The sequence below is a fragment of the Acipenser ruthenus genome, chromosome 36 (genome assembly GCF_902713425.1).
Source record: "Acipenser ruthenus chromosome 36, fAciRut3.2 maternal haplotype, whole genome shotgun sequence".
Taxonomy (NCBI): Eukaryota; Metazoa; Chordata; class Actinopteri; order Acipenseriformes; family Acipenseridae; genus Acipenser; species Acipenser ruthenus.
Window position 1 is genome coordinate 6203838 of NC_081224.1, and position 144179 is coordinate 6348016.

Consider the following 144179-nt stretch of genomic DNA (forward strand, 5'->3'; position numbering starts at 1 on the left):
TGCGTTGTATGTGGATGTTTAGACATATGCTCTCACGTTTGTATACTCCAATGATTTAAAAAGTTATAGGGAGTGTTTTTGCTTATTTATTATTATTATTATTATTATTATTATTATTATTATTATTATTATTATTATTATTTATTTCTTAACAGACGCCCTTATCCAGGGCAAATACATTTCAAGTGTTACAGTACAAGTAATACAATAAGAGCAAGATAAATACAATGGCTTTGGTTCAAGCAAGTACAAGTGTGACAGACTACGATTCAATACTACAGCAGATAACAGTGACAGTGATAGTTACATCAAGATATGATTAACTACAAAATACTACAGATTAAACACTTGGCAGATTACAGTACTCTGAAGTACAGGATTAAATGCAGTAAAATAGGGGGCAGATAAGAGCAAATAAAGCGCATTTAAGGAAGAGTGATAGTGTCCCAGGGGAAAAACAGAGGAGTTCTACAGGTGCTGTCTGAAGAGTTGAGTCTTAAGGAGGCGCTGGAATGTGGTCAGGGATTGGGCGGTCCTGACATCTGTAGGTAGGTCATTCCACCACTGTGGAGCGAGGGTGGAGCGGGCTCTGGAGGCAGGAGAGCGTAGAGGAGGTAGAGCCAGTCTTATAGTGCAGGCGGAGCGGAGAGGTCGAGTGGGGGTGTAGGGAGAGATGAGGGTCTGGAGGTAGCTGGGTGCAGTCTGGTCAAGGCATCTGTAGGCTAGTACAAGAGTCTTGAACTGGATGCGAGCGGTGATCGGTAGCCAGTGGAGTGAGCGGAGTAGTGGAGTTGCGTAGGAGAAGTGAGGCAGAGAGAACACCAGGCGGGCAGCGGAGTTCTGGATGAGCTGGAGCGGACGGGTGGCAGACGCAGGGAGGCCAGCCAGGAGGGAGTTGCAGTAGTCTAGGCGGGAGAGTACCAAGGCCTGGACCAGGAGCTGGGTGGCGTAGTTGGTGAGGAAGGGTCGGATTCTTCGGATGTTGCTCAGGAAGAATCGGCAAGTGCGTGCCAGAGTGGAGATGTGCTGACTAGTAGATGGCTGTTGGAGTTATCTGTAGTCATTGGTTAGTTAAAAATTGATATTTTGTGACAAATGTGTTATTAATAGCTATAGTTCAAAACACTCCCATTGCTTGGACCATACACATTTATTAAAGTTGATGTTATGTATTTGTAGTCTACGAATGAATTCCATGTGGTCAACCAAAAAAAGAAAAAAATAATTTATAAAGCACTTTTTCACACAGCCAATTACATGTGCCATGTCATTATGTTTCTAAACTTATGCTCACATTTTAAAGGGGAGGGGAGTGATTTGTAGATTTAAGTTAAACTTTTTTTTCTTTTTTATGTAATCGCTGTAGTTATTAAAAGCTTAAAAAGCTTATGTTGAAACATAATGTGAGTAAAAATAAAGTAGATGGTAAAATAAAGAAACTTGAAGTCCTTTGATATGGTTATCGTTTTTATTACATTATGCAAGAGACACTTCTCACAAGCATGAGTCAGTGTTCCAAGATAAATCTTTAACTGCTGTAATCAGAAAATGCAGTAAATTGGGAAATTACTGCAGCTTACAACTTTTTCTGATAACAAGATGAAACTCAGACCAGCTGATTACTTTCACATTCAAACTTGGTGCCATTTGAGACATATGGGTGGAGCTAACAAAGCACACTCAGGCACACACACAAAAGCAAGGCAGTCCAAACAGCAGCAGTGTGGGAGAAGTGCTTCGTGAAAAAGTGCAGAGCAGTTTACAAGCAGTCTGAAAGCAGGTTGACAGCTGCAGAAACTAAACTTAAACTTACAGAAAAAAAATGAACATGGCCTTCAAACCAATAATCTGTGACACTGGCATGATGTGGGAAATCTGAGAAAACCCAGCAGAGCTAAATCAAGTTTTTGTAAAGTGCTGCACGATCCAGGACTTGCTTCAACGAGCAAGCATGCTAGAAATGGAGCTGCACGAAAAGACAGAGCAACAGCAGTTTGAGGAGCTGGCACAACCTGAAATTCTTGGAAGTTTGCACCCCTAAAAGCCACCAGGGAGATAGAAGAGGGTCAGAACACAACCACCAGAAATCAAAACATCAAACAAATCAGATCCACTTCAAAATTTAGATGATCAAAACCAGCATCAATAGAACGAAAGGAACAACATCCAGGAATGGAGGTCATGATTGTCGGGGACTTCATATTGAGAAAATTCAGTGCACAGTCCGGAAACAATAACAGTGTGCTGCCTTCCAGGAGCCTCTGTCAAGCACATCACTGAGAATGTGTACAGGCTCCTAGAATGAACAGGAGACAACCCAGTAGTAGTCGTCCACATCGGTACAAACAACATTGGAAGAGACAGACCAAGATCCTTGCAAAACAAATTCAGAGAGCTAGGAAGGAAATTAAAAGACAAGATCAAAACTGTGGTATTTTCTGGGATACTGCCGGCAACTTGTAAAGGACCATACGGACAGCTGGAAATAAATAATCTAAATGCATGGCTGAAATCGGAGGGGTAGCGCTATACATAATAAATAGTCTTGAAGCACAGGTGTTAAATATAGACAAAGAAAACAAGGCCGAATCAATATGGGTCCGAATAATGGACAAAAATTCAAAGAGCATAATAATAGGAGCATGCTATAGACCGCCAAATTCAGATACCAAGCAAAAGAATCTGTTATACAATGACATTAGAAATGCATGAAGCAAAGGAGAAGCCATAATAATGGGGAATTTCAACTTCCCCCATATAAAATGGGAAAACCCGATGGGGAGCACGACAGATGAAACTGAAATGGCGGAAATAACAAATGACTGCTTCCAACACAATTTGTCAAGGCAAGGGAAGGCATGCCTTGATTTAGACTTTTCAAATAACAAATACAGCATAACTAGGCCAGAGAACCATTGGCAGACTCAGATCACAACATGGTCTCATTTGAAGTGCTTTTTAAAACCCAAAAAGTAACAACTAAAGCTAAGGTTTACAATTTTAAAAAGGCAAACTATGAAGGAATGAAACGGAGACTAACAGAAGTAGACTGGAGTAAAATAGAGAAAACATCCACAACTCTTAAACAAATCCCCTGGGCCAGATGAGATCTTGAGTACTCAAAGTACTCAAAGAAATGTTATTTACAAACCGTTAACTAAGATCATGCAACAGTCTCTTGAGACAGGGGTTGCAAACGTAATACCAATCCACAAAAAGGGAGACAAAACCGAACCAGGTAACTACAGACCAATAAGCCTGACTTCTATTATATGTAAACTTATGGAAACTATAAGATCCAAAATGGAAAATTACTTATATGGTAACAGTATCCTGGGAGACAGTCAGCATGGCTTTAGGAAAGGGAGATTGTATCTAACTAACCTACTTGATTTTTTTGAGGATGCAACATTGAAAATGGATAACTGCAAAGCATACAACATGGTTTATTTAGATTTCCAGAAAACTTTTGACAAAGTCCTGTATAAAAGATTATTTCTCAAACTGTATGGATTCAAGGAAATGCATGCACATGGATTAGGGAGTGGTTAACATGTAGAAAACAGAAAGTGCTGATTGGAGGAGAAACCTCAAAATGGAGCGAGGTAACCAGTGGTGTACCACAGGGATCAGTATTAGGTCCTCTGCTATTCCTAATCTACATTAGTGACTTAAATTCTGGTATAGTAAGTAAACTTGTTAAATTTGCAGACGACACAAAAATAGGAGGAGTGGCAAACACTGCTGCAGCAGCAATGGTCATTCAAAATGATCTAGACAGCATTCAGAACTGGGCAGACACATGGCAGATTACATTTAATACAGAAAAGTGTAAAATACTGCATGCAGGCAATAAAAATGTCCATTATAACTACCATATGGGAGATACTGAAATTGAAGAAGGAATCTGTGAAAAAGATCTAGGAGTTTATGTTGACTCAGAAATATCTTCAACTAGACAATGTGGGGAAGCTATAAAAAAAAGGCCTGCAAAATGCTTGGATATACTGTATAGTGAAAAGTGATGAACTTAAATCAAGGGAAGTAATGTTAAAACTTTACAATGCATTAGTAAGACCTCATCTAGAATATTGTGTTCAGTTCTGGTCACCTCGCTACAAAAAGGATATTGCTGCACTAGAAAGAGTGCAAAGTAGAGCGATCAGAATTATTCCTGGTATAAAAAGCATGTCGTATGCAGCCTAAAATAATTGAATCTATTCAGTCTTGAACAAAGAAGACTATGCGGCAATCTGATTCAAGCATTCAAAATTCTAAAAGGTATAGACAATGTCGACCCAAAGGGACTCTTTCGACCTGAAAAAAGAAATCACCAGGGTCCAGGACCAGGGTCACAAATTAGATTAAATGAAGGGGCATTCAGAACAGAAAATAGGAGGCACTTTTTTACACAGAGAATTGTGGGAGTCTGGAACCAACTCCCCAGTAATGTTGTTGAAGCTGACACCCTGGGATCCTTCAAGAAGCTGCTTGATGAGATTCTGGGATCAATAAGCTACTAACAACCAAACAAGCAAGATGGGTCAAATGGCCTCCTCTCGATTGTATCCTTTCTTATACATGAATTCTCCAAAGCTTATATAGTTTGCACATAGCAATCACACATCCCCCTTCATCCACTCCTGGAATGTCACGTCACTCTATTTAATTCACTCAACCCAATCTTAACACTAAATACTGGTTCCAACCAGTGTGCCATCCCAGCTCCGAACCACCAAATGGGGGCTGCTGATTGTGGCTAGTCTATCCTCTGAAGATTATATTACTTCCAGAGGCTGTTTATAGTTGTGAGCTAAGGGCTTTTGTCTATTTTCCTTTGAAGTTTTAACTGGGAAAGGAATAGCCAAAGGTGTAATTTCCCTAAAAACACAGAATAGAGTGCAATCGCCTTTCAAGTTGTCATACAATGTATGGTGCACTAAAGCTTTCCTGCCATCTGGTTACTCCACTAATAATGCTTCATACTACCTGTCTATGAAACCTAGCTAATTTTTAAACTATCCCGTTTCTCTAAAGTATCCAACAATCAAACTATATATAACATTTTAATCAACTTTTGCACACTTGAAACACTGGTATTATTTTCAAATGTTTAGATGTGCAGTCATGTCATAAAAAGTAAAACTCCAATGTGATCCCCACCTTGGAGAAATGTTGGGAACCACTGTTTTAATATATTGGAAAAATATATATATGTACATTTATTACACAGTATGATTAGTGTTATTTTGGATATCTCAATAGAGGCACACCCTTTGCCAACCAGGCAAACGTGAGAAAGAATCTGAATGACAACTCCAGCTTCATTTTGCTTACTCATAAGTTCGGACCAGAAGCTGTGGATTTGATGCTCTCCTTTTTCATTGACATACTGTTTTGTTTTTGCCTTTTTAGGCTTCCAGGCCACAGGCTGGGAAGCCAGTTGTTATTGCTGTGTTTATTAGGCTTCCAGGCCCATAGGGCTGGGAAGCCAGTTGTTATTGCTGAGATTTTTTTTTTTTTTTTCTTTCCTCCAAAACTTGCTCGAAAACTCACCAGATTCGGTAGGTTGGTAGATGCTTATGGGAAGATGGAAAATGCTAACGAACATATGTTGTAAGTCACATGGTTTGGCTGCCATATTGGATTGAAAAAAAAAACATTTTGCCTAAATGTAAAATTCATCTTTCGAAAACCACTTATTGCAGAATGCTGAAAGTTGGTATAGTTGTTGAGGGATAGTCCAAGATTAAGAAGCTGATAGGTTGTGTGGGATGGCGGCCATGCTGCACGGTGTCAAAATCACACGGTATAGACATCATAATCACAAACTACAAATACCTTCTCCCAAACCGCTAGTCAGATTGAAACAAAGCCAATGGCACATGGTAGTGTGGTTGTCTTTAAAGGTTTAAAGGGAAGTTGCCACAATAAAAAACATGGCTGCCACATTGGATGACATCATCAACATACAAAACTGGCTAATAGAGTGCAGATAGGGCCATGGTTACTATGGAACATATATAGTAACCCATATATACTCTATGCCTGTGACCTTTGACCTCTCCTAAAGACCAAATGTAAAACTGGCTTATAACTCCTTATAGAGTGCACATAAGGTCATGGTTACTATGTAAAAATGGCATCCTGCACTATTTGCTAAAGTATCTGGTACTGGCATTCTGCATTATTTGCTAAACTGTTTGGTACTGGTACTGGAAGCCGTAAAGTTGATGGCAACTCTAGTTGTATTTATTGTCATGTACACTGGGTGTATGTCTTCCCGCACTAGGGCTACCATAGCTACCCACTACTGCACCTGCCTGTGTGTTAATAGTTTAATATAAACCTGGACGCCTGAGCGGAGTTTCTATGTCAAACGATGTCTCTCTCGTCTCTCAGCGGATACCCACACGAAACAGAACACCCCTGTTACAGATGGTTTATATTTTTTAATGATCATTTTGACATTTACATTGTTAATAAACAAACAAAAAACATACTTTATAAATTTACGGTATATATTTCATGTAAAAAAAACTGAAGTTTTTATTTCATGGAAAATTGACACACACACACACTTTAACATGATAATTAGGACTACAGGGGCAGGGACACACACTGACAAGGACTTAAAGATTTAAAAACTAAACTTGGCTACAGGCTGTACTAGTCCTGCCACTCTCACTATACCTCAGATATGAACTAGAATATTATTAAGTAGTCATTTAGCAGACGCTTTTTTCCTTACAGAGACTATAAATATGTGTAATATAATGGTGTTCAAGATACCTCGGAGGAGATGAACAGCACTTACGAAGTTCTTGAAGAGCAATTTCCAATGTTTTCTGTGTTTCATTGCTAACAGTTGCATAGGCCACAGGTATTCCCCATCCATAGTCATCTCTCACAACAAAGGTAAACAGTGGGAATGAATACTGGTTTAAACAGTGGGTGGTATCAACAAACACAATATGGTTTCCATGTCTCTCCAAGTTGCTTCTCATCAATAGAGTCTGCAAAATTACTATTAAGTCCTGCTCTGGAGCAAATGGCTTATAAAAGACAGCATGTTCCTTGACAGGTCCACTCAATAGAACATGTACATCTTCACTGTCAGTGCTATGAAAGTGCTTCTTACACATCATAGTTCTGATATTTTCAATGTTCCGTGTTGTGACTATGTAGATCACTGTAACCTTGGGCTTTAGACCAGTTATGAGATTCCATAAGTATAATGTCTGGCTTAACACCCAGGGAAATCCACTCCTCAATCTGCATCACTCAATCTGGGTGTATTCTGTGACAATATGCATCTGAGCCTCAGTGGGATCATGTCCCTTATACACGTCATAGACGCGCTGCACAGTGACAGTACACCTGTCTCAGTCATTGATTACCTAAAGGACACAGAGGCATTGCATCCTGCAGCCCTGAAGCTTTTTTGCATTTTAGGTCCTGGTCGTACACACTGAAATTTAAAATAGACATTTATTCTATCTTTGCTTAAGGCAGAATTGCAGGTCTTGAAGTGGCCAACCAAGGATACAAGCATTGTTTTTTGTAAAATAAGATTAGCACAGTCTTCATGTCCTTTAATAGCAAAAACATTACTAATACACTGCTACATTAATAGCATATATGTATGCAGGATATCCAGGACGGTGTTTATAATGTATAGATTCTATATTTTATAGAATTTTCTAGATTCTATAGGCAGCAGTGTGGAGTAGTGGTTAGGGCTCTGGGCTCTTGACCAGAGGGTTGTGGGTTCAATCCCTAGTGGGGGACACTGCTGTTGTACCCTTGAGCAAGAGCAGGCGCGCGTGAGGAGAGCTCTTGCTAAAAATCAAAAAAACAGTGTTTTCAACTTTTTATTTTCCAAATCTTTTTATTTTATATTATTTCTACAGCAGCAGAGCACCTTTTTTGTTAATTAAAACTTTTATTTAGTGTTTTAAAAGCACATTTTATTTCTTTTTTCTTTGGTTCTCCTACACTTGCAAACAAAGCAAGTGTAGGAGAACCAAAGAAAAAAGAAATAAAATGTGCCATTTTGGCTTGTTTTTTCCTTTGTTTGTTTTGTTCTTTTAATTTTTATTTCATTTAAATTATTTTCATTTATTTGCTTTTTAATTTTATATTAAAGAGCACTTTCTTTAGTTTATTTTAAAATCATTTTTTATCACTACACTGTTTTAGTTTTAGTTTTAAAAATACTTTTGTTTTAATCCCCTGCTCCTGTCTTGTGCAGAGTGGGGGAAGAGCAGGCAGGGAGCACAGGCCATGTGCTCCTTTGTTTGCCCTTAGTTTAGTTTTTGATTTACTTTTAAGTTTAAAACTATTTTTTAGTTTTAAACTTTGATTTATTTTTGAATTTTCCTTTTACCCCTGCACCACTGGAGTGCAGGGGTGTGTGATTTTGTATTTGTTTATTTATTTAAACAAATACATTTGTTTGTAAAATTAAACAAAAAAAAAAACCTTTGTGTTTTTTGTTTTATTTTTCTTTTTGTGTGTGTGTGTGTGCCCCAGCACTATTGGAGTGCAGGGGTGGTTGTGTGAATTTTTATTTTTGTTGTTTTAAAAATAAATAAATAATTTTTGTTTGTTAACTTTATTTTTTGTTTATTTAATTATTTAAAAAAAAAACAAAAAAAACTTTGTGTTCTGTGTACCCCTGCACTATTGGAGTGCAGGGGTGTGCAATTGTGTTTGTTTTATTTTGATTTATTGTTTGTTTGTTTTTTTTATATAAACAAATACAAATTTAAATAATGAGTGGGCAAGCTCCACAGGCCCCAAAACAGTGGGTGCAGGTGGCTGCAGGGGAGGCTGCAGCCCCCTTTAAAAATATGACGAGGAGGCACGGGGTCAGGTGCCTCCTCCGAGATACCCTCTCGATAGAGGCCATGGTGAAAGCCATGGCCAAGGTGGTCGGGCTATCGACCATCGTGGCGGCCTCAAAGATGTATGGCAAGGCCGTCTTCTTTTTAAAATCTGAGGCCGCCACGCACACCGCTATCGAGAGGGGTCTCGCGGTCGGGGGGATGTACATCCCCATTGAACCCTTGGAGGGGTTGTGCAGCAGGGTCGTCCTTTCTAACGTCCCACCTTTTTTGAAGGACGACCTCCTGAAGCCCCATCTTCAGGCCCTAGGGGAGCTAAAAACGGGCATCCACCCCATCCCCCTAGGGTGCAAGGACCAACCCCTCCGCCACGTGCTGTCCTTCCGACGCCAGGTAACCATCCACCTGGCGGGGAGGGACGCCGTGGAGGGCAACTTTGTGGTCCCCTTCGAGGGGACCAACTATGTAATCTTTTATTCCTCGGAGGAGGTGCGGTGCTACCACTGCAGGGAGCTGGGGCACCATAAAAAGAGGTGCCTCAAGCTCCAGGAGGGCGCAAAACCACCCGCGCCCGCACCGTGCCCCTCCGAGTCCACCTCGCCCCCGGGGCCCTCAAAAAGGCCCACAGAGGGGGGCAAAAAGGCACCCGCCCCCCTCCCAGGAACATCTGAGGGGGGAAAGGGAGAGAAGGCCCCCGAGGTGGCCGGACCCTCCGCGCCTCTCGAAAGTGCACGGGGGGAGAAGGCCGGCGAGTGGACCGTGGTCGCCCGCCGCAAGAAGAAGGTGGCGGCCAGGTCCACCGGGGAGGCCAAGCGGGGGGAGACGAAGCCCGCCGCCATACCATCTTGCGGTGGGTCTGGGGGAGTCCCAGAGAAAGGGACTCCCTCGACGGCTCCCCCCGCGAGGCAGGGCGGCAAAGCCGCCCGAAAAACCAAGCACCTCAACCAACCAGAGGGTGAGGAGAGAAGTGCTGCCGGAGGTGGGCTCCCCGTTGCCGTGGCAGGGCAGGGGACAGCCTCCGGCAGCCTCACGGTGGGGGTCCCAGGGGGGGCGAAAGAGGGCCCCCAAAAACCAAAGAGACCGCCTCGGCATCCCCCCTCTACCGGCAACGAGGGCCTCGGCCCTCGTAATGCCTCAGAGGGGGAGAAGGAACCACCCCCCGAGGCGGTCCAGGGCTCCGCGGAAGCGGTGGAGCCCATGGAAGAGGCCCCCGCCGAGAGGCCAAAGGGGAGGGAGGAACCCGTGAGGGCAAAAGAAGCCCTTCGGGTAGATCCCCTCCCCGTCACACTAAAGACCTCGGAAGCCGGCCCCGATTCTACCATCGAGGGGCCGGCCGCAGAGGAGGCGCAGGAGGGGCCCCCAAAAGAGCAGCTGCCTCGGGCACCACGGGTCCTGAAACCTGTGTTGCCAAGGATGGGGCGGCGGAACCAGCTCCCGAGGCAGGTGTGGGCTCCGCGGATAACGCGGAGCCCATGCAGGCAACCCCCGCCGAGGGGCCGGAGGGGCGGGATGAACCACCCCTCCCACAAAAAGAATTGCCTCAGGCTCCCGAGGCAGGCGTGGGCTCCGCAGACAACGCGGAGCCCATGCAAGCGACCCCCGCCGAGGGGTCGGAGGGGGGGGAAGAACAGCCCCCCCAAGAACAAGATCTGCCTCAGACTTCCCTCTCTTGCGGCGACGGGGGTTCCGGCCCTCGTGCCGCCACGGAGGGGGAGAAGGACACACGCTTACATTGGTCTCCGGAGCGCGGAAGGGAGGGGAAGAACCAGAGAGGGCAGAAGGTGGTGCCCTCGAGGTAGATCCCCTCCCTGAAGTGCAACGGGGCCAAAAAACCGGTCCCCGACCTAGCATCGAGGGACCGGTTCCAGTCACCGAGGGGGCGCGGGAGGAGCCCCTGAAACAACAACCGCCTCGGGCTTCCCTTTCCGGCGGCGACGAGGGCTCTGGCCCTCGCGCGTCCGTCGGGGGGGAAACATCGCCCGAGGTGGTCCCGGTGGCTGATGCGGGGGAAGGGGAAGGACCCGAAAGGGTGTATCCCCTTTCTCTAGGGGAGGGAGGGGAAGGACTCGAGAGGGTGGATCCCCTTCCTTCGAGGAAAGAGGACGGGCCTGAGACCGTGCCTCGGACCTCAAAGGAGGGACCCAGAGCGGGGACAAGACCATCTGGCTCGGCGGCGTACGCCGAGCGCCCGTCTGCACCCCCGAAATCGAGGGTGCAGACGGTCCCCGCCAGGGTCCCCCCGCCGATCTCTCCCGCCGCGTCCCCTGGGGGGGGGGCGCTGGGGGAGTCGGTTAAGATTAAAATTAGACGCAACGCGCTCACCCACCAACGTGAGTGCGTTGTGCTTCTCCACCGCGAGGGGGGCGGTGGAGAACCGGAGGAGAGGGAGGAGGACTCGGAGTCCGCACGCAACGTGGGCTTGGAGAGTCTGTCCGCCCCTTCTCCGGACATCCCTGCGGCGGATCTCCTGGAGTTCTTGGAGGCCACCGTCCACCGCAGGGACAAGGTACAGCTGGCCCTGGACAAATGGGGGGATTTCCAGAGGATCCTAACCTCTGTGAGGTCCTTCCTCAGGGCCAGCCACGCCAATAAAACTTCGGGCTCGAACGTGCACATTCGGGCCCGCAAGTTACACGACCAGTTGGTGAGCTTCGGGAGAACTCAGGATCTCCCGTGAGCGTCACCGACAACTCCTGACAGAGGATCATGTATCACATCGGTACCGTGAATGTCAACGGGTGTAGGGACCCTTTCCGCAGGGCCCAGGTAATCTCCTACCTGAAAAAAGGGGGTTACTCTGTGTGCTTCCTGCAGGAAACCCACACGACCCCAGAGGCGGAAGCCAACTGGCTTCTGGAGTGGGGGGGGAGAGTGTCGTTCAGCCATCTCACTGGCACCTCCTGTGGGGTGGCGACGCTCTTCTCCGGGTCCTTTCTTCCCACGGTACTCAATGTGGTAGACGTCGAGCCGGGCCGTCTGTTACACCACCGGATCCGGGACGGCGACAGTATCGTTCACCTGGTGAACGTGTACGTGCCGTCCACGGGTCCGGCGAGGGTCCAGTTCTTTTGCCGGATGTCGACCTACATGAACAACATCAGCGCCGACGAGTGCGTGGTCCTCGGGGGTGATTTCAACTGCACCCTCGAGGCCGCGGACAGGGTGGGGGGTCAAGAACACTACCATCTCTTGTCGGCAGCTCTGAGAGAGCTGACCGCTCAGCTCTCTCTGGTCGACATCTGGCGTTGGCATCACCCGGACGTCCCCGCCTTCACCTTCACCAGGGTGAGGGAGGGGCGGGTGTCTCAGTCCCGGATCGACAGGTTCTACGTCACCAGGAACCACGCTCACTGCGTTCGCTCCTCCGACATAAGGTCAGCGCCGTTCACGGACCACAACCTGGTGCCAGTCAGGCACGCCTCCGCCTACTGGCACTTTAACAACGCCTTGTTGGAGGACGAGCGCTTTGAGCGGACTTTCCGGGACTTTTGGACGGTCTGGCATGGCAGACGATCTCGCTTCCCCACTTGGCGTCAGTGGTGGGACGTGGGGAAAGCGCAGATCAAGATCTTCTGTCAGGAGTACACGAGGGGCGCGAGCAGGCGGAGGGACTCACGGATCGAGCGGCTGGAAAGGGAGCTGCTCGATCTGGATAGCCGCCTGGCTCGCGGGGACCCACTCGAGCAGAGCGCGTACGTAGAGAAGAAGAGCACCCTGCGGGACCTGCAGCTCCAGCGGTCCCGGGGGGCGTTTGTGCGCTCGCAGATCCAGTTCCTCCGGGAGATGGACCGCGGCTCACACTTCTTCTACGCGTTGGAGAAAAAGAAGGGAGACCGTAGGAACATCACCTGCCTTCTGGCAGATGACGGCTCCCTTCTGACGGATGCGGAGAGCGTGAACGAGAGGGCCAGAGCCTTTTACTCTGATCTCTTCTCTCCGGATCCCGTCGACTCCGACGCGTGCAGGGTTCTGTGGGACGGGCTTCCCACGGTCAGCGAGGGCGTCAGGGACGAGTTTGAGGGCCAGCTGACCCTGGCCGAGCTCTCCGACGCCCTCAGTCAGATGCCCTATAACAAATCGCCGGGCATCGATGGGCTGACCGTGGAGTTCTTCAAGAAGTTTTGGGACTTGCTGGGGCCCGCCTTTGCGCGGGTCGTGGCGGAAGCCTATGAGACCGGGGAGATGCCCCTTTCGATGAGGCGGGCGGTGATAACGCTCCTGCCCAAGAAGGGGGATCTCCGCTGCCTGAAGAACTGGCGCCCGGTCTCGCTGCTATGCGCGGACTATAAAATCGTGGCCAAGGCCACCTCCTTGAGGCTCAAGTCCGTGCTGGCAGACGTGATCCACCCCGACCAGTCCTACACGGTCCCGAACCAGACGATTTTTGATAACATCTTTCTGGTTCGGGACCTCCTGCACTACTGCAGGACACGAGGGTGGTCCTGTCGGCTTACGCCGACGACGTGCTCCTCGTGGCCTCCGATCCGGTCGATCTGGTGAGGATGCGGAGCTGCCAGAGCGTTTACTCTGCCGCGTCCTCTGCCAAGATCAACTGGACCAAATGCTCCGGGTTGTTGGTAGGCCCCTGAGCCCCGCGGAGACCTCGGTCGCAGCCAACTGGGTGGAGTTGGAGGACAAGGTTGCTGCGTTACTGAGGTCGTGGTCGGGTCTGCTGAAAGTGCTTTCCTTCAGGGGCAGGGCTCTGGTCATCAACCAGCTGGTGGCGTCGATGCTCTGGCATCGACTCATCGTCCTGAGCCCGCCCCCTGAGTTTGTGGCCAGGGTCCAGAGGAAGCTGACGGACTTCTTCTGGGCCGGAAAGCATTGGGTCTCTGCAGGGGTGCTGAGCCTCCCTCTGGCTGAGGGGGGACAAGGGTTGGTGTCGGCCCCCGCAGTGGTGCGCGCTGGCCTCCCTCTTCCTGCGCCAGCTGCACCGCTTGGGCTACGACCGGCAGCTGTTCTGGCTCGACCTCCCGGGGATCCGTCTCCCGGGACCTGCTCAAGACCCGGAGCATGTTCGACATTGGCCGAGACGCGGTTCCGACCGAGGGGGAGGAATTCCTTCTGGAGCCCCTGCTGCACAACCCCCATCTGGGTGCGCAGGCGTTGGAATCCCCCGCGGTGCGGAGCCTGTTGATCTCGGCCAAGGTGACCAGAGTCTGGGATCTCCTGGATCACCAACGCTCGGCGTGGCTGACTCCCGAGTCGCTGGTCGCCAGGGCGACTCGGGGGACCCTCAGAACGGCCCACCGAGCGATCGGGGAGTGCAAGGCAGCTTTGCACCCAGACTCTGTCGGGTATCTCGAGGGGGTCCTCAGGACCGGGGAGCCATCGTCCCTCCCTACCCCCGGCTCTCCGGTCCTGCTGATCAAACCAAAGGATCGGGCTCCCCCTCAGCCTCCCCTCGAGAATCACCTGAGCAGGATCTCGCAGTTCTCCTCGACCCCCCTTCGTTCCGTGTCGAGGAGGACCCTGTACAAGATGGTGCGCCACACCCTCCACTTCCTCGCCCTCGTCTCCCGCCGAGACACCGCTTGGCGGGAGCCCCTCCGACCCCCGGAGGGCGAGAGTCCCCAGTGGGAGGCCTTGTACTCCCCGCTGGTCCCCAGAGGCGCTGGGGACCTGGGATGGAGGGTGCTACACGGAGCGCTCGCGTCAGGAGAGGTCCTGCGTCACTTCACCGACTCGGACCCCGCATGCCCTTTCTGCGGCGAGTCCGAGTCGGTGTTCCACATTTATTTCTTTTGTGCCAGGCTGCAGCCGTTCTTTTTGTTCCTGAAGAACCTCCTGCTGCAGTTCTGGTTGCATTTTTCCCCCACCCTTTTTATTTTCGGGCACCCTGTTCGTGGCTCCACCAGGAAGAGAGACCTCCTGGTGAATCTGCTCCTGGCTCTTGGCAAACTTACCATCTACAAGACCAGGAAGCGTAAGATCACCGGGGAGGGTCTCTTTGACTGTGGGGCCATGTTCAGGGCCCTCCTTCATTCCCGGGTGGCGTTGGAGCACGCCGACCCGGAGTCCACTGGCGACATGACGGCTTTTGTCGACCAGTGGGCTCTGGGTGGCGTGCTCTGCACCACCCCCCCTTTGTTTTGAACATTTAATTTACTGGCTTAGTTAATGGCCGTTTTTTGTTGGCACCCCTTTTGATTTGGGGGTGCCAAACTGAATCTTTTCACCGGCTGCCTTTGGGCAGCTGGTGCGCCGGCTGCCAACAGGCAGCCGACGCAGTTTGTTACCGGCCCTTAAATAGGCTGTTGTACCCTTGAGCAAGGTACTTTACCTAGATTGCTCCAGTAAAAACCCAACTGTATAAATGGGTAATTGTATGTAAAAATAATGTGATATCTGTATAATGTGAAATAATGTATAATGTGATATCTTGTAACAATTGTAAGTCGCCCTGGATAAGGGCGTCTGCTAAGAAATAAATAATAATAATAATAATAATATTTTGCCTGATTTTAACCCTAAAAAAACAGGTTTCAGAACAACCTTTACAAAACAAAAGTGAGTGATTCCCAAAATATGAGTTTAGACACACACAATTTAGCACAGTTTTCAAGGCAACTTTATAAACACATGCTAATCACCACAAAATATACAGTATTGCACAAATATTAATGACAGCATTTTTAATGATTCTCAATTATGTAATTGCAGGGCATGGAGTTAAGGTCATGAAGGGCAAGGCAGTGTTGCCTTTGTTGGTCGTGAAGACTCCGGGGCACCAAGGCAGTTGTAGGGGGCAAAAAGACAAAACATAAACCCAACCCAAGGGCACCAAGGCGATTTCATACTCCTTGATAAAACAACAAAAAAGAAATACAGAAATTTGAATTCAAACAAACACAAATCAATGTTTTCTGAGTGATTCACACACTAATTGTTACAAAAATAAAATATTTTGCAGTTGTCCAATTTAAAAACAAACTTTCATACAAAAAAATACAAAGGGTAATTTGGCAAATATATATATATATATATATATATACACACACACACACATATATATATATATATATATATTATATATATATATATATATATATATACACACACACATATATATATATATATATTTATATTTGCCAAATTACCCAGGGTATTTTTACTAAACTAGGTCAGCCTGTCAACAAGAGCTAAATATAGTGCTTGTCTGTGTCCTGTAATTAAATTATTACATGGCACTGGTTCTAATTCATGGAAATCGTGAAATCCATGCTTACTGTGAAAAAATACAGCCTTAGTGATACAACAGCACAGATAAACAATGTCAGTGAAGGGAAAGGTAAAAAAGATAGATTTTCAGGAAAACTGGCTGAAGATTTACCCATGGCTGGAGTTTAATAATGATATTAACTGTTGGGTCTGCAGTGTTTCTGCGCAACTGTAGTTTGCTACCCGCTGTAACCTGTACAACCTGTACAAACAACGTGGCTTTGAAAAAAATTAACTCGAAATAGAAACTTCGTCAGGCAATAGACAGTGCTCTGCACCACAATGATGAACAGCTGGACGTACATAATGTTAGACGTTTACATTTGAGAGACTATCCTTTCACAGTTCTTGACATTTACAGTTGCAAAGGATTAACAGTTTTGTTATGGTGCACTGCTGGCCACTCGATTCGGAAAGAAAAAGGTATGCTTTTAAGCATACACATTCTAACGCCTTTCGTGAAAGCACGTGTTTTACTAGTTAAAAAGCAGAACTACGTAAGATAGTGAGAATGTATTACACAAAAAATAAATGAAAACAGAAATCAATGTACTTCTCAAGATTGTGTTTCGTTCACTATTATGTTATCTCTCCTACTCGTTTCATAATGCAGGGAGCTGCTACTTGAACCATGTCATAGCTACTTACTTTTTTTTTTTTGGTGTCAGAATTTGAGCAAAACTAAATTATTTACCTATTGTGTGTTCATTTTTAGAGTTGGTGTTTTGGGGGGAATAACACTGAATTACAAAACAGCAATGGTCATTGAAATGTCTATATAAATTAGCAATGTATACACACTGAAGACATGAAAGGAGTTAGAATGTGTATTGCACCGTTTCATTTTGAAGTATTGCAATTTTACGACTGTTCTGTCACAATTCAGTTTCATTCTGTCTAATCTTGTCCTTTCTGCAGTACTTATTATTATTGTTGTCGGGGACGAATTGTTATACACCCATTGCTTACCTGAACATTAGATAAGTCCTAGAACACTCCCACTTTAGACAGCTCTTCTTCCTTATTTCTTTTTAAATGTTTTTGAGTTGGCATGGGGCTCAGACATGGAAAAAAATCACACAGTGAACACGTGTGATTGAAAATTCCTGGAAGTGCGGTCATATTGAGCTCAGACTAACAGCCTCCCTCCCTCTGTTTGCCCGTCATTAACCAATGATACAACACGTCTTTCTCGTGGGAGGTGCACAGTAAAAGGAATGGCAACAATAATACATTATGATAACGAGTCATTTTTTCGCAGGATGCGACAAGACAGAATTACATTGAATTGTGACAGAACGGGCCAGCTGATGCTGAGCAAGTCTGTGAATGGGATGTAGATCAGATGTGCTGGTGCTGATGGACACCGGCGGCAATAACGGACGGGCTTACAGGCAACTTTTGCAGTATGTTTGTTTTTTAATTTAAGAAGCATTGCGGCAAGCAGCTTGGGCACTGCGGCAATTGCTGACGGTGCTGTCGGTTATTTCGCGCACTGTAATTGTATTTATTTATCTTATATTAAAGCTTTTGGAATAAATGTCAGTTGAGTTTGCAAATGAAAAATACTTTATATGTATATTCATCCAACAAGCGAGAATTTGTATTTTTTTCCCCTCTTTTTAAACATTTCACAATTGTTACACGCAAATATGCCAGCTTAGTTTACCTCCGATCTGAAAACTCCAACTTCGTTCTCCATCTCAATCTCAGGCAGTCGTCGTCCTCGGGCACTCTTTTTTCAAACCATAGAGGCGGGAGTATTGCATGACATCACATAACCATGTTCTCAGTAAACTGAACGATGATTGGTTTAGGGGATGTTTATCCAAGACCAACTTTACAATGCTGGACCAGGAACAGCCACACAGCAAAATCAGGTTGTGTGTAACGGATTGGCTGGGGAGGAAACAGGTGAAGAAACGAGAGTAGAGCATAAGAGAGAGGATACAGGTTGTGGATGTGTTGTTTTTTCTTGATTTATAGCTATTGAATGTTTGAAATACAAATGTTAAATCGGGTTAGAAAAAGAAAAACGCCAAAGGAATAAAATGGTTAAATACTATGTTAATGTGTGGTGTTTGCCTACGAGACTAACAACGATTGGTGTGTATAGGGTTTGTTTTTATCATAATATAAAATAAACTTGATTATACTGCGTTTGTATTTTTAGCAGTATTAGCAATAAAAAGTATATCTGTGAATGTATGAGATTTTTTTTTTTATCTCACGATATTGTGATATGGAAATTATCAATCTCAAACGATATCGATATCATATCAAAATATCGATATTGGTGCCCACCCCTAGTAATAAGATTAGACATAAAAAAAATATTGTATGCATATTTAACTGAAGTCGTTATATATTAGTCATTGTTTATTCTTATTTTTTATGAACAAGTAATTCATACTTATTACTTAATTTGTAGATTCAATATACTGTATATAGCGTTGATTATTGTGTGATTGTGTATCCCTAATTATGCTCTACAACATTTAAAGAACTAAACTGTTACGCTACTTTCAGGATTGTGTGGTGCGTTGGGCTGTTGCTCGCTCTGTCTGCTTCTGATACACTGGCTGCGGACGGGCCAGCCAAACTCGAGTGCGCATCACTTCTTCCCACCCCTGTATAACCAAAGCCACTGATGATTAGTAATTCAAAGAGGTATGTCTTCCTGACACACAGCATTAACCAGGCATTGACTTTCTGAGCAATCGATAGGTGGTTATGACTTCGAAATACTGCCTCAAAAAATGTTAATGTTCCGACTGGCAGATTTGCTGTGAATCGTGTCTGTAGAAAGCTTGCAATTATTATTTTACTCACCAAGTTATCATATACCTTTTGTTTTTAATTCTTATAATTTTTTGGGGGTCCCCTGAGCTCGGGCCCCAGTACAGTTGCCCCCCCCCTTTACCCCCTCTAGTCAGCACTGTAAATAACTATTCATTTATTTTTTCTTAAATACCTTAATAGGTTTGCCTTGTGACAGTTTTTATTTAGGCTTGCAAAATAATGTTACAGCAGTCACGTCTACACAGTTGTATCTTAGTTCATATGGATTATAATCAAAGAAAATAAAGTAAACTTTGACAATGTGATACATGGTTCATGTATTTTATGTTAGCTTTTTAAAAATATGCATCACACCAATTGTTATAACTAACACTCACTATGTAGTTTCGAACATTTGCAAACTTTAAAACTGCATCAGGCTTTTTTAAATAAAAATAAATCCAAACACACGCATGTTCAAGCCATGTTGCAACAGTATTTTATTTGTATTGTAATAAAAATGGGAATGCAATTTCCTATCTTTAATGTACTCAGTATTATGGTTTATAGTACAAAAGTTAGTCTAACAACAAAAAAATCTTGGAGATGACTTACGTTCAAGGTCAGCGTTATATCCAGATTTATTTTGGGAGAAAGTCCAAGCAAGTTTACAATTAAACACACCCCAGAAAATACAGAACTACCATTAATCTTCTAGTATCCCACAATCCATGCATAAACAAGAGTTAACTGATCCAAAGAAATGTCTTTGACTGATCACCTAGGAAACAAGATTGTCTGTTTGTAATCATCTGTAGGCTTCAATTCAAAGTTTGTCTGAACAGTTAATTCTAGAAATGGTCAGTATGATTCACTTATAATGTATACTATTTTATACAAGTTTTACATTGTTTTGTTACATTATGCATTTTATTAACAGCTTACCATTATATACAAATTATATGCCGTCAAATATATTTTAGTTGATGTATTTAATTTAGTGTGACTACTGTGATGCACAGGACATCAATTGTAAATAATATGTAATTGATAGCATGAATAAAACATCACACAAGCATACATTTGTTTATTCTATGTAACTGGTTGCAGTTCTTATACGGTCGCATTGACTCAATACTATGTTCCACTACTAGCAGCTCTCGCACGCTTTACAGCAGGGGTGCACAATTCTGGTCCTGGAGGGCCGGATCCCTCCTGGCTTTTGTTCCAACTGTGTTCTAAATTACTTAATTAGACCAATAATTGGTAATAATTGGTCCAATTAAGTAATTTAGGGCAAGGTTGGAACAAAAGCCAGGAGGGACACCGGCCCTCCAGGACCGGAATTGTGCACCCCTGCTTTACAGGAAGCCTGTATATTTCAATATTATTACAGTTTTAGTGGCATCTCCTCCTGCTTTCATCTCAGCTGTGCTCTGCAATACGCAGCATGGAACTGTATGACACGTGCATGCACTCCCGTGTATGTTGCGTGTTCATGGGACGTGCCACATTTGAAAAACAAATCATAGATAACAAGCCTTGATGCATTCCACGCACCCTTCTTCATCACCTTCAATAGTATTTAAATGGGTATGTGTTACACTCTGAAAACTGTGGTATACAAAGTGAATCCAAATAAGAAGAATACAACAGATAGCTATTCTCTTTTTCATACCAGATTGCTCTGTACTGGTTCTGGGAAGGTTACACGCTGGAATTCCAATGGGATCCCAATGAGATTTCTATCAGTGTTAAATTCTGAAAGCAAGTTTGCTGGCTCACTCGGTTGTCAGTCCTGGTCTTTGCAAGGGATGAATGCTCGTTGCTATTCGGTCAGGCATGGCTACTCCACAGAATCCGGTTCTTGGATAAAAATCAGAAAAAAAGTGCTTACTTGGAATAAATATATCTACTGTTTATACAGAAGGCAAAATTGAAATCCTACATTTCATTGATCTCTCATGCTTATATTTGTTTTCGGGATAAGCGTCTTGGTCCCGAGGGTCTGCCAACATTTGCTGCACACACTGCTTTTAAAGGACTTTTATTTGGTTTATAAACATTACTGAGGCCCCTTTTATTTGAAAAAAATACAAAACAGCAGCACATTTAGTTGGGATGAATCCAAGTAAAAATGATTACAAAGAAACTGAACATAACAGATAGAGAAAACTGGGCAGTCTGTAAACAGCTGAAACTTGGTAAGTTTTGCCACAAAAAAAAGTGTGCCACACATTATATACAAATAACAACAAACAAAGTGAAATAATAAATCTATTGTGAACAAATAAACTAAATAGATAAAAAATATATATATATGAAAGTGATTATAAAGTTTAAATAAACCAGTCTGGAATAAAGCATTGTGAAGACATAGTAAAACACAGGTAAGCATTGTAAAGCCCAGAGAGGTATGGTAAAGTATATTGAAAGACATGGCAAACCATGGTAAAGTTAGGTAAATGCATAGTGTGACCGTGGGAAAATGGTAAAACTGCAAACATGAGGGTGTCAATTTAACATGGTAAACTTTAATAAGGGGCACAAAATAAATGAGCCCCTGATGCTTAGGTAAAGAAACCTCAGGAGGTAAGTGGGAAATGGAAACCCCTTACCTTGAGTTTCTTAAAGCCATAGGCTACATTTAGTAACCCTGCTTACACTCTTTACAATATGCAGATATTTCAGACAGAGCATTACAGATTAGCTGCTTGTCATATTGGTCTGATTGCAGCTAGGCTATTGGAACGCGTTTGAACAGCAACACACAAAGTGATTAGGAACCAGGAAACCGCAGCAGTATTCTCTGTCAGTAACGGAAGGTAATCCATAAGAAATATTTTATTGGAAATGTCCTAATAGAAGAACCGATTTGTAAGAGGAAGGTGAACATGTTTGTCTTATAAAGTACTACACCTGCTCTCGATATGTGTTAAGTTGTTTCTGTTCGTACTTTGACAAAGTATTTTGGAATGTTTTCTGTTTTAATGTGTAAAAAACAAAAATTATTAGTTAAGTAATGTCTCTTTTCTCACCAATTTTGAAATTTTAATATTAAACCTGACAACCAGTGCTTGGATTACTGAAATGTTGAGTTTCATGAGACCTAGAGAAAATGCTTTGAACTCTTTTGAAATGCCCAGAACTGTTAACTACTCTTAAAAATCCTCAGTTAGGTTATTAGTGTACCTTTGTTTGATCCCTAAATCAACATGCTTTAAAAAAAAAAAAAAAAAAAATCAATAAAAATCATAAAACATCCACAATTGAAATCCTTTAGATTCAAAATTTTGTATCTGTAATTAATTTAGAACAATTTGTAGATTTTATTTTTCACTTTGACATTATGGACTTTTTTTTGTGTTGATCAGTGGCAAAAACTCCTAATCAAATCCATTTTGATTCCATGTTGTAACACAATAAAATGTGGAAAAGTCCAAGGGGGGTGAATACTTTTGAGAGCCACTGTATATAGCTCAGAAGAACTAAAGGTCTAGGTGCCCTCCTATTGCACAACCAAACTAATCACCTCTTTACACCATGGAGCTCTGCAGTGAATGACAGCCACAAAGGCCAGCCCAGCCCAACCAGCCCTGCAGCACAAAGGCCAGCCCTGCAGCACACTGGCCAGCCCTGCAGCACACTGGCCAGCCCTGCAGCACACTGGCCAGCCCTGCAGCACAAAGGCCAACCCTGCAGCACACTGGCCCTCTTGCCAGTAGGGTCCTCTGTAGCACAGCAAGGTCATTCAGTCCCTACAGATTTTACAGGGAAGAAATGAGCACCAGAACGGTGGAATCCACAATAAAGACTGTCACCTTTGCACAGACAGGACACAAACCTGCGCTTCCCTGACTGTATGACTCACCCTGCACACCACACGGTCATGCCAGGTGAACCACTGGGGACCCTTATTAGTGGCTTACAGCTTTCTTTAAAAAATTAGGATGAATTACCTGCAAAATTGCACAATCCTCTTAACATGCGACAGATAAATTAGAGATGAAGACATTATCCAAAGTTATTGTCTAGGAGTTTCTACAGAGTTTTTGATTGATTGGTGTAGTTAGAATTCCCCACAGCATAGCAAGCCACAATCAACACAAGTAGTAACAGATGCATTATCTCTTGTATATTACACCGATGAAGATATCAGTCCAGTTATTCAGGGACTAAAAATGAATGATTGATGCAATCCAGGAGCTGTAAAATGCTCTAAAAACCCAGCTGATATATATATATATATATATATATATATATATATATATATATAATTAAAAGAGCAGAACATTTTAAACTAATTATTTTAAATTACATATAAGAAATCACGGTTTCAGATGTCTAAATTCCATGACCTGTTAGCCTGTGTACATATATAATTGCAGAATTCTCTTTTTTATTTAACAGTAATTCCCTGAGTACATTTTCAGTGTTTGCAATTTGAAATGAGTTAATAAATTATGTGACATAATTTCACACAGAAGCTCTCACCCAAACTGCATGACATTACATCTGTTATACAACATACACCCTGCACACCACATAGTAATTTATACAACAACAGACACCCTGCACACCACATAGTAATTTATACAACAACAGACACCCTACACACCACATAGTAATTTATACAATACAAGCGAGACCTCTATGGAAGGGCACTACAGGTGAAATAATGGAAATATTTCATTAGTGAGAGAACCCCTTTAAGAGGCTTATCTAATGATACCAGTGTACAGAACTATGTATTAAGCCCTCCTGTACACCATAATCTGAGCCAAAATTAAAATGTATGAATAGTAACCTGGCTGACATGTACAAATTACCTCTAGGACCTCAACCATTTCCAGTGGCTTAGTCTGGGACAGATTCATTGGAGGGGAATGAATATTACTGCCTGGTAATATGAAATGGTGTCCTGTACTTGCACAACATGTCAAGGGCTTATCTCAGAAGGACACAATTTGAACATGGATTTAAAACCTCTACATCAAATTAAAGGGGAATATTTCCTGAGTGTGTATTAGAGTATTTAATAAAAGGGCTTATTGGTAAAAATGTCATACATCTTTTGTGTACTTATTCCGGACTGATGTGTGTTTTGAAAGATGTGCTAAACTGCAAATGTGTATTTTAATTAAAAAAAATATCTTGTTTGCTGGGCTTATTTTCAGGAAGAATATGTTTGTGTCTTCAGTGCATGTCATAGAGGCTGTGTGGTCCAGTGGTTAAAGAAAAGGGCTTGTAACCAGGAGGTCCCCGGTTCAAATCCCACCTCAGCCACTGACTCATTGTGTGACCCTGAGCAAGTCACTTATCCTCCTTGTGCTCCGTCTTTCGGGTGAGACGTTGTTGTAAGTGACTCTGCAGCTGATGCATAGTTCACACACCCTAGTCTCTGTAAGTCGCCTTGGATAAATGTGTCTGTGTGACAGAGATCGAATGAGTCTTAGTGTTAGATCTCCCTCTCGACCTGTGAGAGCACGGTATACGAGGAACAGAGTACCCTTAATGAAATGGCACGACAATTTATTCCGTAGGGTAGATGGAAGTCGGTCAGTTCGGAAGGGGGCGGAGCCATGGCACCCGAGCTCAGTGACCCAGACGGTAAGCGGCGTGGCATCCGAGGACTGGAGGAGCGGATGCGCTCGTTAACCTCGGGGTCATGGGCGAGGGTATAAATAGGGGGCATGGCTGGAGTGATCTGTTCCTTTGCATATGGTTAAATTATATGACCAAGAAGGAGCCCGTTTGTGAAATCGACCGTGAGTGTTTTGTGTCTGTGTCCTAACACTGTGTGTCTTGTGTGTTGTTTCACTAAAGATTACTGAGCACGATCCGGAGCTGCAGCCGCAGGCCAGCGACAAACCCGGACTTCACCACTCACCTTTTCACTACTGGAACTGTCTGTTGTTTGCACCTTTTAGCACTTGAATCACGCACTGTCTTTGTGTTTGTGTTTAGTGTGGGTGTCGGAACGGGACTTTGGGGTTGCGGGTCAAACCCGTAGGATTATAACGAGAAGTGATATACGCCGCTATATCACTTCCAGCACCATTATTATTTACAGGTTTTGCCTTGAGGCTCTGGACATTTATTAATTTAAATAAACACCCTTGCACCTGTATCAACGTTGGTCTGTGTGATTATTCTGCACTGCACTCACCTGCACGTCATTACCACTTTGCCACAGTCTGCTAAATAAATAAATAAATAATAATGTCACTGGTTACAAGGCATGTTAGTCATTAAGGAATCTGCTGGTTGGTAAACAAGGAAGTGTATGTATAACAGACTACATGAAAGTAATGGCTAAAATTCAGAATGTTTTTTTTTTGTTTGTTTGTTTTTTAGAATATTACAACTCTGCATTTCCATTAGCCTCCACTACACTATTCATTATCCTGTGCCAGTCTAGTTCATACAATTGTAAGTCAACCAATTTCACAATGAACATTCCATGGCATGACGTGACATTTAACATCACAGTAACAAAGTAGTCTACGTGTTTTTCACATTCCTATAAAGCATTTATTCTGTACATTTTTTGTAAACAAAAAAAAAAAAAAAATCAATTTGTTCGTGATAACAGTGAATATTTTACTGCTGGAAACACTGTTATCAAGCACAAATGGATATCTGTTTTTATCCCACTCATCAAAAACATTAATATCCTACTTATATTTTCTTTTTTGTAGCTTTGGGTACGCTACTTTGTTGCAACTGATAAAGTTCATTTGCTGTTACAGGGTTACTGAGACTGCCCTGACGCTGCTCTATATTATTTTCCTACTGTTGCCAACAAGTCACATTTGGAATACAAATGTGTGACAAACAAACAATTATTATTATTATTTAGAAGACACTTTTATCCAAAGCGACTTACAGAATTATGCATCAGAACTGTTGCTGCAGTCACTTACAATAGACCTTGGTTTTACTTCTCATTTGAAGGATGGAGCACAAGGAGGCTAAGTGACTTGCTCAGTCACACACAGTGAGTCAGTGGCTGGGATTGAACCAGGAGCCTGGTAACAAGCCCCTTTCCTTAACCACTGGACCACCAAGCCTAGCTCCTTTCTTCAATGACACTGGAATAATGGATGTTGCATTCCTCCCTACTGCTGCTCCAGATGATACAAACCCACACACTTAACATTGCTTGTACCACACATTCAGCCAATCGTTCCATTGCAACACCTGCCTCGCAATGACTTCACAATCAAGAGGGAACCAATTACCCAATCAACAATTAAGAAACGTACTTAAACTAAAAAATACCATTTACTCAGTAAAAATTGAATACCGCAAGAACAAATGAAATGTGACCCCTGTTGCAGATAATTAACTTGCCTTTCGATAACCTTCACCTAACTATTCCCACTGTCAATTATCTAGCAGGTACTGATTAATGTGTCTGACATCAAAGCTTAAAGTGTTCCAGAACCCCCTGCAGTGTTCACAGGAAATACATTATGTTACCTTTGCTGTGTCCCGTGTTGTCCATATTGCAGCATTTCATTTTTATTGTCGACTCTTTCACAATTGTAATCACACATCAGGGTCAAAATTCAACTGTCAAATATACTTCTCAACATTTACACGGGAGCGTTCACTTATAAGGATCGCAGTGTTTCCAGATCTTACTCCCGCCTGCAACAATGCTGGTTTTCTGTTCCCACAATACTCCACTCATTTCAATCAGAGCACCAGCATTGTTTCAGGAGGGAGCATGAACTGGATACACTGCAGTGTTTAGAAGCAGAAATCTCGTCCTCTTGACAAATGTTCCAGAGTAAAAGTAAAAGAAAAAAAAAAACGTAATTCCCTAGTTGATTTACCTATGATGTGTAAATAAAAATTATCAAAACAATCAGGAATACATTGTTCTGTGACATTTTAAACTACTGTAGGTAAGAGTCACTAGAATTATTTTAACCCTGTACTGCCCAAGCATTTTGAAATGAGGAAAGCTACTATATTTATGCAACTAGATTCTGTTTCTTCTACAAAACATTTTTCTCCCCTGTCCAGCACCACATAATATCCTGCATATGAAAAGTTCTGGCTTGTGAGGTTGGAATTAAAACAATTATAATAGAGGGGTGGCTAAGCATTTCATCGTATGTGATACAGAAATTGGCATTAGAGGGTTAAGTCCTTTTCATTAACTGGTCAGAGTTACACCCATCTAACCACAATGTAGTCACATGTTGTAAACAGGCCTGTATTTTGAAGTGTATCCACTACAACACCGGCTCTGGACGAGGCAGGAAGCAGGTGCATGCTAGACTGCAGCCCCCTCCAGCTGTGAGGCCCTGTCGATACCTCGTGATAACAGGACAGCACCATCTGTACTGCCAGCGCTGCAGACAGGCAAGGCTCATCTGTGCAGCAGGCGTGCTGCTCGGACCCTCAGCTGGCTAATTGGGGCTGTCCTGTACGTCGCCCCAATTTAAACAGCATGGGACCTATCTGGGCTCTCCAAGTCTTCTGAGCACATGGTACCCTGCAGTCGAACACATTTAGAGAGTTGAGCCAGTGGTTTCATTCTTGAAGATTATTTTTTTCTTAGCAATTGACAAAGCAGTTTACAGTTGAATCTGATTCACCTCTTTATGGCACAGGGGTGTACCAATACAATCTAAATATGATGATTTTCTGAAAAGAAAAAAAAAAGATCTTGTGTTATATATCATCTACATGTTCCTATTGTTCTCATTTTTTACCTTTTTAGTATCCTATTGTGTGCTTCTGTACAATTCACTATTGGTAGTGTAACAGGCAGTGTTGTGTGATACCTCTATCACCATGAATGCAGATGTGCCTGGTTCTGTTGCTTAGTGGTAGTTGAAGACGCTAGCTTGGTCACCCAGCATTCGCTCTGTACACTTAGCTTCTGAAAAGAACCCTCAAGCGGAAACGTTGTGCACTGAAGCCTGTGTAATGTAATATTATTCCCCTCCTTACTTCCCTGCAATCATCCTTTTTTCAGAAGCAAATTTTTCTTGATAAAAAACATACTATTATAATACTACCAGAAACGTATACATTATTTAACGTATAAGTATTTCTCAATGTCTCTTACTACTATGAACATTTTGTTACATCCATATTTTGATTTAAACTTAAGTATATTCTAGTTTAACCCCTTGTCTGCTGAGGTCCTTTTGATGCTCTGTGCTACAAGAATTTTGTGATTTTGGGAGTTACTGTAGCTGTTTTACACCAACATTACCATGTGTTCCATTTAAGATACGCCAGGCAAACTAGTCACGTGACCACAAAAATACACCTATATTGCATGCAAAATGCAACTTTTTCATAAAATGTACTATATCCTTAGTCTCTAAAATCCTTATGTCTGATGTATGGTTTTAGATACTTAAGCTGCTCTGTTTGCCTATGCCTTTATGTAAATGGTTTTATTCGGTTTGAGGGTATTGCGTGCTCTAGGCTGACACCAGGCCACTTTGACTTTTCCACTTCGTATTATGCAGCACATAGTCTATAGCACCAGCCCCAATTTCATGTGCCCAGTACACCACCAAATAATGAGATATCCAGGCAAAAGTATGTATTTTCTGAATCTGCACAAAATAAGGATTTTAGAAATAGGTATCATAACATCTCCCTTCAATGGTTTATTACGCACAATCCTTCTGGAGCCCAAGGTAATGTTGCTACTTTTATACCTTTGGTTATGTTGGTTTGTTTTGAAGGTGTATTTAGTCCTTCCAGTACACGTGTACTGTGTGGTACTTTTCAACACACTCCTCCAAACAGAGGCCTGGCTGAGAGGGACAGCGTGGACAGTAGTACTGTGTACCCCTCCGTATGCCCTTGCGGGAACATACACGGCACCTATTTTGAGGACAGGCTTTTCTCCCAGACTGTGGCAGCGTTCGAATAAAATGCCTTGCCACAGTTTCTGATCTTTCAGTCTCTGGTACTCCTTGTGTATCGAACAAAAGGCTGGAGATCATAGAGGTCTGAAATTCAAAAAATGCGAGCTGAAGCTCTGGTGCCGTACTCGGGTACACAACGTAGGTGTTGCACAATGAGATCTGGACCATGTACATGCCAAGCTTCTATACCATGCCGTGCTCTTCCTTGCAGCTTTGTTCATGCACAAAAGAAACACAACACTCAGGTCTAATGGATTTAATCAAGTATTTTAAACATGGATATCAAACAAAATCACAGAAAATGTGAACAAAAATACAGATCAAAAACATTACAAAGTTAGTATCGGGTATGACCTCCCTGAGCATTAACACAATCCTGGCAGCGTTGACGCATAGACCTGATCAGCCTCTGGATAGACTGCTGTGGGATGTTCCACCACTTTTCCTGTGCAGCTGCAGCCAGCTGGCGATGGTTGGCTGGTTGCCGTGGTCTCCTGTGGATGGCACTGGCGATTTGGTCCCACAGATGTTCTGTTGGACTCAGGTCAGGAGAAAAAGCTGGCCACGACAAGACCTCGACATTTTTTTCTTGAAGTCATGCAGTTGTAATCCTAGCACTGTGTGGTCTTGCATTGTCCTGCTGGAAAATCGACACTTCCGGATTGGCTTGCAGGAAAAACGGAAATACTGTTGCCTCAAGGACTTCGTCAATGTATCGCTGAGCAGTAAGGTTGCCCTCAAACTGCACCAAAGGCGTTCTTGTGTTAAAGGAGATTCCTCCCCACATCATCACACTTCCACTTCCCTACCGGTTGTCTTGAACAACACCACAGTCAGCATAACGGTCCTGGGCCAGTGTGGTGACCCTCTGCCTTCCAGGGCGTGGCCTGTCCCTCACAGAGCCGGTTTCCTGGTTTATGATAACCTGTTATGTGTGGCCAGAAGCTAGGTTCCCCTCTATCCTATCTTCTCCTTTCATCAATCAAATCTACTCTATTTAAACCATTAGTCACCCCTATGTACAGTAGTTGTCTTGTGTTTTTTTGTTCTGGTGCAAACCTAAGCAGATTGCAAGACTCACATCTGATTACGATCATTCAGCAAATGAGCATTTAATATGGAGTACTCACAGCAACTCTGTTCCTCGGATTCAGAGGAGTTTCAGGATGTCTTGTCTGTAGCAGAGCATTCTCCAGCTTCAAACCAGTGTCCAATCAGCCCACCATTCTTCTCTCTGTCCAGCATCTCTGTAAGATCTGAACAGGTGTATCCCGACCAGGATACTTTATCTCTACCTGCTGGCCAAGGAGCTAATCTCTGCCGTTCCAAGCAACTCCGGACTTAGGATGCACCCCCTGAACAACTGTACTGGAAGGACTGGATGCTCAACAAGCTCGTGAAGACCCTTCTAAAAAATGGCAGTGCGATCCCAGCAGGGAGTAATCGAGAATTGCTTTTTCTTCTTTGCTGTAATTCCATCTCGGCTGAACCAGTTTTTCCACCCAAGAAAGCTACCCCGCCGTGCTCGGCTGTTCAGCGGCCCCAACCAGACACCAGGCAATCAGCGCCAGAGCAAGACATCCCCACAGTCAGCACCTCAAACCAGCAGGCAACCACTCCAGCCAGTGAAGTTCAGCAAGAGCACACCCTGATATTTCACGAAATAAAAGCATTCATGCAGCCATTCGCGAACATATTTAGGGCCCTATGAAATCCACATTGCCGGGGACCACGGACGGAATCATGGAATTCAGAGAAAAAAAACTGAATTAGGCACCCAAGGACATTACCACGAAATCAGTTTAAACAAACAAAATATATATGTATATATTTTAAAAATTACATTGAAATAGCACAGTGTTTGTATGACAAGAGGCTTCAAGAAACACGTGTCATGGGAATGCATGAAAAAACTATTTTTGCACCTCTCAGCCACCATACACGACCGTGATTTTAACTGTAAAAAAGTGCTGCCTCTTGTGCCACTTCACTTGCTAGCTACCGTTATCGCTTGGGTAGTGCTTACTTTGTAAAGGAAGAGGTGCCGAGATGCAAGCAATGACAATAATACCAACCTTAAGAAGTGCATATTCAAAATCGTAACACGTTTATTTGAAAGAGTATTGTACTTACTGGTGTTAGATGTTTACAATCACGTATTCTACATCTATAAAAATCCGAAATCAGGAAAAAATAAATCCGAAAATTCAAAATAATAAAACGGATTTCATAGGGCCCTACATATTATCTTCAGTCAGTACCAAAGTGAGCGATTTGGATAAACGGGTGTCAAATATCGAGCAAGAGAAGCACAGTTCAGCTCTTTCAGTATTCTCCTCCATTCCTGCAGTAAACACACTAGTGGCAGCTACAGTCACAGTTCTGCTCTAACCTTTGGTCCCTACAGTAGAGCCTCCAATCTACAACCTCGCTACTGCAACAGCATATGGTTCCATCTCCTCATCCACAGCCCGCTGTCACTCAATATCCCTGCAAATTCGGTGCAACATAACAGAAGGTAAAGACAACAATCTAGTTTCATTATTGATGGCGACATTTGAGTTCTTGGATCATAGAGTGGTGGATTGTGGAGATCTATCAGTAACACTGAAATCCAGAGACGCCAGATTACTCAAAAATCTAACTTTGGGGGAATTCGTCCTTGCATTTGCCATATTCAGAGATGTGCTATGTTCAGTATACCCAAACTGCAGAGCTGAACTAGACACCTATTGAATTTTGTGGAGCTGTCTGTCAGATATGGAGGGACCATGTTTTTTGACTATCACAAAGCATTCTCAGCAGCTATATTGGCATCAGATAACCACATCATTGACTGGGCACAACCAGATTCAGATCTGTTCAACAGGATTTTCGGTGGTCTTAGAGCTAATGCATGTGGGGTCTGCGGTTCCACTGGTCACTCAACATCTCTCTGCCCGAAAAATCGACGGACTGGAAAACAGTTTTCAACCGGATTCAGTCAAATTCCTTCTTCCTCCTTTCAAAGCAAAAATCTCCATTCTGCTAATCAAGAACTAGAGTCAGTTCAAACTCTCATTGAAAAAGAAATAAAAAAAGGATTTATAGTCGGCCCATTTTCAGCTCCCCTATTTCCAATCTACAGGATTAATCCTATTGGCATTGCCACTCAGAAAATGTGAGGAAAAAAGTGGCTCATCATCGATTTATCAGCACCGGGGGGGTCAAGTACCAGCAGCATCAACTCGCTCATTCCTCATGATCAATTTTTTCAGACGCAATTTATGCAATTAAATTAGCAGGCCACGGTTCATGGTTAGCAAAAGCAGATATATCAGATGCATTTAAAGTAATGCCAATCCATCCTTCTTTTCACCACCTGTTTGGGATATGCTGAGAAGCAAAGTTTTAATTGCTACTCAGATATTCTACTCTCTCTGAAGCGTTATGCTGGATACTAATCAATGCATACTATGTTCTACTTCTGCTCCACCTACTTGGTGATTTTCCTCCTTTAGATCTGCCAGCAGAAGCGATCACTAATCTTAAGAGTTTATTTTCAGATGTTGGCGTCCCCCTTTCAGAAGAAAAAACAATCAGCCCCCTTCATTCTCTGAGATTTCTAGAAATCATATTGGACATAGAAAAGTTCGAAGCCAGCCTCCCTGTGTCTAAACTCAATCATATTTGTGTTCTTATCCAGAACTTTCAGATCAGTAAAACGATCACGAAACGTGCACTGCTCTCTTTGATGGGTCGTTTCAACTTTGCAATTCGTATTATACCCCAGGGGCAGACGTTTATATCTCAATTGCTCTTGCATCAAAAGCAAAAAACTTGGACTCCCACATCAATATTTCATCAGAAGCTAGGAAAAACATTAAAATGTGGTCAGCTCTTATTCAGCTTTGGAACGGCCTGTCTGTGTTCTATGGTGATTTCATTTCAGCACCACATGACCAGGCTTTATTTACAGGCATCTCATTTTTGGGATTCGGCGATCTATTAAACAATCAATGGTTTTCCAGTGTATGGCCTACGGAAATTGAAAACCTGCATCAAAAATCTACAGTTCTTGAAATTTACCCAAATAGTCATGGCAGCTCAGCTATGGGGTCACCTTTGGTCTAAGAAATCAATATTATTGTACTGCGATAACATATCTATTGTGCATATTATCAATAAAGGCTGTTCCAGTTCCCCTCTGATAATTTTCTAATATAAGCTTGCCATCTACCGGGCATCTATAATAATGCAGCAGATGCTCTTTCTCGTTTACAGATTTCCAAATTTCACTGTCTAATTCCTACAGCCCTGCCAACTCCAGCAGCGACCCCCCCCCCCCCCCAGTTCAATTAGCTGATCTTCAACTGAATCCAGCTATCAACAAACTACTTAATTCAGCGCAAGCTTACATGGCTTCAGCAGTCACTCCCTCTACCAGATCCTTGTACTCTACAGGCTGGGTTACTTTTGTAACTTTCTGTCCCCAAAGCAGGTTTAATCCAACTTCATTCAACCAGGACTGGATCATGGCTTTCATAGTGCACGCAAAGGATTCTTTATATCGGGCTCCAGCTACAATCAAATCCTATCTGTCAGGAATACAATATCAATTTTGTTTGCTGTCCATAGTTTCTCCAACTCTACTATCAATTCCAGCTGTCCGTCTCCTCCTGCACGGAATCTCTAAGAGCTGTCCGGCCGCTTCTCCTTCTCATCTGCCTATCTCTATAGACATTCTCTGCAATTTGATTTCAATCCTCCATCAATGCTGCTTCTCTTCATTTGATGACTTAACCCTTTGCGGTCCTATGTTGGACCAGGTCCGACATTACAATTTTCCCTTTCCAGTCCGATCATCAAAAAGACGTAAAGCACAGGTCTCTAGTCGTTTTTTCTCCGGAAGCCAAGAAAACTATTCAGTGGACGAGTAAGACCGAGAGAAGCCGAAAAAAGGGGCGTATCTGAGGAATACACATTGCCCCGGAACCACAGAGATAACACGGACATAAACAAACAAGACAGCTGCTTCTGTATCCAATGCTCAAAGAATATCACAGACATTTACTGAGCTTTTTGAGATGTCACAGTAATAAAATAATGACTTGGATCGCATTATTGAGGTGTTTGGTGATAAAACGAGTGATCAGGAGATGATTTATCAGTATGCATGACTATGAAGAGGTATGTGAAAAATACAGTGAACAGGGGGTGGGGCGGGGCTGGAAATGCAGTACTGAGTGTCCTGTTGATATGCAGTGCCTTTTAAACCTGTTTTACTGTGAAAAAAAGACTTTTAAACAGCACGTCTAAAATAAACTGCGCGTGTGAAAATAAATTGGACCGGACGCACATGAGACGCGCTGAATAAATGGACCGCAAAGGGTTAACAATGGAAATCATAAGTCTATCTGCATTTTTGGGGGGTTTGAGATGCTCAGAATATACAGTTCCTTCTATTGACAACTTTCCTACTCTGGGTATTCGCTGCAGTGATCTCATGCACATTTTAAATTCCCATTTTATTCTCTTCCTATGCATTTCAAAAATGGATCAGCTTCGGCAAGGACAATGTATCCAGCTTTCAAAAAATTGACTCGCCTCTATGCCCATATGCTTTCATGCAGAGATATATTGCAGAACGCCAACCCAGTCCCCGTATGTCTGGAGTGGGGACAACCTTTCTGCCAGGGCCACCAAAGGTTTCCCCCTAAAAAAGAAAGGGGGGTTTTCCTTTCCACTGTGCGGAGGGTCTACACATAGTTAGTAGGGACCAAACTTACTAACCCCTTTGTCATGTTAAATGTTTTCTTTTTTTCTTGTGTTAAATGTTTTCTCTTTTTCTTTGTTTTCTATATGCATTGGCGGTTCTTTGTCTGTCTACACATGTAGGAGTCTTTAACGGGGAGCCAGGGGGATTAGTGATTCCACTTTCTCCAACCCTTTGTTAAGCTGCGCTTAATTTACCTCTAAGAGGAGGGTTCTCCACAAGTCAGAAGGGATCCCCGGCCAAGCCCACTTTTTAGCATCGCATGATCTTTTCTTCCTCTCTTTCAGGTTCTGAAGCTTCTATTTATGTGTAGGCCCCCAAGAGGCAGGACCCCTCATCGTATATCGGGATTCCTCAGAGAAGGTGACCCCTCTCCTGTTTGTCAGGTCTCCTCAGTGACGGAACCCGCCTGCTATATGTTGGGCCTTGGGAGAGGCGGAGCCCCTCTCTTTATATGTTTTAATATGTACTAACTCCATGTTTCTTCCTTTCTGGTTCGTGTTGTTAAACATCACCTTGGGTGGTCTTGCTCCTGCCCCTTGAACTCTGGATTAGTCTGCTGAGGACACAAAAATACAATGAAACCAACAATTACAATCAATGTTATTTTTGAAAGGAGAAAAAAATATCCTGAACGGTTTAGAAGGGTGGGGATGGTTGACAAATAAAATGAGATCAAATATAAAAAATAACATAGTCAAAAAATTATATTTCATATAAGCGGATCAATCGAAAATGAGCTGAACTCGTTTCTCTCTAACACCAACTCAAACAGATTCAACGCAGTTTGAGATACAAGGTTTTGCAAGTACAGGAACTAACAAAAAAAACACATTGTTCTTGAGCCTCTGATCGCTGACCTCAAAAGTCACTGGAGAATAAAAATACTAAAGCTGCATCATAGAGTGTCTTTGGTCACATGTTTCACGTTACTCCCCACACATGTGAGAAGTTTCAATAATGTTGCTATCACAACCTCAGAGGTGGGAGGGTCTTTCGGTATCATCACATCAACAAAAGAGAATGCAGTACAGTGCAGAGAAATGAAGGTGTGTCACATCAAAGCTAATTCCATGAAACACATGCTGGGAACACAGCGCCTAATCAAAGGAGAACTTTTTAATTATCGATCCTTATTGCAGAGAAACAAAATCTACACGCAGATTGTTTTAAATGTGCTCTAGATGCATCATCGTGCTGGCCAGTGCTAGCATTCAAGCAAGCTGTAAATTAGGTCTAATATCACATCGAAGGTATTTTATCACTGCAACATAATGAAATTAGAACCACCAACCACATATTATTATTTGTTTATTTAGCAGACGCCTTTATCCAAGGCGACTTACAGAGACTAGGGTGTGTGAACTATGCATCAGCTGCAGAGTCACTTACAACAATGTCTCACCTGAAAGACGGAGCACAAGGAGGTTAAGTGGCTTGCTCAAGGTCACACAATGAGTTAGTGGCTGAGGTGGGATTTGAACCGGGGACCGTTATCTGTAAAAGCCTCTAGATGATCGATCCTGAGTGAATAAATCCAGTGGTTTTTTTTTTGTTTGTTTGTTTTAAACATGTTTTTAATTAGGACTGGTATGTTTGGCAGCACTGAGTGAGCGTTTTTGAGGTCTTAACAGATGCGTCTGGCAACACAGAAGTGGTTAATTCAACTAAATCCCAATCAAAATCGTAGCAATTCCCATGCTACATAATGTGGGTGTAAGTCTCACCCACCTGTCCCTTAATTAGGGTCAGTAGCCTGGCCAGGTTAAAACTTCATTTCCCACAGTTCCTTGCAACCAGCCTCTGTTCGTCACATCACTGTTCGTCCTCTCTCCCCATTGGCCCATTCAGATATCCACTCCTCCAATCTCAGAGCTGCTTAGAAGCCAGCACTTGTACTAAAACTGGCCGATTAGGCCTGGTGGGCGACTCCCTTGCTCTTGAGGAATCCATGATCACCACAAAATTTTCTTTACTTAAATCTCAGTCAATCCTTTAGCATTTTTAGATAAATACCAGTGCATCCATTAATTTTCTTTTGTTGATGAACTTTGTCTAAACTCTTCTTTTTGTTTTCACTGTTACTTGTTTAAGTTTAGCTGTTTATCAAGGTCTGTTTAGTGTTTGTCGTTTTGTGTGTTCCATCTCCATTTTTCTTGATCCTCCTGATTTTTTTCAAACAGCTGTTCACCATGCAACTCAGCACTACTGGACTGACTCATCATTTTCAATGTTCTCTATTTTTTCATCAACCTTCCACCATCACCATTAGTACTGGACTATTTTCTGGATTTCCTTATCAGTTGGTCCTTTTCTGTTTGTTTGTAGTTTTTCTCCTTTAATTTGATACTTTGTTTCCTGTATTTTTTGGCTTTGTTCTTTTGTTACTTTGTTTGGTTTTCAATTACCCTGCTCTGCTGGACTTGTTTAGGCTTCACTTTCATTCATCATCCATTGCTGTCAAGACTGTGTTTGTAATTGTTTTCCTTCAGTAATTATTTCATTCACCTATATCTTTGTCTGTCTGTCTGTGCATTGTTTTTTGTGTTTGTGTGGGTTTATTTGAGGCCCACCGGGCACTCCATCCATTTCTCCTTTGTGTTATTTTATGGCCCTCTGTTTTGTTCACTTTACTTTCCTACTTACCTGTGCTTCTACGTACTTAACTGTTCCCTGTGATTATTTGTTTTCTTTCTTATGATTATTGTTATTACTGCTTTCAACCTTTCTTCTTTTTCTCCTTTCTTTCTGTTCTATACTCATTTGTATTTTGTTTTTGTTTATATTTCATTTGTTGACATTATTGTTCACAACAATAAACTGGTTGTTTGTGAAATTGACACCTCTGATGTCCCGCCTTTAACTGTCTGTCACTCTTGCTGACTTATTTAGGAATAGGGTCAGTAGTATCTCCTTAGGGAGGACAGTGCAACTGTTTCTCAGTTGTGCAGAGTGATTGTTACAAGATCAATATATCATACCAATTTTCATTTCATTAAAACCATTTTAGTCTCCATCTCTCTGTATATCTTTTTTTTCTGTTTGTCCTGTAATGTCCAATTGAAATGCCACCTCACCACAACAATCAACTTACCCATCAGGGGGACTGAAGATCAATGCTTGACATCAGCTCCCAAACCAAAGCAAGGAATGACTTACCTAATGAAACCTGGGGCATCTCCACCTGGACTCATGGGGTCTGACCAGGAGAGCCAGCCTGGGGCATCTCCACCTGGACTCATGGGGTCTGACCAGGAGAGCCAGCCTGGGGCATCTCCACCTGGACTCATGGGGTCTGACCAGAAGAGCCAGCGTGGGGCATCTCCACCTGGACTCATGGGGTCTGACCAGGAGAGCCAGCCTGGGGCATCTCCACCTGGACTCATGGGGTCTGACCAGGAGAGCCAGCCTGGGGCATCTCCACCTGGACTCATGGGGTCTGACCAGAAGAGCCAGCGTGGGGCATCTCCACCTGGACTCATGGGGTCTGACCAGGAGAGCCAGCCTGGGGCATCTCCACTGGACTCATGGGGTCTGACCAGGAGAGCCAGCCTGGTGCATCTCCATCTGGACTCATGGGGTCTGACCAGAAGAGCCACCATGGGGCATCTCCACCTGGATAGTGAATAGTGTGTGTGTATTGTGGCAAATAATAAGCAGAAAGAACATTATACACACATAATGGATATACACACAAATATTAGGAATAGGATTATGTAAAGTAATATTGTTTATGTAATGCAAAAAACTAGATTTGTTACCAAGCTTTAGAAATTAGAGAGAGAGAGAGAGAGAGAGAGAGAGAGAGAGAGAGAGAGAGAGAGAGAGAGAGAATTAGTCATCTATCTGTGAAGTAATTGTATTTGTTCTTTATAAACTTTTTTTGTTCTGTGCTTGCATGAATTTAATACCGTGTAATGCCCCTGTCGGGCCCACATGCTACCATATTGCTGTCTGTGAGATTTTCAAAGCAGTGGGTGGAGGGCAGTGAGGTTGAAGTTGGGAATATTAAACCATCAATCAAAGCGCAGTTTAGATGTTCCAGATAATATTTTTTAAGGCTGTCAACATGATTTTTATGTATTGTTTGTGACTGCCTTGTAAAAATGTATTTTGCGGCAAGAGGAATATGAGCCTGTGTTATATCTTATTGAACAAGGTGCTTTGTGTCTCTGGGGACAAGTGGGGAATATACTGTTTGGATGAGAACACATTTCAGCTGTGATCTCCCAGGCCTTCAGCTGTAAGGCACTGTACAGCAGCTACAGTTTATGAACAATCTGCTTTATACACCAGTGTGTGTAGGCTACACAAGAAGGTCATTTTCAAAACTTGATGTTTTGAAGTGTACCGTATTCCTTCGAATTTAAGACGCCCTTGAATTTGAGATACAGCCCAAATTTCCTACCCTCAATTTGAGGAAAAAATAAAACATCAAATAAAGATGCTTTTACAAAGATACAACAATTCTGCATATTAAAAACAACATATGGAAGCAGTTTGCAGCAGTCTGTTATGAGAGCATTACAGTTATGAACTGCTTCTCATTTTCAGTTGTGATTACTCGCACCTGTTTTTCTGTGAACTGTGGTATTGTTGGCATGTCGAAAAATACGGGGGTCTGATCATCATTTCCAATCTGTCCAAGCGGATACTGTTTGTTAGAACTGAGCTTAATAATGAAACGTTGAAATTGTAAAAGTTTCTCGTCGAATTCCTCAGGAAGCTAATGACTCTTCTTTGAAAATGGCTGCCTGTATGTCATGGATGATTCAATGCTGGGATCATGACTGCTTGTATGCGTGTGGTGAACGTAATGATTTACTTTTTGTTTTGTTTTGTTTTGTTTTCTGGATGCTTCTCGCGCCCCCCCTGTTGAGAACCACTGGGTAAATGTGATGGATAAGCTACTACCCTGGCTAAGGGCGTCTGCTAAGAAATAAATACATAATACTACAACACTTCATATTAGCTGCTCATGTATAGTTTACTTTGAGTTGTTGTGATCACAAGTTTTTGAAGATTCTGATCAATGTGAATTAAAGATTGCTAAATGACAAGCTTGGTTTCTTCTCACCCAAACTACTCTGTATCAATAACAGTCAAAGTTGTTATAATAGTGGGAAACACTAGTGGAGGCTTTGAGTAAATTGTTGATGCTCATTACTTTGATATATACAGTATATATATATATATATATATATATATATATATACACTGCTGTGCAAAAGTCAATATATATATATTGACTTTTGCACAGCAGTGTATATATATAACGGTTTCGCACTATTTTCAAACAAGGATCATTTTATAGGTGGCATCTGTTCTTTTTTAAAAATAGCATGTCATGTGTTTCTACAATATATTGGTGTTATGGTACTGATGGGTATGACGGGTATATTTATGTTAGTGGACAGGGCTCATTTTTACCAACATCTCTGTTTTGCACATACAATATAATTTGTTAGATGCTTAAACTTTTCTGAACAATAAACTTACAGTAATCCGTCGTGTATCCGCCCGTCACATATCTGCCCTAACCGTTTATCCCACCAGAGTTTTCGTACACTGTGTTGTATGTACTCCATGCGCTACCATTGCTGGTAGTGTCACATGAGCTGTTCAGTGTGTTGATATGTAAATAAATTCTGTTCGCCTGCGGGGCGTATCAACTTCAACCTCTGTCTCGATCTCCTGCCTGTCACTCAACAGCGAATGCACGCACCCACACGGCAGACGGCTACTCTGTTACAAGCATTAATACCCTGTATCTTTCTAAACAAGGGATTGGGACAAGGGAAGCTCCACGGTTCTCCCCAGGAATTCTGTACAGCCGGGTGGAAAAATAAACTTGCCTTACCTTAAATATATAATACGACAAAGAATTTGAATAATGTGTTGTCTTTCATTGACTATATCTGGTTGCTATGTTTTATGTTCTACATTTTTTGTTTTTTTATTATGGTAAATTACCATGCTTAATTAGGCACTCTACGATTTAACTGGGGAAAGATAAAGTAGGTTTATTGGAGTTCACAAAAAAAGGTAACATTTTCACTTCCTTTTTATCTTAATTATTGAGCTTATTGCTTCATTTAAATTGTTTTCTTTATGTTAAGTCTTCAGGGCATTTTGCTAATGCACATCTATTTTTGTTTTTCGCTGTTCTATATTTTTTGAATGCAGCTGTTCATTTTAACCATTTTTTTTTTACACAACAGTACTCGCACACATTTGGTCACCATCATAACTGTTTCATGAAACCGGTGTAATAATCCAGCACCTCTGCACTTAAGCATTTGTATATCAGCTAACATCAGCTGATATCCCATCACGCCTCTATACATGCTATACATGGACCCCCAATATCTCTCACAAGCACCTGGGTACATATTTTTACAATGTCACAACAAAAGGAATACACTTTTTTTTTTGGTGCATATGTATAACTATTATGTACTATATATCACCTTACAGTACAATAATACGACAAAAAAATGGACAATGATAATATCCAAAACTAATCTTAATATTTTTTTAATAAAGTAGTCAGTGCAAATATAGTATTAGGCGGTGGATTGCGCCAATCGCCGGCTTATTTTGAAAACCCTGCATTCATTGTCACTATTTTTGCTTTGAAAATAATCTGCTTTTTTTTTAGCAGTCATTTTAACATTTTAGCCTCTCAAGTGCTTAACACACAAAACCCGCCCCTTTAACTCTCTGATTGGTTAAATGTTGTGTCAAGACATAACACAACATTTTTTTTTTCACCCAGCAACGCGCAAGTGATCTCGTCTGCTAGAAGCGCAACCAATCCTTACTATTAAAGACACAATAGCATCTGCAAGACGGGCGGATTGGGTTTTTTCAGTCGGGCGGCAACAGCCACATCGCCGGCTGAAAAGGCATGGGGTGAACCCTGAGTTCCCTAATAAAACCTGAATCTCAAAACTATAATTTTACAAATAAAGTAATTGTTACAGCTGTGTATAATGGCATTTAAAACAGGATTCATTTATCTGACTTCTTACATATCCGCCCTTACTCTGGTCCCACCGCAGTTGGATATGCAACGGACTACTGTATTTTAACGTTATCTTTTCTTACTGTACCAGAAGAATCCTCCCAAACCCATTGGAGTGGCAGTCAATACAACGCTCCCTGTGGAATCCCCAGGGAATATATGTGCAGCCAGGGTGCCCACAATCAAGCTTTTTTATTCTCTTTTATTATATCAACATGCTTTGTGATAAAGGTGTTAAGTTGCCATTTTTACTGTGGCGCTAAAGTAGATTTAACTTTTAGTTTCAGTCAGCAGCAGGAAGGTTAGAGAATAGTTGTAAAGCACAATACATTATAAAAAAACGACATACCAAACACTAAACAAGTATCAAACCAACATTACATACACATTTACTTATGATGACAGATTTGATTAAAGCTATTTCTTTTTGTTTTACAGATTAAACGTTGCTGTGGACTTCCTGAGACTTGCAATATCATTCTAATTAAGCTCAGGTATGAGTACTTGAAAGCAAAGTTAAAATAATAAAAGAAAGCATTCTTATAAAGATTGAATCCAGCAAGCCTGGGATCCCACTGAACAGAGATGAAGCCCATCTTGAAAGAGTACAATTGTGCAGCAGCTATGTTTAAATGCATTAGCAGGTAATTTTGGTGAGGAATACAATGTAGTGCACAGCAGTGTAAAGTCATGTAGTGCCTTTGTTAAACATGTCAGGCAACTAAAACCAATGAAGCTCCTGAACTCAAGGGAAAGCACCTAAACATAGAGTATAAAAAAATAATAATGATTAGAGTAATTGCTATTAGAACCATTCTAAATGATTACAAACATCATCAAATGTAAAGGAGGCTGTACAATTTGAAGTTACTTGCTATTTCACTGTTTATTTTTAGAAACGTTCAGGCTTTTTGTAGACAGCCAAAATTCAAACTTTTTAGGGCTTTTACTTTTATATATTGCCTGAAAAGTGAGTTGACATGTTCTTTATGGTATTGCCTCAGGTAATGTTCTGTAGTTTAGATCTGTGAAGACTTTCTGTAACCTGTAACAGCACAGATGGGAATCACAGTAAGCACTGTTCCTATGTTTGTAACTGTACACAAGGTTATCCATATTGGACAATATGCCTGGTATTCTGTGGCCTTTACTTGGAGTTCAAATGTTTCTCACAATCCTTGTATATGACCTTGTTTACCTGTGTGGCAATGACCTGCAGGCCAGGTTAGTGAGATACAGACTTTAGTGAGTCATCTTTAAAAGTTCCTGTCTCAAGGGTGCAAATTTGGCGCTATGGTGTTAGAGTACCTCAATAAGAGCCAGCAATGTGAAATTCTGGCACCAGTTCTTTTTTTTCCCAATTCCTTAGCAACTGTAGATGATGATAGTTTATCATTGGGTCTGAAAAACTCACATGACCCACCCACATTCATCCACATACACAGGAGAGGTTTGTGTCGTGTGGGAAGTTGTGAGGGGGGCTTGATTGATCATTTAGCACTAGTAGACTCTCTGGTGCTAAACTTTTAATACAGTTTAGCCAGTGTTTTCACTGGGTTTTATATTTTTGTAGTCACTAGTGACTAATCCTTGATACAAACATTCGTCACTCGAGATATTCAGTAGTCACTACTGGTGCACAGCTCAAGTCCTCAAGGGTGTTATGAATCTTGTTTTTATTCTAGCTATACCTTAAATCCATTTATTGATCAAAACAATTAGTTAATTAAACCATTTTAATATTGCTCTACAGTATGTTTCAATAAATTGGTCATTTACAGCTGTAAACTTTCAGAACTTTAAAACTCAAGAACCAGATTGAATTGCCCTGAAATGCTACATATATACACAGACACAGAAACACTTTATGAATTACTCAGAACAGAATTTATTTTGTATACATTCTTTTTTGCAGCTTTTGCAATTATTTTACAACATATCATATGGCAGTGATACACAAAGAATCCAATATTTCATATCCTACGAATTTCTTTCCATATATATATTCATTTTAGGTTTCCCTTTTCTAAATGAAAAGCACAATATTTTAAAGTTTTGCTACAATGCTTTAACTAAAATCTACCCTGTAACAGGGCGATTAGTCCTGCACATGAAAAGTGGGCAAGGCAAAGCCCAGCTGTTTAAATATTTTGTTTATTTATTTATAGAACGGGGTACCCCTCCGCCCCTGTTCAGTTTATTATTTTGTATTTGTTTTGTTGTATTGGTGTATTATTATTATTATTATTATTATTATTATTATTATTATTATTATTATTATTGTATTTATGTGTGTATATATATTATATATATATATAATGTCAGCGAAGCGCTGTATGTTTTGTTATTGTATTGTTTATTTTAAAACGTGTTCTGGCAGAAGCGAGATTGGTGCTCGTACTCTGCCAGGAATAATTAATAAACTCGTTCAGATTGTGGCCGAGGGGTAATAGAATAATTGCTAGCCAGTTAAACCCCTCTGCCACGATATAAAAGCCTGCAGCTCTCTGCACTCAGGGTGGGTGTTCAGAGGAGGAAGGAGCGAGAGAAATTTAAAACTGAAACTGAAACTGAAACTTAAAGAAACCGTGAAGGCTACTGCTCAGCCGGAGATTTGTTTCGTTCTGTGAGCAAGTTTCTTTTTGTTAAAACCTTTTATTTATTTTTGTTGTTTAAAAATAAATGGCGCATGGCGCGTCCTTTTTGCACTGCAGTACCTGGTGTCAGTTTTTCCTTGTTTTCTGTGTACTTTCATGTATTTACATGTCTTTACAGTAAAAAAACAAACAAAAAAAAAAACATTGTTAGAATGTTAATTAAACTATACATCTTTGTTAACAGTACTGTGGTACTGTTCGTCACAATATACTTGCTTCACTTTTCCAAGTTACACTGAACAACATGATTTACAACACCTCTGCTATAGGTTCAAACTACAATCCTGCGTTTTTTGTCAATATCTGTAATCAATATCTGAAATCATTGTAGCGTATGGATGCCACAGTATCAAATTTTGACGGTATATTAACTGTCAAAAAATATACCACGGTTATCGTCGTACGCGGGAATAATGTCATTTTTTTGTAATCCATTTTTAAATGGCTATTTAAAAATACACTCGTCATTTTTTAACAAGAAAAATAACTTTAAAGTTTTAAAACAAATACAACACATTGGTACTACAGTTCTATCAGGCACTACCTGACTGGAAGTAGTGTTCACTCCAGCTCACACAGGCTCAGCAAAATAATGCTGCTTTTTCAAATTACTGTGGAGAAACACCAAAATATTAACATGTTCTGGACTCAGTCTAGAATGATAGGGGGTAAGGATTTGACCACTGCAACTGAACACCCTCTTCATCTTTATCAGTTTGGACAGCATCCTATTTATTAGTTAAGACAGGGGTTTTCAATCGGGGGTATACATACCTCTGGGGGTACTTCCAAGGGTCATAAGGGGGTACGCAGCACAAATAAAAATGAAAGTAAGAGTTTATAATGATCTTGACATTTTTAACGGTATTATATATTCTCTAAACCACAATGTGTACTTATTTAATCTTTGTTTCGCAGCTCAAAGTGAACGGCTAATGAAAAAAAAAAAACAGAATCTATCACGTCCACATTTCCCACGTCTACGCATGCGTGATTTCGATTGCGTGGATTTCCACTTTGATATACAGATGAAGCAGGCGTCTGGCGACTGTGCCTGGAGAGCGGTCTGTGCTGCTCATGATCTTTGCTGTTTTCAACTTGTCGTATCAGTGAAGCACAGTGTTTCTGCGTTTTTTAGAAGTATAAATGCGCTGGTAAACATACAGAGTCATCATACTTTGAAGTTTTTTGTTTATTACCGCGGCTGCATTTTATTAACAGCAATTGCGGCTGGTTGAATATGTGTTGTTTGATACATTTCTTACTTGCAATAGAAAAAAACGAAGGCAAACACAAAAGTCAGAAAGTGCAAAGCTACATAAAGTTATACGAGTGTCATTGGATCATTTTTAGTTAGTAATGAATTATAGTTTTATCTTGAGGTTAATGTTTTTGATATTGTAAACATTTTAAATGGCACACATAATTATGCTGAGGTGGGAAGTAAATAGTAACGTGATAAACATTTACAGTGCAGACTATTTTATATTATTTCTAATGACTTTTCCCAATAGAAAGCTAAAGATTCCTGAATACTACCTTTTAATTCTTTGCATCCACATTTTAAACGGGAGAAAAAAGAAATGTGTTAACCAGATTATTCTGCCTTTTATTGCAACTGTGAGCGGGAGGAGGAAAAACAGGGAGAAATAAAGAGAAAAGCGTGAATGCTACCTCGACTAAAAAAGTACAAAGGTACTCATTTATGTAAAAAGTATAGTTAGTGTTTGTTTTGTTTGGCCAACGTGCCTTTTTGTTTGAGTGTTTTGTTTAAATCTTTAATTTATTAAATAGCTGTGCAAGCAGTGCTTTTCAAACTCCAGTACTGCCTTGTGTGTCTATATCTTCCGGGTCCATGATGTCATCCACCAGCCAGCTTGTGCCACAAGGCCATACTAATATAGCTAAAGTCTATGTCTTGTTTTTGGAATGTGTGACACACAATTCCAGTCACACCCATAATATTAGCTATGAAATGAAGAACAGCAAGAAATTCTTATGTTCCAACTAACTTCAGAAGCCCACTTGCAAGAGCATTACCAGGTTGCTGCTTATCTTCCGTCATGCTGCCATGAGGGAGTCTAAGTTTTCCAGTACAGACTGCACAGAGCCCTCAAGGCTTTTATTGTATATATGTTCAGCTGTTCCAGCACCTTCAAGATTGCACACACACACAAGAAATTCACAGATGGATTGCCATTGTTCAAGCATTTTGTGTATATCATATAGTGTTTTTTCATTTGAACAGTCAGTTGATTCATGTATCATTATTCCCATGTAATCAGATCCAGTCAAGTCATCAATCAAATCTTTTACTGCAACCCTTGCTAGCGCCCTCTGCATGTCCAGTAAGCTGTTGTCATGGGTGTAAGTTATGTGGTTATCCACAGAAAGAGTCTGCAACATTGATAAACCTTTCAAAATACAAAAAAATAAAACGTTGATCACAACTGTGCATAAAACCAGCCTTTAACAATTGCATACAAGTACTGAAATGTGAAAATATAAAACAATGAAACAACATTATTAAGGCCTGATAAGGGATCAACCAAATGTGGCCTTAACACAGGGAAAATGTAGTTAAATATAATTTATTGACACATTTCTACTTCATGTTACTTTACTCCATTAAAATAATACATTATTAGTTTTTGAATAGGGGTTTTGACAGTTTATTAAAAAATGTTGTAACATTTATTTATAAAACAATTTAGAGGTATTTACCAGTTCATTAACATAATGATATGCCAAATTAGATTTGACAGAAAGACTATGGTATTTATTTGAGCGATTCATGTTTACATTCATAAAGTTGCATATATTTTCTAAATCTGAAGAACACAGTTAAGGTTGAGAAAAAATAACAATACTGTAAAAACCATACATGTATTTATTACTATTCTGTAGTTTAAGAGAGTATGATCTCTCCAGCACAGTAGCATTGTCAACAACATAAAAGTATTTTCTTAAATGGTAATCACTGGCAATTTGGTGAGTTACTATGTAGTACTACATTCAGGAGGCAGTGTGCTGGTTAAGGTCCAGGGCTTGTAACCAGAATGTCACCGGTTCAGACCCCACCTCTGCCACTGACTGACTGACTCACTGTGCAATCCTGAGCAAGTCACTTAACCTCCTTGTGCGCCATCCTGCAGATCCTGCAGATGAGATGTTAAATCAATGTCCTATTGTAAGTGACTCTGCATATAGTGCACAGTTCAGAGCCTACCTCTGTAAAGTGCTTTGTGATGGTGGTCCACTATGAAAGGCGCTATATAAAGATATTATTATTATGTGTTAATATATATATATATATATATATATATATATATATATATATTATATATGTGTGTGTGTGTGTGTGTGTGTGTGTGTGTGTGTGTCAGCTCTGAGAGACTGTATACACGTAGTAATGAGCAAAGCTACTTATAATAATTGTAGTAACATGTTTTATCGGTTTGGTTGTAATCCATAAAATAAGTTAGATATTACTATACATAAATTGACATTTTTTTACCTGATTTTGCTGAAACATAATTAGATCCTCGAAGTCTGAATTCGGTCTGTTCTTTGCAACATGCAGTCTGCATAGCTGACGACACGGCATCCTTCCCGCTGAACGCGTAGCTGATGACACAGCATCCTTCCCGCTGAACGCATACCTGACGACACGGCATCCTTCCCGCTGAACGCGTAGCTGACGACACGGCATCCTTCCCGCTGAACGCATAGCTGACGACACAGCATCCTTCCCGCTGAACGCATAGCTGACGACACAGCATCCTTCCCGCTGAACGCGTAGCTGACGACACGGCATCCTTCCCGCTGAACGCGTAGCTGACGACACGGCATCCTTCCCGCTGAACGCATAGCTGACGACACGGCATCCTTCCCGCTGAACGCATAGCTGACGACACGGCATCCTTCCCGCTGAACGCATACCTGACGACACGGCATCCTTCCCGCTGAACGCATACCTGAAGACACGGCATCCTTCCCGCTGAACGCATAGCTGACGACACGGCATCCTTCCCGCTGAACGCGTAGCTGACGACACGGCATCCTTCCCGCTGAACGCGTAGCTGACGACACGGCATCCTTCCTGCTGAACGCATAGCTGACGACACGGCATCCTTCCTGCTGAACGCGTAGCTGACGACACAGCATCCTTCCCGCTGAACGCATAGCTGACGACACGGCATCCTTCCCGCTGAACGCGTAGCTGACGACACGGCATCCTTCCCGCTGAACGCGTAGCTGACGACATGGCATCCTTCCCGCTGAACGCGTAGCTGACGACACGGCATCCTTCCCGCTGAATGCGTAGCTGACGACACGGCATCCTTCCCGCTGAACGCATAGCTGACGACACGGCATCCTTCCCGCTGAACGCATAGCTGACGACACGGCATCCTTCCCGCTGAACGCATAGCTGACGACACGGCATCCTTCCCGCTGAACGCGTAGCTGACGACACGGCATCCTTCCCGCTGAATGCGTAGCTGACGACACGGCATCCTTCCCGCTGAACGCGTAGCTGACGACACGGCATCCTTCCCGCTGAATGCGTAGCTGACGACACGGCATCCTTCCCGCTGAACGCGTAGCTGACGACACGGCATCCTTCCCGCTGAACGCGTAGCTGACGACACGGCATCCTTCCCGCTGAACGCGTAGCTGACGACACGGCATCCTTCCCGCTGAACGCGTAGCTGACGACACGGCATCCTTCCCGCTGAATGCGTAGCTGACGACACGGCATCCTTCCCGCTGAACGCGTAGCTGACGACACGGCATCCTTCCCGCTGAACGCGTAGCTGACGACACGGCATCCTTCCCGCTGAACGCGTAGCTGACGACACGGCATCCTTCCCGCTGAACGCGTAGCTGACGACACAGCATCCTTCCCGCTGAACGCATACCTGACGACACGGCATCCTTCCCGCTGAACGCGTAGCTGACGACACGGCATCCTTCCCGCTGAACGCATAGCTGACGACACGGCATCCTTCCTGCTGAACGCATAGCTGACGACACGGCATCCTGTTTCGTCAAATTATCCTTCAGGAAATCTCGGCAGCCTTTTGTAAAGGCATTTAATTTATTTGCGGCAGTGCAATAACTACAGGTCATATGTGAACTTTCGGCATTATAGGCAACCGATGGAAACAGAGTTTTCCAGTAAGGCTGAAACTTAGCCACTTCTTTTTTCGTTCTTTTATCTGAGCTTTGTTTTTTCTTATTTGTCTGGGGCTGCGATGTTGTTTCTGCATCCAAGTTTTCATCTTCTACAGGTTCTTGTACTGTTCAGTCGATTTCATTATTGCTGTTGCTGCGTTTAAAAAAGAGTATTTTATTCTGTGACATTTTTCAGTGTTAACTGTTCTCTGAGTGCTACGGAATGCAAGTAGTGGCATTTTTAAATGTTTCATATAAATGTAAGTTTTGCAAAATTATCTGGCCTTCAGTCATATTTGATAGTGTTTAAACTTTAAATGGTATTTTAAACAAACTATTCTACAAACAGAAACAATCGTCACTAGTGACGATTCCACTATTTTTTTTCTTCGTCAACAGCATTTTGTGTATATCATATAGTGTTTTTTCATTTGAGTGGCGAGCGATAGCGAAACCACTTAGTTCAGCACCAATTTTAGGACAGATTTGCACCCCTGCCCCAGGAGAAACAACAGAATAAACTCTCTTAAATGATGAACTCTACTAAATGACAAGAGGGCTCTGCAGGGAAATGGGGACCGTTAATTCCAGAAGAGCGTGTTTTGGAGTTAATTAAATCTGTATCATCAAACCCAGAGATGTGTAATTAGAAAACAAGAGCTCCTAAAGTTCTCCAGGGAGGGGAGTGAGGCAGGAAATGAACTTCTGCACAGGAAGTGTACCTGTGTTTGTGTGTTTTTGTTGCATGTGGTCCCAAGGGGTTCTACAGTCCCAGCACATAGGTTCCAAGGCTGTCTTGACATGTGCCTGAATGCCCTAAAAATTGCTGTACCTGACAGAGCTGCCCTCTGTAATGCTTTTGGAAATACAAGGCTCACTCAATATTTTACAATTCGGCAATTCACTTATTTGGTGAAGTCACATAGGCCACGTTGACAGTAAATTGTACATTTGCTATACTTTCCTACAGGAAAAGGTTTATCCAACCCCCCCAAACAAATCACAAAATGCACAACTAGAATCATGGCTTGCAGTAGCACCATAGCGAAAGATAGTGGATTTAGACTACTTTCTTTTAATCTATTAATGATCGCCATTGCTTCTATTTACAGTGTCCCAATTAAACCTTCATTGAACCATTGAACGATTAATTGTCCTAGAACCTCACCTTGATTATAACAAATCGAATATTCGGTTGGTTTATGATTGCACGTCTGATATGAACCATGTTCACACCCAACTTTTTAGGAACAAAATTAATTCTTCCCTACTTGAAGAAGGATGGAACTAATTTTGGCTGTCAAGACTCATTTCCGGTTCACTAATATACTTCAGATGCAATAGAAACCAAGGACCAGACATTTCAAAGAGATTCACAAGGGCAATTGCTTGGTATTAGGCTTAGGCTAAGGAGTCATTTCCATTTGTAGACCGTGATTGACCAGTCAGATGAATATGATTAGACTGTACATTACCGTCACTTTTGGAACAAATAAACATGGCTCTCAAGCACACATTAAAGGGAATATTGATAGGTATGAAAGTTTACTTTGTGTTTATCTTTGTTTTGTGCATGCTTCACCTTTTCTTGGATGTAATGTCTCTTACTTGCCTTTTGAACATTGAAATCTTTATATGTCTCCCTTGCATCCAAACACCCCAGTTTCCTTTACCATGCATAACAAACTTTGCAGTAAATGGCAGTTTTTTCCCTCTGACGCAATCTCCTAGTGTACCAAAAAAGGTCCCCTGAAGAAACAGTTTTTCTCAGAGAAACTCATGATTAGTTAAGATAAAGTCTACATTTAAGTCTTGTCTTGAAGACACTGAGAACGCCTGCTAGTTGAAATGTTTGTCATTTAATGTATTACATTTATTTGAGTATTTCTACATTTAGCAGTTTTCAGCACTAACCTTTAATTGGTGGCAGCTACCAATGGTATTTAAGCCATGTGAACTGAAACCTCTCTTTACAGACAATGTCATGGTTTGAGTTTACCACCTCCTCCCTGTCTATCAAACCAAGCGCCCCAAAACCTGAGGCCGCGCACCAATACCAAGCAAGTCAAAATGCTGCAATACCTGGTTACAGCTATTTAATGGTCTAATTATATGTTGTCTTTAAAGCACAAGAGTTGTCCTGATTGAATGTAAAGTTTCTATAGTACTATATGTCATTTATGTCTGTGTGAAAATTACTTCAATGACTTAGTTTGAGAGATACAGAGCATGAAGAATGGACAGAAGAATCATTTCAGAACATTACGCCTGGCTTTGCGTGGCTGCAGATAATTAAAGCTATTAATGACAAACTCTTCATCAGAACATTAAAAAACGCTCTAGTCATTATGATAGCTGGGATTTCAATTAATAGACTCCCTTAATATGTAGCGGCATGAAAATATCCCCTGGTTTCCAAAATGAACTCTAGATTGTGGAACCAGCGATAAACATGTTTTTTTTTTAATGCCCGAAAAATCTGGCCTTGCTAAACAGATGCTGTTCCTGATATTAGATTCTAAAGAAAGAGTTTGTATGTGTGCGAATGAAACAGCTTTAAGCAGGATCCATGTGACAACAATAGGCTGTTCTTTTCATCATAGAGTTATGCACCAGTGTTTAAAGTACAAAGAGCTGCCATTACGGATTCTGTCTCCTGTTGGTGAGATGAGATGAGGTTAAAAGCCCTATAAGCACAAATGTAGAGCAGCCCGGCTCTTCTGCATACAGGTTATGGCGCATGCTTGCAGTGTTCAAGGTCGCTTGCTTGCTGTGTTGTGCATACAGGGTATGGCGCATGTTTGCAGTGTTCAAGGTCGCTTGCTTGCTGTGTTGTGCATACAGGGTATGGCGCATGCTTGCATTGTTCAAGGTCGCTTGCTTGCTGTGTTGTGCATACAGGGTATGGCGCATGCTTGCATTGTTCAAGGTCGCTTGCTTGCTGTGTTGTGCATACAGGGTATGGCGCATGCTTGCATTGTTCAAGGTCGCTTGCTTGCTGTGTTGTGCATACAGGGTATGGCGCATGCTTGCATTGTTCAAGGTCGCTTGCTTGCTGTGTTGTGCATACAGGGTATGGCGCATGCTTGCATTGTTCAAGGTCGCTTGCTTGCTGTGTTGTGCATACAGGGTATGGCGCATGCTTGCGGTGTTCAAGGTCGCTTGCTCGCTGTGTTGTTGTGAACAGGCTGGCTGCAGGGATGACATCAGGCCAGAAAGAATCACACACAGACAGGCAGTACTCGGGTTGAAACTGAGACGCTGTTGCGCTCAGTGTGTTTATTGTAAAATAAAAGGTTGAACAAAACACAGGACACGGCACTTGAGGCCAAAATAAATAGACAAACAAAACGGACTAACACTTAAACGAACAGTGGACTAACAGACAAACAAACACGTTGAGTCAAAACAAATAACAATTATTATTTTAGTTTATTTTATTTTAGTTTAGTTTACTTTCTCTCCTCTCCACACCTGTTCTCCACTCACCGAACACACAACCCTGTGTGAGTAAAACGTGCATCTATATATACTGTTGTGCCAGGATTCAATTACTAATTAATTATCCACTTGAATCCCAGCACGTTAACTAATTCTGTGCAACCCCGTGCTCACATATTAAATACTTTAAATGCACGTGAAGTGAAGTGCAATTATACATTTTAAACAGTCGTGCTCATTACCCACATTATATCCTGTGTACCAACTATAATATACCAACATTTACACACTACATACAACATATAACACACAAATGCACACAGGGTCGGGGCACATTGCCACAGTTGTGCATACAGGTTATGGTTTGCCATCTCTTCATAGACCTTAAATAAAACTATTCATGAGCAAAATGTGCATGTGACCTTTCCTTAGACCTAACATAAGAGCTACCGCTGTGAAAACTGGGAAATGTATTTCTTACGTCTTTCCCAGTACTACAATCCCACAATTCACTGCAGACATGACACACTTCTAAGCAAACAAGCAAAGTGAAATTAAAAGAATAAAAGAAAAGCAGGACAAATAACACCGTGTAACAATTTTTATTTTTTTTTTTTTGTTCCTGGGTAGTAAGTGTTATTTCCTAATTGCTTATGCCTCAAAAGTATAGAAAATGGCTGTTATTCCCCACAAACTTTGCTTTTGTGACCAGGACAGTGATATTTTGAAATTTACCTATTTTCGAGAACATTCCAGATAGATTCAGTGCTGAGTAAACTTGGAGTAACTTCTAGAACTTTCTAGAACTTTCCAGTAATATAAATAGTAGTATAAATACAGGGGCCTTAAGCCCACCAGTTCAGTTTAGTTCCAGCTGCCTAAGTGGATACATATCTGCATTTTTCTGAGATGGCATCAAGAGGCTGCAAGCATCCGGCAGACGCATTTTGCTATGTCTGCGGCCAATTTATCAAGACAAGAGCGAAAAAGTACTCCGTGGAAGCATCTGCTAAGATGTGTGAGGCCTACAAGGCATATTTCGGCATGCCTGTCGGGGATCAAGACAAACCCTCGGCACCTCATTTCACCTGCGAGCACTGCAAAAAAACTCTGGAAGGTAAGATGGACAATTGTTGCTCGGAATCTTATGTTATAAAATTTGTTAAAATTTTTAAAATTGTAAAAGTTTTTAATTTTAAAATGATTTACAATTTTCAATGTTATTGAAAAAATATATCATATATGAAAAATGTTGCAAGAATCTCTTACACATTAGTCATGGGTGAAATAAATGTATTTTTGTTGGATGGTACAGAGAGGAAAAGAGAGCCATGAAGTTCGCTATCCCAAGAATTTGGCGGGAACCCACTGACCACTCAAGCAACTGCTACTTCTGCATGGTGGACCCTTTCAAGCGGACTGAGTTATCTGTGGGGAGGAACAACGTCAAGTGGGAGCCACTGGTGGACCCCCGGAAGGTGCTGATGCCACCACTGCACATCAAATTGGGCCTTATGAAACAATATGTCAGAGCTCTAGATAAGGAGTCGGCAGTCTTCAAGTACCTTCAAGACTTCTTCCCTAAGATGTCTGAGGCAAAGGTCAAAGCCGGTGTCTTCGTCGGACCACAGATAAAGAAGATCCTGGAGTGCAATGAATTCCCCATGAAGCTCACTAGTAAGGAGAAAGCGGCTTGGAACAGCTTTGTCCCAGTGGTTCGGGGCTTCCTGGGCAATCACAAGGCCGAAAACTATGTGGAGCTGGTTGAGACTCTGGTGAAGAACTACGGCACAATGGGCTGTAGGATGTCCCTCAAAGTCCATATCCTTGATGCTCATCTTGATAAATTCAAGGAGAACATGGGAGCGTACTCGGAGGAGCAAGGATATACTGGACTTTGAACGCCGCTACCAAGGACAGTATAACGAGAACATGATGGGAGACTACATTTGGGGGCTGATTCGTGAAAGTGATTTACAGTATAATCGTAAATCTCGAAAAACTACTCACTTCTAAATCTTTTGTAGTCATTTTTGTATTACTTTAGTATAAATACATGTTAATTTGGATTCATATGTTGTTTTTTTCTGATTTTATGTGAACGAAAAGACACAAATTTGCCCGTTTTCTCATTGGAAATAGGTAAATTTCAAAATATCACTGTCCTGGTCACAAAAGCAAAGTTTGTGGGGAATAATAGCCATTTTCTATACTTTTGAGGCATAAGCAATTAGGAAATAACACTTACTACCCAGGAACAAAAATTGTGTTACATAGTGTAATCGCATATAAAATAAGAGTGGTTTTAGTTGGTTTTATCAAGAGCAGATACACAATAAAAGCAAACAGAACAAATTCCAGTGTTGCAAAGAGTGAGTCCACCTCGACTTGTTTATAAAATAATTGTAGCCATCTTTCACACATAGTGAAATTAAATAATATTTTGTATTCCTACATAGTGTGAATATATTCTTTAAGAAAGCCCATTTGCAAACACTGTATAAAATAGCTTCTGTACCGTACACAAGAAAAACAGTATTTTTACGGTAAATGTACCTTAATATTGACATGTTTTTTATTAATTATGGTAAAAGTTCAATATTAGTGTAAAATACTTTTAAAAAAATGATGTGCCTTTTAATATACAGACATGTACACTGGAATTAATCTACAACTACAGTTTTATTATGTCAATATTAAGGTAGATTTACTGTAACAATGTGGTATTTTTTTGCAGTGCACATGTAATTGCAACTGTACAATCATGAATTTGTAGTTGAGCAGTGTGACTCAGATTCTGCAAGAGGGGAGGTGAAGGGGTGGCAGACAGATGGGCTTGGGAGGCGTGGGTTTTTTTAACACTGGATTATTTTTGTACATTGTTCAAACTCTGAAAATACAACCTTGTGTAGATTAACATGTTTAATTATTTATCACCCTATATTCTACTGTTTTAAAATACAAAACTAAACACATTCATAAATATTTACCTTTATACTGGCTCAGTGAAAGCATATCATTTTGAATGGAGTATGTGAAGTACTGTTGTACACAAATATGAACGGAGCCTACGAGTTCTAAATTATTGCCCTTTGCATGTGACATCACAGATCAAGTGACTGCGCTTGTCGGCCTTTTTGGACGGCAAGACGCCTTGGATGGCATATTCCCACAGTGCTTGCCGGTGTACGTTTTGAAGATGGTTATTTCGTGTTGTGCTGTTGGATGCACCAATCTTTTTATCATTTTCTGAAGGATCCTGAAAGACGAAAAAAGTGGATTTCTGTGGTAAACAGGAAAGGCTGGGAGCCAACAACTTGCAGCTGTTTATGTAGCTAACACTTTGTGGCAGGTAAGATTTTTTATTTTTTTCCCCCGATATCATATAAGAGTTTATTATGTTATCATTCCAATTCAGCGTTATATTTGACATAATCATGATCAAAATATGTTTTTGTCACTGGAAAATCCGGTCATTTGAATGTTTGTTTACATGTTCAGGGTTCGGAATTAACAACTGCCAACTAGCTGCGGGTTAATTCGGATTGTGGCGGGAAGATTTCACAAATTTACACGCCTCAGTGGCGAATTCGTTTTTCGTGTTTGAGTTAAATTAATTTCTAGTGTTAATTTCATTTATACAAATACTGTACACTTTACAATCAAGCGATACATCAAAGTGAGTTTATAAGTGGTTTAGCTCTTTAACCCTTTATAAAAAGAAGAATACAGGAAGTATACTTGGGTCAAAATAGTATGTTTTAATATGCTATTAGTACAACATGTTGTACTATTTTAACCAAAGTATGCTTACAGTAATAGGGGTATATAAATAAATAAATGCCCTCCTCCTCCTCCTAAAACCTGGTCTGGGTTCCACATTAATGAATGTGTGAGCGGGAGCCTGCAGCACTCGCTGGGGTTACTGTATTCTCACAAGCCTGACTCCATCACACAGAGTTAAGAATGGGTCCCTTGTATAAAAGTTAGAAAACGTAATAAAACAATACAATCGGTTTAAATTGTTTTCCTTTGTTCATGGATATATTTGCATTGAGTTATACTGATTTCGAAACTTTTCTGTAAATGGCGCTGAACTGATGTTTATTTTTTGAACACCGAATAACAATCTTAATTTGAAATTGAGAGCACAGCTAGAACAAAAACCAGCAGACACAGGGGTCCTCCAGGACCAGAGTTGAGAACCACTGGCATCAACAGTGGCATGCACATGAGTCGATCACAAGCGTGCATTGAAATATCTCTCACGATGTGCACCTTGACCGTCCCTACATATACAGTTTATCACACACTCTTTTTTTCCGCAAACATACACTTGACGTGTCAGTAATGGTTCGGAAAAACGTGCCGTCGAAACGGTTAGTGAAGCTTGCCGTCCAAAATGGCTGACCACACATTGGGTTACGTGATTTGGTGACGTGTTTGCAAAAGGTCAATACTCAATCCACGTTACGCACCAAACTCTTCCTGTGTCATCAGCGTTTATATTATTAGCCCCTTTTCCGTGCATACTACATTATACAAACATTAATACAAACACCACATCAATTGGGTTTCTTACAACTGTGTGTGTGTGTGTGTGTGTGTGTGTGCTCTGTACAAGGTTCTTTATCAGCTTGGTGGCATATTTTTTTCATTATTGAGTTTGACACCGACTCTGGAAATAATTATGTTACTTGGGTCCTGTATTTAAAAGGAAATTCTTCACCTCTGTTAACTTGTTAAAATGTACAACACCGTGCAATGGCTTACAAGCTAACAACACAGCGAAATAAAATAAGGAAATACATCAATTAGAAATATGTTATAAAACAGTTTAGTTTAATATTATAGGCACCTTTCTTACTGCAGCTGGTACAAGTCGTGGGTCCAGTTTTGTTTGTTTCTCAAGCGAGTCTGCACTTCAACGAAATGCTGTCAGCACTGACGATGAGCTTTCATATATTCTTAATTCTTACTCTGATTGGCTGTTAAAGTAACCGTAGATTGGATAATGCTTTGTTGGGTGGGTTTTTCTCATGTGCTACACACTTCTTTAGTGTGACGTCACATCCGTGGTGATTGTTGCTAGGTGGTTCCAAACAAACAGGCCATTCTATAGTAACAGTAATTAGTGCATTTTAAAACATCTGTAAAATTGTATAGTAAGAGGTCGTATTTTAACAGCATGGTGCAGTGTTCTGTCGCAGACTGCAACCACCACTTAGAAAGAAAAAACAAAAAACTGTAGTTCGAACACCCTTGTCATCGGTCAGCCATATCTGTAAAAAAGTTACAATTCAAGGATGGAAATAAGATGCCCAATTCATAGCAATTTGAGCCATTCCAGATTTTATGGTGACCATAATCATTCAGACACAATTAAGCTTATTACTAATTAATGTATCTATTATTCAGGCCTCTTCTTCGCAATAGACTATTGTACATCTGCGTCGCGATAACAAGAATATCAAAATACGTTATTACTTAAGGGGCAACTGAAATACCTGTCCTAACCCAGTTTCCCAGGACTACATGAGCTTAAACGGTAACCACTGATGGGACGCTACACCTTTAAATAAAAAACATAACAGAACATTTACAATATTCTGAGGTAATGTGTCCATATGGAGAACAACAAAGTGAAACTGTGTTAAAATGTATAGCAGAATAATAAATCAGCGCCGGCTATTCCACGTCTTTTTCATTAATATTATCTATGACTACTACTGTTATTATTCTTGTTTAACAATAGTTATAATAATTGAATATCAAACGATAAAGTCTGAGAGTCAATTTAGCGGGAAACTTACCACAACATTGTATGTATTACTGGTATTAACTTTGGCTTTCAAGACACCAAGTGTACCGTCATATAAGAATGATTAAAATGTCCCTCATTTGAGAGAGTTTTCTCCCTTTTTAATTAGTTGTTCTTCCCTTTAAAAAAGTGAGCGCCGAAAACATTGTAAGCGCCATGTTGTTTGGAACCAGGTAGCAACTGTCTCTAAGGAAGTGAGTGTCAGTGATGAAAGCACCAAAGAGCCGTATTGCCTAGTAACTGAATACATGGTATTCTGGGAGATGTAGTTTTAGTGGATATTTTAGTAGTAATATCTCTGTTACTAGATGGACATTAACAAGCATTAATAGTTTGATTCCACTGTTTACAATATATGGTGCAAACTGCATTTAGGATGTAACAACATTCTATAATCGGGCCCATTGTATCAACCCGGGAAAATTAGAGATTTTCAATATTGGGGCAACTTCCCCTTCCTAATCAATTCTATCCAGAATGCTAAGAGGGGCTGCATGTACAGGCAGCTCCACTATAACGCTATAAGAATGGAATTTCATGAACTTTTCAGTACGTTTTGCACGTTTTCAGTCTGTTCCTGTTCTTGGTTTTGTGTGCTAGTAATGTCTGTATTTTTTGTGCCTCATTAGATTCTCTTTATAAAGCATCAGGATTTTTGTTTTCTATAACATACTGAAATTAATAAAGCTTCCTTCTTTTTTTCATTTTATATTGGTGTGGCTCAGATGACTGCTATATCCCTGCACAGTTAGTCAGTTATGACGCACACACGCACGCATCCACGCACACACATATATAAGCAGAAAAAATACATTAAATGGAGAAAAAAAAACACGGAAACATCTGTGGCATGTTGCAATGTTGTGTTAATGTCCCTGTGAGGGATCAGGATGGTGCAAGTTAGAATGGAAAGGGTTTATAAATGTAATATTTTCTTGCCATTGTGTCATTCATGTTATTTGGTTTGCAATTCATATCTTGTTTTTCATCACATCAAGGTTCATAGCCACAGGCTGTGCTGCAAAAGATTTATAGTGGGTTTAGTGCAGCATCCCACAAGGGATTTTCTGTGACATCTGTGAGACTAATATCGTTTTCACACTTTAGAGCAGTGTTGAGTGTGCACTGAGGCAAGCCTCACAACCTGATTTGTTCACACTTACCTTCATGCGTCTCTGATAGTGACTGACTGCTGGACCACCTCTGGGGTAGTTTCGAATCTGCATTAATTACTACCAGAGTCATTTTAACCTGCATTAGCGTGTGTAAACAAACTAAGCCACATAAAAAATAATGCAACGTGTTGTGCTTTACACATTACATTACCTACTCCCGGGTTTAATACCAGATTCAACTCCTGGATTCATTTTGCTCAAGTGTGGAAATCATATAAAGGTTAGACAGAGACTAATTTGATTATTAGTTGCTTAGTGAGCTGCCCAATATTCATTCTGTCCTCACTCAAACACACTATCACCCCCCCACCCCCCTCCTGGCTCCAATATTCATTCTGTCCTCACTCAAACACACTATCACCCCCCACCCCTCTCCTGGCTCCAATATTCATTCTGTCCTCACTCAAACACACTATCACCCCCCCCCCACCCCCCTCCTGGCTTCAATATTCATTCTGTCCTCACTCAAACACACTATCACCCCCCCCCCACCCCCCTCCTGGCTCCAATATTCATTCTGTCCTCACTCAAACACACTATCACACCCTCCTGGCTCCAATATTCATTCTGTCCTCACTCAAACACACTATCACCCCCCACCCCCCTCCTGGCTTCAATATTCATTCTCTCCTCACTCAAACACACTATCACCCCCCCAACCCCCTCCTGGCTTCAATATTCATTCTGTCCTCACTCAAACACACTATCACCCCCCACCCCCCTCCTGGCTTCAATATTCATTCTCTCCTCACTCAAACACACTATCACCCCCCCAACCCCCTCCTGGCTTCAATATTCATTCTCTCCTCACTCAAACACACTATCACCCCCCACCTCCTCCTCCTGGCTCCAATATTCATTCTCTCCTCACTCTGCACCCTTTTGAAGATTTTCACATTTTTGACATTCTGAGCTAAAGCACCTCACTCTACACATGAATAAAACTCCCAGCAACTCAATAACACAAATCAAAGCATGGTGAACCATTTGGTAAGGGCTTGAGCCTAATTTCAGGTTGAACAAATACCTCTGTACCCAAACTACATAACAAAAAACTACTCATCTTCATGGGGGCCCAGAATCGCTAAAAGTATGAAAGGGGAGGGACAAAAACTAAAAATGGAGAAAATCTTGACACATTGAATCACTGTTGTCCTGGCTGGCTGTCCATGGTGGCCTTATACCCTTCTCACAGTGCTATGGTGGATGCTTCTAATTTAGACAAGTCCACTAGGTCCCAGATGGGACCCTCCATATGATTTCAGCATCTCTCAGTGTCCCAAGGCACATTTCCCCAATGCTAGCTGGAGATATTGTAGTCCCTCTCCATGCAACTGAATTCTGCCTCTGCGCCACAAATTACACATCATAAAGGGATGAGCAGATGTTTTATTGCAGCCATACAAACTGTTCGTCTTAAATCCATTATTGAGGTAATAAAGGACGCTATCTCATTTTCAAATTAAGTTTCTGTTGCTGACAACGTGCTAGTGAAATATGTGCTTTCTGAGCATAGCGACTCTAGGCTACAGTGACTCCAAGAATTATTCAGTTACCCTCTGTTGGAATATTAAAATGTAATATTTATCACCTTGTTCCCTAAATTTAAACTCAAACTGTCGCTTAAATAAACAGTGTTTAACCAAATATTTACAGTAAGACAAAAATAAATTAAAAAAAATCAACACACAATCAAGCATTTAGTTCAGCTGCATGTTTTACCAAAGAGGGAACAAAGTGAACTGCACAACTCACGTCTTTAAAGAGCAAGTATCTTCAAATTACATTTCAGTGTTTTTTTTTTTGTTCAGTCCCCTTACTTTTAATGATGTTTGCAAACGATTCTGGGCGAGTCTTAGCAGGAGGCGCTGCTCTTCAGTTCCAGGTGTCTGCCTTTGACGACATGCATTGTATATAACATACTAGGCTAGATCAGCCAAAGTGTCTTTTTAAAAATAAAAGCCATAAACCCCATGTATTTTAATACTAGTGGCCGACCACATTATTTGACTTGCCTACCGATTTCGCAGAGTGTATAACATGTATAAATGGGGCACATGTGTTTATGGGCATTAATTGTTTAAACTGGTAGATTAATCTGTGCACATTTTTAATAAAGGTAATAATCTTATAGTGGCTGCCCTGCACAGTAATACTAAAAAATCAATACAATCTAAAGAAATACATTTAAAAAAAAGCCCAATGAGAATTTGGTCTTTTTATATGCATTTTTATTATTATTTTTATTTCAGTAAATTTAGCACATTTTCACAGAACAAGCGTTCTTTCGGGCCTCTGTCTGTCACATACCTGAAAGCACAAGACAGCTGAGCTGCGTTTCCAGCATCGGTTGTTTTACTATTATATCTATACTATAATAGTTGGCTTCCGCCCTGTACTTTTGCATCTAGCAAAACCTAAGGCACCGAAGAGATTGAGCCATTTTAAATCTTCTCAGAGGTACCCAAGAATACTGTGGCTGTTGACAAGTGATTGCTTAACATGCTGTCTTAGTCAAAAATAGATCTTTGACTTTCCCATTGGTTAAACTCCCAATTATGTCCCGCCTCTGCTCACTCATGATTGGACTGCCGCAGAGAAAATGCAGATCTATTGGTTGATTTTATTTTACATACAAAAATAAAATTACAATTTAAATTGTAAAAAAATAATAATAATAATAATAATAATCTGCGATCAACTCTTTATTTGTTAATCGGAGCAGCCCTAATTTAAACACATGGAGGTCCAGCTGTGAAATTCTGTTCCCAGGCAGCATTTTGTAAAACGCTGGTAGCCTACTACATTACTTGGGGGAAACAACGGCCTGCAGTATTGTTTCATTTTGTTTCCAGTCCGACTGGAAATTGGTGAGAAGCACTGCTGTTTTTTTAAGATTGATTTAAGGAGGCTGTGTGGTCCAGTGGTTAAAGAAAACGTTCTCTAACCAGGAGGTCCCCAGTTCAAATCCCACCTCAGCCACTGACTCATTGCGTGACCCTGAGCAAGTCACTTAACCTCCCGTGCTTCATATTAATAGAGGTGCATACTGCTAAAATGAAAAGTGTTTTGGAAAAAGTAAATGCGAACACACACAAGTAGGGCATGAAGGTTTTGAGTTTTATTTTTAATCAGGTGACATCCCTTTAAACAAATTGAGCTGATTCTGTTTTCATAATTAAACTAAAAATAATTTAAAAAGTTGTTCATACCGATCCTACTTTTAACTTGCATTTCATTTAATGTTGTGCTTTTGTTATTTTCCCCAGTACAGTTTTCCCTCTGACAGTTTTCTTTTTTTTTAAAAGCATAAAAATGAATATCCATTGCATAGTGTACACTGACAGCAAGTCCTTCAGGCACCAGTATTTCGCGAAACATACCACAACGCATTTTGGGATACTGGAGGATACACAAAAAATGTAGTACGGTATTACAGTGTCCACACTTCTGACAAACCGCACTACCTGATGTGATCTAATTTAGAACCGGACTCGAGAATACCCTCTGAGGTGGTCTCGAGTACGGTATTAAACGCTGCGCAGTGTGGATGCTAACTGTATTTAGCACTTTTAAGCTGGTTTAAAGGCAACTAATATGGTTTAAAGGCATAGTGTGGACAGGGCCTTTATTACCACTGCTGTCATGTAAACTACTGACTTTACCACTACTTGTCTCTCTAATTCCTTTTTGTTTATTTAGCAGACACCTTTATCCAAGGCGACTTACTAGGGTGTGTGAACTATGCATCAGCTGCAGAGTCACTTACAACAACGTCTCACCTGAAAGACGGAGCACAAGGAGGTTAAGTGACTTGCTCAGGGTCACACAATGAGTCAGTGGCTGAGCTGGGATTTGAACCAGAGCCCTCCTAGTTACAAGCCCGTTTCTTTAATCACTGGACCACACAGCCTCCTAAGGGCTCGCCTAGTCTGTTTTTTAAGTCTCTCTTTTTAGGTTTCTTTAATAAAAATAAAGAAACACAAATTGGAAGCTGACCATTTATAAATTTATTTATGTATATTTTCAGGACGTTTATCTCCTTCGTAATTGTTTCTGTGATAATTTCTTCAGTACCATATATTATGTAATGCACAATTTTAGTGACTTTATTATTTTAACGTCAGACTTAATAGTTCAGTGCTACATTGCATTTAGCATAATATACATGTTATCAAGTTCATGTTAAGTCTGTGAACTGAAGTGTCTCTGACCACAGACTCATTAGATAAAAGCCAAACCCATGTTTTCATTTTTTTGTTTTTATTTTATTGTTCTTACGCACAATCTTATTTGTTCTCCATTCAGAAACTGTTCACCAAGTCTTATTCTAGTGTATTCTATGTCTAATAGTATTCTTCCATGGTAACACCCACTCATAAATTAATAGGTAATGCAAACACAAACTAGGTTTGCAAAGAAACGTTTTCATGCTATATCTGTATCCTTAAAGTCTCTCTGTATCTCACTTGGAGTTAATAATTGTCACACAAAGGCTGTACCACAGTAACAGAAGCAGAAACCGAAAAAAAGCACCGCTACTGCCAGGAATGGAAATTACAGTTTTAATAATTTTGTCAAACCAAAATACCACTTGTGCAATTTGCAAAATTGTCCTACTTTGCATCCTTTCTTTAATGAAAGCATCATCTTTAAACAATATAATTTTTTATATGTAACACATCTTAAATGCTAAGCAACATACCGAAAACCTGTTTAAAGATGGCAAGTTGCAATAGAAGACAAATGACCATCAAATAAGTATAATTGCACAAATGGTTCTATTAAAGGGGAAACAACTTCCACAGTAAATATTTCATTTTTGGATCTCACTTGTAGGCAAAATTTCCATTAACAAAAAAAAAAAAAAAACAGAGCACAAAATCCAGTCTTTTTTTTGTGCTATTTACATCCCTTGCAGTAATTACTGTTGTGACATTTCAATGCAATTATTTCCAGCAGTAATTACTGTTTTTTCCAAACAGCCTTGTCAGCAAACACTGCGGATTGGTTAAGTTATAGGTTTGTACTTGTTGTTTAGACCAGCCTCCCACGACTGTTAATTGTGATCATTTCCTGTAGCGATGAATTGGAAGAGAAAACACCGGCTTTGTGTGTTGTGAAAGACTAGGCCTACTAACCAATGTCGTAAAATCTAATTTGTATGAATAGCTTTATTAACATTATTACTGGGCTCTCTTTTGTTGTTCTGAAATACCATTTTAAACAGCACACAGTTTTATATGCAACCAATACACTCAATGAAAGAAATAACAAACTAGTAACATGTAGCCCATATGGAATTAACAAAATAACACCACTGTACCAGAAAATATTTCCCACTTAAAACAGCAAACTATCTACAATCCTCCCCACCCTCTCCTCTTTTCATTTTCATGTCATTAATCTTCTATCAATCTTTTTAATTCTGTCTTTATTTTATGTATTTGTTTCTACTCTTTTCTATTATCTGCGTGACTAACTCACCACTCACACCTCTGCAAGCTTAAAGGGACTATGTATAGGTCTGATAGCTTAACAAAAAAAAGTTTGCCATCATCACCGACACATTGCAGCAGTGTGCAGTAGTGGTTAGGGCTCTGGACTCTTGACCGGAGGGTTGTGGGTTCAAACCCAGGTGGGGGACACTGCTGCTCTACCCTTGAGCAAGGTACTTTACCTAGATTGCTCCAGTAAAAACCCAACTGTATAAATGGGGAATTGTATGTAAAAATAATGTGATATCTTGTAACAATTGTAAGTCGCCCTGGATAAGGGTGTCTGCTGAGAAATAAATAATAAAACGTGGTAAAAAAAAATGCGTTGTCCGTCATTACAAGAGCTCGTGTACCCCAGTTTGGTGTGTTCATATGATATTGTAAACTGCAAATAGTAATTTATTATAAAAGAAAATATTCACACAATAACCCACTTGAAGAAATAGGATACATAGTTTTCTAGCATGAGGTGTAGGCTGCATAAAATCAATATCATTTACAAATAAATTGAAACAGTTTTTTAGCTTGTATGTGAGGAATAAAAATAAAATCTGCTTAGATGTCTAGCTAATAATCTCCATAATTACTTTGAAATTCCACAATTACATATCTATATCTATATCTATATATATATATATCTATATATATATTGTGAAGAAAGAGCAGTGACACCTTTAAGGAATGGTGTCGCTGGGGAAAAAAACTACACACCCCAGAAACCTCAGCGTCAATTGGTAGGGCGGGGTTATACAGTTTAAAAGGAAGCAGAGCAGAACAATCGGGGTGTCGTGTAATTGTGGGGAACACTGCCCGATTGTCCTGCCTGCGCAAGCCTTGGGGATTTTTCCTGTGTCTTGGGAAAGTTATAGTAAGTGCTTTGCATTTCAGTCGTAGTTATTTCTTGAAAGTTTAGTTTAGCGCGTTTTACCTCTTGGTGAGGCAGCCTTTTGTTTAGGTTTGTTTTGTTTTGTTTCGCTGTGGTGATTTGTTTAAATTACTGTGTTTACTGCTGCCTACGCAGTTGCTAGTAGGTGACCCGCGGGGATGGCCTGGGTGCCTGTGTGGCGCAGTCACGGTGAATTATACTGTTCTACCAACTGTGTTATTTATATGACCGGGACTGGTTAAGGCACTGTTTGGTTTCCAGCTGCAGGAGCAACGATCTGCATATTGGTGTGGGAAGTGTTTATAATTCAAGAAACTGAAACACAAGACCGTGGTGTTGGGACATTGTTTATTACTGTCTGAATGTGGCTTTTTTAAAAACAGTCACTGCAGTGGGAGTACAAGTGTCACGTCATTCCTCTTAAGGGAATTCAGCATTCATCCGTATACATCCTGGGACCCGGCTGTAGTCGGAACGCTTCTACATATATTGGACTTCCCTTGCTTGTGTTCCGGGCTCACTCCTCCAGAGGGTGCCGCTGTTCTCTGTTTCTCTGTGTTCCAGGAGATAATCAACCTCTACTTACCTGTGTTCCTGGCTAACTTCACCAGAGGGAGCCCAACCTCTACTTACCTGTGTTTCTGGCTCACTCCACCAGAGGGAGCCCAACCTCTACTTACCTGTGTTTCTGGCTCACTCCACCAGAGGGAGCCCAACCTCTACTTACCTGTGTTTCTGGCTAACTCCACCAGAGGGAGCCCAAACTCTACTTACCTGTGTTCCTGGCTCACTCCATCAGAGGGAGCACCAACCTTTACACACCTGTGTTCCTGGCGCGCTCCTCCAGAGGGAGCCCAACCCCAACTTACCTGTCTTGCGGAATCGGGACATTCTACAGGCAAAGCCTGTCACAGCTTGGTCATCTCGCAGTAGCATAGAGAGTGGAGAAGAAGTGAGGTAGTTAGTGGCCTGTACAGGGCGAATAAATGCTTTTGGTTAAGTGTAATCTTGTGTAAATATTGTAAATAAAAGCAATCACCTGAATAAGCAACGAGTTCATTCCAGTCTGTGGGGAAGAAAATACGGGTGTCCAGTAGCAACACATTACCACTCTTTTACAATATATATATAAATTACTATATCAAAGTGCTATTTAAAATAAAACTTTAAACAAATTATTTTATAATAGTGATATATTAGGGCTTATATTTCATGTCAAACGGGATGTGTTCTTGCAGAGCTCAGCACGTCTGGACAGAACTCGCTCTGCTCTGAGAAAAACACTGTTTTTTCAGGGGACCTTTTTTGGTGCACCAGAGAATTGTCAGAGGAAAAATCTCCAGTTTACTGCAAAGTTTAGTAAAGAAAACTGGGTGTTTGGATGCAAGGGAGATCATTCTATGATTTCAATGTTCAAATGGCAAGTAAGAGACATAGTAAGTAACATTACATCCAAGAAAAGGTGAAATGTGCACAAAACAAAGTAAATTTCGTACTGTGGCAGTGTGCCCCGCCCCTGTGTGTATTTTATGTCTATATGTTGCGTGTGGTGTATTAATGTTGGTGTATATGTATTGGTGCACGGGATATAATGTGGGGTTATGTAGCACAAGTGTTATGAAATGTATATGGATGGCACAATCACTTCACATGCAGATTAAAAGGGGTATTTGTGTGGAAGCATGGGAAGGGCACAAAGTAGTTCACGTGCAGATGAACCGAGATTCCAATTGAATGATTGATTAGCAATCGAGTCTCGGTACAGCTGCATAAAAGGGTGAATGTTTCACTCACTCTGGGTTGTGTGTTCAGGGCGAAAGAACGGGAGAGAGTTAGGAGGAAAAAGAGAGATAGAAACAATTGCTAAACCTGCTGGAGAACCAGCACAATATTTGTTTGTGGAGTGTTTGTCCCTTTTTGTTTAGTTGGTGTCAGTTTTTTGGTTGTGATTTGTTTTGGGTTCAACCTTTTATTTTGCTCTGTGAGCATTGTTTTTGTCAAACCTTTTTATTTTTTTTATTTTGTTTATGAATTCATTCATTCACCAGTCATCCACAGTATTTGTTTGTCTTCCGGGTCTGACGTCACCACCACAAGCTATCCATGACACATACCTATCAATATTCACTTTAATGTGAATAATCAGCACACACCCACTGTGACCATTAAGAGACCATTCCCACTTCTATCAATCAGGAGTGTAGTGAATTGTAGCAATCCTGGGGCGGGGCGGGGCGGGGCGGGGGGGGGGGATCAGGATAGTCTAGAGGGTGTGTGTGTGTGCAAGGGCATGCGTGTGGATGGGAATCGGGGGGCAGATTTGGAGTGAAAGACGGGGGACAGGGGAAGCGAGGGCATGTAATGGATTGCAGAGAAAAAACCGGGAGAAAACTAGAGTGACAGAGGGGGTGTGTGTGGGCAGAGATAGAGATAGAGTGGAAAAGGACCAAAGGAAACAAATTAACTAGGAAACTACTAGCAATCATTTATTTTTCATTTTCGACTCCCAGTTCTCTTCCCTCACTTTATGATTTTATTTAATTAATTATTGTAAATAAATAAATGGCTAGAGCCTTCATTACTTACGGCGTCAGTCACCCTGGCTCACCAGCTCGCCCGCCTGCTCACCAGCCCACCGGCTCACCAGCCCACCAGCTCTCCAACTTGTCTGCCTGCTCGCCTGCCCACCAGCCCACCGGCTCACCAACTCGCCTGCCTGCTCTCCTGCCCACAGGCTCACCAGCTCGCTTGCCTGCTTGCCTGCCCACAGGCTCACCAGTTCGCCTGCCTGCTTGCCTGCCCACAGGCTCACCAGCTCGCCTGCCTGCTCACAAGCCCACCGGCTCATCAGCTCGCCTGCCTGCTCACCAGCTCGCCTGCCTGCTCATCAGCCAACCGGCTCACCAGTTCGCCTGCCTAATCATCAACACCATGGCTGGACCGCTCGCCAGCCTGTCCAACAACTCACTAGTACTGCCGTCTGGCCGTCCGTCTGCATGCCAGTCTCGCAGCCCCCTTCACTGCGAGCCGAAGCCATGGAGGACCTCCATCTGTGCAGCATGGAGGGGCACGACAGTAAACAGCACCAGCTGCTGCAAGGACTCCTGGGGAGTATGAGGCCTGTTTTGCCCTGAGGTCCAAAGACTGGGTTGGTCCAGCACCACATCACCACGGGTGGTGCGCCACCTAGCCGCGAACATGCTCGTCAGCTTCCGCTGGCCAAAAGGGAGGCTGTGGAGGGCATTACCCAGGAAATGGTTGCCGATGGGGTGATCGAGCCATCTGACAGCCCATGGGCGGCTGCCCCACCCTGCCAGGCTCCCGCTGGTTCAGCTCCCTTGACCTGCGCAGTTTAAAACAGCATTGAAAACCCATTTTTTAAAACAGCTTTTTTACCATAATTTTAGCACTGACTGTATATTGTTTTATACTGTCTTTTTAACTGTTTTATAGGGATTATCTTTGCCTTTTAAATTTTGTATAATATTATAAAATGTTGTAAAGCCCCTTGAGGTCCTTGTGATGAAAGGTGCTATATAAATGTAAATAAATGAATAAAATAAATACTCCTGCAGTTGTGGATGTACCCAGACCCTTCTACATGGGCAGTGACCTGCAAAATAAGGCTGTAAACCAATTCACTTTATATACAAATGTTAACATTTACTGCCAGTAAAAATAATACTAAACATTTTAAAATTGAACTAAAACAGAAAACTTTTATTTGAAAAAGTTTTCATTTTATGTAGGTTGCACATTACTGCCATTTAAATGTGGATATCAATTATAGCTATTATTTCAGCCAGCTTAATGAGCCTTATCTGTGATGTTGTAATGGATTTACACTCAATGCAGAGATACTGCAGGCCACGGGTAATGTATTGGAAGCAATGACAAGTGCCTGCCTCCAAGCTCCTCTGTCGGATATGATAATGGAACTGCCAACAGAACCTGTTCAGAGGCTCTCGTTAGACTGGAGGTCTTTCACAGCAAAGTAGCATTGTATTTAGCACCCACTTTGTAAAGACAAACATGCTTTGTGTTCTAAATATTTCCATTGCTACATATTAAATTAATGCCAAAAAATGGGGGAAGAGATTTTGAATGGTTTTGTTTTTGCTTTCCATTCAAGTGGATGCATCAAGCAAAACAAATTATAAGACATTGTTTCACCTGAGTGATTGCAATGACATAATACCCGTTTATTCCCAGGGTCTTTATAATAATAATAATAAACTTTATTTATATAGTGCCTTTCATACTAAAAGCAGCTCAAAGCGCTTTATAAAGAAAATACATTTAAAATACAGAGAAAATAAACATGTATACTAAAGGAGAGAGTTTAAAAAATAATTAAGAATTAGTACAAAGGTGATAAAAAAACAATGTAATACAAGCTAAAAGAAAACATTCATTTTAACCACTAGAGGCAGCAGAAACAAAACACATTAAAAGTGCATTCAATTTAAAAAGGCTATGTTGTATAAAAGTCTCGTTTTAAAAATTGCCATTGAGGGTGCATCTCTGACAGAGAATGGCAGTGAGTTCCACAGTCTGGGAGCATTACAACAAAAAGCAGCCTATCCTTTCCTTTTGTGCTTTACCCTCGGAGCTAAAAGTAAGTCACTGTCAGCTGACCTCAGTGACACGCGCGTTGATATGGAGTTAATATCTCAGTTAAATAGTCTGGTGCCTGGCCATTAAGTGCTTTAATTGTTAGCAATAGAATTTTAAAATCAATCCTATAACAAACTGGAAGCCAGTGCAGTGATGCCAACACAGGAGTAGTATGTGTCCTTTTCTTTGTTTCAGTTAGAACCCTCGCAGCTGCATTCTGCACAAGCTGTAGATGTGACAGAGCATGACTTGTAAGACCAGAAAACAGAGCACTGCAGTAATCCAATTGAGATGAAATAAAGGCATGAACTACTTTCTTGGCATCAGACAAGGAAAGAAATGATCTAATTTTAGCAATGTTTCTCAGATGATAAAAAAGACACTTTAGTAATTTGTTTAATATGAGATTCAAAGCGTATCTCAGAATCAAATATAACCCCCAAGTTTCTCACTTTGGATTTCAAATTTGAAGTCAGGTTACCCAAATCTATTTTTGTCAACTCTGTTTCTGAGAACCTATTAATAAGACTCCTGTCTTACCTTGGTTTAATTGCAGAATATTTTGAGACATCCAACTTTTAATATCAACAAGACAGAATTCATTCCATTATTATCAGTAATAAGGAAAAATCATGAAATAGTATCTGCTTATATCCACTTGTTTCTTGATATTTATAAATGTTGCAAACACACACACACACATATATATTAGGGTTGTCAAGCAATTAAAAAAGATTATAGCAATTAAAAAAAATAATTTGAATCACATATTAAATTGATACAATTACTACATCTATCTAATTTAAATTTGTTTTATTAATTATCCTATTATTATTATCCTTAACTGTAAATCAAACCGTTTACAATGTATTTATTTATGTATTTATTTATTTAAGCAGGAAATGTACTCATTGAGACCGTGACCAACATTTTACAAGAACAACCAACACAATAAAACATGCGGTTCAAGCTTGAGCAGCAGCACACAGAGATCAGAAAACAGAACATTGTGGACTGAAACAAATTCGTTTTTTTTAAATACAATTATGCTACAGTAAGCACGTCTAGTAAATTAACTGTTAATTGTGAAGAGAACATAAAAAAAAAACTTTGTCATCATATCCCAAAACTACAAACTAACAAGAAAAATTGGTAAGCTTTACATGCAGCAACGCAGCTTACTCCAGTGGCTTGGAAATTTTGGTGGGCCCCAATTTAGGTTGGATGGGCAATTATTATTATTATTATTATTATTATTAGTTTATTTAGCAGACGCCTTTATCCAAGGCGACTTACAGAGACTAGGGTGTGTGAACTATGCATCAGCTGCAGAGTCACTTACAATTACGTCTCACCCGAAAGACGGAGCACAAGGAGGTTAAGTGACTTGCTCAGGGTCACACAATGAGTCAGTGGCTGGGGTGGGATTTGAACCCAGGTCCTCCTGGTTACAACCCCTTTTCTGTAACCACTGGACCACACAGCCTCCTACCAAAGGCCTGATGTCACCTTGAATACATTAAATATTTCCACTGTAAATCCATTTAAAATGTTTGAAGTAGAAATATATATATATATATATATATATACATATATCTGCAGTGAATGCACTTTAAAAAGCCAAACCAGCGATAAGCAATTATTAAAGAAAATGAAAGTTCGTAAATGACTTACCATTGCCTAGTCAGTATCCCCTCGTCTCCGCTCCACCTTACAGGATAAGGCGTCGGGCTTGCTGTTGAATACTGCAATTAAAGTCATACTCCAGAGAATCACACAGGTCTTTTCAAAAAACCATATGAGAGACAGTATGCTATTCAGCGACTTGTAAGCATTGAGGCTCGCAACAGCAGTATTAATCCTGTTCACGGTGTATAGGTGGTTATTGGGATTAACATTCTTAAAAGTGCGTTCATATTGGGAAAGTTATACAAGTGGCAATAATCTAAAACTTAAATTACTATTGGATATTTTTTCGTCGCGGTCGATTTGCACTTTATTTTTTGAACGAAGACTGAAACTTCAGCTTCCTCCATATTAACGTTGTACAAAGTACATGCGAGTTCTGTAGATTTTCTCTATTGCCGAATGTGTCTGATTTTGGCAATCATGCAGACGCGGTTTTCATGAGGCCATATGTGTCGTTTTGAAAGTGGCTGTTCAATTCACAAAGTTGACAGTCAAAAATATGATTCCACATTGCTCTCAAATCTTCATTACAGTGCTCCCTGGTTCACTTTCCCAAAGATGAAGTAACAAACGAATCATCCAGTCGATTTGGTCATTTTCTCTTCCAACATTTATTTTCACATGTTACCATTTCCACTGCTGAAGCAGATGTAAATTAGCCCTAAAAAAATGTAATAGACTAATTTGTTTTGCCACGTTGACTGCCACACTACTACTAATTAGTCTGCAAGTTTAGTTAAAAAACTTCACATTTAAAATAAAGTTGGAATATGGAAACGTCTGGGACTTTAAAAAGATCTGTGCCAGCTGCCTCACAAGCTGTCAATCAAACACGGCTTTCATGTGATACGTTGTGTGAGAGGGAGATCCCACCCAAACATAGCATCACAATAACTACTTTGTTTTGATTGGCTATAGCCTGCAACATTTAAAAAAATACCCCCTTTGTCCTAAACTTGAGCTCCCGCCTTTGGGGTGCACAGTTTAAAAAAAAAAAAGAATAATAATAACAAATATGTAAATGTACTTAAACTTGGCATTCATATAGGCACAGATTTGAGTGGGCCTCTGTGCTAACTGGGTAGGCCCCTGGCTTACTCTTTAAAAAATAAAAAGTCTTATATTATCATACTTAGCTTGATTCATGGGCTTGCAGTCATCCTGAATTTCTGTCAAAACTGGTGAGTTTAATTTGTTGTTGTCTGTAGCAGAATAGCTGCTAATGTATTTTGAGAAGTGAAGGCGTATTCAGCACACAGCAGACTAGATGTACTCGTGTGTGATACTGGAACTCACTTTGACAGTATCGAAGTAAGAGTCTTTCTGTCCAGTGAGCCATCAGAACGTTTAAAAAAAAAAATAATAAACTTCCCATTTTTAGTGCATTGCTCCATTACACGGTTCAGTGATTATCTTTCTATTTAAAGGGTTAAGTCATCTCACCGTGCCTTTATCCTCCAGGAGCAGGTATCTGCTGTTGAGCTCTTGGGTGTAAAGATGTGATTGACTTGCTGGTGGGATCAGAGAATGGCCGCTGGCTTTCAGTTCTCCTGAGCTGTTGTGTTGTGTTGCTTTAAAGAAAAAAACATTACAAATACAAATTAAAGTATCTGATTGCAAATTATGAAATATTAAGAATGCCTTGTGTGGACTTTGTGTTTTGATTTTGCAACTTACATTTAATCAAAATTCAGAAATAACCCTTTAAATAAAACATACAGAAACAGCTGTTTTTAGGTTAAGGGAACATTCATTATTTAGCCTAAAACAAAGATGAATCAAAGGGAACTTGATTGAAGTCTTTAAAATCTTAAAAGAAGCTGACAAGTTAACCCCAGCCAATATTTCAAACACAGTACAGAAAACGACACTAGTGGACACAGTTTGCAATTAACTAGAGACAGACTTAGAGCCCATGGTAAGAGACACGTCTTTACTCAAAGGTTAGAGAACGGGTTACCTAGCCGTGATGTTCATGCAGAATGTGGTGAGGTTAGGGAATGGGTTACCTAGCCATGATGTTCATGCACAATGTGGTGAGGTTAGGGAACGGGTTACCTAGCCATGATGTTCATGCAGAATGTGGTGAGGTTAGGGAATGGGTTACCTAGCCCTGATGTTCATGCACAATGTGGTGAGGTTAGGGAATGGGTTACCTAACCATGATGTTCATGCACAGTGTGGTGAGGTTAGGGAATGGGTTACCTAGCCATGATGTTCATGCAGAATGTGGTGAGGTTAGGGAATGGGTTACCTAGCCATGATGTTCATGCACAGTGTGGTGAGGTTAGGGAATGGGTTACCTAGCCATGATGTTCATGTAGAATGTGGTGAGGTTAGGGAATGGGTTACCTAGCCATGATGTTCATGCACTATGTGGTGAGGTTAGGGAATGGGTTACCTAGCCATGATGTTCATGCAGAATGTGGTGAGGTTAGGGAACGGGTTACCTAGCCATGATGTTCATGCACAGTGTGGTGAGGTTAGGGAATGGGTTACCTAGCCATGATGTTCATGCAGAATGTGGTGAGGTTAGGGAACGGGTTACCTAGCCATGATGTTCATGCACAGTGTGGTGAGGTTAGGGAACGGGTTACCTAGCCATGATGTTCATGCAGAATGTGGTGAGGTTAGGGATTGGGTTACCTAGCCATGATGTTCATGCACAGTGTGGTGAGGTTAGGGAATGGGTTACCTAGCCATGATGTTCATGCAGAATGTGGTGAGGTTAGGGAATGGGTTACCTAGCCATGATGTTCATGTAGAATGTGCTGAGGTTAGGGAATGGGTTACCTAGCCATGATGTTCATGCAGAATCACGTCGATCTTTTAATTATTTATTTATTGCATTTTATAGTGTTTTTTATACAAAAGTATCACAAAGCACTGTACAGTGCGTAGCAGATAAAAGAACAAACCACAATACATTTGTATAGCATGTCACACATACAACTGCCACAATCAGACCATTTAATAATAACAGATTTAAATAACAGTATACGCATAATAATACAAAAGCAGCAATTTTAAAGTTACATTAAAACCCACTAAGATAAGAAAGCCATTTTATAAAAGTGTGTTTTTAGTCTTGACTTGAAAACTGTAATGGTCCTAGCTCCCTGACAAACAAAGGCAGAGAATTCCATAATATTGGAGCTCTACAAGAAAAATCCCTGCCTCCTGTGTTGCTTTTGTTGACCCTAGGAATAACCAGCAGCCCTGCATCCTGTGATCTCAGAGTGTTGAAAATACATTGGTGCACCATATATTTTCATTGGTCTGTAATCCATATAAAATAAATATATGGATTACAGACTAAAATATATTTTAAATATATAAAAAAGGGGCCAATTTCTATATATGAAAAGTATAAGGATCATACTTTTCTATCATATATTAAAATATATGTTTGTTTCATAAGGGGTTCCATTTGACAAATGCTTCAGCAGTAAAGACACTTGGCAGAAATATTTAGATCACCAGTGTTAATGGTGGTTTATAACAAGGTGTTGTGTTGCTTCCTTTCAGGGTACCCCCTCCATGACCGACGCCCTGGAAGAGCAAACAGACACCAGCCAAGGGGATGGACTGCCAGCTCCCTGCACACACCTGAGGTCCTACCCTACCAAAGTTAAGTACCAGTGGCCGGGTCAGAATACCAAACCAGAGTAGGGAGGGCTGAGATCGGGGTGTAAGTGGTGAATGACAAGAGACACAGAGGGAGTGGGAGGGATCAAGTGCTGTTTGTTCTTTCTTTGCAGGATGCTGTGTCGTGGTGCTGGAGATGGGGGGACCGAGCCTGAAGGGGGCTAAATACAAGCCTTAGACTGGGACAAACCAACGGATTAGAAGATTCTTGGATCGGTCACCTTCAACTTTACCATTCCTTATTGGCGTTTCTACCGGGACAGTGTTTGGCGACTTGGAGTAAGTACAGGACGTACAAACTGAGTTTTCTGGCCCAGGTGACTATATTGGAACTATCGTTTCACCATACTAATAGCCCCCTGAAGTCACAAGCAGCCTGTTAAAATATTTTATGGAAGGTTTTAGTGGTTTTACTTAGTGCATAGTTTTATGTGTTTTTTTCATAGGTTTTGTATGGAGATTATGTGCAAGGTGGTTGAAAGGGGGGGGGGGGGGGGGGGGGGGGTTGCAAATTCTGATAAAATAAGTTGTATTTGATTGTCTAAATTTCCCGAAATAAAGAAATCCTTATTTTACTTACCAGTTTGTGTGGTTCCTGTACACTCATTGGGATGGTCTAGGTGGTCAGTTTCGAAATCCAAAACAACCTGTGGGTAAAGGGTTATAAAGATAATTCTAACTTATACTTGCCTGGAATGAAGAGTATACAATCGAGGAAACCCTGACATTTGTTCAGATGAGACTAGCCAGGTTTGATTAGCGACAGTCCACTCTATCTTCATCAGTATAGTTCTGTTTGAAATAAAATAATGCAGACAGTTGTTATGAAAGCCCAAAGCACATCATGGTATTAAACATACTAGAGGGAGAATAATCTTAATAAGCCCTGGTGCTGTTAACTGTATTCATTTCGTAGACCAAGTCATTTTCACTGTATTTCCTCCCTTCACATTCTGCTGCACCATTTCAAATGTAAAAGCTCAAGCAGCCATGTGCGCGGTAGCAGATCCCCATGTGAGGCTTACATGTGTATCATACTGAATGACACCCTGTGGGGTCGGGGAGACACTGTAACACAATGTGATGCTGAAAAACACAATTAAGGTTTGGGTGACTGTAAAAGTTAAAATGTGATGCCACTTATTTTCAATAGGCCTTTTTATATAACCATTTTAAAATGTCTTCATACAAAACCATTTGTTTGGGTTATAATAGCATTATTGTTTTTCACAGCAGTCACTACCTGTTGATAATTCATTCCATTATCTAGCTTTAATAGGGCTTTCCCGTTGACTAGTACAGATGAACCCATTTTACATCACCTCGCTTCATATCATACCCCGTTTATTATCACGATTTTTGAAAAACCACTCACCATGCATCTTCGAGAAATTACCTCTCTTAATATCACCTCACAAACACGCTTATTGTCACGTTTTGTGCTGCCTGTCAAATGCTGCGTGGCCAGCTTTACTAAGTAACCACTGGATATATTTAAAATCTTAACAAAAGTTCAGTTCACTTACAAAACACCAACGTCACCAAATTTTAGCAGTCAGTCTTATGCAAATGCACACAAAAAAACACCAAGTATTGATAGCTGTCATCAGTCGACAATTCATGCCTTTTTTAGATAATGACACAAACTGTTTCGTTCCAGTTAATGATACAAAACGTATTTGTCCTGTAGTAAACTATATGCATTTGTTTAAAATGTAAAGAATAACTAAACATACAGTATTTAAACACTGTTCTTTAATTCACTTTCATTTCATTTCATTCTTTGTTTCTCACACTCGTAATGTGCTGTCATAGGCAAATGTGAAACTCGGTTTATATCATGACCTGCTTTATATCACGAATTATGCCTGCACGGCAGTCATGATATAAAACAGGTTCATCTGTGTTTGGAAAGGTAAAGACTTGATTGTGCCAAATTCACCAATGAAACTAAACTCACAGAATGAAACTATTGTGTAATTAAACTTTGCATTGCTGCTACAATGGAAATGCAAACATTAGACAGCCACCACAATATGTGTAAGCTATGAGAAATTTCAACTGGGATGAAATGCTCAATGTTTTTATTGCAAAATAAGTTGTTTGTTTGGAAATCATCTTAGAGACGGATAGATTAGCATTCCTAATTAATGAACTGCAATTACTAATTGAACGAGCACCATGCTGACAAGCATTGTGAAGGGCTTGAGAAGAACATCACCACAGCCCTTATCAATCAAACACGACACCTCCAGAGAAGGGCAATGCCTGTGCTTTGTTAGTGTGAGAATGAACATGTCTCAACTCTTAAGTGTGTAAATTAAGGCTGTAAATGTATGTTTAATAGATTTACAGCTGGTTTCACAGACCTTGATTAGCAGTGATCTTGGACTTCCTTACCTAAGGTAACATTAGGTAGTCCATAGACAGTCCAAGATTAGTGCTAATGGGGTCTGTGAAACCAGCCATAAACCTTTAAACCTTTTGTGCAAACGCTGTTTAAGCTGCTATACACATTCTCAATGAAAAAGCAGACCTGCTCTGGGTGGAAACCTCTGCTAAATCTGTAAAAGAAAAGTTAGTAAAGACTTATACTGTAGCTAGGTTTGAACATGCACATAGCTGCTACAACCAAACCCTGATTTAGTATTTATAGTCACCTTAATATTTTACATTTGTATTGTTTTGTGTTGTTTTTGTTTGATTTTCACATACTATATTCAATTATAGTGCTTAACAATGCACCAGGATACTATAAATAATGAAACTTTTCATAAAACAGTACATGTTCAGCTTTAGTAAAACAGTATGCCATGTAGTATTCTTATCTATCTGTTTAATTTATTTTTACCATCATGAGATCGATCGCACCGTTCAAATGTTTTTTTTTTCATTGGCTGTATTTGAATAAGCATATATAATTAAGTAAAAATAAGTATATATAATTAAAAAACTACATTTTTAGTTATAATTTATATTTGTGTGTGGTGGAAATCACCCCTTGACAAACGCTTACTTTTTGCTTCAGAAATTTCGTTCCTATCATACTGTAAGCAAGTAAGTGTTTATGTAGGCTTCCTTCAACTAAAAATTCCACGGGAAATTTGCAAAGTGATTTTTGCAGTTTTCCAATAGTAATCCTGTGCATGTTTTAATATGCTGTACCATACCTCACTGCTTCAATATGCATGCATGTTTGTTTTAAATCCACGATAACAAAAAAGGGGGTGGAAGGAAACCTCCAATTCCATAGACTGGTTGACATGGAATGCTGAGATAGTGTTTGGCAAAAGACAGGATTGGAGATAGCTTTGCGATGGTGATAGCAAGCAAACAGTCGCTTGAGCGATAATATTTCAGCTCAGCTGAATGCATGGGCTCAAATGAAGGCTTCAAGAGTGCATTGAGTACCACTTTTAACCTCCAGTGAGGAACAAAGTCCTTCATTGTTGGCTGAAACCGCCTAACCACTTTCCAAAATTTGCCCCACCAGGAAGCTGAGTTCCTGGGGAGTCAAATTTGATATGGCAAGCCGAATGGCTGCCAGAAAGACCTTTAATGTAGAAGGGGATTCCCCCCCATCAAACCGATCCTGCAAAAATTGCAATATTACTGCCCTGGGACAAGTCGTGGAGCCGAGCCCACGAGGCAGACACCATGTCTGTAGGATGCTCCACTTGTACCCGTACTGGGAATGTGTGGACGCTGCTCTGACATTTTGTAAGGTGTCAGTAACCCTATTGGACAGACCAGATGGCTCAATGCAGCCGTTCATGAGCCAGACCCAGAGCTACAGGCTCGATGGGTCGGTATGCCATAAGGTCCCCCGTGACTGATTGAGCAGGTCACAGTGCTTGGGCAGTCTCCAGAGTTTAAAACCTCCTGGGCCTGATTTTCTCCAGACCCAGAGGGAGCAAGGCGAGTGCTGGGAAAACATATAACAGTTGACTGGGCCACTGATGTACCGAGGCATCTACTGCCAGTGAGTCCCTGCCTCCTATTATAGAGAGACAAAGGGGACAGTGGGTTGATTCATGGGAGGCAAGAGATATATCTCCCAAATGAGGCTACCACCTGGGGTTTGCCTCCACTCTGGGGACTGAGAGGCAGTCCGCTGCCCAGTTTTTTTCACACTGTGAGAGTAGGTTCTCATGTGCCCAGAGCAAAAGCTTACAGGCCACGTGATGGAGGCCGGGTGACCTGAGGCCACCTTTGTCTGCACAGACAAGCACATGCCTCCCTTGAACCTTCTGCAACAATGCTGCAAGGCTAGGTAAACTGCCTGTAGTTCCAAAACATTTATGTGGAGACCAAGCCAAGGGGGGTTCCACACCCCCTGCGTCCCCCTGCCATTCCACACAGTGCCCCAGCCCAGACTGGATGAGTCAGTGGTGATGACCTCCCTTCTGGTGACACTGTCCAGTGTTATGCCGAGGCGCAGATGGGCAGGCTGTTTCCACCAAAAGCGTACCTGTCACTGTCAATAGGCGGTCGCGATTCAATATAGGCTGAAAAATCCTGCTGTTGAACCAGGTTGGCAGAGGGCGTATGTGCAGGCGACCCAAAGGTACGGTCCGAGTAGATGCTGCCATCAGCCCAGAAGTTTCTGGAACTTCACTACTGTGACCGTCCTGTTGAGCTAAAGAGCTGTAAAAACTTGGCTATTCTGTGCATTCTGCTGTCCGACAGTGGACAGCATGGACCTGGAGTCCAAGCACACTCCTAGATAGGAGACTGTCCTTGTGAGCTTCCCCTGATTCACCTTAAAGCCCAACCGTTGAAGGTGGCCAGTGACAAGTTCCGTGTGAGCGTCTGTCTGAGCTGGAGATTTATAGCTTTGTTTGTTTGGACTGTGTTCCCCGTCAATAAAGTAAGTATTGGGGTTGGTATTGGGGTTGTTTGCACCTGTACCTGTGACTCTGTGACGTCTGTTCCACTACCACACCCACCACATGTCACACTATCTTACCTACCTGATTGTGAGAAACAAAAGAGAATGTGATCTCCGCGGAATGACTACTTATTCCCTCAGTAGGCGGGACCGAGGACGTCACTCCCCGGAGTGGCCTATGGTTGTTGGTCATCTTCGAATTGAAAGGGAACTAAGTACAACGCAATACAATGTAAGGCAGAGCAGGTATAATGAGTAGGGGTCTACCTAATTCACAATTTCGCAGAAATTGGGAAATTGAGGGGTCACTGCAAAATTCACCTCTTTTAGGGGACAATGAATACCAGACTAGAATGGGGAGAAAAAAAAGAAACCTAATTTAAATGAACTACTACAAACCGCAAGCGACGCAAACTACATATCTTCATTCTGTAGATAGGCTTCTTTTAGTATTCCTTCGCCGTCCTGTGTTTGCTGCACTTCGGCATAAAAAAATAAAAACGTCCTTAGACAAATAGTGTTTAAAAAAAAAAATACTCCAAAAAGGTTAACTTTGTTTGCTGTTCACATGACAATGAGGTTTTAATCAGCCTACCAGTGTGTACTAGCTTTTCTGTGACCTGTACTGTACAGTAGGATGTGGGACAAAGTCAGTGTTGCATTGTTATTTTGATTTAGGTTGCTAAAATCTAGTTTTCAGCATTGGAGGTAAAATATAAAAAATGGACGAGAAAGCAAAAAAAGCAAAGTATATTTTCGCTGAGGATCGTGTCAATAAATTTCCCAAAGAAACTTTACATGCAGATGGAGGTAAATTATTTAGCACATCTTTAATGTGATTTTTGGAGGAAATACCGATCACTATTTAGCTTCAGAATCACACATTAAACGAAAGACTACTACAAAGGCTGATAAAGAGAATGTAAAACAAACAGCAGCTTTCAGAAAACAAACTTGAAAGTCAGTGAAACTGTTAGAATGTTAGACCCGAATAGGCACGTTTTCTTTCTTTTGACTTGGAACTAATAATATAAATTTCTGGATGGGAAAACAAGATTTCCATTACATGAGAGTAGATGTTTAAACTTCATGCTGATTTGAACTCGGCTGTCACCAAGATAAGCACCAACTAAGACGTAGGTTTACAGTAAACTAATGTGATCCATATGTGTCTCCATCCATTTGCGTTTCCTTCCATCTGATGATGTAGATATCCTTCTGCCTGGTGTTGATTTCTGAAGTGTAATGCTGGCTCCAGGGATCAGCTTATTTTGCCTCCCTAGCGCATCAGCACACACAACTGCTGTGATGCTGGCTCAGGGGATCAACCACAGTGCAGTCTCCCCAGTGCTTCAGCATGACAACCATCTGGATTGAGCTAAGTAGGGTACAACTCTGGGGTCTTCAAGTGGGCACATTCCATCCTCGGTGTTTCGTCGACTAGCCCACGACACCTCAAGGGCTCAAAGGTGATTCTGGCATCCCAGCATCACCCCCCTCCGTCCCCCACTCAACTCAACCCAGCATACTTACCCGTACATCAGCGTTTCTTTCTTTCTATTGTGCATGAGATCCCCAACCAGAATATTTCCGTCTCAACCGCAGCCAGTTGCTGTTCCTCTCTGCTGCTTCAGATAAGTTCTTCACTGTGCAATGCAACTCTTGGCCACTGAATCCAACGTCTCTGAGAAACCAGGTTGTAGAGTGTGCCACAAATCCTCGACAACCCATCTCCACTGTGTAAACCCAGACTCTCCATCCTCACTGTTCTGCTTCAGCTGCTAGTTGAGCATACCGCAGTTTCTTCCTCTCATACACATCATTTACAGCATCCTCCCATGTCACAGTTAACTCTACCAGGTGAACAAGGCATGCTGATCCAATAATGTTTTGTAATGTTTATGTAATGTTTTAATGGAACTGGTGGCAACATATTGGTCATGTTATGCTTGTCTTCCAATGCTAGGGCCAAACATCGCAGCACCTGGTCATGGCGCCAAGTAAACCATCCATGGCTAAGACCAACTTTACATCCTGTCAAAATGTGCCTTAATGTTGCAGACATTAACATGACAATGAACGTGCTGCATATAGCAGGTCTTTATTAAACAATCCCAGATGCCCTTTTGGGACTGTTTCTAATCGATTTCCACATCTGTATAAACAGGTCCGCAAAATGTCAGTGAAATCCTAATTTTATCCCATAACCTACCTGCGAAAAAGTTAATTCTTTCATGATTTAAGTAGACCTCTAATAATGAAGCAGTGTTTTTTATAGGTGTTTAAGGTTATATAGTTATTTTGATTCCATGTTTCTTGGGGCTTTGATACTTGGTTTTAGGTAAGAGCATTGAGACGAGTCAGTGACTCAATATGTTGATTAATAGTTCAATATTTGGAAGTCTTGGGTTTTTGCCATTTAACAATAACACCTGTTTTACAGGTTAGAAAGTGGAAATAATAAAACATGCTGCAATATTCTTAAGATTAGTAGCGCAGGTAGAAAACATTCCAAGCAGAACTGATTTCAAGGGAAATTGGAAATTTGGAATCTAGAATTGTCTTCCCAAAAATATTTTGGACCAGAATGAGTTGTGTAAAGAATTGGCAATGTCTTTGCATTGTAACAGGTGAAGTATTACATGTGTGGGTTGTCATTGAACAATACTAAGGCAGGCTCTGGAAGGGTGGTGGGTAATTCACTGACACAAGGGAGACAAAGGTGAACTTGAAACACCGCCCAGGTGCCCAGTTTTATTAATGGTGGTTAGTTCCACTTTTCAGCCCGCAGAGTGCGCTGTTGACCGTGGTCTGCCTACCAGCGATGGTAGACAGAACCACAGTAATACCAGAGGCGGTACAGATTACAGGTGCAGGTGCACTCACAGGTGCTCAACAAAAAATAAACAAAAGGCGAAAGAAAAAAGGAAAATAAAACACAGTAATCAAAACTACAAATAAAAGGTGCTGCACTCGGCAGCATCACCCCGACCGTCGCTACACGCACAGCCCGGGTCTCCGTCCTACTCTTGTGTTCTCTTTCTTTTTGGGATTTTCCTTCCCGGCCGTGTCTCAGTTCTGGACCAGAGTGTCCGCACATCTCTTAAAAGGGCAGACCTGAGGGAACAGCAGAATATTATTTTATAGGGCCAGCAATCCCCCCAAGACCCGCCTCTCAGCCACTCAGAGAGAAGGAAAGCCCACACACCCTCTCTCCCACCTCTCCGTGTCACTGCCATGACCAACAGGCGGATATTGAACGGCTGCTGCCCTCTTCCTGCAGCACTTTGAATACACCAGAAGAGTCAGCACAGGTCTCCCCCTGCTACACAGGCACAGAGCATTGGGTGTTGACACACCGCACAGGCGCGCAGATTTAATTAACACAAGTGCTGATACTAGGGTACCTGCAATCGAGTGGCTGGGTTCTGTGCAGTAGTTCTCTCCATGGATGCTCTCCTTCTCGATGTAAACAAAGTGCCCCCTCTGTGTAGCATGCTGGTGCAGTCGCCCCGTGCTGTGGAGCAGATGCTTTTTGAGCTCTGCGCAGCCTCCCCTGGCACGCTCCCCAGCCATTTAAGACATTTGCCTGGTTTGAATGTTGCTATTTTATGTGGGGTGTGCCTTGTAGAATCGTTTACTGAATTAGTTTGAATGAAGAGATTTTTATTGTATTAATTTGTTCCCAAGCTTCATTCCACTTCCTTCCCAGCACTGTTGTAGATTTTAGAATGGATTCTATCCATTCTTAATAATGTATATGTTTGTCATTTTGAGATCAGAATGTCTTGTTTGAAAGAACTGAGAGTAGAATTACTTTGGTATGTTATCAAAGGTTAACAATGTTAGCAACAATTCATTTGCCCTTCATCTCTTGATTAAAAACTTCATTTACAGCATTAAAACACAGCAAATTAAAATGTATCATATTTCCTATTAAATAATATATTTGAAAAATAAAATACTGTATGCTAACTTTTTTTTAAATTGAGAGTGACCAATTATTACTTTTATTTATTTTCCCCCCAATTTGGAATGTCCAGTTATGTTTTTTCTCCTCACTGCTGTGGGTCCCCACACAGCACAGACGTTCTGAGGGCGTGTGAGCGTCCTCTGATTTCACAAGCCTAAAGCCAGAATCACTTATATGCCAAGCAATCCAGAGCAGAGGTGGGCGGGCTACCGATCCCGGAGAACAGAGATCAGCCCTGCTTTTTATCCACTCTGAATGTGCTCGATGTCTGGCCAGTAGGGTTTGCTGTTGCGCGATGAGGAGAAAGTGTCCCTGCCGGTTTCCCATCCCCCACCCTTCAGAGTCCCCAGTAAAGTTCGGCTTCTTTGCACAGCCTGGACTCGAACCAGCACCATCAAGCTGTGTGACTCATCCTGCACTCCCAGCAGCAGCGCTTTAACTGGATGAGCCACTCGGGGACCCCTGTATGCTAACTTTTAATTGTAATCACATGGTTTCAATGCCCATAATTTAAGTAGTGAGAGTAGGGTTTGAATGTCTCGGCTGTGTGTGTGTGAGTCTGTATCATCTCCAATCGAGTATGACATAAAGTGATGGATGTCACAGAATTTTCTGATGTTGAATTCTGATAAAACAGAGGTCATGCTTGTGGGTTCACAGCACCAATTAAAAAATGTTGATTTATATAAAATAGACCTTAGCAGCCTTTCCTCAGAACTAAAACTTGAAGCAAGAAATTTGGGGGTAATTTTTGATCCTGTTCTGTCATTTGAGTCCCATATTAGGAAAATACTAAAGCATTTTTTTATCATTTGAGAAATATAGCTAAACTTAGATGTATTATTTCTCTATCTGATGCGGAGTGGCTAATGCATGCCTTTGTTTCATCGAGAATCGACTATTGTAATGCACTTTTTTCTGGGATTCCAACGTATTTGGTGTCTTGCTTGCAGCTTATTCAGAATGCTGCTGCAAGAATTCTATTACTCATGTCTTGGCCTCCTTACACTGGCTTCCTGTGCAGTTTCAAATTGATTTTAAGATTTTATTTTTAACTTATAAAGCTCTTAATGGATTAGCACCCAGTTATTTACAAGAGCTGTTGATCCCGTACATTCCTAAGTGGACTCTTAGATCTCAGGATGCAGGACTCTTGGTTATTCCAAGGGTAAATACTAACAGTATGGGAGGAAGGCCTTTTCTTATAAGGCTCCTACATTATGGAACACTCTGCCTTTTTTTGTCAGAGAAGCTCGGAGTCTTGCTGTTTTAAGTCAAGATTGAAGACTTATTTATAAACACAGGCTTTTTTATTATAGTCTTTTTATTATTTCTGTTTCTTTTTTAAATATGCATGATTGGAAATGTATTTACTTTTATTTAAAATAGTCTTTTTATTATAATCTTTTTTATGCTATTTGAATGTTTTATTATGCTGTGTGTATATTATGTTTTCTGTAAAGCACCTTGGGGTCTATGACGTAAGGTGCTATATAAATGAAACAAAATAAATGTGTGTGAAACGTATGAGCTCTGTGTAGTGAGAGTGTGTGAGAGAATCTTAAATACGTACAGAATCACAGTAAGTGTGTCTGTGTGATTATGAGACTGTGGGTAATGAAAGTAGTAAGTAGTTAGCATGCATGTTTTGAATGCTTTAATGAAGCTGCGTTAAGGGTTTGTTTCCAAGGTTGTGAGGTTATGGCAATGTGGTCTCTGTTTTGATGAGCCACTCTGGGACGCCCCTGTATCCTGGCTTAATGCAGGAGGGGATGCTCATTGCAGCAGATCTGTCTGTCCTGCTGGTACTTGTAATAACATCACATTAGGCTGAAATGAATGCTCTCATTATAACACCAATTACAGATGATGTCGCCCCCATGAAAACAAGCTTTGTCATCAGTAATTTAAAAAGCTCTAGATGATATTATTATTCAATTTCTTAAAACATTTCTTCTATATACATACCTGTTTCCTGCTAAAACTGGCTGACGTTTGTGGTTACCAAAGTTCCTTAAAAAGCAATAGCCAAATAATTTCAGTAAAACATGTATAACATGTAATATGTATTACCATGCCTTTATACAGATACGCGTGAGTCATGGGAAAATGATTGCAGGGTTAGATACCGGAGTTATACGCAGACCTAGATACACCATGATCAGTCAATTTGACAGCCGTATTAACACAACATAAATATTATAATGAAAGGACAAACAATCGGATATTAGTCATACAAATCATTGTAAATAAATTAACATTTGAATAGAAATGGTTTTATATACAGATATATTATATAAAGTGCAACTGCAAAAAACGATAACAAATTTAATAAACAAACATTTGAAAAGAAATACGTGTAAATAAGTAACAACATTTTTTTAATAAATGGGCTTATATACAGACATAATGCGCAAATACATAAATAAATAAAAAACAAACATTTGAACATAAGTGGTTTTTATATACAATCGCAAGCCTAAATGTTTGCACAATCATAATGTGGCGCTTCTCCACATATGCAGTGCACTTTCCACTCACTGCCTTTGCACATTGGGCACAGCTATCAAGAGTCTTGTTACCATTGCATTTAGCTACCTGGCATTGTCGTCGTTTGCAGCTGGCACCAGGGTCCCTACCTTCAGCTGCTGGTATGCTTTGCACTTATACTTCGTCAGGACAATTAATACATATATTTATGAAAAGTCATAAACACCAGCCCTGTATCTGCCAGACAGGTGAAGTAAATAAAATTTACTGTGAACTGGGAGAGCTCCCGAGTGGCACATCCGGTAAAGGCGCTCCGCACGAGGCGCAGGATGCGCCCTATAGGCCTGGAGGTCGCCGGTTGGAGTCCAGGCTATTCCAATGCCGACCATGGACGAGCGCTCCAAAGGGTGGCGCACAATTGGCCGAGCGTCGCCTGAGTGGGGAGGGCTTAGGTCGGCCAGGGTGTCCTCGGCTCACCGCGCACCAGCGACCCCTGTGGTCTGGCTGGACGCCTGCGGGCTTGCCTGTAAGCTGCCCAGAGCTGCGTTGTCCTCTGACACTGTAACTCTCAGGTGGCTGCATGGCGGGCCTGCAGAGTGATAAAAAGCCGTCGGCTGACAGCACACGTTTTGGAGGACAGAGTGTGTTCATCTTCGCCGCTCCCGAGTCAGCGCATGGGTGGTAGCGGTAAACTGAGCCTAAAATAATACAATTGGCTATTTCAAATTGGGAGAAAAATGGGGTAAAAATCAATTGTCGACTACTAATTTGGTAGTTCTAGTGTGAATAGGGGTTGTTCATGCAGATATAGAAGAGGAACAATTTATTTAACCAAGGTCTGATAGCACAAACCTTCACCCTGATCATTTAAACAATGTACTTAATTGAAGCTGGTTCTGAAACGCAGGGCTGGGTGCCGGGCTTGTGAGAGTTTCTAACCCTGGCAATTTGCTAGTGAGAAAGAGGGAAAAGCGTGGAAGTGTAGCTTGATGAGCAAGACAGGCAATAGCTGAAGAAAATCAAAAAAAAAAAGTCCTGTCTCTTTAAGCAGCCGGGTCCGAACATTGCAATATTTACTCAAGCAGTGCACAGACACCGACACTCCTTGTGTTCCAGGTTTAACTGAGGCGCTCTCCCAAACACATGTGGCCAGGTTAAATTGGAAATCAGTTCCCAAATTTAATCTGACCACATACACATCTGTGTTTGGCCAGAGCAAGGATTAGTTTTTGAAGTACCCACATAAGCGACTGTTCAGTAAACAATCGCTGCTATTCCATGGACGTTGTTTTCAATGTCTCTGTGTTCCTCGTGAGACCTCTTGATGTAGAATTAATGCATTTTAGTAATTATTTTACGAGTGCAATGTATTTTAAGTGCACTGTATGTGCTTCCTGTTAAAGACAAGTAAACGTGTTCATTTGTCTTGGATTTTCTTCTTGCTCTTGTGGTTTATCATGACAAATGAATGGAATTACTTTGTTAAAACACCAACAGGAATTCACAGTTACAGGTACCTTAGTTTTCAACATCCACAGTATCAATTATTGTCAGATTCAATTATGGTATTATAAACATTTCCTCAAGCTTTTAACGTGTCACTCTTGCTTACCTTTTCATTGCTCTTTTGTCATTTCTGTAGTTTGTTTGGGGTACTGTTCTGTAATACAGGATCATTGATGGCTAGGAGTCCATTACATGCTACAAAGATAGAGGGGGGGTTTGGCTTGAGAGACAGAGGGTGTAAGAGTCATAATAATTTCAAAACCCCAAACTATAAGTAATGTTACTATGTATAATATAGTCAACCTATTTAATATCACTCCTGTTAATATCACCCTCTGCTTATTAGCACCACATTAAAATCAAACAGCCGTGAATCATTTAGAAACTAAACAGGATCCTTAATTTACCCTTCCCTAGATATAAAGTAAGCAAAAATGTACATACTGTAGAAAGATCCCCACGATCTGATGTTCTTAATAACGTGTGCTAAATAATGTCAATACCAAGTTTTGCTGGATAAGCGGTACTCCAGATATATCCAATAACGTGTGAAGTGTGGCACACGTGCGGGCATGCGCATGACCGGCTGCACCATATCCTCTTCGCAGGACTTTCCAGCACCAGTGTGGGATAACAAGCTGTTCTAAAAACCAGTACTGGGTGCATTGCAATACTTAAGATGGGTTTTCTCAACATTAACAAGAACAGCAAATAAATAAATACAATTTAAAAAGCCATGGATTTTTTGCATGGCTTCACAACCCTGGATTCCTCACATAAGTTTATATATATATATATATATATATATATATATATATATATATATATATATATATATATATATATTTAAAAAAAAGGGGAAATGTAGCACAAAGCTGTTTTATGAATCCATTTGATATCTTGTTTCAGAAAAAAAGCCTTTAGCTAAAAGGATGTCCATTTTACTAAATCAAAGTGCAGCTTTTAAACCTGTCCACTAGTGACTAAAAGCACATTTCTAAATCAGTGTCAGCCTCCCACACGCAGATATGTCATGTCTAAATGACACGGGAGTGCCAGAGGCTGCCTGCCTGCCTGCCTGTGTGTCCACATCATAGGGGTAGTTTTATATAGTTTATAAAGTGTGTGTGTGTGGGGGGTGGGGGGTGGGGGGTCTATAATTACATACAAGGAGCTGGTGCTAAGGAGCTGTGAAACATCTTTTTGGGGGGCAATGTCTACTCATTCACTCTGCTTTACCAGATAGCAGACAGTGTTGGCTTACTGGTTTAAGAACATAAGAACATAAGAAAGTTTACAAACAAGCGTAGGCCGTTCAGCCCATCTTGCTCGTTTGGTTGTTAGTAGCTTATTGACCCAGAATCTCATCAAGCAGCTTCTTGAAGGATCCCAGGGTGTCAGCTTCAACAACATTACTGGGGAGTTGGTTCCAGACCCTCACAATTCTCTGTGTAAAAAAGTGCCTCCTATTTCCTGTTCTGAATGCCCCTTTATCTAATCTCCATTTGTGACCCCTGGTCCTTGTTTCCTTTTTCAGGTCTAAAAAGTCCCCTGGGTCGATATTGTCAATACCTTTTAGAATTTTGAATGTTTGAATCAGATCGTCTGAATAGACTGAATAGATGCAATTATTTTACTCTTCTTTGCACTCTTTCTAGAGCAGCAATATCCTTTTTGTAGCGAGGTGACCAGAACTGAACACAGTATTCTAGGTGAGAACTTACTAATGTTTTAACATTACAACCCTTGATTTGAATTCAACACTTCTCACAATATATCCGAGCATCTTGTTGGCCTTTTTATAGCTTCCCCACATTGTCTACATGAAGACATTTCTGAGTCAACATAAACTCCTAGGTCTTTTTCATAGTTCCCTTCTTCAATTTCACTATCTCACATATGATATTTATGATGCACATTTTTATTGCCTGCGTGCAGTACTTTACACTTTTCTCTATTAAATGTCATTTGCCATGTGTCTGCCCAGTTCTGAATTCTGTCTAGATCATTTTGAATGACTTTTGCTGCTGCAACGGTGTTTGCCACTCCTCCTATTTTTGTGTTGTCTACAAATTTAACAAGTTTGCTTACTATACCAGAATCTAAGTCATTAATGTAGATTAGGAATAGCAGAGGACCTAATACTGATCCCCTGTGGTACTCCACTGGTTACCTCACTCCATTTTGAGGTTTCTCCTTGTGATGGGGTGCTAGCTCGCCCCTATAAATTTGTGTTTTGTTATTGTTGTATTTTTACTATTTTTATTATGGTTTTTGTGATTCTTGGTTTGTTTTGGATTGGCAGGGAGGGGGTTAAATTCCTCCCTGTAAAAATACATGTGAGAATGTGGCTGGAGCCTTAAGTGTTTAATTGTTAATTATTAGTTAATTGGGCTCCAGCCACAGACTATAAAAGACAGCTGAAACCCTTTGTTAGGGAGAGGAGTTTTGGGTGAGTTTGTTTGTTGGTGTGGTGTGGTGTGGTGTGGTGTGGTGTGGTGTGGTGTGGTTGCCTGCCTGTCCGCATCGCCTGGGGTTGCCTGCCTGTCCGCATCGCCTGGGGTTGCCTGCCTGTCCGCATCGCCTGGGGTTGCCTGCCTGCCCGCATCGTCTAGAGAAACTCTCAGTGTGCTTTCTCCTAGGGATGCTGGTCCGCCGTCGCCTGGGGTCGCTGCTGGTCCGCTGTCGCCTGGGGTGGAGCTACTGTCCAGAGCGCCAGAGGGTCCAGAGGGTCCAGCGCCGCCAGGGGGTCCAGAGGGTCCCACACCGCCAGGGGGTCCAGAGGGTCCAACGTCACCAGAGGGGCAAGGGGGTCCCGCGTCGCCAGAGGGTCCAGCGTCGCCGGAAGGACCAGCGTCGCCGTTCCCGCCTCCACCACCAGAGGGAGACGAGCTGCTGTTCTCGCCTCCGCCATCAGAGGGAGACGAGCTGCTGTTCCCGCCTCCGCCATCAGAGGGAGACGAGCTGCTGTTCCCGCGTCCGCCACCAGAGGAGCTGGAGCGGGCTCTACCTCCTGCTGCCAACAGAGAAGAGGAACTCTGGCCACTGCCACCCTGGCCGGAGGTTCCTGCAATGTTGGCCACGCCCAAGGATGCCTGCCTCGCATTGCCTGGGGTTGCCTGCTGCTCTGCTTTTGTTCCTCCTAGGGTCGCCGAAGGTCCTGCTTCGCCTGGGGTCGCCCCATCCAATGCACCTGGGTTCCCTTTCGCCAGGTCTCGGTCCCGCCAAGAGGGCGCCGGGCTATGGACTGACCCATCCTCAGCAATGGGAGAAGGAAGACCTCCCACCATGGCCGCCCCCATGGGCCACTTGCTTCACCTCGTCCGGGACTTTGGGACAAAGGGGGGAGGTGGCCGTTGGGGCCAAGTGTGCTGCGCACAAGGGGGGGGGGGGGGGGATGTGATGGGGTGCTAGCTCGCCCCTATAAATTTGTGTTTTATTATGGTTTTTGTGATTCTTGGTTTGTTTTGGATTGGCAGGGAGGGGGTTAAATTCCTCCCTGTAAAAATGCATGTGAGAATGTGGCTGGAGCCTTAAGTGTTTAATTGTTAATTATTAGTTAATTGGGCTCCAGCCACAGACTATAAAAGACAGCTGAAACCCTTTGTTAGGGAGAGGAGTTTTGGGTGAGTTTGTTTGTTGGTGTGGTGTGCTGTGCTGTTTTGGAGAAAGAAACTGTAGTGAAGGCTAATGCCCAGCCTACATTTCTGTATTTTGTTTCAACCTTTTTGTTGGCCCTTGTGCCTGTTTATTTGATTATTTTTTGTTGAATAAAGATCATTATTTTGCCCCTTCCACTGTCTCTGAGCCTCAAACCTCTGTCATCCTGCCACACTCCTCTAATCAGTACTTTCTGTTTTCTACATGTTAACCACTCCCTAATCCATGTGCATGCATGTGACGGGGTACTGCCCCGTCTTTATGATCAATGTTTCCCTGCCAGAAAAACATGTGAGAATGTGGCTGGAGCCCTAATTGACTAATCAGTAATTATTGAATAATTGGGCTCCAGCCACAGGGGATAAAAGCCAGGGGAGAGGCCCTGGCTAGGAGAGAGAGTTGGAGAGGAGAGTTCCAGAGGAGAAGGTGTGTTTGGTTTGTGCTGTGATTTTTTTTTTTTTCAGGGAGGTTTTAACCCCCTCCCTGCTGTCTCACTCAACCTGCTTCCTTACACATCCCCCCCCTTGTCTTTACAAGACACCAAATGTGACAGGATGGACCGAGGTTTGAGACTCAGAGACAGTTTTAAGTTCAAAAATAAAGTTTTTAATAAACAAAGATACAAAATAAATCAGCACGAGGGCCAAACAAAAAGATTTAAACATAAAATAAACACACAAAACAAAAACTTACAAAAATAAAGGTTTCCAGGCTGGGCGTTGCCTTCACTGGAACAAAAAATCACAGCACAAACCAAACACACCTTCTCCTCTGGAACTCTCCTCTGGAACTCTCCTCTCCAACTCTCTCCAACTCTATCTCCTAGCCAGGGCCTCTCCCCTGGCTTTTATCCCCTGTGGCTGGAGCCCAATTATTCAATAATTACTGATTAGTCAATTAGGGCTCCAGCCACATTCTCACATGTTTTTCTGGCAGGGAGGAATTTTAACCCCCTCCCTGCCAGTCCCAACATTGATCATAAAGACGGGGCAGTACCCCGTCACAATGCATTTCCTTGAATCCCTGCTGCGTTCAGTTTGAGAATTAATCGTTTATGCAGGAGTTTGTCAAAAGCTTTCTGGAAATCTAAATAAACCATGTCGTATGCTTTGCAATTACCCATTGTCGATGTTGCATTCAATTCAAATTCCATATCTGCTACATATATTATTAAACATTATAGTTGATTCAGCATCATGCAATTGTTATATTACTCTAATATTCTAAATATGTTCAGCAGCAATCTGCCACATAAATTAAAGTGCATTTTTTTAATTAAATATAATAATTGATTCAGCATAATGCAATTGACACATCCAAATTCAATCATGATTTCATAGTATTTCATCAACAGTATACCACAGAACCATACAATAGAAACTATCAACACTGAAGATCCTTCAACATAATGTAATTGACATATCCAAGTTAAATCAGAGATTTCATATTAAAGGACACAAATTGACTCCTTCATTCAGACCAATTGGTTCTGATGTTTGGAGGGCAAATATCCAGTATGCTTCTCTCTGTAGTAACAAAAGTATCAAATTCCCACCTCGAGCTGGTAGAGTTACTTTCTCCACCCCCACACATCGTAATGAATGTGGAGAGGATCTGTGTCCAGCTTTTTTTTTTTTGTTTGGCTATTGCATATTCTTGATTTTGGTTCCTAATTGTTGCTCTAATTCAAGGCTTATTTTTAAGGCTCTTTTTGTTTGACCTATGTAAACCAGTCCGCATGAACAAGTTAACATATAAATTACTCCTGTGGTATTACAGTTAATGAAACCTTGAATTTTTATCTTTTTACACGATCTTGGGTGATTAATAGTTTTTGTATTTACAGTATTTGAGCAGTGGACTCAATAGCCACATTTAAAATTGCCATCCAGTGGATGAGATAACCATGTAATTGCTTTGTCCACTTTTGGACTAAATCAATGAACCAGCTTATCCTCAATGTTTTTTGCAGTAAATCAGTGAACCAGTTTGCCCTTAATGGTTTTTGCACGTTTAAAGGCAATACGAGGCAGTTTGTCTGTTATCGAATTCAAGGGAAATATAGGTGTGTGTGTGTATAGACATATATACATACAGTTGTAGTCAAAAGTTTACACACCCCAATGGAAATTTATAATTTATAGAAAGTCTGGTGAGGCGTACAAAGAAAAGAACACCATACCTACTGTCAAGCATGGAGGTGGTAATATCCTTCCTCTAACGGCACATGAAATTTAGTTCCAATACATGGTAAAATGGATTCCATAACATACCAAAAGATATTGGCAAATCATTTGAACCCCACCACTACAAAACTGGGTTTAAAGAGCAACTGGACATTCTGACACAACAACAATCCAAAGCACACATCAAAATCTACTTCAGAATGGTTACAATCAAGGTTCTGGAATGGCCTAGTCAAAGTCCTGCTCTAAATCCAATTGAGAATCTTTGGTATGAGAAGAAGAAGGCTACGCATAAGAGAAGTCCTCGGAATCTGAATGAAGTGGAACAATTTTGTGTTGAAAAATGGTCAAAAACCACTAAAGAATCATACCAAAAACTCATTGACAAATATCCTAATCATTTAAAATAGGTTATTGATGCTAAAGGTGCCTCAACTAGCTTTTCATTTAATTTTCACGGTATGAATACTTTTGGAGCAAAAAAAATTGCTGAAATAAATAATTGTAAACATCTATTTCTTGTAACTTTTTTTCCTCATCACAAAAGCAAAACTTTTGCTACAAAAGATTTTTCCAATAATTATTTGTTTTCGAAAAATTTCTAGAAATTATAAATTTCTACTATATATATATATATATATATATATGATTTCATTTTGCTTTATAAACCATTAAATCAGTTGCAAGTATTCAGTGTGGGAATAATTTTTTCAACAGAAACATGTTAATGATTAGCTTTCTATCAGCATTTGCCCCCTGAAGACGAGAGCCAGAGCTTGAACTCCGCTCAGCAATGCTGGAGAGCTAGTTTTCAATTAAAACATTAATAATGCATGCTTCTATGTGCTGCTGTTTGAATTACATTCCACTGTTTCCCTGTTGTCACTCCTATCAAACACTGTAGCAATATCGGCTCCGGCACTAGGAATATTGATGTGTCATAGACTCCAATCTTTTGACTTGTAAATGACCTTAAATTACACTGGGACTGAATATGATAGCCCTTATACAAAGACATTACTTAGTAACGGTTTATGGCTTTTAAAAGTAAAAAAAACAAGCAACTGTGATAAAAAATAACCAATGGTATTAGCATGAATTAATTGCCCTTAGTTCTCATATTTTGTTATTTGTTCATTTTGTATGTTTTATTTTTTATCCAGCATGCCCAATTACTTTACCTCCAGTTTTCCCTAATTCAGACTGTCCCATTATGTTCCCTCACCACAGCTGCTCTGCAGAAGGTTGTGGGTGTTCTCTGAACCCCAGTTACCTCTTTACACCTGGGAGCTTGTGACCGAGCTGTTGTGTGGCGTGTGAGTGGTGACGTCACGGACCAGAAACAGAAACCAAACAATTAATGGCGGTGGTGGAACTGAGCGCTATGGCGCTCAGCTATTTTATTAAATAAACAAAACAAAAGATTTGAACAAAACACACTAAATAAAAAGGTGCGTTGGCCAAACAAATAAACAAATAAGTATCGTGCTGTTGAAAACCAGCACGCTTAGCAGTTGTTTCTATACCTCCTTTCTATCTCTCCTTGCTTGCTCTCCCATACTCTCCTCTGTACACTCTCTGCTTTAGCGCGGACAGCTGGAGGCTGAGGGGTTAACTAGCTGTTAATTATCTCATTACCCCTCGGCCACAGTCTGCACGAGTTTAGTAAGGATGCGAGACTGTCAGGCAGTTAAATAATCAGTAGCTGATCAGTCACGCATCCTCACGAGGTTTTTAAAATACAAAACAATAACAAATAAGCGGCGCTTCGCCGTAGTGTAAACATAAATCATAATATAAAATAAATACTAAACAAAGGGGCGGGACACTCCGCCACTGAGCTCCACAGCCGATGTGAGCTACCACCACCTGCAGGACAAAGGCCAGCTTGTATAGTGCCTTTAGAAACAAAACGTTGCCTAAAAAAGGAAAATGAAACAGAAGCTGTAATTGTTGAATGAATTATTATCTCCATTTATGTTTTTTTTTAAATGAACCGATTCACTGTTTAGGTAATATTTACACAGTTCATATTTTAACAGCAAATTCATCTGAGGGCTGCAGGTGGTCCGATCCATTAAGTCCAGCCCATATCACTCTGTACAGCTCAGCAATCTCACTCACTCACAGGGCCGACCCCACACAGATCAGCACCATGCAATCTGGAAGGGCTGTTTACTTTAACCTGGGTCCTTTATTGTAAAGGCGGAAGAATTGCTGCTTCACGCAATAATATTCAATTTATTTGTTGTTTCTGACCAGCTGAAGCAAGTGTAACAGATTTCCTGTGAATTAGACATGCAAACTGAGAGGTTTCTTTTGACCTAACCAGGTTTGATGTTTTACAATGTAAATACTGTAGATGTTTGCATATTTCTTTAAAAGAGTAACATTTGAGATTGCTGTTGCTAATGGAAGTGCAAAACACAAAAGACTCGTGGAGTAATTCTGTTACAATGTTTCAATGAGAACCCATGTCAGCCCCTTTGTCGAGATGGGCATGAATATTCACGCTGCTGCTGTTGCTGGGAAATTCTTTGGGCAACTGATTACTTCCAGGACACAAGAAGGAAAAAAAGGCCAATTCTACCTTTATTTCAAATCCAATCCTATGAAAACCATTTGTCCTAGATTTCAATTTGAGATACATTGGAATTTAATGTCAGTTTATCAAGCCAAAGGAATGCTGATCCCAGTAAATCTGTGACAGAAGAGTGCTGTGACCCCAGACCCCTGTTATCGGCAGAAAAGAGACTCAGAGACAAGGAAGCTGCAGCTTAAGCACAGAGTCCACATTTAATAAACAAAACAACAAATAAACAGGGACAAACAAACTGGCACAAGGGCCAAAATAAGATTTCTGTTTTCTTTTATACATGTGGTCACTCCCCAGTTAGCACCAATTACCTAATTGGGGAATGGCCACACCAGTGATTGCCCCCTCCCACATGTCCATTTTTCTCCCTCTGGATTCTTGTGGGTGGGTTGTCGGGTAGGTTGGTTGGAGTTGTGGTGGAGGTGGTCCCCTCGCCTCCTCCTTCGACCATGATGGCACCTGTTTAATCCCTCTAGTGACCCTTGGTAAGGGGGCACCTGTCTAACCACCATGGTTGACCCTGGGCTTCTGTGAGGAGGTGTCCATTTAACCCTTTTTCTATCCCTAAGCCTATGACTTTTTCCCACTGTGAGCTTTTCTATAGAGGGTGGCCCTGGCGAAGCTAGCAGTAGCACGTGGCCCACAGCAGTGGCAACTTTGGCAGTGACAATGCAGGCAGTGGCCACTCCAGCGGTGGCAGATGGCTGAGGCACTCCAACAGTGCCAACGCTGGCAGTGGCGTGGGCAACTCAGGCAGTGGCAACGCAGGCAACGACGCTGGGCAGTCCACCGGTGGCAGATGCATGGGGCACTCCGGCAGTGGCGACGCTGGCAGAGGTGCAGGGCACTCCGGCAGTGGCGATGCTGGCAGAGGGGCGGGGCACTCCGGCAGTGGCGACACTGGCAGAGGGGCGGGGCACTCCGGCAGTGGCGACACTGGCAGAGGGGCGGGGCACTCCGGCAGTGGCGACACTGGCAGAGGGGCGGGGCACTCCGGCAGTGGCAACGCTGGCAGAGGGGCGGGGCACTCCGGCAGTGGCAACGCTGGCAGAGGGGCGGGGCACTCCGGCAGTGGTGACGCTGGCAGAGGGGCGGGGCACTCCGGCAGTGGTGACGCTGGCAGAGGGGCGGGGCACTCCGGCAGTGGCGCTGAGCCCTCTGGACGTGGACGTGCATCTGGCTTTTGTCGTGCTCCCCTCAGCAGCAGGTGGAGCGGCTTCTGATGTTGGCCCGGCAGTTGCCCTGCTGACTCTGGAGCCGGGGGAAGCTCCTCTTCTTCCGGCTCTGAAGACAACAGCGACTCGTCCCCCTTTTTGCACTGGAGATGGCAACAGCTCCTCCCCTTCCGGCTCTGGAGATGGCAGCGGCTCCCCCTTTGGCACTGGAGATGGCAGAGGTTCCTCCACCTTTGGCTCTCGGGATGACAGCTCCCTCTCTGGTGCTGGAGATGGCACCGGCTCCTTTCCTCGTCTCTAGGAGAGGCCTCTCCTCCTCTTCTTTCATTTTGGGGCAGGCAAACTGGGGCAGTTTGGTCTTCTCCAGCCTTCGGGCAGGCAGCACTAGAGTGCACATTTAATAAACAAAACAACAAATAAACAGGAACAAACAAACTGGCACAAGGGCCAAAATAAAGGTTCAAACAAAAGACTAACCAGCTATAGGCTGGGCAATCGCCTTCACTACACGTAGTCAAAATAATACACCAAATCACAGATCCAAAACACTCACCTAACTCCTTCCCAACAAAAGATTTCTGGTTCCTTTTGTACATGTGGCCACTCCCCAATTAGCACCAATTACCTAATTGGGGAATGGCCACACCTGTGATTGCTGGCAGGGATAGATGTAACCCCATCCCTGTCAACCTTTGTAATTATACAAACATTCTGTGGATGGTGTCACGATTATTAGAATAGAATGTTCGTTCCCAGAAGTTCCAAAGTTCCCAGTTTGAAGATAAACTCTCGTTCCTTTTGTTTCCGAGCAACATTTGTTCCATAGCACTATGTTGTCTTCAGTTGTGAGATCGTCACTGTTGAAGTAATGGAAGTGTCTTAAGTGTTCTACAAACTAGTCTGCTAAATGCCTTTTAGCTTCCCCAATATACAATTTGTTGCATTTCTTGCAGATAATGCAGTAGACTATTCCTTTAGAGGTACATATAAAATGTTCATGAATGTTGGATGAAGATTTAATGACTGTAATCTCTGTTTCAGAATGAATGTATTTACAGATATTACATTGTGGTCTATTACATGCATATGTGCCTTTCAAAGGTTCCCCAGAAGGACAAATATCACTGTGTACCACATATTCTTATATTCTTGTCTCTTCTATGTGACATCAAGGGGGGAGTCTTGAAAATAGGTGCTGTAGGTTGGTTTCATTGCACAATTGTCTGTATCTTTCTGTTGGTAGGGTGGTAAGTGAGGACCAGAGGGATTCTATCATCTGTGTGTTGTATTTGTTATTATATAAAGCATTTTTTCTATTTATATTTGAAATGCGGGATTTAGCTTTAGTGATGATCTTGTCCTGAAAACCACAATTTCCAAAAAACACACACATTTCCTCACTTTTGGCGAAGAAATCTTGATTGCCGCTGCAAATACATCTGAGTCTTAACAGTTGTGAACAGGGAATCGAGTCACGGCAAGCCTTAGGGTGTGAGGAGTCACACTGCAGATATGAATGAGAATCAGCTGGTTTGTAGTACACAGTGGTGTTAATGTTGGAATTCAAAAAAGTGATGGAAATGTCTAATAAAGATATATTAACCGTTACTGACATGTTCCATGTGAAACCCAGGGCTGGGTGGAAATGTGTTACTGACTGAATTAACTGTTTTAAATCCTCAGTTGAGTTGGTGATCACACTGCTGCCGACATCACAGTCTGTGTGATCAATCAGTGCTACGGAGCAAATGTTGCTCGGAAACAAAAGCAACGAGAGGAACTATTCTAATAACACTGTGTAACAATTTTTTTTTTTTTTTTTGTTCCTGGGTAGTAAGTGTTAATTCCTAATTGCTTATGCCTCAAAAGTATAGAAAATGGCTATTATTCCCCACAAACTTTGCTTTTGTGACGAGGACAGTGATATTTTGAAATTTACCTATTTTCCAGAACATTCCAGATAGATTCAGTGCTGAGTAAACTTGGAGTAACTTCTAGAACTTTCCAGTAATATAAATAGTAGTATAAATACAGGGGCTTTAAGCCCACCAGTTCAGTTTAGTTCTAGCTGCCTAAGTGGATACATATCTGCATTTTTCTGAGATGGCATCAAGGTCATAGGAGACTTCAAAATGGTGGCATTCCTGATGGGTCTCCAAGGCGGTTTTAACAAGTTTCCCTGCTATCTTTGCCTTTGGGACAGCAGGGACACCAAGGCGCACTACCACAGGCGGGACTGACCACAGCGGACCGAGTTCTCTGTGGGAAGGAACAACGTCAAGTGGGAGCCGCTGGTGGATCCCCGGAAGGTGCTGATGCCACCACTGCACATCAAATTGGGCCTTATGAAACAATTTGTCAGAGCTCTAGATAAGGAGTCGGCAGCCTTCAAGTACCTTCAAGACTTCTTCCCTAAGCTGTCTGAGGCAAAGGTCAAAGCCGGTGTCTTCGTCGGACCACAGATAAAGAAGATCCTGGAGTGCAATGAATTCCCCAAGAAGCTCACTAGTAAGGAGAAAGCAGCTTGGAACAGCTTTGTCGCAGTGGTTCGGGGCTTCCTGGGCAATCACAAGGCCGAAAACTATGTGGAGCTGGTTGAGACTGGTGAAGAACTACGGCACAATGGGCTGTAGGATGTCCCTCAAAGTCCATATCCTTGATGCTCATCTTGATAAATTCAAGGAGAACATGGGAGCGTACTCGGAGGAGCAGGGCGAGCGCTTCCACCAGGATATACTGGACTTTGAAGGCCGCTACCAAGGACAGTATAACGAGAACATGATGGGAGACTACATTTGGGGGCTGATTCGTGAAAGTGATTTACAGTATAATCATAAATCTTGAAAAACTACTCACTTCTAAATCTTTTGTAGTCATTTTTGTATTACTTTAGTATAAATACATGTTAATTTGGATTCATATGTTGTTTTTTTCTGACTTTATGTGAACGAAAAGACACAAATTCGCCTGTTTTCTCATTGGAAATAGGTAAATTTCAAAATATCACTGTCCTGGTCACAAAAGCAAAGTTTGTGGGGAATAATAGCCATTTTCTATACTTTCGAGGCATAAGCAATTAGGAAATAACACTTACTACCCAGGAACAAAAATTGTGTTACATAGTGTAATCATGACACCATCCACAGAATTATTAATAGAATTACAAATCTTGAATAATAAAAAGTTTACTACGCTGTGTTTACTTTTCTTTTTAAACAGCTAAAGGGCTTTTTGCCAGAAGAATCCTTAATCTTAAAAACTTTTTGTGTACATTTAATAATTTTCTTTCATATGCCTTCAATTTTGTACACTGTGGTACATATATATATACACACACACACACACTACTGAGTATACTTTGTCACGATCACTCTGCACAAAGGGTCCCCGTACAGGCCACCAATTCTGTAACTATCACTCTGCACAACTGAGAAGCAGTTGCACTTTCCTCCCTAAGGAGATACTACTGGCCCTATTCCTATAACTAAATAAATCAGCAAAAGCAGGGACGTCAGAGGTGTCAATTTCACAAACAACCAGTTTATTGTTGTGAACAATAATATCAACAAATGAAATAAACTAAAAAAAATGTGGACAAAACAGGTAAGTATAGAGCCTCAAATAACCCCCCACACACAAACACAAAATCAATGCACAGACAGAGAGAGAGAGAGAGAAAGAAAGATAAAGGTGAATGAAATGATCACAGATAACAACAATAAGAACAGTCTGGATGGCAATGGATGGTGCATGAAAGTTAGATCTAACAAGCCCTGCAGAGCAATGTAATTGAAAACCAAAAAATAACAAAAAGAACAAACCCCCAAAATACAGGAAACAAAGTATCAAATTAAAGTAGAAAAAATCCAAACAAACAGAAAAGGAATGATCTCACCAACAGATAAGGAAGTCCAGCAAAGAGTCCAGTAAGAGGAGCTCTGGAGAGTGCATCAGGTACAAGGTTAAGAATGCCTTTCCTGTAAATAACGGTAAAAGTATATTGTTGTAGGTGAAGAGTCCAGCGGGTCAGTCTGAAAGAGGTATTTGGGTTATTGAATGCCCAGGAGAGTGTAGCATGGTCTGTGACAACATCAAAACTCCCCTGCAGATAATGCCGCCATTTTTCTGGCTTCTCACCATGCTGACCTCTCCTGGCTTCTTGGCAGCTCCTTTATGGCTCCTCTTGTCCTGGACGGCTTTGCTAGATATTGCCTTGGCCCAGTACTCCCGCTGGGCAGCGCTTGTCTCTCTCCACCTGGGTTCCTGATGCGCACCAGTTCTGCCACAGTCTCCACCGTTCCCCTCAGACAGCTTGCCAGTTTGGGATTACAGGTGTTGAGAATGCGACGAACCACTTCAGCCTCCTCCAAGTCTGGCTTCCAGCGCAGATATAGGGCATGGTAGTCGTAAGCGAAGTCAAGTATGTGCTCATCAGGCAGTTGAACTCTGGAGCAGAGTCGGTCTTCCACTTCTGTCTGGAAGTCGGACGGCAGAAAGGCTTGATGAAAGACAGTCTTGAACTGTTCCCAGGACTGGATTCCCTTGCGCTCTGCGACCCACCAGATCTTTGCTGAGCCTTTCAGCACACTGGACATGGTTGCCATGATCTCATACGGCGTCATAGGCCGTAGTGCAAGGAATTCATCGCACTTGTCCAGGTAGTCAATGGCATCGCTGCTGGCCTCCCCGGCAATCTCTGGGAAGTTGATTTTGATAGGCAGCTTTGCTTGGGGAAGACTTCCTTCATTTCTGGAGGCACGGTAATCAGCCGACCCACCCTCAAAGGAGAATTGTTGCGGGGCAGACTGCCTTCCAGATGAGAGAGACAGCAAAGCAAGTGGCAGACAAGGGGTGCTAGTCTTCTTGAAGAGTTTCTTCAACTCTTCTTCCCACAGCACATTGCAGCGTTTAAGGCACTTCACCACTTCCAGATCCATTTCGTCTATGGCTTCTTGCCTTCGCCTTGCCATATCTACAAAGCGTCTTTCGATGTAACCTCGTAGGACCTGTTCACGGTTAATACTGCTCTCCTGTAAATCAGACAGCTGTGCTTCCAATTGCTCAACCCGCTCGGTGAGGTGGGAACAGTGCTCAGTCAATTGCCCTATTGCATCACTGTCAGTAAGATTACCTTCATCATTATTGACTCCAGAAAGATCTGCCCCTTCCTGGGAGATGTAAAGGTCACTAAGGCGGGTGGTTATCTCTGTGACAGGCTCTCTGATAATCACATGGGGTCTATTTCCAATCTCTGAAAAGTTTAATGAAGACAAGGTCTGATTTTCCATTTCTGACATTAGGTTCCCAACAATTTAAACCGATGAATTTGGATATGAATTTAATGAGACACAAAGGGTCCCCGTACAGGCCACCAATTCTGTAACTATCACTCTGCACAACTGAGAAGCAGTTGCACTGTCCTCCCTAAGGAGATGCTACTGGCCCTATTTCTATAACTAAATAAGTCAGCAAGAGTGACAGACAGCAAAAGCAGGGACGTCAGAGATGTCAATTTCACAAACAATCGGTTTACTGTTGTGAACAATAATATTAACAAACAAAATATAAACAAAAACAAAGGTGGACAAAACAGGCAATTATAAAGATGGTACAAGTAAGCTTGTAAATGGAAAACAGAAGGCCAAAAAGTAACAAAAGAGAAAACGGGCGGAGTGTCCAGTGGGCCTGAAATAACACCCCCCCCCCCCCCCCCCCCAAACACAAAATCAATGCACAGACAGAGAGAGAAAGATAAGGGTGAATGAAATGATCACTGATGGTAACAATAATAATAACAGACTGGACGGCAATGGATGGTGCATGAAAGTTAGGCCTAACAAGTCCAGCAGAGTAATGTAATTGAAAACCAAACAAAGTAACACAAGAGCAAAACCAAAAAATACAGGAAACAAAGTATCAAATTAAAGGAGAACAAATCCAAACAGAAAAAGAATGATCTCACCAATAGATAAGGAAGTCCAGCAAAGAGTCCAGTAATGATGGTGATTGTAGAAGGTTGAAAAAATGGAGTATGTTGAAATTGAATCAGTCCAGTAGTGCTGAGTAGAATAGTGAACAGTCTGTGAAATCAGGAGGCTCAGAAAAAGGTGTTTTTAAGGTGTTTAATGTTTAATGGATTGGGGTACAGAAGGGATCCATTAGCACTAATCTGAATTATGGAGCAAAATAAAAGAGGGTGTATTTTGTATTGCTCTGCAGCTTTTCCAATCTGCTTGAATGACATACAGTGACACTGATCATCACATATTTCCTGTGTTCATTACTGCCCTCAAAAGACGCACTTAAATAATGAGCTGCAGTGAAACTTGTTGCACGATTCCTACTTCCTCAGCACAGCGAGCACAGAGTTCCTTCACGGTTAAACTAATAGTAACAGGCCTGTAGGTCAATCAAGGACAATCAAGACTGTTTAAAAGAGCACTAGCTCCAAACCAATGGAGCAAATGATCCAGTCTGCAAGTGTGTCCACACAGAACCAAAAGAATAAGCAGAAGACGTACAGAAATGTACAGTGAGTACATAATAATTAGCTTTTTAATATTTGTTATTGTTTATTTGTTTTTATTATGTCAGTAAAAAAAAACAGTAGCAGTAAAAAAGGCCATTGTAGGCCTGCATATCAGTTAAAAACAAAATTGCAAAGTTACCAACCCTGCATCAGGAATACAGATAAAACCACAATAGATGATCTTTCTGTTTTCAATCTTTTTGTGTCACGATTTACTGTACAGAAAACCAGCATAATCATGCTCATCTAAAGGTAAAGCGGATTAGTCCATGAAGAGATTAGGGGTGTGTTCAGCAAATTCCATATCATTTAATTTGGCAAGAGGATATTAATTTAAATCAGTCTCCCTGTTCAGGGGAAAGAGCAATGGTATGGCTTTATTTTAAAAAAGCAGTGCAGGAAAGCATACAGAGTGTGTGTGAGAGAACTGCTAACAAGAGTGAAAGCCACAATTTAAAGGGAATTTAAAAATCATTTAACTCCTCATCAGCTGCAATAACTGAGCTCCCACAGAAGGTGAAATGGAGTGCCGATGCATCCCACACATAAACATGGTTAACATAAATTAAAGAAAATACATTGACACATGTTTTTATAAATACTTTAACAGTTTTTACTGACCAAACACAGATTTAAACTTCCGGAACGATTTTTAAATTAACATTTTGTTAATAAACACTTTCTGTTTCTCATTTTTTGGAGCAAGTGCCACTCGCTCACTATTGTTCCCCAGCAGACTGACAGGCTCCACTTTGAAAAATAAAAATGAATGCTTCTCAACAATATCGGTTTTACCTGCAAGGACAACCCTGTGTTGGTACTGTGCTATTGCGGTTATGAAAGACATCATTTTTCCACCCTCGGAAGGCGGAAATGGGTGCAAATGCACCATAAAACATTACCATGTGGGGTCCTCAAGTATCTTACATGGTAAAAGTACAGCTGTGTGGTGTGCAGGGTGAGTTATGCAGTCAGAGGAGTGCAGGTTCACACCCTGGCTGTGTAAAGTCTCCAGTCTTCGCAAGTGAATTCTGAAGGACTGGAGCGCGCATTGGCTCTGACACTCCCGCGGGTTAGGGAAGGAAAAATTGTCAGGGACTGTTTCTCCTCATCGTGCTACAGCGGAGCCAACTGGCTAGGCGCCTAGTGAGCTTGGGCTGACACCTGCAGGGCTGGCCTTGGAAAGTGATTAACGTTGAATCACATGTAAGGGTATGCCGTGATCTTCAGTTAGTCATGAGATCTGTTCATTTTAAACATGCTGGGGAGCATTTGCATCCCTTGTCACTGATGAAGGGTTATGATAATTATGATGATAGATAAAAATGTTGCTAGCATCCAGCCCAGTAATATGACGAACAGTATCTTTTGTTAAAGAATGTCCTTAGCATGTTCCAATGACAGGAAAATTGTAAAGCAGAGACAGCCGTCTTCACTACATTCCAGCAGGGCACAAAAATATGAAATGTGATGCCTCTGCAACCTTACATAACAAAGAAGATGGAGGGAAAGCGTAGGTGTTGAGGGCTAAGGATAGCAGATCAAGTGGGAGTGAAAAGAAAAGTAGATTAGAAAGCCTTATTTAGAAACGCATCCCTGTTCTTGGTTACTTTCCAGAGGTATCTTTATTGTCAAGCAGTACTATTGCAGGGATTAGTCGCAACCAGCCACCTATGACGTAGCTAATGGAGCACGGGTTTACTCAAAGGTCAACCTGCCATTGAACTCAGCTGCTCCTGTGCCTGCTACTATGATGGCATCTATTACTAAACAGGCACTGTCACTTATCTATGTCTCACAGACAGAAAGCCAGTGCTGCCAGTGTAGAACTGTTGAGACAGACTCACCATGGAGGAATCCTTTGCATTATAGAGCAACATTTTCTTTTCTTTATTGTTATGATGTGTGTGTAGTGGGCAGTGTTTTGTGATGCACAGCCGTTACGGATTCTATCCCTTGTCGGTGAGAGGAGATCAGGTTAAAAGCTCTATAACCACGATTGCAGAGGAGCCCGGCTCTCGCATTAAGGTCAAGACGCTTGCTTGCAGTGTCCGAGGTCTCTGGTTTGCACCCAGCCTCCGCTCTGTTACCTTTGCAGCAATTCTGAATGGTTCTTATTACCCAAATACTGTTTTTTTGGCAAGTCTTTGTTAAGGTACTTTCGACTAAGTCTAGGAGTTGCTATTCAGTTCTAGTTGCCTGCCATAGACATCTGTAACAGAAGACTGATCAGACAAAGTGTCTTGGAGTAAAAGCCAGCGCCCTCAAATGATCTAAAGTTTCCTTTAGTTTTGCGGGCAATACACAGCTGTGATCTAGATGGGCCAGGAGCTGACTAAAATAAAGACACTTTAGCTGATCCAGCCTACATTACATCAGTTAAATCAGTTACTTGAAAACTAACAATACATTTACTGTTGTTTTGGACTTAATGTTTTTCTTATAATAAAGCCAAAAGTTTTTTATAATCCAACGTCTACAAAAGCAAACTGTAACCCTTTTTAAAGACTTCTTCCTGGTCAGATTGTAAAACATAGGAGTGTAACTAGAAAATACAGCATTTTCTTCAATGTATATTGAATAAAGTGTTTTATGTACACCTGTGTTTGTGTTAATAGTACATACAATGAATTATGGGTCACAATCTGATCAGCTGTGATACAGTTTAAATAAGAAGGTGAAAAAAGGTTAAATAATTCCTTATATCATATCTTTGGATAAAATAGCAGGTGTAATGAATTAAGTCATTTTTCACAGCCTTTGGGCATTTCAATGTTTGTAATAAAAAAATGAAACCCCTAAGTACCTTGCTTGCTAGGCATATACACTGTGAGCTGTCTGACAATGAGGCAATCTGCTAGGCAATCCATCAATCAATATGTATTTCTTATATAGCGCCTTACAGGAAAAATAGCCTTAAACCACTTTACAGTAAAAATAACCAAAAAATGATATACAGAACAACTGAGAATTAATAAACAATAGAATGATAAAATAGCCCTTTAAATTACATCAATAAAAATGTATTTTTAATTTTATTTTAAAAAGCAGTGACAAAATGTACATCATTTATATAAAAAAATGTATAGTATAAAACAGGATGATGCATTTACCCTTTAATATACATATGCTAAATTATAAAAAATATGTTTTAAATCATACTTTAAAAGTAGCGAGAGATAGTGTCTCCCTGTGACAGGGAGCGAGAGGATTGGAGCTGTAAATCTCCCTCCCGACCCAAGAGGGCGCTAAGCAGGTACTTGCACGCCTGTGCTGAGAGCAGCTGGCTTGAAGGCTGGGACAGAAATGGAAGTTGGCTGTCTTGGTGCTGGGCGGAATGCCCATATTAGGGAACGAGATTACTGTGATCAGCTGTGTTGCATTAGACAGTGGGCAGGTGTGTCGTGTCGCGCTGATCATGGGATGGAGTCTCCTGATATATAAAGGCTGTCATTCTGTGAGTGCGGGCCTTGAAGGTTAGATGTAATGTGTAACCTGAGCCACTGTGTGTTTTGTTTATTTGTCCGTGTGTCTACGTGTTGTGCTTTGTGTTAAAAGGAACGGGAAGTGACTGACCCCAGGGAACTGCTGCGCCACTGCCAGTTCACCCAAACCCTGGAGCTGTTTACTTTTGCCCTGAACACTAAGTCTTTGCCCTTGAGCATGAGAACTTTTCACCACACCGGGGAAGTGCACCAGAACTGAGAGGGACTCGTTCCATTGGGACTTTTTGTTTACCATTTCAGCCCCTTTGGCCTGTGAGCCCATTTTGAATAAAGTACACCCCGACTACCATTGCTGGTGTCGGCGCTGTGTACCGAAGCCGTGACTTTGTGACGCCATTTCTACCACCGCACTCATCACACCATCACACTCCCTAACAAATCGTGGCAGATCATTCCACAGCTTAGGGGCTTTAAAGCTGACCGCTCTGCCACCTGCCTTCTTTCTCTGTATCCGTGGAATACTGGGTAAACCTTCACCATGTGGTCTAAGACAGCAACTAGGGACATAAGAACATAAGAACATAAGAAAGTTCTTATGTTCTTATGTCCCTAGTTGCATATGCGGTCAGCAGATATTTTCCTAGGCAATGCACCTTGAACAAATTTGTGATGCAGCCGGGATCCTTGAAAAGCGCCTGTCCCAGAATAAAATGTTGACTTTAGTTAATAAATAAGTGGGGGTGCTGTGCCCCAGCGGTCCTCTCCAACCCCACTCCACCCCTGACTACAGTAGGGAGGGAGAGGTTTGAACTGCATTAGATTGGATAGTGTAGTCATTCTTAAAAAGGGTAATAACCAAGACTTAAAAAAAACCTTTCTTACCAGGTCATCAAATCCAATGACATTGGATTTTAAAACCTACCATCTCCGATTTACACCAAACTTTGTTCTTAGGTTTGTTTCAGGTAAACAAGCACAAATTTACATTTTTAGACTGATTAGGTCAAGGGGTCAAAAGTGCCCCCCCCCCCCCCCCCCCCCCACTGTTAAGTTAACCAATCTTTTACTCAAAAACAGTTTGTACTACAGACTTGTGGGAGTTGTCATTTTATTGGAAATTGCAAGTTACAAAAATAAAACCTCAAAAATAAAAATCTCAAAGAATTACCAAGAAAAGGTCAAGGTATCAGCTTTATCTGCATAAAATTTCAGGAAGGTAATATTTTTGGTTTGTTTTGAAAAAATCTAAACCTAACCTCCCCCCCCCCCACACACATTTCTAACAAACCTGAATAATCTTCAGGTAACAGTCAGGTTTGAATCAGATGACATGAGTAAATGAATAACACATCATCAGTGGGGGAAAAAAAGTCAGCACCTTTTATTCCAGGTGAACAATTAATTTTATGTGACATGGAGGTGTTATGCACACGCACACACACACACACACACACACAGATAGTCAATATGTATAAGGGAGGAACTCAGACCCCAGCTCTGGCTCTTGGTTGTCATGGTTACAGTTAATACCGTGTGAGGCCTACACAGGCCTGTTGTGGCAGGGCAGTGTTTATTCACAGCTCGCCTTCCTGTTTTAAAGCCTGCTGTAAGTCACACAAACAAGGTCAGTTATCTGGGGTCCTTCAGCCCAAGGGCTATCCTGCAGGCAACTTGAGGGTCATCAGAAATCGATAGAAAGAGACAGTTGTCTTAAATCCATGCCAGCATTTTGAAATTGAAATACGAGACAAATGGGGAGGGGTGGGGTGGGGAGGGGTGGAGGGGTGGGTGTGGGGGGGGGGGGGGGGGGGGCACGACCAGTTTATACAAATTATAGTACATGAATCATTGTGACACTTTAGTGTACTTATTAAGTTAATGCAATCTAGGTTGAGAATGGAGTGTTTAGAGTTTTTAACCTTTTCACTGTTAGACTAAATAGAATCCTAGATCTCCTTCAGTACTGTGGTAAAATGCCAACTTTACATTGTTCTATTAAAATCTTTGTTTAAGCATTTTACTAACCTCATGACATTTATTTATTGTTATGCTCTAAGAGAAAACACGGGCAGCTGTTTTTCACCCTCGGCGATTTCATAATGAAACAGCTCTGTCAAATCCTGATTTACTTGCAAATACATCCATAACAAACAATACTGTAAGAAATATGATTTCGAAAATGTGTTTTATACATTTATAATAGATTACTAAAATAAAAATCCCAAGATAAGACATTACAGTTGTAATTGTATTTGAATGTAACAATACTTTAAAATGTACATTACCAAAATATACTTATGTTGTCATTGGCACATGAGGATAGACAGTAAAATGACAAGACCAAGGTCCCTGAGGGCTCATCTGGTAAAGCGTGCAGGTTGAGTGATACAGTCAGAGGAGCACAGATTTGAGTCCTGTCAGTGAAGTCTTCCCTGACCCTCCCGCGGGTAGGAGGCCGGTTCTCCTCACTTTGCTTCATTGGACATGACTGGCCAGGTGCTGGTTGAGCCAGTGCCTGCAGATCTTGTCCTCCGGAGTCTGGTATTTCACCAACATTCTCAACATGCAAGCAGAGCTCCTGGGTGTGAAGAGGCTTGAGGATCGGAGGCCACTCTAAACTGGAGAGAAAACCGGGTAAAATAATTGGGCACACTAAATTAAAACAAAAAGGCAAAAACACTCCAAAGGTCCACAAGTGGTTATAGAGATAAACCGAAAGATTTCAGCCAGTGAAAATCTCTATTCTTTGTATCAAATTAAAAGCTCCCTCCTTCAAGGCAGGAGTCCCAGTGTACCTGTATAATAAGAGACTCAGTCTTTGTTGTGGCATTAATTTGGACACATGACACTGTACTGACTGTACTGTTTTTGTTGTTATTCCGTATTGATTTATCATGATTATGTTGGTGAAGATACACCACGTAGATGACAGGAGATAGCAACGATAAGTAATGCAATGGAAACACTACAGGATGTTCAATATCTATACTGATCAATAAAGCAATTGATGTAACAGGGAAGATCCAGTGGTGCAGCACTCACAAGGGTCCTTTAATTGCTTAGGGAACAAAAATAATAATTTTGACTCAACTGGTAAGCACTCTGCTTTATTCAACAACTAGATGAAAATTAATCATTTTGCATGAAACAAATATAAATACATAGGCTTCATGCTGGACTTAATCCATTTCAGGTACTCATTTCTTGATTACTTTTACTCGTAACAAGGGCTTTAAGTTACTGGAGAGCTACAAATGGAGTGCACAATTAAGATGCAACACTGGAGAGAGGAAAGCAGTGTGCACATTAATCTTTCTCCAATTATAAGATAATCCTTTTTAGAGTATCTCGCATTTAGCATCACTAATAATGACATTTGTCACATTTTAGATGACAAAGCAATGTCATGAAACTTAATTAACCTCTAAAGTGTTTATTCAGTGGAATAACACATTCGGCTAATGAAGTTGACAGAGGAGTGGGATGACCCTACTAATTTGAAATGGAGCAGAGATGTGTAGAACTCGGCACCTCCACTGCTAGCATCTTCAACGCAGCGCAAGCTTCAACTGTCAGTTATATCTAGGTCGGTGACACACCTTCACAATGTTCAGCTTTTGTGCACAGGTTTAATTTCTATAAGAATATATTATTTATTTGAAAGAAATTGAACCCATGCACAAAAGTTGAACATTTATGAACACAACAGAAACCCTTGCATGAACTATTAGCAGACCACAGCATTACCAGCAATGCAACACAATGGATTGAAAAAAAACAAAAGACAAGGGTCAATAAGATGGGAATTCTTCCTACAGGCGACGAATTGAAAAATGAATTATTTACTATGGAAGTTGTTTCACCTTTGATGGAACTACCACAGAGTATATTTTGAGAACTTCTCTATTGCCACATTTCTTTCCATGTGTATCAAATCCTATCTAGACCTACTTTTGTATTTCTGCTCATTTTATTGCAGTTTTTTTCTGCCCCTTCTCTTACCCATTGCACAGAGAATTATTAATTTAATTAGTCTATTCTACTGGTATGGTTCTAACATCGCTAACTGCCCTGTTTTAATTAATTGTGTATTAAAAACCATTTGCCCTGAGTTGCTATCCTGGTGTCTTTGTGACGTGACTTCACACACTCTCCTCCTTTATACGAAAAATGTATCAATAACTAACAGACCCCCCGGTTAAACAAAGGTGGTGGCAGCAGCACACTGTCGTATAATTAATCCAGTTGCACTGAACAAGAAGGTTCATTACAATACTATACCTTTAAGAACTTGGGCAGCAGTGTGGAGTAGTGGTTAGGGCTCTGGACTCTTGACTGGAGGGTTGTGGGTTCAATCCCCAGTGGGGGACACTGCTGTTGTACCCTTGAGCAAGGTACTTTACCTAGATTGCTCCAGTAAAAACCCAACTGTATAAATGGGTAATTGTATGTAAAAAATAATGTGATATCTGTATAAGGTGAAATAATGTACAATGTTTCATCTTGTAACAATTGTAAGTCGCCCTGGATAAGGGCGTCTGCTAAGAAATAAATAATAATAATAATAATAAAGAACTTAAGTGCCAATTGAGAACACAGGCTGTTAAGTGTTCTAATTGTTTTCTCTTTTTAGGCAAACCGTATTTAAACTGAGTCAACCCCCATCCCAAGTTGTTTTTTGTGAATGGAGTGTGGAGGCAGTGGGAGACGCAAGGACTATTGGTTTGTTCTACGGCGAGTGTTTGAAAACTGGCTTCTTTTTAATTGCATTGAGACATTCTCTTTGCTTGTGCCAGTTGTGCTATTTTGTAACCTCGGAGATCCACAGCTGAAGTATTCTGTATAGATAAGTACTAAATTCAGATTATTACTGAACAGCCTTACCCTCCACGCTCCGTGTTAGGGCAATGTGTATGTGTTTTTGCTTATGGTGTGTAACTATTTTAAGATTGTTGCAACAACAAGGAATTGCTTATTTTAAACTTGTAATTTTACCGCGATTGTATTGGTTCTGATACAGACAGTCTGTTCACGTGATAGCCTGACCAGTCTAAAGTACCAGTTGCTTGGTGGGATTTAATCATTTTTAGTTTTAGTGCACTTTATATTTTTGGATTGTGATATTCTTTTTTTTGTGTGAATACATATTTGTTTTATTTCTTTATTTTCACTGATTATATTTGATTTGTTTTTGTTTCACGTTTGATAGTTATTTTGGTTTCATTGTGTTTTGTTGTACACACTGCTGCTAAGGACTGAGCCTTTTTACTTGTCAGCTGAGAATTGTTGCTGAATTGAAACAAGTGTTAAATAGAACAATTGCCCTTTGTGCTAATAAACTTTTAATTGGTCTCTTGGTCACGTGCTTGGGAGTGGTGCTGGTAATGTTATAAGTCGTTCCTCAATAAAAAATAACCTTAACAAGGATGTTCCTCTTCTTCCCCATTACCATCTTGGGAGCGCCCCGTAGTGGCTACAACCAACTACATTTTCTAACTAATTAATAGGTGTTAAAACCTGTAACCTGTCATTTTCATGCTCCACAAATGTCATACAGCACCTACTGCTCTCTGTACTCCTAACTGTGCAAGCGCGGCCGCTAAATAGACAGATGAGACCCTCATTATCATAATTGTGAATAATTATTTGTGCGTGTTGAGTAATTTGCATTGCTCTTAAGCATGCATAGGGTGCAGTGCAATTTGAATTGTGCACCACCAATTATTTGCACTACGCCTATACTTGCATCTACCCCACAGTGTGCCATCAGGACCACTGTACTGTACACTATGTTTTTCAAAATCATGAAAATAGAAGTGAAGCCATTGTGTGACAGAGACTAGATAAATTTTCCCTGGATACCAAAATCAGCTTTCCTTTTCAATTACAAACCATCTGTTCTGGTTTATATGAATGTATATTCATTAATTATAGGAAAGTGAATGCAGTGCTGGCAGGACAGTGGCAATGATTCTGCACTGTGCCACAAGTGCACTTATAATGGAATGGAGCTGCCACAGGTAGAATGATACTGCAGGGGGCCATTTTGACATAGCAATGGCATTGCAATTTATGTTAAATGTCACGGGTAGGGTGACCTGAGATAACCTAGCTAGTGTACCTATGTAGCTGATGACTACACCACCTTGTTTTTGATAAGGCAAGGACCTTAGTAACTGAATAGTTATTTAAGAAAATAAGAAAGTTTACAAACGACAGGAGGCCATTTAGCCCATCTTGCTCGTTTGGTTGTTAGTAGCTTATTGATCCCAGAATCTCATCAAGCAGCTTCTTGAAGGATCCCAGGGTGTCAGCTTCAACAACATTACTGGGGAGTTAGTTCCAGACCATCACAATTCTCTGTGTAAAAAAGTGCCTCCTATTTTCTGTTCTGAATGCCCCTTTATCTAATCTCCATTTGTGACCCCTGGTCCTTGTTTCTTTTCTCAGGTCAAAAAAGTCCCCTGGGTCGACATTGTCTATACCTTTTAGGATTTTGAATGTTTGAATCAGATCACCGCGTTGTCTTCTTTGTTCAAGACTGAATAGATTCAATTCTTTTAGCCTGTCTGCAGAAAACATGCCTTTTAAACCCGGGATAATTCTGGTTGCTCTTCTTTGCACTCTTTCTAGAGCAGCAATATCCTTTTTGTAACGAGGTGACCAGAGCTGAACACAATAGTCTAGGTGAGATCTTACTAATGCATTGTAAAGTTTTAACATTACTTCCCTTGATTTAAATTCAACACTTCTCACAATATATCCAAGCATCTTGTTAGCCTTTTTTATAGCTTCCCCACATTGTCTAGATGAAGACATTTCTGAGTCAACATAAACCCCTAGGTCTTTTTTATAGAGTCCTTCTTCAATTTCAGTATCTCCGCATGCAATACTTTACACTTTTCTCTATTAAATGTCATTTGCGATGTGTCTGCCCAGTTCTGAATGCTGTCTAGATAATTTTGAATGACCTTTGCTGCTGCAACAGTGTTTGCTACTCCTCCTATTTTTGTGTCATCTGCAAATTTAACAAGTTTGCTTAATATACCAGAATCTAAATCATTAATGTAGATTAGGAATAGCAGAGGACCTAACACTGATCCCTGTGGTACTCCACTGGTTACCTCCATTTTGAGGTTTCTCCTCTAATCAGTACTTTCTGTTTTCTACATGTTAACCACTCCCTAATCCATGTGCATGCATTTCCTTGAATCCCTACTGCGTTCAGTTTGAGAATTAATCTTTTATGCGGGACTTTGTCAAAAGCATTCTGGAAATCTAAATAGACCATGTCGTATGCTTTGCAGTTGTCCATTTTCAATGTTGCATCCTCAAAAAATTCAAGTAGGTTAGTTAGACATGATCTCCCTTTCCTAAAACCATGCTGGCTGTCTCCCAGGATATTGTTACCATATAGGTAATTTTCCATTTTGCATCTTATTATAGTTTCCATCAGTTTACATATAATAGAAGTCATTGGTCTGTAGTTACCTGGTTCGGTTTTGTCTCCCTTTTTGTGGATCGGTATTACGTTTGCAATTACAGTCGGTACAACCCCTGTGTCAAGAGACTGTTGCATGATCTTGGTTAGCGGTTTGTAAATAATTTCTTTCATTTCTTTGAGTACTATTGGGAGGATCTCATCTGGATCTCATTCATTCCCCCGTGTAGGTTCTTTATCCCCTGGGTTCCCCCACACACACAATAGAGCGATGTCTGGTAAAACAATTTTTATTGTTCTCAACAGGGTAAAAAAAGTACTAAAACCAAACCACACAAAAATACACAACAAAAGGTAAGTTCAAATTCTAAAAGGGAGTGCCAAAAAAGAGCAAAAGGAAATTCCACACATTAGACAGTCCCCTCCTGTTGGTTACGGTCTAAAAAAAAAAACAACTATTCATGCACCACGGACAATTACTGTTCAACAAAACAACAAAGAAGAAAATAAATAGTCCGGCACTCCCAAGGTTTCCCCCGACTCGCTCGGTCCACCACTGTTGCCTCCTAGCGATGCGGGATCCGCCACCCTCCGCTGGATCTCACCACTGCCAATCGGCTGCCGCCTCCGAAGGACCCGAGACAGGAGAACGGGGCAAAGAAAAGGGCCATCAGGAAATGACACACAGGTAAGTAAACCTCACCTTCCACCCAAAGGTTCTGGTCACTTCCCTACAACCGACCTCTAACCCCACGTTTCTCTCCTCTCTCTCTCGCCACGCTCCCTGGACCTCACCCGATTCCGTCTGCCGCCACCGGACCCGACCTGGAAGCTGGACTCCAAACCTAAAGGCAAGGCAGATGAACCACTGGAGGCCTCAAGCACACTCTAACAGCGGTGCAGGGGGCCAGCCAGTACAGGTAAGCAATATAGACAAAACAATTAGCATGGACCTTGACAATTAATTGTCCTTTCCCCTCTTCCAGAAATCGAAGAAAAATGATTCGCCCCCTACCAAGGATCCACGGGGGCCCAAACGTCCTGGATTAAGCACTGGGACCCTCTGCCCCTTGCTCCACCAAGGAGAACAAACAAAAACAAGTGTCCAAAAATAAATCGCTATGTGATGTAAATCCAAAGAAAACGTGTTTGTGAAATCCTTAAATGATTAAATGATTATCACCCACCAATAATAGTAATAGTAGCCAGAAAGAAAAAAACACAACAAAACAAGTCGAAAAATACAGCCAATCTCCCTATATTGTCCCAACCCAACAAAAGAAACAAGAAAAAAAACTCCAAACCCGTTCCTGGATATTGTCCCAGTGCTAGTCCGTCCCTACAACAAAGTTCTTGTTGCCAAATGATCGTTTTTCCAAGGTACTCCAAACAGTAAATCTTCCACAGTATATTTCCCCAAGGCTGCACGCTCTGCCTGCACACACTCATCCTGGTTCTTCCTGTTTTCCGTGTTCCTTCCCTCTGCTCTCAAATCCAACCCCTTATATAGGGGCAGCAGTGTGGAGTAGTGATTAGGGCTCTGGACTCTTGACCAGAGGGTCGTGGGTTCAATCCCAGGTGGGGGACACTGCTACTGTACCTTTGAGCAAGGTACTTTACCTAGATTGCTCCAGTAAAAACCCAACTGTATAAATGGGTAATTGTATGTAAAAATAATGTGATAACTTATAACAATTGTAAGTTGCCCTGGATAAGGGCATCTGCTAAAAAATAAATAGTAATAATAATATAGTCCTGCCTGTACTGCCATTGGCTGTGGTGCTAACCAGACGGGACTTCCAGTTGCTGGGGAGAGTCAGCCACAACCACATAAAACCAACTGGGTGTTGAGGGGAGCAGATTCCAGAAAAAAAAAAAAAAAAACAACAGTACACAAAAAACCCTTTAAAATTCATCACTTTTGACATTAAACATTTCACAGAACTATATCAGTGCTAGATGGTGTGCTACCGTATTAAACACAGAACATCTTACAGTTACATTTAGCCTCAAACCAACTTCGGCTATCGTCTCAATGATATTGTAGGCAATTTCCAATAACCTACCAGACAAGACTTTGAAGGGCAATAAACTTGTTCAAAATAAAAAAAAGAAATTCCAAATAACTGTCACGTGTGCTAAGCAGTGTGTCTAAAACAAAGAGTACTGCCTTGCAGATTGTTTCAATGGTGACAGAGTACTATTGCATAATAATGATGGCACTTGCAGTGTTCGAGTGGCTCAATTGGTAAAGGCACGTCCTTGTAGGGTCCAGGATGATTCATATAGGCCTGTACGCTGGGATTGCACAGGGAGAATCACATTCACTCTTGTGCTGTGGTGGACTAGCAGGTGCCCGGAGAGCTCGAAAGTAGACACTTCAGTGCTAGCCCTTGTCCTCCAGGGGCTGGTAGCTCACATCTGCTCACATCAGCTCGTGGAGGTTTCAGGGCCCCCACTGACCTTCAGTTCAGCTGAGCTGTGGTGGGGGAAGCAGCGTTAAGAGACCAGAATAATTAGACATTATACATTTGGAAAAAAAATAGGGGTCACATAATTGTTTAAAACTAAATAAATATGGAATTTTTAGTATCGAACAACAACACAACAATGTGAGTAATACTTTATAATCCTGAAATATTGGAACACTGTTTTATAAGTTCTTTAAATGGAGAGCCAACCAAGTTTTAAAATTCAATTTCTTAACTCTCAGCAGTAAAACATCACTGCTCCTCCCATTGTTTTGTGTTGATAGCTTTTGAGCTTGTTTTCTATACTTCTGTATTAGCATATACAAACATTTCAAAGACAATGCTATTGAATGAAACAATGACATTGTTGCTGCTTCTTCCGGGAACCTAATCACTTCCTTTGCTGTAGGTCAGTTTCACTTGAATGGTCTAGCTGCAAATCGGACCAAGAAATATACAGAAAATGATTTGGTAGAAGCAGGTTCCTTTTTTACCATACCGTAAATCAGCAATAAAAATATATAAAAAAAAACATGTAAAGGACCAAAATACAGCTGCTTGCCTGTTAGAAGTAAGAATGGATTTGCAAACTATTTCACTAATGTTCTTTTTGTATTTGCTAGTCAGATTGTATAGATACAGCACCTATAAAAAGAATTGAGAGTCATACACCTACGCTTCTATTCTGTAGCAGTACACACTCACTGACAGCATTATTAAAAATGTCTGCAACCGCCACCTCTGGTTCCATTCTCCTATCTGGCACCATTGATTAAAACTGTCTCTGTCTCTATCAACTGCAAGAAGGACATCAATAATCATGGAAACCCAGCATAGATAAGCACTGTGAAGCCCAGGGAGGTATATTGTTTAAAATGGCAAATCATGGTAAACTTTGGTAAATTGCAAACTATAACCATGGGAAAAGTGCAAAATTACTGTGAAAATGTACTGTGGTAAACTTTTCTGAGGGTACACATGACCTGTGTGTGTCAAAGTATCAAAGGTCCATCATCTTTAACCCTGTTTGGTCACACTATCACTATACACCAGGTGGCACTAGCACAGTAGAAAGGTTACTGTATCAAGCAAATTATTTCTTTGCAATCAGGTACTCAAAAGGAGCTGGCAACAAAAATTGTATAGACTCAACCACTCAGATGATTGTAAACATCATACACAGGTAAGAGACTAACAAACTAGAAGATATGTGAAGCTGCTAGCCCTTACAATTCTGGCACTATTGCTAGGCAACACATAACACTGTCTTTTTTAATGGTAAACAGTCATACGGTTATGGCTACAAAGAGCTGTAATTGTCACTTTTTTGTAGACTGCAGATAGAACTGGTGAATGGCAGCCTTTGCAATTGAAACAAGGCGAGATGTGTATTGAAACAGACACTTGTAAAAATCTCTGCTTGTCAAATCATTTCTTTGCTCATTTTATGATGGAGTGTTTAAAGATGGTTTGCATCGCTCCTCAATTTCTGCGTTGATGGTGTAATGAGCCGGCACATTATGAACTTCACATTATCCTCTGTTTTAAAATATTTACCGGGTGAAGTCACTGAAATGAAACCAGGCACTTTTTCAGACAGGCCCTCTAGGAGAATCATGGCAATCAAAACCAGAAGCTTAACTGGTCTGGAGCTGCTTCATTACATTGCTCATCTTTCCATAAATCAATTAACAAAATTAGCACGCGCTGTAGTGTCACACAGCACACAGTGAATGTGCTGGAAAGGAAACAGCCTGGAGTCAAGAAAGAGCCTGATGTTGCTAGGCAATACACTCAAGCTTGCTGATCCCAAGAGGAGCAAGTACATTTAAGAGAATTGGGCATTATTTTCCGCAATCACTGAAATTTGTTTTATTCGCTCTAACTTTCATAGATTTTCAAGATGTTATAGAACACTTAAGTCATTTATTTCAATGGCTGCCGTGGTGGCTTTGTTACTTGAGCAATAGTTTGCATTTTTTATACCCCATCGTTGCTCAATATTCGTAAAATGTGTTACTATGAAGATAGAAGCCATTGTGAATATTCTGCTGGAGATTTATATTTGCCAGTGTGATGACTGTGAATGTTATTTTGACAATGGTTTTAGAATAAGTCTAGTTTGACTAGCACTCTTGGAATCTATTAATGTTATATATCATGTGTTGATCACGTGATGTGACATGTGACAAAGCTGTGGGAGCAATTAGTCTACCAGAAATAAGGAATGGTGTGATTTTCTAATGCCCCAGGCTAGCTATAGGAAAACTCACCACAAGAATACTGAAAGCAGCATTCTGTTTATTTAGACAAACACCATAGAGCAGAGTTGCATACAATTAATTAACAGATATTACTCTAACAGCATTGGAAAGACGCATAAGAGTGGTGCATGTGGAGCAGGTACCACAGCAGCAAGGGCAGTCCTGTTGGTTAGGCTGCTCCAGTGGTCATCAGAGTGGATCAGCAATGGGAAAGTAGTTGCCAAGAGAGACAGAAAGAAGAAAGTATGGCTGCAGTGTAATGAGAGATTGAACTATTGATGACTGGAGGGAAGTGGTGTTCAATGTGTGAGGATCATGAGAGCTAGAGTGTCACAATGTGTCATGATTCATTCTTTTTTGGATGGTTCTAATGGTCCAGGCTTCCAATGGCTGTATTGTGGTGTGGGACATGTTCTCCTGGTATACCGTGGGTCACTTGTTTTCTCCGGAAGGCCAAACACATTTTGTAGTTTACTTAAGCATCATTGTGGTCCATAGGGCAATGCTGCATTTGTGCCCTGGTGGCCATGGCTACTTTCAAGATGATAATTCACCTACCTGATGTGCCAGAATTGTGCACACATGATTTGATTCCCCTATCTCCAGTGTTTTCATTGTAATAGAATTAATCCACAGCCCTCATCTTCTGCCTACATGTTTGTTTCTCTAGTCCATGCATTGGACACTCATTATGTAACTTCCAGCATCAGTACTGAGTTGGAGAGATGGAGTTCTCCAGTCCTAACTGGGGCTAAATCCCTTTTGAAATGAATTGGAGCTCTATCTGCTGCTGATGGAAATAAACAAGTCTGATTTCAAACAGCTTTAAAGTCAGTCCAAGTGGAAGATGGAAATGTGGCTCTATACTACCAGAGTGGTCTGCTTTTATATGTGCATTTATACTACCAGAGTGGTCTTGTAACAGGGTGCCCACCCCTTGTGTATATTTATTTATTTATTTATTTATTTATGTATGTATGTATGATTATTATTTTCAATTGTATTATCATTGTTATATTGTGTTTATGATCAGGCGGATGAAGACCGTCCCTCATTGTTATTTATTATTTGAGACCGGTGAAAAAGTCTTATTATGTGTAGTTGGCGTGGATGGGGTTAAATCCCCATCCTATAAATCTCGTGGGAATGTGGCTGGAGCCTTAATAAGATAATTATTTGATTGATAGGTAATTAAGTCTCCAGCCACAGAATATAAAAAGACCCACTCTGGGCTCATTAGATGGAGAGCTTTGGAGACAGACATAAATATAAAGAAAGAGAGCGGACGCTACCACAACTACAAAGTTGAAAGGTACTCGGTTTACCAATAGTTATTATTGTTTGTGTTGGTTTTGTTTCAGCCAAAGTGCCCTTTCTTTTGTGTTTTTGTAAACATGTTTGATTTATTATTTAATAAATATACGGCTGCGGACGTTTCAGCCCCGTGCCTCTGCCGTGTACTGCTTCCTGGACGTTGACATCACCACCCACACCCCTCAAAGCCATCCTTGACAGGTCTGCTTTTATATGTGCATTTATACTACCAGAGTGGTCTGCTTTTATAAGTGCATTTATACTACCAGAGAGGTCTGCTTTTATATGTGCATTTATCTTTCCATGGAACTGTTTACAGGTCTGCAGGTTGAAAAAGTTATGGTTATTCCTGTTACTTTTAATGAAGGACAATACTCGAATATGTCTCATTTCAGGGATTTAAGTGTGGTATAATGTTGTTAATGTCAGTAAGAAAATGGATATTAAATCCTTGGTTATTGCTCCTGTACACGAACATAAACCCCATCGTTCTTAATTAATCAAGCTTTTATTGTGTGCACCGACAACTTAACATCTGCAAAACGTGAAAGCAAAACAATTGAATTCAATGTACCATCACTTCACATAATTCACATAAGGCATTGTAAATGAACAGAATCAATCTTAATGTTTACCCTAGTGCTATTGGGTAAGACAGGACAGCTGTAACAAAGAAAGCCACCATATTATTAAAATACTTTCCTGTATATATTCTGTCCTACCAAGAAATGTAAAACCTTTAAAAACATTTCATTAAAAAAGTACATCGCATATCTATTTACTACCAATGCAGAAGGACTGGGTGGAGGAATGTTTCTTAAAGTAGCTTTAGATGTCTTTCATTATTTCAATGTTCTGTTGCTCAATACTGAGTTATTTTTTCTCTAAACTGCCTTTGAACTTGCCTTAACTGGAGAGTTGACTAGGTAGCCCTCATTCAAATTATGTGACAATGTGACCTTTGAGCTGCCTAGCCTACCTCCTGTCTATATACTGTTAATGTATGGGCAGCAGTGCGTAACGAGAACGTATTTCATTGAGGGGATATGTGACATCATAAACCACAAGACTGAAGCCATTTTTAAATGGCACAGAACCCAGAGATTCAATATTTTCTCGAAATCCACTGTAGCCCAAATGCTATTTAAAAAAAATATATATGATAAAATATGTTGTTGTTCAAGATATCTCTTTTCATAATGCATAAATGACCGTGCTGAATTCAGAATAGTATTATATTTAATGAACTTATAAGAACTTTACTACTTAGGATTGCATTGTTTTATTTAGAATATCTAAATTGAGCTTGTAAGAAGCCATGTGGATTGGTGTTTAATCAGAGTCACTGTCTGTGTCGAATATTATGTGTGGTTACAACGCTTCATTGGTGGTGCTTGATTGGTGATTTAGAAGGTAACTGCCTGGTTGAAAGTATAATTGGGACTGACAATGCTTTGCATGCTGTGTGTAGGAGTTTAAGAATTAGTCTCCGTGCCAGTTGGTGGTGCTGTCTCCTGTTCCCTCACTGCTGCTGTGCTGGAGGTTTGCTTGCTTGCTTGCTGATGCTGTTGTCTCGAGGGGGGATACAAGTTGTGAGTACTTGAACTGACTGTATTGTTCCAGGTTCATTTGCACGGCCCTCTTTTTTCGATTTGCAGAAAATGAAATTTGCCAGGTAGGTGTCGGACACAGGTATTTCTTCTGGATTTCCGTGTCCCTACCTCTGTTAGATACGATTTTACCAGAGACAAGTAATCTCCGCAAGTAAGGAGCAGCTGGACAGCAGACGGTAGGTGGAGGAGAGATGGAGAGAGGAGAGGTACACCGCGCTGATCGAGAGGGTCGGGCTGGCGATACCTCCCACAGCGTCAGCAGAACGCGGCTTGATAGCACCCAAGGCGAGGACGCACAAAATGATGGCGGAAGATGACCCAGAAGCATACCTGGTGGCATTTGAGTGGTTGGCTACCACCGCGTCATGGCCCCGACAGTTCTGGGCAAGCCAGCTAGGACCCTGATTGGGGAAGCACAGGCAGCATACCAGGCGATGGGGGATGACGCCGCCGCTCAATTTGACCTGGTAAAACTGGCTATTCTCCGCCGTCTCAATATTACGGAGGAAACACACAGAGTGAGGTTCAGGGAGTACAAGAGGTCCCCGAACATACGCCCCAGGGTGGTCGCGCAGAAACTCTGTGACCACATGATACACTGGCTCACCCCGGCGCTAAAAACAACCACACAGATGGGTGAGGCCATCGTTATCGAGCAGTTTTGTCATGTGGTCGGCGCCGAGACCCAAGCATGGATACGGCGCCACAACCCCGACACCCTGGACCAGGCAGTAAAGCTCGCCGAGGACTTCGAGGACTCCCTGGTATCAGCCCAGACTGGGCTACTCACCCTGCCACCTCAATGGAGCAGGTGAGCCCCACCTCCTCTCTCTGCTCCACCAACCCCACAATCGGGACCGGGTCAACGACCTCCTAGAGCACCGACCCCAATGGGCGACCTTGCCTCCTCTTCATGGAGACCAAGGTTGGCCCCCAGCTGGGGTAGAGGTGCTACCCCTGCCCCGTTGCCATACCAGCAGCGGAACAGACCATTAACTACTGTGCCCTCCTTTCCCCCAACCTGTTTTAGGTGCCGCCAGCTGGGTCACCAGGCTAGGTCATGCCCATTTGCGATGGAGTGTGACATGGCCGTGTGCAATCTGGCATCTGAAGCGGGTAAGCGAGGGAAAAATGGTCGGGAGGGGCCTTGTATTGTTAATGTGATTTTGGGAAATGTGAAAACCCATGCATTAGTGGACACAGGGGTCAGACCTTAGAGCATCAGACATTAGAGCATCTCTCTTAGGCGGTATGGTGTGGCAGCCACAAGGTCAGGTGGTGATCTCCTGTATCCATGGAGACACGGCAACATACCCCACAGTTAAAACATATTTATCGGTCGGTCCGATTGAACGTCACCTGGTAGTTGGGGTGGCGGAAAGGCTACCACATCCCGTTATTCTGGGTCGAGACTGGCCCAACTATAAAGATTTGGTGAAATTAAGGGCAGTCCCGGCCATACACGCAAATGTGGCAAAAAAAGCAGAAAGGGAAATGATTGGTAATGTTTTTCCCTTTCAAACGGAAATGTTTTCTCCTCTGTTCCGGCCGAGAAAAACAAATAAAGAGAGAAGGTTGCGGAAATGGAAGGGAGCATTAATGAGACAAGGCTGGGGGCTGGTGGGAGCCTGCTACAATGGTGACAAACGCCAGTCAAAGGGGGTCGGAACGCAGTGTGACCGAGAGGGTGAGGTTACTGGGCCATCAAGGGCAGATGTTACTCCCGCCCCTCTCAATGTACCGGACATGTGGCACTCAAGCGCGGACATAGTGTGGGGCCAACATAACAACCCCTCACTAGTGCACACTTGGGGACAGGTCCGGTCTATTGAAGGTAAGGATGTTGAAGGCGCTGGGGCGCTAGTATTTCCACATTTCATTATCAAGGGGCAATTACTGTAAAGGGTAAACCTTGCCACGGGCACAGGACAGCCTGTAACACAATTATTGGTTCCCCCGTCTTGTCGACTGGAGGTCATGAGGCTGGCGCATGATATCCCTTTTGCGGGGCACCTCGGAGCTGATAAGCCAAGGGAGCGAATATTGGCTTGATTTTATTGGGTAGGACTTCATAAAGATGTGTTGAAATATGTAGCCACATGCCCAGACTGCCAGCGAGTAGCGCCGGGTCGAGTGTGCCCCGCCCCTTTGGTTCCACTGCCGATTATTTCCACCCCCTTTGAACGCATTGCAATGGACATAGTCGGCCCTTTGCTACCTTCTGACTCCGGGTATACGCATATATTAGTGGTGGTAGATTACGCAACACGATACCCGGAGGCAGTTCCATTGAGGTCCACTAGTGCCGCTGCAATAGCCAAAGAGCTAGTGCAGATTATGGCTAGAGTAGGGATCCCCAAGGAGATATTGACTGATCATGGAACTAATTTCTTGTCAAATATGCTACAGCAGGTATATAAACTACTAAAAATACGTCCCATCAGAACGTCGGTTTATCATCCACAGACGGACGGATTGGTGGAACGTTTCAATCAGACTCTAAAGGTGATGCTGAGACGATTTGTAAATCAAGAGCAAAAACATTGGGCATCGCTTCTTCCCTACCTCCTTTTCGCAGTGAGAGAGGTGCCGCAGAGTTCGACAGGGTTCTCCCCCTTCGAGCTCTTGTACGGCCGACAGCCTCTCGTCATTCTCGATCTGTTGAGAGAGGGGTGGGAGGAGCACAAAGGCTCGTCCAAAAATGTAGTGCAGCATGTGCTCCTACTTAGAGATATCCTAGATTTGGTCGGTCGTTTGGCCCAAGACAATCTCAAATTGGCTCAGCATCGACAACAGCAGCATTACAATCAAAATGCATTAATCCGAACCTTTCGGCCGGGAGACAAGGAATTCTGCTACTTCCCTCATCAGAATCCAAACTATGTGCTAAATTGCAAAGGCCATATGAAGGGCTATAGGAAAGGTGAATTACGAAATTAGACAGCCCGATCGCCGTAACGAAAAATAAATTTATCACATAAATTTATTAAAGCCCTAGCAGGCAAGAGAGGTTTTATTCATAGCCCCAGGCAATATAGAGGATGATTTGGGGCCCGAGCTAAAACCCTCTGGCACATAGAAAATTTCGATGGGGGAACAGTTACTTCCTGATCAGCAACATGAACTATGCATGTTAATTGAGGAATTTAGCGATGTTTTTTCTAACACGCCCGGTAGAACTAACCTTGCTGAATATGACATTATCTCTCCCCCAGGTGTCACAGTGCGAGAGAGACCTTACCGGATCCCAGAAAGTCGACGGAGTGGCGTTCGCAAAGAGGTATGGGACATGCTCGAACTTGGGGTGATTGAGCCTTCCAGGAGCGAGTGGTGCAGTTCAATTGTGATAGTGGCCAAAAAGGACGGCGCCAACCGCTTCTGTGTTGATTTCCGCAAGGTAAACGCTATTGCCAAGTTTGATGCGTATCCCATGCCTCGGGTCGACGAACTTCTAGATAGACTGGGGACGGCAAGGTTTATTTCCACTCTGGATCTGACGAAGGGATATTGGCAGATCCTGTTAACTCGTAGTTCTAGAGAGAAAACCGCATTTTCAACACCAGAGGGGCTGTTTCATTTTACAACCATGCCGTTTGGGTTACATGGTGCGCCTGCTGCCTTCCAGAGACTGATGGACCAGGTTTTACACCCACATCGTGAATATGCGGCAGCATATATTGATGATGTGGTTATTTACAGCTCCACCTGGCGAGAGCATTTGGCTAGGAATGCAGCCGTCCTTCAGTCTCTAAGGGCAGCCCGGCTGACAGCTAACTTGCGAAAATGTGCGTTTGCCAAGAAAGAGACACAATATTTGGGATTTATAATGGGGAATGGCAGGGTGAAACCCGTTGTCTCCAAGGTCCAGGCCTTGGTGGACGCGGCAATCCCCAAAACCAAGGCTCAGGTGAGGTCTCTACTTGGGTTAGCCGGTTATTACTGACGCTTTATCCCCGAGTATGCCACCGTGGTTAATCCCTTAGTTGACCTCACCAGAAAGAGCGCACCAAATTCAATTAAATGGTCAGAAGAATATCAGGGGGCGTTTGATATTGTTAAGCAGAGACTTTGCCAGACCCCCCTGCTCATCACTTCAGACTTCACCAAGAGATTCATCCTCCACACCGATGCTTCGGATGTCGGTTTGGGTGCAGTCCTGCCCCAAATGGTAGGCGGAGTAGAACATCCTGTTCTGTACATAAGTAAAAAAAATGCTCCCTCGGGAGCGCAACTACTCCATCGTCAAAAAAGAGTGTTTGGCCATCAAATGGGCTACTCACTCTTTGAGATACTACCTGCTGGGACACTCATTTGATCTCGTCACTGACCACGCCCCACTCAAGTGGTTAAGCACAATGAAGGACAGCAATGCTCGGACAACTCGGTTGTATCTGGCATTACAGCCCTTCATGTACCACATGGTACACCGTGCAGGGAAAGACCACCAAAATGTGGATTATTTTTCCCGGGAGGGGGGAGTAATGGGAAAGGTAGATTCAGCCGAGTGTTCCTTCGTCTCCACTCTGAGCGGTAGGATATGTGACAGAGATCGAATGATTCTTGGTGTTAGATCTCCCTCTCGACCTGAGAGGGCACGGTGCAAGAGGAACAGAGTACCCTTAATTAAATGGCACGACAATTTATTCCGTAGGGTAGATGGAAGTCAGTCATTTAGGAAAGGGGCGGAGCTACGGCACCCAAGGTCATTGACCCGGACGGTAAGTGGCGTGGCATCCAAGGACTGGAGGAGCGGATGCGCTCGTTAACCTCGGGTCATGGCGGGAGAGTACCAAGGCCTGGACCAGGAGCTGGCTGGCATAGTTGGTGAGGAAGTGTCGGATTCTTCGGATGTTGCTCAGGAAGAATTGGCAAGTGCGTGCCAGAGTGAAGATGTGCTGGGAATAAGAGAGGCAGGGGTCCAGGGTGACTCCGAGGTGGGATGGTGGAGTCAGAGGTGGGAAAGGAGAGGAAAATCTGAGCATCATCAGCATAGAAATGGTATGAGAAACCATAGGATGCGTTTTTAGTACTGCAGACTCTCATTACACTTCCTCGATTCCATTTTCCACCGAGAAGTATTTTGCAGTGGCAACCACGTGAGCTCTACATATGCTTACTGTGGGCTGGGAACAGTCTCTGGAGCAGTCGATTTCTAGGAGCAGTTTGGCCATGTACTTCACCATACCAGTGGATTAATGTCTAGGTTAGGAAGTGGGAGTGCATTGTAGTGGGCTATTTCAAATTAATGTCATCACATGGATGTTTCTAACTGTCTATGTACTTTTCATATTAAATTGAAACAGTAACTTAAAACGGTACAGCATAATGACCTTTGAGCTTGTTGTTTTTGTACAAAAGGTTATACAAAAACAACAACCGCTGATGTAAAAATCCAGTCCGTTTTTTGGACGGTTCAACTTGCATCCCTTTATTTATATATATATGAGCATCAAAAGATACATACCACTATTATAACATTTATTTTCTAAATAAAATAAGGTATATAAATGATTGACATTGATGAAATGTTTTTGGTTTATTTTTAGTCACTCAATCATTCATCCGTGACCGTGACACGCTTGAGTGACTATGACTAAAGCATATGCACTTAATCATCTAATTAGTGAGGCAGTTGATTGGACACTGGATATGGAGTGATTTCAGCTGTTGAATTGCAAGCTTGAGTAAAAGCGATAAAGAAAATCACAGAAAAAAACAGTATGCCATGTCTGTCAAGAGAGCAGTGCCTTTGTGCAATCGGCATGTTGGAGGCTGGACTAGGGCAGCATACTGTGGCTCGCTGTCTTGGGTGCTCACAGCCAAATATAAGTAGCTCAAATATAAGTGATACGTTTCTTTTGATGCTCAGTATATATATATATATATATATATATATATATATATATATAGATCATGGCTTGGAAAAATAACAACCTCTGATTGGTTAAACAGCATCACATGACGGTGCATATATATATATATATATATATATATATATATATATATATATATATATATATATAAATGTAGCACGGCATGCATACCAATGAGCTGCTTCACACTAAATAAATCACTACACACCATTACATTCTGAATTCCATGACAAACTGCCATTTTATTTGTTATTAGTTACAAAACCACGGCCAAAAATGAATGGCATTTTACCTATTTCCTTATATATATTGTGACGGGGGACTGCCCCGTCTTTATGAACGTGGTTGGGACTGGCAGGGAGGGGGTTAAATTCCTCCCTACCAGGAAAACATGTGAGAATGTTTTTATATGATATAATTATGATATAATTATGTATATATATATATATAATTATGATATAATTATGTATATAATATAATTATGTATATATATATAATTATGTATAATATAGTTATTATGTATAATATAATTATGTATATATATAATTATATGATGCTAGCCATGGAGCTTTGGCAGAAACATTTCGATCAGAAAACTACAAAGCAGCTGGGAAACGCAGCTCAACCTGGATACAGTGCACATCAAGTGACACGCAACAGAAAACAATGCCAGGTAACTAAATGCATTAAAAATGAAACATCTGATATCTGTGCCCAGTGTGAAACAGCAGTATGTGGTAAATGAACACAAGTTGATAAGCATTACATCTGTGTGGATTGTGCTAATATGGGGGCTACTTTGAAGTATGTTTCCCTGAAAGCGCATTCACGTTACACAATGGGAACGGAGTTATTTTCTTTTTTATGTTATTTTTTTATAAATAATTATTTCAATTTTACAATTGTGTATGTAGGCCTACATATAACCAGTTTACAGCTGGTTACACAATATTTTATTTTGAAATGTTTATTTTATTATAGTTCTTTTCATTTTTTGAAGTCGTGCTATGCAGTAGGCTAATGTGAAAAAAGCCTTTTATGTTATTTTTGTAAATAATGACTTTGTTTTCAACAATTTTGTATGTACATATAGCAGTTCACACCTGTTTTTGTCTTCTTTTGAAATGTTTATTTTATAATAGTTTTTAATTTTTTACATCATGCATTATATGCTCTAATTTCGAAAATAAAGCCTTTTATGTTTATTTTTTCATTTAAATACAATGTTTCTGCTCTGCAAATGTTAGATAGGATGTTCATAAATAAAACTTTTGAGTTGCATCTGACAGTTTGTTTTTTATTTTCATACGGAAGCTGTTTAAAATGTACCCGTCAAAATGACTACTGCTGGCAGTTCTAGGTAGTAGCATAAACCCGGCGGTTCTAGTGTTAAAAGGGTTATAGATTTAATACATAAAGAGGTTCATGATCAAGAATGGCTGTCATGGTCAAAGAAGCTGTAAAAGGTAATACCACCATAAATGCCTTCCTAAAGAGCATGGTCCCTCAAATGTTAAACGAAATTGAAGGCTGTAAATGTGCTCATATATTTGTTTTGTATGCTTATGTGTCTGAGATCTGTTATTGTCACCTGGACTGGTTTACACAACCCTCTATAATAACTGCAGTACATGAACTTGTGGAGTATTTAGCGGCTAACCATGAATGCTTGTGTAAGAGCTTTATAAAACTAGTCAAATATCCAATACTGATTGATAAACTGAATAAAAGACTTTTGCAACCATAAGCTCTCTGCATTTGCTTTTACTTTATTTTTCAGTCTATGAAAAAAATATAGCCTTCAAAGAGCCCTTGGTGCGGAGGGTAGGAAGGCTGATGAACAGTTGGTAACAGAGTGGTTCAGAACAAGACTCTTACACCTGGCATAACCTCCCTAGAATAAACTTTAAAAGAAATAGAGTCTATGTGGCCAGTATAGATGATCAGTGGTAAGCTGATTTTGTGGATATATCTAGCTTGTCAAAAGAAAACAGTGGTCACCATTTTATGTTAACATGTATTGATTTCTTATCGAAATATGCCTGGGCAAGACCCCTGAAAAATAAGTCATTTAAGATGGTGACAGAGGCATTCAAGAGGATCCTCAATACGGGGAGGAAGCCTAAAAAACTGCAAACTGATAAAGGGACCAAATTTCTAAACAGAGAATTTCAGAGCATGCTAAAAAATAATATTCTACACTTCACCACGGGTAACGAACTAAAAGCCTCTATTGTTGAGAGATACAATAGGACTCTGAAAACAAAAATATGGAAATATTTCACTGCCTTTAACACCCACATGTATACTGATAAACTACAATAAATGTTTCAGGCTTAGAATAAATTATTTCATCGTAGTATAAAAATGAAACCTTCAGAAGTTAATGAAGAGAATTCATTTAAAGTGTTTAAAACCTTATACTCTAAGGAGGGTACCCCTAAACATATAAAGTTTAAGTTTAAGGTTGGCGATAATGCTAGAGTTTCACAATTAAGAGCTCACTTTATAAAAGATTATGAACAGACGTTTATGGCTGAGATTTTTACAATAGCCGAATGTATACCAAGATCTCCATCGGTGTATAAACTGAACAATTATGATGGAGAGGCTATAACTGGCACCTTTTATGAACCAGAAATGCAGAAAATAAACAGTAAGACTGATGGCTTGTTTAGGGTAGAGAAAAAGGAAAACGGTAAAAAGTCTTCTCTTATAAAATGGGTCGGTTGGCCTGAAAAATTTAACAGTTGGGTCGCTGAGGCTCAACTGGTGGATCTTAAGAGTTAATAAGTCTTGGGGAGTATTTTATTACACCTAAAAACATTAATCAAGATGGCTCAAAACTCTTTTATGTGACTGCCTACTAATGCTTCAAAGGAAGTTTTCCCTAAAAACAGTATATCTGATTTTACTACCAAGTTAGTTAAAACAATGAATCTACCTGGGGAATGGGAAGTTTGCTTAGCAGAGATTCAATACCCTCATACCCGGGATAATATAAAACGTTCTGACGGCTCTTTCATAACTTATGATTTAGACAAGGCCTCAAAACATGATTATACCTTCCCCAAAGAATATTATGAGACCTTTCAGGGTGTAATAATGACCATGAATGACGTCTTGCTCAGAAAAGGACCAGATCAGAAGAGTGATAAGGCTCCCGACAAACTCTCTAAAAATTATATGAAATTAGTCTAGAAACCTATAGAAAGAAGAATTTATATAAAAAGTACTACTCCAGTTGTAATCTTTTTGCCCAGAACAGCTCAGATAAATATTGGGTTTTCATGAGACTACAATGTGAGACACTCACAGGCTATTGGGGCCTATTGATAATAAACTGTTTAGTGCTCATACGAGGACCAACTACCCCGGCAATATCCGAGCGGGTTTTTATACCATGTACTGTATGTCTATACAGACCTCATTACACATCAAGCCGTTGGAGATAGTTATGTACCTCTTCTAAGGTGCATCCCTATTAAAGGCACAAACAATGATATAGTCACCATAACTTAAGACAGACCTCATTACATCCCCCTCAGCAAGACCAGCTTTGATGCTATAACTATACAAATTAAGACGGATCAAAATAAGTTAGTGCCATTCCGTTTGGGGAAGGTTATAGCGAAGCTGCATTTCCATCCTGTTAAACCACTTTATTATACCTAATTGAAAAGAAAATGAGACCTTGTGGAGACACCAATCCTTATATTAATTATTAGCAAAATCAAGCTGATTTATGGTGCGGGTATAGGGGACATTTTTCGAAATCTTTTCAGAAAAGCTTTATCTTTACTTAGACAGGGGTTTGAAATAGTTAAACCTTATTATAAATCAGCCACTAAAAATATTATTAGTGATGTTGTGTCAAATGTCCTAACATGTCATAACCCTCTGTGGCAATGTGCCCCGCCCCTGTGTGCATATTATGTGTTGTATGGTGCGTGCGTGTGTTAATGTTGGTGTATAGTCATTGGTACACGGGATATAAACGGGTCTGTGTTTCACGTGTATTTAAAAATGTAGATTTATATTTAGGCACGAGGAGGGCACAAATCACTTCACGTGCTGGTTAAATGTAATATGTGAGCACGGGGTTGCACAGAATTAATTCACATGCTGGGATTCAAGTGAATAATTAATTAGTAATTGAATCCCAGCAAAACAGTATATATAGATGCACATTTCTTTCACTCGGGGTTGGGTGTTCGGTGAGTGGAGAACGGGAGAGAGAGAAGGAGAAAATAAAACAAAGTAAAGTAATTAGAATTGTTTTCACTCACCGTGTTTGTTCGTCTGTCTGTTTAAGTGTAGTACGTTTTGTTTGTCTTTTTATTTTGGCGTATAGTGCCGTGTCCCGTGTTTTGTGTTCAAACCTTTTATTTTCTGTGCTGTTTTATTAAATGCTGAGCGAAACCATTCGCTCAGCTCCACCAAACCACACCTCTCTGTCTGTTTATTTCCTGCTTCTGGTCTGACGCCACCCACTCCGGCCGTCTTTGTGACACCCTCCTAGTGGGAACAACAGCCAGTCAGGGGAGGGGTTGATGGTTATGTCCAGAGGCTATAAGAGAAAACGTAGCAACCCCCAGGAGCTCTCTATCATCATCACAAAAAGACTAAACCCTCAACATTTAGATCATTTAATAACAGCACCCGGAGAAGGAGTAAGAAACCAAAGACTTGCAGTAAAAAGAAAACCAGAAACATCTTTTAAATCATGACACTGGTACACCATATGTCTCAAGAATGTGTGAAATCCGAACTGGATTTGTTCACCATCCCCTATACCCAAACAAGTATTGACAAAAGTCTCGATGTGGAAATTCCACCCCTGTCGGCCTTGTCTGATACAGCTCCGCTTGAATTTTACATAGCCGGGAATGAGGAAGATTATCTTGATTTGAATAATACTCTTTTAAGACTTTCATGCAGAATTACTAGGGCTGATGGCACCGATTTAGTCACAGGGAGCCTGGTGGGTATTATTAATTACCCCGTAGCTACCATGTTTTCGCAAGTGGGTGTGACTTTAGGAGACCACCTAATTAGTCAAAGCAGTAATACTTACCCATACTGGAGCATTATAGGACACCCTAGAATCTCAATTCACCGCCGGATTGTTTTACAAAGATACCCTAGGAAACATGAATGTGACTGATCCTACAGAGGCTAATGAAAGTTTAGTTATGCATCACGCTTTTACCAGACTGAGCCATATTGTGAACTTTTAGGCCCCCTGCACTCGGATATATTTTTTCAAGAAAAACTAAATGTTAAATGTTATTGATTTTAAAATTAAAATGGTGAGGGCCAGTGATACCTTTTGTTTAATAATGCCGCCAAGGCCTACAAACTTAAAAGCCTCTCTCTACATCAAAAAAGTAAAAATTGCTCCTGAGATAAAAAAAATAGGGCTAGTGATAGGGGAACCTTGGCCACCCCAGTGTATAGTGCATAACAGCATAGGATGGAGATCCCGAGCTGACCCGCTTGGTGGCAGTGGGGGCATGTGTAAGCAGCACCTTTATTTTGTAGTTTTATTGCAATGTTTTATTTTCCCTTTTCATTTCGCCTTTTGTTTTCATTATTATTTTCAGCACCTGTGAGTGTGCCAGCTTTTAAATGTTTGCCAGTATTGGTATTCCTGTGGTCCTGTGTACTGTTGCTGGTACTCAGGCCATGGACAACAGCGCCCTCTGCGGGCTAAAAGAAAAACATCAAAAATAATAAAACTTGGCACGAGTGCGGTCATATGATCGTGTGTGTCATATGATCGTATACGCTGTTTTTGAGAACGTGATTGAGGTTTCCCAACAAAGAGCTGTTCTCTTTGATTACTGAAAAGCTTGATATAACTTTGATCCTTTTAAATGAACACCAGCCAACTTACCACACTGCTAACCCTTTTACTGAAGTATTTTTACAGGGTTTTAGCTTGTGATCAACTACCTAAAGGAAAAATTATAAAAAACTGCTGGCGGTGATTATTGTAAACACAGATCCTCAAAATTACCCCGGAGAACACTGGTTGGGTATATATCTAAAAAAAGATGGAATTGGAGATTTTTTGGATTCCTATGGTTACCCTCTGGACTTTGGGTATTTCTCTACAAATATTTCAAATTTTTTATACACAAACTCTAAACAAACATTGTACAATAAGCGGCAAATACAGGGTCTCCTGACAACCACCTGCAGACATCATTGTGTTTTCTTCTTATATCATCGAGCCAAGGGCCTTTCTTACCAAGAGGTCATGGCTCTATATAGCGAACATTTTGATAAAAATTATGCCATGGTTTGCAAATTTATACAACGTATGTACAGTCCTAAAAAATATAACTGTGTAAGCAATTTTTCAGGCGTTACGTGTGTAAATTAATGTAAGGATTTTAAAAAAAATGTTATAAAAGCTAGAAATGTTAGAAATGTAAGTAAACTCATCATGCTGTGTGGCAAAGTGCTTTGCAGTGCACAGGTGTAGTGGTGATGCGGTGCTCAGGAATGATAGGCACAAATACAGTTAACAGTCAAAGCAGCTCTTTATTCAGCTGGGTTGCTTGGTTTGCAACCTGAAATAATAATACCTGGCTCTACACAACAATGTGTATTGCGCAGGTAAACCACAGGGTTTAGTCCCAAAATAATAATAATAATCACACACACTTATTACACACACACGATCACAAGTCCAGCAGTGAGTGCTCCTAGTGCAAGTGGTGAATTAATACAATACTGGTGACAACAATGGTGTAGAGTGGACCGGGGTAGATGCTGGCTTTTAATGACAAATGTTAGTCGTCTACAAATGACAAACGTAACAGTTTAGTAGACATACAAAACAACTCAAAACACTCACGGTTATATTTTTGCTGCACTCCTTTACAAGTACTTTTGTAACCATTACAAAGGAACAGATTGCATGGCCACATCCCCTGGTATAGCTTCAGTCACACCCCCTTCGTAGCGAGTGCAATCACATATCCTCCAATCCTCCATGACTGACACATCGCCTACCACATTAAGGCGATGACTTCTGGTATTGTGACCTCATCCCCTTTCTGGATGGCGGACTTCCGACTAACCCTGGAATGAACTGCCAAACCATCCAGTGCGGGGCACACTGTTCCTGTTATACAGCTCCCTCACAGGTCGGGAGAGAGATTGTTGACTAGGATTCATTCACTCTCTGTCACATATCCCTTCGCTCAGAGTGGAGCCGAAGGAACACTCGGCTGAATCTACTTTCCCCATTACACCCCCCTCCAGTAATCCGCATTTTGGTGATCCCCGCATGGTGTGTCATAAAATACATGAAGGGTTGCAGCGCCAGATACCACCGAGTTATCCGTACATTGCTATCCTTCATCGTGCTTAACCACTTGAGTGGGGCGTGGTCAATGATGAGATTGAATGAATGTCCCAATAGGTAATAGCGTAAGGTCTGAGTGGCCCATTTAATGACCAGACATTCCTTTTCAATGACGGAGTAGTTACGCTCCGCATTTTTTTTTACTTATGTAGAGGATGGGGTGTTCTACTCTATTCATCTGTAAAACACATCAGTTTACTACCCTTAGATATGATATGGGGGAGTAATACCGTTGGGACTAAATAATTCATAAGTAGATACCCATCATAGCCTTTTTGAGTTTTGTGCCAAGAATGTGTAACCTTTGCACATGGGCCGCCTGTATCTTTCAAATAACTTTTCAACACACTCCTCACCTTCCCAACACCACGGTGTAGACAGTAAAGATAATTTGGAATATAGACTCAATTTTCCTGATGACATTCAAAACCGTAAAACACATTCATCTGTGTTTTACGGTTTTGGAGCCCCCATGAAACATTTGTGAGCTTCATGAGGTACCAGCACTGCTTTACATATCCTACAGTAGGAGCTAGGACATTTATGTTCTTTGAGTTTAGCGGGGTTAAGGGTGGACAGACTGACATGTGGGGCATAGTTTTAAGGTATCACACGATGATTCGTTGTTTTCAGTTTTTTTATTAACCAGCACCTTGTGCTCATCATAACAAAACAGGGAATGACACTATCTATGGCAATCGTTACATTTGATCTTTTCAGAATAATTTGAGGTACAGTATGGAGAAAAACACACATTACAGTGTCCCTCACATCGGTGTCCTGAGTGATTGCTATAGGCAGTGTAACAGTAATCACACAGAAATGTTGTGCTTAAAAAAACCCTTCAAGTTAACAATACCAGTATTGGTATTTTTGGTATGTCTGAAAATGAAACCATGTGGTGCTTACTGAACCCCACTACCTCCTGAACTTTTAAAGCTTCATCCCTACACACATCCTGTAAGCTACTGAATTCAGGAAACAACACACTCAAACAACAGGACTCAACACACAGTAAGAAAAACACAATTGATTATCTGTATTGTAACTTATCAGTTGATGTCTGTTTTTTTCTTTATAAGCTCACTTTTCATGAAAGTGTTTAAACCTCTGTGCTAACCCACCACCCCCTTCTTGGCTCCTAACAACCTGCATCACAACTGCCACAGAGTCATCAGCCAAAATTTCACTATGACTTTGAAGGAGAGCTTCAGTCTAACTGAGAAAATCGTCAAGGCTTAAACCTGAGCAATTCATTTGTACATATACTGGAATATCCAAGGAATCTGCTCATAATTCAAGCTGAACAATGTCATTAGGTCTTAACCTTTAGCGGTCCTATGTTGGACCAGGTCCGACATTACAATTTTCCCTTTCCAGTCTGATGTTGGACCCTGTCCAACATCATCAAAAAGACGTAAAACACAGGTCTCTAGTCGTTTTTTCTCCGGAAAAAGCAGAGAAAACCATTCACTGGCCGAGTGAGAGCGATAGGAGCCGAGAGAATCCGGAAAAAAAAGGGCGGATCTGAGCAATACACACAGCCCCGGCACCACAGAGATAACACGGACATAAACAAACAAGATAGCTGCTTCTGCATCCAGCGCTCAAAGAATATAACAGACAATTGCAGAGCTTTTTGAGATGTTATAGTAATACAATAATGACTTGGATCGCATTATTGAGGAGTTTGGTGATAAAATGAGTGATCAGGAGATGATTTATCGGTGTGCACTACTATCAAGAGGTATGTGAAAAAAACAGTGAACAAGGGGTGGGGCGGGGCTGGAGATGCAGTACTGAGTGTCCTATTGATATGCAGGGCCTTTTAAACCTGTTTTACTGTGAAAAAAATACTTTTAAACAGCGCGTGTGAAAATAAATTGGACCTGACGCTCCTGATTCCAGCTGTCCGTATATTGGATAGATATGGACAGTTGGAGCTTTGTCACATATTCGAAATCACTGCGCTGCCTCACAGAATTTAAAGTACCAGTAGCCATCTTGTATACAGTTACAGATGTACAGTAACTATCAAACGGAGTGACTAATTACCAGCAAACAAATCCCAAAAGTAGTAAGCAGACAAATGCCGATTTGGATGAAGAACAATTAAATGAACTGGAAGATAGCAAAATGGAAAAACAAGCACAAGTCTTTATACTCACTCACCCCAACTTTCTCACTTCAAATAATGTATTTTTAGCAGTTTGTAAGAATTAGTTTGAAGAATTACTGAAATCTGAGTCATTATTATTTTTTACTCCCGTCTTGCACTCACAGAAAAAAATTGAATTCAGTGCCGTCTCAACTCCGTCTCTTTTCAATGGCAATGTGCAATTCAACACATCAATTCAACACAAGTATTTACTTACTTTTGCATGTTTCAATTAAATACATTTACTCAACTTAGTGTGTAGTTCAAAGTTATAAGTGGAATGACTTTTGTGGTCTTTTTAATGCCATTTATTTTTTCAAATCCACTGTTTGACCTGGATTATAAATGCAATAAGGTTCTTCAGGGGGTTAAATGACATAACAGAGAGTCCAAAACCATGCCGACATCACCGCGAAGGACATTACAGCGCCGACCATTACAGCAACTGCCCATAACAGCGCTACGACATCGCAGCGACAGACATTACAGCGCCGACCATTACAACGACCGCCCATAACAGCGCTACGACATCGCAGCGACAGACATTACAGCGCCGACCATTACAACGACCGCCCATAACAGCGCTACGACATCGCAGCGACAGACATTACAGCACCGACCATTACAACGACCGCCCATAACAGCGCTACGACATCACAGCGACAGACATTACAGCGCCGACCATTACAGCGACCGCCCATAACAGCGCTACGACATCACAGCGACAGACATTACAGCACCGACCATTACAGCGACTGCCCATAACAGCGCTACGACATCGCAGCGACAGACATTACAGCGCCGACCATTACAGCGACTGCCCATAACAGCGCTACGACATCGCAGCGACAGACATTACAGCACCGACCATTACAGCGACCGCCCATAACAGCGCTACGACATCGCAGCGACAGACATTACAGCGCCGACCATTACAGCGACCGCCCATAACAGCGCTACGACATCGCAGCGACAGACATTACAGCACCGACCATTACAGCGACCGCCCATATTTGTATATGATTACTCCTCCACAGGACATCCGGGATTGGGGACCGATACAAGGACATGACGTGTTTGGATATTTTTTTAATGTATATTTTGTCCAGATTTGTTTTTTAAACAAAGAGTTTAACTTTATATTGTTGTCCTTGCTTCTCTGCCCTGTCGAATCCCTACTGAACCCACTGTTTTCTTTCTAGCATGACAGTTTTATCCAGAGAGAGTTCGCTTTTGTTATTTGAAATTAAAATGTTATAGTCAGATAATTCCCCTTTATGTACTTGCTGGGCACGTAGTTTTTATTATTATTATTATTATTATTATTATTATTATTATTATTATTATTATTATTATTATTTATTTATTTTTTAATAGTACAACTATTAATCAGGGTCTGTACACTATGTCTAATAAAAGGCTCTATTAAAAGACCCTTACAAATACATCACAGAGATATTTACATCTGCTGATATTTTTGAATTGTCAAAGGCACAAGCTTGATCCAATTCTTCCAGTGACAGCGTGAGACTTGCAGCTCTTCCCCATTCCCCTGTTATGAGTTCTGAGCAGAAGCTTTTATTATTATTATTATTATTATTATTATTATTATTATTATTATTATTATTATTATTATTATTATTATTATTTAATTGTGCATTCATATCTTTACCCTCAAGGGCTCAGCATATATTGCAATTGGCCAATATCCACAGTAGTTTGTCAAAAGTATCCCAATGTATGCTTCTGTTGCACACATTAAATGGTGATTTATTGTTTCTTTGAAAATATATTTATTCAGGGCTACAAGAGCACAACACAAACAAAGCAGTGCATAACTGTAACAAGCTGAACTGACAGTATTTTGTTGTGGAACTTTTTTTTTTACATTAGCAAACAGAAGAATAGGAGGATTTTAGGAATGTACCATCTACATATATTTACCATAAATAAATAGGAGTGTTTATAGGAATGTACCATATACATGTATTTAACATTAATTTTAGGGTGTTACACTTCCATAAATTAGGGTTTGTAAACTATGGATGACCTCTGTATACACACACAGTATAAATCTATTCTCTAGCAGCTTATAGGATTACATTTTTAGGTGCCCTGCCAAACAGGCAAACAAACGTTTCTACGTATTGTGGCCGGTGGACAAAAGAAACACACCAAAGGCAGTTTTCGGGACAAAACAGTGGTAACTACAAATGGACCCTCTGAGAAATAGGATGCTGGGCTGCTAGTAAACAAAGAGAAAACATGCACATCCAAAGTCTTTCAAGGTGCAGGGTAGAAAGATTTTAAAGTTAAACAAACATAGTACCCGCACACTTATATATTATGCTCCAAAGTGTTTATATTTTTTTATTATACCAAGATCAATCTTTTAATCTGCAAGAGATCTTCATCAAACCTGGTATGCAACTGCTTTACAATTGTGCAATACAAGTCTCGCTGACACTGTTAAGTCATATTAAAACCTGCATACTGAGGGGGGCGGGGGGAGTTCCTGGTAAGTGACATGTTTGTGAACTTCACAGAGTCTTCTGAGAATTGAATTGTAGTTCAGCGCGGTGATGTCGTAGCGCTGTAATGGTCGGCGCGGTAATGTCCCTCGCAGTCTTGGACTCGCGGTGATGTCATGATACGTCTTCAGGGTGTCCGTATACATCGTATATACAGACCTCTCGGGGATTGGAGTCACTCGACTTCCTCATGTCACACAACGCCCTGGGGCTTCCGTATATTCAACGTATACGGACACCCTGTCGGGCCTTATTGCATACGTATGATGTTTATAGAGACAGTAAGTCCAGTTTTGACACTGTCCCCTTACATTTTATGATGTTTACATGTTTGAGAAGTCTGTTAAGGGTGCTTTTTGCTCTTCAGTTCTAGTTGCCTCTTTACCAGGGCAGAGACTGGGCATGAACCGGAGACCTCACAAGGCAAGTGAGCTTCTTAGCCACTATGCAGAAGAGTCTCGTCTGCATTTGTGGTTTCAGAGCTTTTACCTCATCTCATCTCACAGACAGGGGTCATAATCTGTAACGGCAGTGCATCACACAACACTGCCCGTTACACCTGCCATGACCAGCTAAACTGTCTTTATAGAAGAGCCAGCGTTTAAATATCACATGGGAGATGTTGAAATTGAAGAAGGAATCGATGAAAAAGACCTAGGAGTTTATGTTGACTCAGAAATGTCTTCATCTAGACAATGTGGGGAAGCTATAAAAAAGGCCAACAAGATGCTTGGATATATTGTGAGAAGTGTTGAATTTAAATCAAGGGAAGTAATGTTAAAACTTTACAATGCATTAGTAAGACCTCACCTAGAATATTGTGTTCGGTTCTGGTCACCTCGTTACAAAAAGGATATTGCTGCTCTAGAAAGAGTGCAAAGAAGAGCAACCAAAATTATCCCGGGTTTAAAAGGCATGTCGTATGCAGACAGGCTAAAAGAATTGAATCTATTCAGTCTTGAACAAAGAAGACTACGCGGCGATCTGATTCAAACATTCAGAATCTTAAAAGGTATAGACAATGTCGACCCAGGGGACTTTTTTGACCTGAAAAAAGAAACAAGGACCAGGGGTCACAAATGGAGATTAGGTAAAGGGGCATTCAGAACAGAAAATAGGAGGCACTTTTTTACACAGAGAATTGTGAGGGTCTGGAACCAACTCCCCAGTAATGTTGTTGAAGCTGACACCCTGGGATCCTTCAAGAAGCTGCTTGATGAGATTCTGGGATCAATAAGCTACTAACAACCAAACAAGCAAGATGGGCTGAATGGCCTCCTCTCGTTTGTAAACGTTCTTATGTTCTTATGTTCTTCCAACTCTGAATCAAGATTCCTGTTGACACTCTGGCAGATCTGACCTGCATTTCAGGTGTGTATGGCAGATGACTAGAACTTCAGAGCGGTTTCTCACCTCCTTGTCAAAGCATCTTAACACAGACTTTTCAAAAAATAAAAATGACACAACATTAGAGTAATCGCAACCACTGAGAAATATTACAATCATCTTTAAATGTTAAGGGAACAGCAAACAAAGAAAATGTTTTTTGTCATCACTTACTCTTTTATACTTTCTTAATTTAAATAATTTAAAGTTAATTAAAAAAAACAAAGAACCAAAAGCCTGAATCTGAAAAACAGGCATTGAGATAATGCTGCCAGTGCTATTTATTTATTTATTTATTAGCAGATGCCCTTATCCAGGGCAACTTACAGTTGTTACAAAATCACAGTAAAAAATATTATATTACAAAATTTCACCTTACAGATAAGGGCAGTTACAGGACAAAATACAATAAATTCAGTAGTAAATAAGAGCAAAAATAAAAAATACAGTAAATAATTAAGAAACAATATGACAATAAATAATTTTAAAACCTTAGTGAACACTCATTTAACATTTGAATTCTCCCTCACACACACTAGGCCCCTCTGTGCAGAGATATTGTCCTTCTCTGGAGGTACTGTGTTTGATTGATAAAGGGCTGCGGTGATGTTAATCTCAGGCTCTTTGCATCACAATGGCTGTCAGCCTTGCACTGTAGCTGTGCTGCAGAAAAAGACACACACACATTCAATTTACAGTTCTTGTAATTCCTATCATTTGAAATGCTTAACTATCTATCCATCTAAGCTTGCCAAGTTGTACAGGTGTTGAACAAAAGATTTGAGACACCTGGGATATGTAGCACACACTTTAGGGTGAAATGGGCTGTGTTGCATCCCACAGTGTGTTAGAAATGGCAGCCCTCATATATTCTGTAATATGTAAAAACTGCATCTCCCTGTTACAAGTTTGTTGATCAGATCTTATAGCCTAACAGAGAGCTGCTACTAGGTGCTTGGTTGGTAGGTGCTTCCGTAAACCAATCTTTACAAATTATTGACGTGGATCTTTAAAGTGATATAAATAGCCTTGTGGGCCTATATAACATTATGTCAACATTATTGCTCAATGTTTTATGGAGGGCTGTAAAAGACTTCTAGGGCTGTGTTGTATTCTTGTGGCTATGTGGTGTATAGCAATA